The following is a 101,867-nucleotide window of genomic DNA, read 5'->3' as shown; positions in this document are numbered from 1 at the left end:
GTTCAAGATCAAATTAGCAATGTGAACTCTCTGTCAAACAAAAGGAACAAAAGCTACAGGAATCAACAGGCACTCTCATCACGCTACTAGTGGGCAATTAGCAGAGAAACAGAAGGATGGCCATCATCAGACTTTGACAAGGTAAACAAAGCTGATCTGTAAAATAGATTTATAAATAAAAGTAGTTGAAAGTATCAATAGAAATTGTGTGTGCCATTTGCTCTTTCACTCACTAAGCACATTGATCTTTGCAAACACGATTCTGACTAATGAGCTGTGTTAAGTGGCTCTTGGATCCTTATTTTGTTGCTGTGTGAAAGATGGGGACTCACAGAAGCTGATTAAAGAAACAAAAGCTCCAGTGCTTCTGCACTCAGATACCAGCTTCTTAACCTAGTCTCTAGAACATTTCTCACTTACTTATTTGTTTAAAGACTACAAATCCTATTTAAGAGCTTGCCTGAAGTAGGTTGTGTCATCTCAAATGGAAGAAGTATCATGGATGCAGAGTTCCCAGAGAGTGAAGCTCATTACAAAGTACTCTTTGAAAATACTCTGAAAAGTACCAATAAAGGCTGCACCACTTCCAGCCATTCAAGTATTAATTCAAACAGTGCATCATTTACTTGTTCTGAGAAACAAACAGCGTGTCAAGATGCAGAAACAATTGCTTCAGCTTTGCTTGGAGCTTTCATGGAAAATATTTGTGGTTGAGCTTTATTGATTTCAATGGGTCCATCCAGGTATTGGAAAAGAAATAAAATTATTCTATCTAATTCATCTTTAAAAACAGATCACAAAATACAGTTTTCTTCCCAAAAAGGGGGCATGTACCAATTTCAATATTGAGTATTAACAGTGGTTCTTACAACAAACCATATAACTCACTGTAAAATAGGCACCTTTTTTTTCCCAAAGGTTTCTTGACACCCTGTATATTTGGCTCAACAAAATTTATTTTTTAAAAAAGTCTTTTGCTGCTAGGCAGAACAGAAGCATTATTTCAAAGTAAGGTGAATCCAGCAGACACACACAGAGAAGCAGTTCCATCGCTGGACAAACTAGGGTATGTTTTGATATAAAATCTTCTGAATTCTGAGACTTGTTCTGAGCTTTCAGCAGTCTGATGGCAAATAAACACTTTTTATAGGCTAACAAGGCAACGTGGTAACACAATACACATTGACTTGCCCGATAAAGTTACATTTTTCTTTCACTTCAGTGTCAGCTTTGCTTCAACCCCTATACTCATAACTTGACTTTCCCTTTGTACCAGAGAAGATGGAAGAACTTGTATTTTTGGCAGCACTCCTCTTCCAAAATCACTCAGCATGCATTGACTGGGCTCCACAAAAATCAAGGCAAAGCTTTGTAAATCCCTGGAAATGTTCCATTCTGAATTTCTAAAGCCGCTTGCTTTGGGTATGATGAACAAATTGTCCTACAACAGTCTACACTGTACATATGGTTGGCAGGGAGGATTTGTAATCTTCTCAGCTGAAGACAGTAGCTTCATCCTTTTAGCTCCAATAAAAATACTAGAACTCCAGTTATTCCTTGATAGGCAATTTCCAATTTCAAGCCACATCTGTTTAAAATTTCTTTTTCCTAATCCACTTAAGAAGTGTTATCATAACACTACAAAAGTGACGAAAAATGTAATTTAGTGTTTTGCAATGAAAAACAAACAAAAAACCCCTATGAAACCCAAGATATGAAAGAAACTGCTAAGCATAAGGAAATAAATGGAACTCAGTACAAAGTGGGGAACACAGCAGCCTTGAATACATAGTACTTCACACACACCAATTCCTCATTACTTAACAATCATAAAACTGCACCAGAACAAAGATTTCCCACTGTAGTTTTCTTTTAGAGGTCAAAAACTAAGTTAGGTTGTGAGTGATCTATTATATTTATTTTTTTCACATTGTTTGCCTAGTTGGGAATGAATATATATTTAGATGCATTTATTTTGTCACCATTTCACAAACCAGAGGCTGGACATTGGTGATGAAACATGAGTATCCTGTCAACTTCCAAGTGAATGTCCCCCTGGAGCTGCAGCTGTCCAGCTACAGCACAGCTCACTTCTCTGAGGCTTTGTGAGCATTAATTATCCTCTGTCGTTTTTCCCGGTTTCTGATCCTGTTTTGTTCATACTGGAAGACAGATAAGGAAATTAATAGATCAGCTGTTATCATTAAACAGATATGTCATATTTAAAACTGTAGAGAGCATTTTTTAGCCAGGAACAGAAACAATATATTTGACTGATGCATTAGAAATACAGCTCTTGTACAGGTTCATTTTTACTTTGAAATTAACATTTATTCCATTAAAATACAGGTTTCTAAGTTTGAAGTTATTAAGCTAAGGAGTATTAGAACATTCTAATAAAGAAGATTCAGTTAATCTTAAGGAGGAACTTAATTATAATTATACAGTGATCTAATGCATGACAGCTACACTTCACACAAGAACTAGGAAAAAAAGTTGCACTGATGCTATTCTAGAGCACAGGTCAGACTCTTTTCCTTTTACAAGATACTGATTAATGTGTGTCTGCCTTCTGAAACATGAATTTGTCATCACAGACTTGGTCTATTTTTGATCCTGGTCATTAATTATACTCACAGATAAAGCAAGATACCAAGATGAAAGGAACAAAGGCAAATTTGGATTGAATGAGGGTAAGGCATGTGGGGATTTTTAATGGTTTAAACAAGAACCACAACAGAGGCAAAACTCCAGTGTAAAATGGAATCAAGAAAGCCTTCACAGTCAAGATACACGTGTAAGACCACCATGCTTTCAAGTATGTCCCTGCACTAGCAGAGGCTTGAAGAGCCCTTCTTTCATTGCAACCAAAAAGGAAACATTTTCAAGGTTCAAATAAATGAAAAATTAAAAATCAATGCGTCATTTGATATTCATTTCATGAGAAGCAAATTATTCTTGTCCTTAGGTTAGAGCATGTATTTGTTCAATTTTTTAATAATTGGTATCAAGAATAAAACCCAAGTAAGCCACAAATATTCAATTCTCTATATAATGTAATAAACTACTAAAGGAATTGATTTTGGAAAGGATTTGCAGTTTTTCATCCATTATACTGATTGGTCTATAACTGAAATAATGACCCAAAACATTACTTAACATTTACAAAATGCTTAACTTTTTCCCTTGCCAATATTTAATTTTTCAATAACCCATCCATGTTTTTATGTAGAATGAGAACAATGGATCTTTAAAAGCTGTATCTGTAGCTATTCAATGTTTGTGAACAACCTTTCAGGGGCTTCCTAGTAATAGCATATCAATACAGGCACATTTTAAGAAGGCAGACAAATATAATCATCAAGAACTCCTTTAATGTAAAGGCTTCAATGGAAGAAAAAATAAGAATAGTAAGATTATGTGGAAAGAAACTTCTTAGTATGGTGAAATCCATGTCAAAATTAGAAAGTACAATTTCAAGTTAAGGTGTGTGAAATGTTCATTTATATGTTCTGCCTTGTAGGCACAACCACCATAAATATAAAGAACAGTTGACATTCTTCTGAAAATGTGCCTCTTAAGACAGTTAATCCCCTTAAACTCCTATAGTCTTCATTCCTTCATATCTGCAGATGTAGTACAGCAATATTTTCATTTAGGGCCTAACTCAGCAACTCATTAAGTAGTTTCAGTCAGTATAACTGACTTCAGCTATTGCTCATGCAGAAGTGACCATTACTGCTTTCTATATAATTCTGTGCAAATACCACTACTAAAAAAAAATAAGAAAAAATTCAGAAGCAATCTGTGAAGTGTCAGTTCCTATCTGCAATATTTGTTTCATTAAAATGTGTTTGCCAATTTTTGTATATCAAAAAATACACCACGCCATTTGCTAATGCCAGATTTTACTTGACAAATTTATCAAAAAAGTTTAAATTTGGTCTCAAGTGCCCACACCAATGTGCTTACATTTATTGATTTGTACTACTTAGTAAAAAGCAGCTCTAGTTCTCTCCCATTTTTTATTAAGGATTTAACTCACAATAAATTTATTGCTTACCTCTTTTTTTAAGCACTTCCGCATCTCACGGTCAATATCATTGCAATGGCCAAAAAACTTCAAAACATTGTGCTGATGAGTTAAGGAGAAAAAAAAATTACAATTCAAAGGTTTCTTCCTCTCAAGTTTTAAATTTATTTCAATTCATTTGCGTTTTTCAACATATTCTGGTCTTCTTTTCCTTTCCCTTTTTTCTGAAAAATTGTGTTTGGTAACTTTCTTCCCCAAGTAGGTAGAAGTTCGAGCTATTCCTGAAGCTCACTTGAGCCACCCCTGCCTTGCTGAAGTTGAAAGTACTCACCATGTTGTTAACCAGACTGAAGGAGGACACCTAAGCTGAAGCTGTTGTCCAAATGCAGAACATGCATTTTGTTGATCTACAAGTCAGTCTCACAACTCTCCCTCACAGTAGTTTAAATAATGCACAAAAAATAAATATTCTGTATTCCAGGCTAAGATACAGAGGCAGTGTCATCCCTGCATTAGTTTTCATTATTTCTTCTTGACCTACAAAGGCAAAGGATTCACTGCTCCATTATCCCAGCTACACGAAGACTGTGGTGTTGGTCCAGAAGATGCAGACACTAGGCTTAACTGACTGGAATGTTAGAACCAGCATAAAAAATTTCTCAGGATCTTGAGGTTAATAAATAAGATGCATTTCCCATCTTTATGGCACAGCTCATCTGTGGGCATTATGCACATTTAAGTGTTCCTTAGTTTCTGAAAAACTGCAGTCCTTGTCCTTATGAGGGCTCTCCCCAGCTAACATGATGATATTCACCATAAAAATCTCTCCTCTTAGCCCAGATTTCCATAACCAGTTCCATAATATCAGCTATTAAACCACTCTCAGAATGCATGGTTTTGGAAGGACTGCTTTTTCAGGGGAATGCTTGCTGCCATGCCACAGAATCTCACAGCAGAACCTGGCAGCAGAGCATCCAAGTGATTTAGAAGACCTGAAAGAGTGGGAGTTTTAGATATTTGCAGCTACACAATCAATGGAAACAACTCAGCCAATCTTGTAGAGAACTAATGAATTTAAATAAAAGAGACCACAAAGAACAAAACAGATGAGAATGAAGTCACTTCCATATTTCAGAGGGAAACCTATGTGCATTTCCATAGCTGACCAGCAGCTTGGGTAGATTTACACAAGTGACACAGGAAGACTATTAAAGACTCAAGCAATGAACAAGACCTCAGCCAACAGAACACAACTGGAAGTAGGAGAGGGTTAATAAAGTTTATGACAAACACTTAACTATAGCAGTGCTATAATTAGCTTGTTTATACCTCTGTGGTGAATAAAGGGCATCAGATGACTCTGAAGAAGTTGCATGGAATAAATGGTCACTTTACTGCACACTGATCTTGCTTTTACATTTTCATTTCAGCTAATACAGATTTAATTTTGTATTCTACTCCTACACCTGCATGTTAAATTTCAAGGTGAACACTCACATTTCAAGCTAACTCGACTCTGAGTAGTGCATACAATGGGTTTAATCTATGTTTATTTAGCCAGATTCCTAAAATGTCAAATTCTTGGCTGAGATTATGAGGGGGAAAAAGAATCAGTTTCTCAGAAATAGCTATTTCACCTATTACAGTCATACAACTGCAAGACAATATACATTTCTTTGAGCTGCTACCTATAAAATTTAGTCTATTTATAGCACATATTTGGCACCAGAGTGGAGTTATTAAAATAAAAAGTGACATCAAATAGCAATGCCATTAACCTCTCCTCATTAGATACAAAACTTGATAGACAGGGCAGGTTCTAGATTAAGGATAAAGTAAATCAAATTGACTGTTGTGAAAATGGATACCCAATTAAAAAAATAATCCTCTTCATCTCTCAGGAGTGGTGATTGAAACTGTAGATGAAGATTCTGAGGACATTTTGGCATTATAAAAAAACAGCAAGTAGTCACCAATAACTCATTAAGATCACCGACTTCAGATTTCAGTGACTTCAATTTAAAAATATTTCAGTACATCCCCCTTGAATTTCAAATGAAAAGGTATTGCTCCCTTTCAACTGAGTGTGAAAGAAGTTCTCCTCACCCCTTCTGTTCTGAGACTGCCAGCACAAATATCCTCTCCCAGCTGAGCACAAGAACTGACAAAAGTAATTCCTCTTCATGTAAAGATCAACTTCAAACAAAACCAAGAGAATATAATTCTGTGCATGACTATTATTGCTGCTCCTAGTCCCTTCATAAGTCAGATTGACAATAGATTCCTTTGTATCACTTGCTGCCAAGGAGTTCAAGTGCGCCTTTTAGTTCCAGAAAATTTTAAGGTATGTTGTATTTCCTAAATAAATCACTGGCAAGATTTTACATTCAGTCATCAGATACCTCTTCAGTGAAAACACACCAGCTATATTTCATGCCTGTTCTGCCTAGAGGAGGGTTTTCTCTTCATGATCATATAATACCATCACTAATTTATCTGACACTCATTTCCCCAACCCACCCACTCTTTTCTCTGCTCAACACTCCTTACCTCCTTGTGACACTTCTTGAGCATACTGATAATTAGGTTACACTCTTCAGTGTGCAGATGAGGAGACAGGTCTGGATGCATCTTTAGTTAGGGATGATTTAGTAGCACAAGGACAAGAATCTGAGAAAATTTCCACCTGCCAACATTAAAATAGTGTAACTAGCAAGTCTGATTTAACACGTAAGATATTATCACTGTGTCATTTTAACAAAAAATATTTGAGATCAAAATGCACCTTAATGTGTAGAATTTATATTACACAGTTACAGTCATTAAACCCAGCACATGTCTGATCTTCTATACAACCCAAAGGTTAAGTCAACTAGGAGTTCATAATCTTGGCTATCATGGACATAAGCATGCAGCTGGGATTTTAATTTTCAGGGACTCTCTAGCAGCATTAATCTTTCTTGAACTCCAGATTATCTTTTCACTTTCCTACTTCAATTTTCTGCTTTCTTACTTTAAAAGAGAAGTGTGTGTGATTTTCTTTCTACCTTCTACAAAGATTACATTACTTCATTACAGCACTCTGAGAACTGGCACGTTTTTTAGTTATCTAGACACTTTTTAACAAATCCTAATCCAAACATTGATGATGCTTTAAAAACCAGTACTTGATCACTTCATTCAAACAGTAATAATTTTTTTTTTAAATCACTCAGAATTGAAATGTCCCTTCTTGCAATTCCACATTGCTGCCTCTTGCTCTTTCACTGAGCTCCTTTGAAAAGCAAACGGATTGGTCTTCTGCATGAATTCCCCACTATGTCAGACACTGGACAAAGCAGTTAGGTTTCCCTTGAGTCTTCTCTTTGGAACACTAAAGGACCCCCACATCCTTTCCTTCAGGGTTCTGTGGGGACGGAGCAAGTTCTTTGGTTGAAATTGGTTGAAAGCATCCTATGACAGTGGCTGAAAGAAGATATCTTTGTTGATGAAGATCACTTCACCAGGGAGGGGAGGAGAAAGGTCCAGTTCATACCAGGAAAAATGGGCTCATCTTGGCAAAATTTAATTTTTATGGCCCATTCTGTCAATGAATTAAAGATGCCTGTTTGTTTGTTTACTTAGTATTTTGTCATTCCCCCTTCTCCCAAAGGGATCACCTTTCCACCTGCAATACATCAAACACCTCTACAACTTGTACTAAGCAGCCATCACTGTCTTAACACTCCTGCTAGACAAACTGAACAAATATGAGTAACCAGTGGTCAGATTTTACAATTACAAAATCCCCAAATTCAGCTGCAGTGCTGACAGCTATAATCTACACTGCTATTCCTAGAATGCTCAAGGAATATATTCAGCTTAAAGAGGCACATACACTTATATACCCAGTACTTCCCATCATGTGTTCAGCTTACCAAGAGTTAGATTCCCATAAGCAAACTAAATTTTAAAAATCCAAACATTTAAAAGCCTCTTGAGAACCATGAGAATATGTTCCACATAGTGTTGCAAACACACCTAATGATTAGGTGTAATATTAGATTTCCATGCTAACTGGAAATCTAATATTACACTACACTTACTCTTAGCACAGAACTTGTTGGAATCTGTACAAGTTGCTTAAGCATTCTTTTCAACAAATTAACACATGAACCTTTAGAAATATGACAGCAGGAGCACAGCTGTAACAGCAAAGTGATTAAGAACCCTGCTGTGTTATTGCCACCAGCTTTTGATTGCATGCCACACAAAGTCAGTATGTTTTAAATTTATCAGTAGAGCTTTTTTGATAGCTCTGGAGTTAGCATTCCCCTGAGAGGGTGACCTGCTCAATGGCTGTGTGTTACTTTAACATGGGTGAACCCAGATGATTATTAAACCTCTTCATCATTCAGCCTCTGCCTGCACTTCCTAAAACTGTCAGCAGAGCTGGCAGTCTCAGGAGAAAGCAAGAGCAGTGTCCTAATGAAACAGGAAATGCAGATCAGCACAGGCCAGAAAGTCAAATGGAGCACTTCAAGGAAAGAGCTGTTATTTCTAAACTAAGATTAGTAATCACAGGCATTGTTTACAAAATTATTCTCAGATCATGGATGAAAGCCACCAGTTCCACAAACAGAGGTGATAGTGTGCTTCATCAATTAAAATCCTTCTAACAACTCCAACAGGTTTTCCAATGGCACCTCTTGTAGGATAGATGCTACAAATCAAAGATCCTAACTGCCTCACCAGTTCATCCATCAGTACTCCTGAAATTTTCAACTAACATTCAGTATTGGAATGTTTCAAGTTCAATTAATAGCACTCAGTTCATGTAGGCTACAATGGACTAAGTAACAAAACATCTTTCTGTGCTCTTAGGAGCCTTCAAGCACTTCTGAAGTTATGATGGAGCAGTGTTATCAGTGCTCAGTGTTAAACTGATGTTTAGAAATGACAGATTAGACAGTGATCTATAAATCAGAGAAGGCTAAAATCTTTTTGTTGGAAGGGAATGACTGATAGAAAAAAAGGAGTTCCAAGAGAAACAACAATATGTGTGAAGAAATTATATTGGTTTCTACAGTTTCTTTTTAATAACATTCTAATGAAAAATAAGAATTGCAAGTTGCCATCTTACCAGAATTTAAGTCCAAATGGACAGAATTTTATATAGGTGGTAGCTCATAAGGAACTGAAGTATAAAAGAACACTGGGAAAACAAACCCAAAAAAAAAATCACAGGAGAAAATTCTGAATAAGTAATATAAAATTTATGTATAAGAAATACTAACAGTGAAGTAAAAGAACAATATTTAGAAAGTACAGGATTGCTTTAGGACTGCAAAATGCTAAGCAAATGTTAATATCTCAAGTGAATATTTGGAGAGAAGTATTGAAATTATTTTTTTACATAATGGCACAGACACATTTCACTGGTTTGCACAGAAATGTTCTACCCTTTAATGTGTTTGATATGAGATTCCAAATTCATTGTTGTTTTTTCTTCCTTGTTAAAACTATCATTACATAAGTATCTCAATGATTTGGTTAAAATACCTTAAAAATGCAAATTTCTATAAACTATTAGCCTCTGAAGGTAGAAGACATGGATAAAGATAATTAATCTTTCAACTTCCTAAATCAGTTTCTAAATCTATGCTATTCTTCAGGGAAAAAGAATAATTAAGAAATTGTCTCATTCCAGTATCATATTCTGTCTGCTTTCTCTTAAAGTAGGGAAAATAGAGGATATTCTAGCTTTTTGGTTTCCAACACAAACCAGACATTTTTAAAAAATCAAAAGCCTAAAGCTGGAAATTCTCTGATAATGATACCCAACTTATAATACTAATATTTCTGCTTAAAAACATAATGAGATAATTCCTTGTGTAAGCAATCTTGGACACTTAAACATATCACATTTCCTAATAGCAATCAACATATAAATTATCAAGATGCAATACACCTCCCTAATCTGAAAATTGATCTATACATGTGTTCAATGCATTAAATATTTAATATTAATTGCAAAAGGAGACTACAGAATTCAAATAAAACTGCAGACACCTAGGAAGGTTGACACAAAAGAGCAGGTAAGAACACTGTAGGCATTTCATTCACACTCCTGTTTGACACCAACATTTAGTATAAAGTGCTCATTTCTCTCCACGTGCCAATTTCTCTTCCTGACCTCTTTATGGAAAAATGCAGCAAAAGGACCCAACTGTGAGGAGAAACAAAGGGTTTGGTACATTCCCACTTCTTCCCAAAATGAGGTACAAGGTCAGCATGTCAGGAATCCAGCAAAGTTCCTTTCCTTTCTCAGAATCTCCCATAAATATGAACTAACTAATTCCCTGATGCAGAAGGAAAACTAAATTAGGTTCCTTTAGTTTTGCTGATTAGCGTAATGCTTAATATTTCCAAGCTGGAGGGACAATGAAAGGAAGGTTTAAATCTAGGTAATTGTTTCCATAAGATGCTTTTTCCATATTTAATTAAAACATGTTAGAAGACGACTTTCTTAACAGAGTTTTACTGTTTTTTCCATTTGAAAAGAACACAATCATCTTTTTTTCAGCTGTCTAAAGTCAATGGTAAACCCCAAACCACCTGAATTCCCATACTGTTCAGAAAAATGACCTCTTTAAGGCAAAATGCAAATCCTTGTTTAGCAACCCCGATGATAAAAAATTACATCTGAGCACCTACATTGCTAATGATGAAGTTCCTAAACCAGAAACACAGAAATTTGCTTCCCACGGTGCCACAGAACATGAAGATTTGCTGCAAACACTCAAGGAACACCCACAAGGCGGCAGCAGGACGATGCAAACCTGAACAGGGACTCACAGCAGGGAGGGCAAACAAACCTGAGATTCCTCTAAAGCCACTCTATTCTCCATGTTTAACATTTACTTTTGCATTTAATGTCTCTGCCGAACTTGAGTAAGACAAAACATCTGGAGTTTCACATTCTCAGTTACACAGTATTGTTCTGTTTTGTGTTTGGAAAAATATATTTACAATCCAAACAACTCTTTGTTTACTCAAATCCTTTGTTTTCTCTAAAATTGTACAAGTTTTTAGTATTAAAAAAAGGATTCAGCTCCACACCTAACAGGCTGGTGTTACCTCAAGGTATCATTCATGCCACTTCAGCAGAACTCCTATATTCCTAGTGTTATCTTTCACACACAAAGAATTTTGACAATAGCTTTGAATAGTGATCAGTGAAATGAGAAATCACAGTTGATGCACACCATTTCAAACCCCAAGGGAACTCAAAACTCAGGACTTTGTTTCTACCTTTCAATAATATCGTTAACATCTTCCAGACCAAGATATTACAGTGTCACTATATGCTGCTGTCCTTAAGGCTGTGAGAGTGTCCTTAAGGTACATTGAGAATGACCCCAAACTTTTCAGCATCTCCAAGAAATTTAAAAATCACTTTAATAAACCAAGATTAGCTAAATCTTACAAAATTTACTTATGACCTCTTCAATTTCGGTCTCTAAAACTATGCACTGGTTTTCCAACATTACTTAGAGTAAAGGGAAATAATTTAGAAACATACCTATGAAGACAAGTAAGGAAACAGAAGAAGGGTCAATTATGTCTACTGCTAGATCTTTTTTAATTATGTAAAATGCACTTACTTTCCCTGAACCTAAAGAACAATAATTTTTTAAATGTTCATAAATAAGATTCATACTGATTTTACCTTTTTCCATCACCACCTTCTGCCAACACTTCAACATCCCTCACAGCAGCAGAATGAGCTCACCTGCTACTTTTAGTAGTAAAATTACCTGATAAAACTACATCATACCTGATTTCACACTTAGCAAATCAAGTTAAGAAGGTGTTAGTCCTACGGAACAGAGCAGGTTGAACACCAACTTGAATACTAATTTCTACAATTTTATTTAAGGCTGAAATAGGTGATCGAGTAAAACACGACAAAATATTTTCACTTTCTGGCAATTATTTAAGGTCATATTCATACAAGAAACATCAGAAAAGTTTCGGGACAATTCGTGGGATATTTTTATTGTAACATACAGCCAGTATCACTGCACAGTACAACACTGTATCACAGATTACTGAAGGAGCCTCTTCCTATTCCTACTACGCCTATGAAGACAAGAATATACAGTTAAGAATAGCAAGATCCAGACAGCATAAAACTAAAGCACTGTCTAGTGGAAGGAGATGATGTTTAAGGTGCCCTCCAACCCAAGCTATTCTACGATTACATAAAGACAAGGTGCTGTCACCGAGTTCCTGTTTTGCCAGCTGCAACCACCAGCCCAGGCTTCATTCCATCTCATCTCTACTTCACTAATTTCCCAAATAAGAAGACTCTAAACCCAGCAGAATCTTCTAGCTTACTGTAAAACAACTTCTCCCTTCAGAGAGAAAGGGAGCGAGAGGATCATATTTCCATGTTGGAAAAGCCAGGCTCTGGCAGCTCTGACAGCCAGATCCCGTGACGAAAGGCAGGTGGAGCTGCGCAGAGAGTAAACATTGGTTAGTAACTCGGTTCTGCCATGAGCTGAGGGGCTTGGGACACCTGCTGTCACCGCGGTAAGACAGGGGGTCCCGCTGAACGAACCCGCACCGTCCGCAGCTCCTCACTGCTCCCGGCAGGCCCTAAACAACCGACGGGACGCACAGACACAGGAAAGCACCTTACGGCAGCCACACCGGAGAGACCCCGATCGCGCTCAGAACTGCCCTTCCCAGCCCTCCGGCAGCTCCGCAGGACGATGCGCGGGGAGCGGAGGGTCCCACAATCCGCACCCAAGCTCGGCGCGGCTCGGCATAGCCCCCCAAACCAGGCGGTGGGAAGGGAGGAAGGCGGTAGGACGAGGGGGGTGTTTTCCCACACACCCTGAAGGTTTCCCTTTCCCGCCGGCTGTGCTCAAGGCCTCCCCTCACTCACCCCGAGCGGGGCGCGCGGTGACTCGCGCGGTGACTCCAGCGGCCCGGCCGGAAGCCACCTCAGAGTGAACAGCGCGCACCGCGCCTGCGCCGCGGAGGGGCGGGGCTGCGGGCGGGCAGCCCTGTGATTGGGCAGCCGGGGCACGGCGCGGGGTCTGATTGGTCGGTTCGAAAGGCGGGCGATGCGAGGCGGCAGCGGCGGGAGGCGAGCGGGCCGGGCCGGGCCGGGGGCGCTCGGTAAGGGGGCTGTGCGCGCCGGGCCCGCTGTGTGAGGGCCCCGGACACTCCTCGGACCGCACAGACAGCCACAGCCCTGGGCGGGAGCCAGGGCACCATCCCTCTGCACGCACCGGGCCTCGGTCAGTAAGGGAAGCTTCTGAGGGCGTGAAGTCACTTGGTGCGTTCCGCGGGGGAAGTGGAGATTGAGGGGGGAAAACATCGCGGTGTACGAGTGTCTCGTGAGGGGAAGTAGCGCTGATCTGTGACCACCAGTGACAGGAGCCCGGGGAATGACATGAAGCTGTGCCAGAGAAGTTTTAGACTGCATGTCAGGAGAAGGTTTTTCACCCGGAGGGGGAAGTTGGGCACTGGGACAGGGCAGTGGTCACAGCACCAAACCCGACAGAGCTCAGTGAGTGTTTGGACAACACTCTTGGGCACTCGGGGGAATTCTTGGGGTGTCTGTACAGGGCGGGGAGTTGGACTCCTTGTGGATCCTTTCCAACTCGGGATATTCTATGATTCGGTGGCTCTATGTAAGTTATTGCATGTGTTTTAATTTGTCTAAATCTGTGGTAGTACTGCACTTTGACATCAATGTCAGCCAGTCTGTACACCTTCGAAGGGATCAAGTCCCCTGAGCCTGCCTGTGTCTTGGTCTTATCATCTTTACCCTTTCAGCTTTGCAGGTGGTTCCATCATGGATGAAACTGTGGCTGAGTACATCCGAAGAACTGTGCTCAAAATCCCAAAGGATGAAATCAAGACGATGCTGCAGAAATGGGGCTTTCTCTCTGAGGCACAGCTGCAGAGTCTAAATTTCCATCAGATGAAGGACAACATTTCTCAAGAAGTTGTTCAACTCTGTGAGGTATATCCTCTCCTTCAGAAATTGTTGGTGACATATAGGATGCATGTAGCAGCATCACCCAAAACAAACAAATAAACAAACAAACAAAATTAACTTTTGGCCACAACACAGCCCCAAATGGCAGTTTGTGGTCTGGGCAATGTAAAGCTGAGCTGATAACACCATGGATTTTGTCTGATTTATAGGAGTGTAGAATGGACCCATACTAAGTAGGAAATACATGTTTTGAGCTCTAAGTTACACAAGGTAGATAAAAGCTCAGTGTGTTAAACCTTTAAAAATGGGTGTATTTCTAAATTGTAAAATGAAGGCATTGATTGAGATGTCAACTCATTACATAGTCCTGATTTAAAGCTATTTAGTGTGGGTAATGATAGCCCTAGGTTATATCTTCTTTATAAAGAAAAATTTCCTTGGCCAGAACTACTTCTATTCAGCATGCTCGAAGCAAAAAAATTATCTGCTCTAACTCTGGTTTTGGTGTACCAGGAGTCTATATATAATATCATAACCCAGATAGATACAGTTATTACTGATGCATCTTGAATTCTGTAGCTTTTGGTATGATTCCCTTTGAATTTCATACCGAAAGATTACTTACCTGGAGTGTGGATCAAACTACAGGAAAGAAACTCTTAAGTTATCCTCATAAGATAGCAATTGTCATATTTTAAAATAGCATTTTTTTCTGAAACACTTGTATCTGTAACAAACTGTGTCATGCAGTTTCTTAAAAATCTTTTCATGCTGTAAAGGTTAAATAAGGAGTAACTAATTATCTTAAAACTCCTGACAGTGAAATACTAGTCAGTGTTGCATTATGTAACAGATACCTATTAATTTTCTTTCTAATTACTTGTACATCATGCTATAAAGACAGTGTTCATCTTGCTGCCTCTGCAGAGGAACACTTAAACCTTACTGAAACAATTTGCATTACTGATTTCTCAAAACCTGGGATCAGGTGTGCCTTTAAGGAGGGTCTGTGGGCTGTGGATTTCAATGAAATGTCATTTAAACTACCAATAATGAGATTTTTTGCTTGCTAAACAGTGTGATTGACCATTCTGGACCTGCAGCTTACCATGCACTGTTGTTCTTTCTAGGAAAATTCTGCAGACATAAAGCAAGCAGCTCTCCTAGACATAATTTGTAAGTAAAAAGTGAATTTAAATGAAATTTCTTTTTTCTAAGTAAGTTGATAATGCACTTAATTACCTAGTGATTACCCTAGTGTGGTGCAGATGCATTTGGGGTTAAGCACATCACATTTTATATTAATCTTATAGGATGTGACCTCCTTTACAAAAAGCTCAAAATCAACAAAAGCACATAAATCTTAAATATAATATTAATTCACAACTTAATTATACAACAGTTTAAATCTCAAGGGTTCTTCTAACAGTCTACACATTTTATGTTTGAGTTTTGGTCAGTTTAGGTTAAACTCTTCCTTAAACATTGAACCCCAGGGATGCCCTTTATTAGCTGCTCAGTAAATAACAAAAGAACTTTACATCTCTTTTAAGAAAAGAACTATTTTGCTTTTGTGTTTACTATGAGTGGTAGTTTAAAAATGTTAATAAATTATATTGCATTATCAGAAGTAATATTTTTTTAAGTAACCTCTCCATAAAAGTATTGTAAATTTGGTCGTTTAATTACTGTTTGATAATACACTATGTCATTGAGCAATTCCTATTTTTCTCAGACAACCACATCTACCAAAACAAAAGAATGTGGAGTGTTTACCAGATGAAAAAATCAGGTAAAATGTCTTTCCTTGCTGTGATCCTACAATTACCAGCAACTTAGTGCTGTGCTGCCTCATATCCTACATTTTAAACACAAATGTAGTCACATGTGGATTTTTTCTGTAGAGATATTTTTAACATTTTACTGCAGCCTAGTATGAATTTTTCCATGGAGATTATAATTAATGTTTTTAGAATACTTTTCATTAACTTCTCAAGCAATTATTAGACATTAGTAACTACTAATTAAATGTTAACCTTTTCTGTGCATAGCAATAACAAGGGTCAGAATTAACATACAGCTTTTTGTATAAGGTTATGTAACATCAGCTTTTTCTGCTTAATTTTGTTCCAGCAAAACTAAAAACATCTCTAAAATACTTCTTGTACACACAAATCTTATTTCTGGTTGGGTTTTTTTTGTCTCATATAACAGGAGAAGAATTGGAATATTTTGACATAACAGATTTCAAGAAAAAATTTAAAGGAAGACTTCGGTCAGCCTTGAAAAATGTAAGAATAAGTACATTCTAAATTTGCTTCACAGCTCTGGTGTCAATATGTTGTTTTCATAATTTTCCTTACAGTTTAAGTCAAAAATTAAATGGAGTTATTAATTTGGGAATGATAGGAGCTGCATGTGAAATAGGAAAAATACACTGCAAATCTGTTTTAGCAACTTTGCAATTATGCTGGAAGGAAATAAAATGTAAGTTTGTCTTAAAATGTGACTGGCTTCAAGAAAGGCAGCATGTTCATGATTTTCTTATCAAATCTTTGCCCAATTGGCAGGAGCCTTTACTTGCTTTACCTCACCAGCTTCATTTGGGCAAAATAATAGAAAATGCCTCTGGCTGATTACCTGTGTCACTCCTTGACACCCAGCAGGTTCCTACTGACAACAGGAGAGGAAAACAAATACAAATCACACTCATAGCCAATCAGCTGCAGTTCACACCACCCTCTTATATTAAAGTTTTGTCTTTTTTTTGGATTGTTTTGGGGTTTTTTCAAGTCACCCTACTTGAGTCAAGGTAAAAAGAAGTAAACAAGGAGCAAATCAACAAGAATAAGAAAGGGAATATTCAGACTTTTGATTGTGTATTTTTGGGCAGTGATAAATATTATATTCAGGTCACAGGTTGATCAAAAGTTGAGTTTCTCAAAAAATGGACATATTGGAATTATTGCCACTAGCCCTCCTTCTAAACAGACATCTTTGTGAGTTGTTGTTTTCCCTAAAGAGAAATCAGTGCTTTAGTAATAAGCAATTTTCTGTTTTCAACCTTCAGAGGAAAATGTATATTGACAGGAAGAAAAGCAATATTAGAGTTTGAAAGGTGATTTTTCTTTTTATCCCAGTTTGTGAGGTTATTGTTTCTCTGTGGAAATTTTATTTAAGTACAATCCTTATGATACTAGTGGTTTTTTTTTCTTGTTCAAGCAGTGGTACTAAATTGTGTTTGGGTCTTGTGAACACAGATGTTAAGAGATAACAAAATCTTCATGGACACCTAAATGTGTTGGTAAATCAAAGCTTTTCTTTTCCTATCAGGTCACCATCACCTTTAAGGAATATGAGGATAATGCAATCTGGATTAGAGTTGCCTGGGGAACACCGTATAAAAAACCAAACCAATACAAACCCAGCTATGTTGTGTATCATTCACAGACTCCCTATGTCTTCATTTCTGCCTCGGTGCTGAAGAGCACCTTGCCTCTGCTGTGTCAGGTACAGAATAAAACTGCTCAGGCCCTGACTTCACCACAGCCATATAGAGCTATAGCTGGGTTAGCTTTTAAGAGAATGAGTAAAGATTCCTCACCTAATATAATTTGCTAAACTACTTTTTTTTTTTTTTTTTCCATGGCTCTTGATAAAAATTGGGCAAACCCCAAATCTTTGGATGGGTGCATTGTGAATAAATTCAGTTTATTGGGATTTTTACTGCTCCTGAATTTAATCTCTTCAACAAATCTTGGGCAGTATTCTGTTAAATTGTCTCATGGAAGTGAGAGCTCATCGGGGAATGCTGTTCACTTCTGTTAACTTGTGATCAGCTTTGCTAGTCTTTTTTCCTCTATTTGCAAATTTCCTCAAATTTCTGTACTCATAATTCAAATATTTTATGTTTCTGTTTGTTTATTTTTCAGCTGATAAGACTTGGGACTTAGCTTGTTAATACTGTGAATGCTTTTAAATATAAATCTGAGCTTAATAACAATCTCTGCAACATTTTTTCAGCTATGAAAATCTTGCTGGTTAAAGGGCATTTGCTTACCTTGAAACAAAAACATCACAATGTCTAGAAATACTATGTTTTGTACATATTACAAACACAGTGATGATTAAGACTGATGTTAAAACAATTTCAATTTTTATTTAAAGGCCCTGATTGTTGCTTCCAATTACCATGACATCCGTGAAATGGAGCTTCGAAGTCATTCTTTAAACTCCCTTAAAGATATTGTGTTTAAGAGATATAGCCAGGTGAGCCACTTCATAAGTAAATCCTAAGATAAGTCTTGCTTTTTGTTTCAGGCCTAGTTCTCACCCCCTAGAAAGGGGGAAAATTCACCTTTTCCAAGAGACCATCAAGTTAAAATAATATTGAACTACTGAGGTCGACAGCCTTTCACGAAGGTAACATCACAATGGGGATGTAATTATTTGGTATCCCACCTGCTCTTTATTATTGTTATTCCTGGTGGCTAAACTCAGACTAAAATTTTATGAACAACTCAATCCTAAGCTTTTTTAGCATCCTTTCATTAGGCTTCCTAGAGCCATGTGTTGAAGGCTGTTGGAATGGGTACTTAGTCTGCTCCTCCATGTAAAACTTGTAAATAGGGAAATGTTCACATATATCCTATGCCAGGCATTTTTTTTGTCAAAATTAGGTTGGCTTTCAGACATCCAATAATGGTCAAAATTTGGAAGATCATTCTTTGAGAATGAGAAATAAAAAGAAATCTATTAAAGTTATTTTCAGCTAGAGGTTCTAAAAGTAGAAGTGAACTAATCTTTTTTCCCCTTCTCTCTCTCTCTCTCCATTTAGAACTTCCAAACTTACAGTCCAAAACCTCTGCAAGGAGAGACTGTGGAACCAATAAGTGGTATGTATATTTGAAATGTAAAGGCAGTTTGAGTGTCATTACTGCTGGCTTGTGAAATGAGATTGATAAAAGGAAATGTAGATATTCTTTATTCCCATTACATTATCCATCCCTGGTGTTATAATACTGGCTGGCAGTGTGAGATGTCAGTATTTCCCATGACTGACACTGGACATGGAAACCAAAACCACTCAGTACCCAGCATCTCACATGAGCTTGTGTTTTTCTCTGGGTAAAAACTAAAAATATAAATAGTAGAGACAACTACCTTATCAAAAACACGAATGTGATCAATTCATTAAAACTATTCTTTTCAAATTTTCATTGCAATAACCTGATCAGAAGAACAGTATTGCAGCAGCTGACAATGTTGTCTTTCTGTTTTCTTTTCCCTACTCTTTCCTCTGCAGAAGATTTAAGGATAGTTCAAGAAAACAGAAATGAGAAAGAAAGAATACACAGACTGAACCGGGAAGTTTTCGGTGATGGTCCCCAACCACAACTTGAATATGCACAATATAGGGTAGGAAAAGCAACCAATTAGATTTGGGGTTTTATAATTTTAATGTAGTGGTAGTTAGATTAAATTTCAAATTTAACAAAGGTTTTTTAAACTTTAAGGAAGACATTTTCAAATAAATAAGTTATAAGTCTCTGTAAGACACAGATTTGCATTGAAATTTGGTTTTAGATTTCAGTGTTTCAGTCTTTCAGCCTTGTGAACTCAGTATTTTTACCTGTTTTTGTAATAAAGGTAGACTTAGACCAGCAGTGTGTTGGAGCATGAGAAATTAGGGTTATTTTAAGTACATGCAAAGCTCATGCTATGGATAACACCATAACTAACTTCCTGATGATTTACAGGTTTTATTGCATGAACAGATATATTGAAAATTCTAAGAGAATACTTAGTGTTTTACAGTATTACTGAACAAGCTGCTTCTTGCTTTCAGCAGAAAACTCTTTGCCACATGGTGGCACCCTCTGATTTTACAATATTCCTCCAGCTGGAATCACGTTAACATTACAAACTGGAAACAGCATTATTTAAATATTTAAATGTAATATGTAATAATATATAAATAAACACATTCATTGCTTATACTCACTGGTTAAATTTTGTGTTAACAGCTTGAGACGATGTTTAAAAGTGATCCTAAAATGGATGTTTTGGATAAAAAAGAACCATTCAGATGTTTGGTCAAGTTTTCTAGTCCACATCTTTTAGAATCACTGAAATCCTTGGCACCAGCAGGTAAGTGTTCCAACTCTATAAAATGGAGGGAAAATCCAGAGTTTTAAGTGTTTTGCTTGTATCTTGCATAAGGGAGAAACTTCTAGTTTGTTTAGAAAAAGAAACATATTAGAATAAAAATGTTACCACTTTTAACAACTTATGTCTAAAAATATAATGATTTATTGTTAGAATTACTAGTTTGTACATGGATAGTCAAGATGTGGTTTTAGTTTTAGTGGTTTAGTTTTTTGTTTCAGTTTTATAAGTTATGAAAGGTAAATAATGGTAGAGTACAGCTGTAATTATCTGTCTCTTTCTCCAGGTATGGCTGATGCACCACTTTCACCACTCCTTACATGCATACCACAAAAAGCTAGGAATTATTTTAAAATTAAAGAGAAAAAAGGTTTCAATCCAGAAAATTTTGTAAGCCCTTAGTTTAAAACTGATTCATAGAGAAATATGCAACTCATTTATTACTGATCTAAATCATCATAAGTTTAAAAAAAAAACTTATTCTTTGTTAATACCTCATTCTTTGTTAATACCTTAAAGTTATTTTCCAAATCATGACTCTTCTTTGAATTATTTTTCCATAGTTGTCTTTAACAGAAGTTAGCCCTTTTTTTGACCAATAAAAAAAGCTAATTGCAAAGTTTAAACAGAGATGGTGGTTACTTTAAATTTAAATGGGATGACTGCTCTTAACTGGATTTTTAATAGTATTTGTGAAGCTAAAGCTTAATAAAGACACAATAATAGCTGTAGCTATTCAGTTTACTATCATAGCTGTAGCTGGCTATGATATTCCAGGTGGCCTTTCATATTTTGGATGGAACACCTGCCCTGTTTGGAACAGTGAATAGTCCCATTAAATGAGTGGGGCTCCTGTCTGTGGGTCAGGTATGTTTTTATCCAAGTAGATGAAGATTGTATTCAAATACTATTGCAGGGCATAGGGGAGAATGGACTTTGGGAATATAGATGTCAGTGAGAAACTTCCATCCAGCTTTAGGAGATACTAATTCAGTTTCCAAAGTCTTTCTCACCAAGGGCAACAACCAGGAAGAAAGACTTGAAAATCTGCCTATTGCTATTAATGTCTCGTGAAAACTTATTTTGGAAGAATACAATGAAAGAGACAATATTTTCTTTTGTGGAAGGGATGTGTTTTAGAACATCTCACTATTTGATCCTTCTGTAATCCTTGTCACCATGTTGGCACTGTTTTTCTGCTTGAGGACAAAGATTATGGAATCAAGATGGCAACAGTCACTAATGCAAACAGCTTTGCATTGAAGTTCTTTAGAGTTGGTAAACGTTGGTAATTGTATGGATATTTGCTGCGTTGGTTTTTGAGATGGATTTTATCTGAAGATTCAGTTAAAATGGACAAGTGTTTATTTTTGATTCTGCTATCTGGATTTCTTTGTGTGTACTTGGTGTATGTGGAATTTCCAGTATATGTTCAATATCTCAGTATGCAGAAGCAGCTTTATTTCAATGGGTTGTATGGGCACGTTTTTGTTTCCAGACTGTAAATAAATGTGCAAATTAAGCCTTCTCATAAAAGTTTGTTTGGCCTGACTTGAAAACATTACTTATCATATACAAATATATTTTTGATTTGGTTTTCCCTATCTATAACTCACACATGAAAAGAGGTTTAGGACTATCTGCTAGTGGTTTTAGGATTTTAGGAATTTCACCTGTGTGATTTAAATGCTGATTTGACAAAATACTTAATATTAGGATTCTGGAAGAATTCCAGGTTTGGTGTGATAGACATTAAGACTTGGCTCTTAACATGTCTCGCTCATACTTTCAGGATTCAGATCCATTAAGATTCCAGCATACATTTCACTCTGTGCAACTTGTTCTCCATAATGCTCTCTCCCAAATAACCTAAATGCCTGACATGGCAATGATTTACCATAAAGGTAAAGTTCCCAAATGCTCTAGAACACTGTGAGTATCTGGCCTACTGCCTCTTGTTTCTGGGAAAGGCAGCCTCCATCCCCTTTTTAATATCCCCTTTTGGTATCTCTGATTTTTAGAGATGTTTCATCTCTAATTTACTGTAAGCTGAGTTATTCCAGGAAGTACGCAGCATTTCCAAGCAAGGAGGTGTGTATTTGTTAATTTGTCAGAAAACACAGCTGCAGCTCCTGGGTTCCCTCTTGCTGACCAGATGTCCCCATCGAGGAGGTGAGAAGGTAAGGCAAAGGGGGAATGTGGAGACTAATCTTGTCTTCCCCACTCAAGCTGGTCTCTTCCAGCAAGTTGGAAGTTTGGGGTTGGACTAGATGACCTTTGAAGGTCCCCTTCAAGCCAAACTATTCCGTGGTAATCCCAAGCAGCGGAACACATGCAGCTGAGGGCAAAGGGCTGCAGGAGGAACACACAGCCTAGAGCTACACCTATAGCATAACTCTTACCCAATAAATGGTGTTGTGCATCTTTTCCCTTAAACTTGACCAGCTATAGGGGAAAAACGTCTGTGGGTTGTGTTGATGGTTCTACCAACAGTAAATAATAGAATTTTCTGAGCCAGAAGGAACCCATAAGGCTTGTCAAGTCCAACTCCTGGCACTGCACAGGACACCCCAACTATCCCACTCTGTGCCTAAGAGTGTTTCCCAAATGCTCCTTGAGCTCTGTGACCAGTTCCCCGGGGGAGTTTTCCTAATATCCAACCTCGCCCTCCCGCCAGAGCTCCAGCCATTCCCTCCCTCGGCTCCTGTCACCGAGCAGCAGTGCCTCTGCCTCTCCCCGGTGTAACACAATGAACGCAGCCCCTCCGCCGTGCAGCGGAGCCGCCTGAGCGCGGTGTGCGCAGGAGTGAGTCCCGTGTCTCCTGTCCCGTGTCTCTTGTCCCGTGTCCCGCTGCTCTCGCTCCGCACCGTGCGGCTTTTGCGCCGCGGGAGCGCGCACGGACCCGCGCGCGGCCGCACCGTTCTCATCCGCCGCGGGGCGCTGTCGGGCGGGGGCGGGGCCGCGCCACGTGCCTCATGAATATTCAGCAGCGCCGCCGCCGATTGGCCACCGCCCCCGGAAGCGGCGCGGGGGCCGAGCAGCTGACAGCAACATGGCGGCGGCGGCCGGGCGGCGTGGCGGGGGCTTGGGGCGGCCCCCCGCGCCCGTGAGGGACATGCCGCCCGCCGGGGAGCTGGTGCGGCCCTCGGTGACAGAGCTGTCCCAAGTGCGGACCAACATCCTGTGCACCGTGCCCGGCTGCGGGAAGGTGCTGCCCAACAGCCCGGCCCTCAACATGCACCTCAGCAAGGCGCACCCGCTCCAGGTACCGCCGTGAGGCCGGGCCGGCCCCGCCGCCCCCTCCGCTCGGCCCCCCGCCGGGCTGCGGGGCTGTGTGGTGGCGCAGCGCCGCGTTCCGCCCCGGGGCCTGCGGCCGGCTCGGGTTCTGCTCCGGGGCCGGGGGGCTGCGGTGTCGGCTGTGCTGGGTTTGGTTCGTAGTGAGATGGAGTGCGGGCGTGATTCCCCGCCCGGAGAAGAACTGGGATTCTGCCGAGAGATTCTGAGAGAATTGGGATTGTTCAGCCTGGAAAAGGGGATGTTTCGGGGTGACCTAATTGCGGCCTTGCAGTACCTGAGGGGAACTCACAGGGAGGATGGGGCAAGACTATTTACAAGAGCCTGGAGTAGCAGGACAAAGGGGAATGGGTTAAAATTGAAAGAGAGGAGGTTTAGATTAGATATAAGAAGGAAGTTCTTCAGTGTGAGGATGGCGAGGCCCTGGCTCAGGGTGCCCAGAGAAGCTGTGGCTGCCCTATCCCTGGCAGTGCCCAAGGCCATGCTGGATGGGACTTGGAGCAAGCTGGGACAGTGGCATGTGTCCCTGCCATGGCAGAGGGGTGGAACAAGGTGATGTTCAAGGTCCCGTTCCAGCCGAAACCATTCTGTGATTCCAGATGGGAATAAAGTGTTTCTTGTTTAAATCTCCCCTTGTGAAAGGCCCCTGCAGGACCATGAGTAAATTCACAAGTGTGTGTGTGCACAGGCTGAGCAGTTGTGTTGAGGATTCCTCCAAAATTACTTACAGAAAATAACCAATTTTGTACATTTTTGTAAACATACCTCAGGCAGTGAAGAGTTCTTAGGGACTCAGCTTCTGTTTTTTTTACTTGCTTATCGCCTATCTTTCTGCAGTAAGACTTTAAAGCCCCATTTGTGAAGTGCTGTGCAAACATGCAGCGTTTCCTAACCTTATCAGCTGGCAAACCATCTCCATCCCAACGCCGAGGGCTGCTATGCTGGGGTTTTGTTTGTTTTTTTAAAAAATGTCTGAGCTAAAAAAAAAAACAAAACAGATGGATGCCATTTTGGAAACAAGCCCTCATTTCCATAATACTCCTGAGCAAAGCTGTGGGGGAGGAGAACCACAGTTCAGCAGGCACACAGTGAGTGTGGGCCTTTCAGAAAGATATCCTTGCTTTTCCCAAAATCATAATGCCAAGTGTGCAAGGACAAATTGCATTCCTGGAAAACTTCAAGTGCAGCATTCATAGCTGCATTCCGAAAGTGCAGCCTCAGTGGGCAAACAATAAACATTCCTGTTTTGTGAAATGCCTATAAAGCCAAGTGTGGGTCTCACGTGCTCGTTGGAGGAAGAAAAGGAAATAGTTTCAAGTGTACTTGCTGTCTCCTGTCTCTGGGATGTTTTAATTTCATTTCCTATATGTACTATCAACTTTACTGTGGGTTATGTGTTAAATCTCATGTGTTCGTGGCGGGGGGAGGTACAGGAGAAGTTCAAAGTGTTCTTTCAGGTCAGCAGAGTCATTTTGGTTGTGAGCTGATGCTCTGAGCGTGCACTGCAGCTGGTGGGTTACATAACTCGGGGTGTGATGGGTGAGGAAATGCTGCTTTCTCACCCAGCGTGCTGTTAACCATCAGTGCCTTGTAGAATTAGAGCATACTCCATACACCTAATTACTGGATCTTGTGATAGCCTGGAATAAATACTGAAATGTGGAGGGATGCAGATTTTCAAAAACTTCTTGACTTGTTTCAAGGGCATTGTAATTGAGAGTAAAATGTTGTTGAGGCTTAAGGGAGGCTAAATATTTTAGTATTGGTATTCCCTTTGAAGAGATAGCTGATTCCCCAGATAAAAAGAATTTAGTAGATTGCATTTATTAGTGAAATATAAAGTGGAGAGGTGACGTGGCAAATGGATGGGAAGAAACTAATGAGGAAGGAGAGAACATAGCACTAGTGAAGAGACAAGAGGATGACTTGGTTAATTTTCATTAATAAAAGTGGCACCAGTAGGATGTTTTGATACCAAAACCCACGAGGGGTTGCTGTGGCAAAGGAAGGACATTTAGGTAAGGAAACAAGATTTCTCTGTAAAAACAGAGTCAAGTGTAGCACTACAAGGTTTTGGTCTTGTGAAGTGATAACAAAAATTTTGCTCAGCACTGGTTTGTAACAGAAATAACCTGAGGTGGGAAACACTTGCAAAACAATTTGGTCATACACCAATGAGCATTTAGGGTAATGCTGCTGGGAGAAGGGTGATCCTAAAATATGGCAGAGAGATATTCTCTGAGGGTGATGAATGGCAAGTGTTTCTGACAAAGAGAAATTAGAAGAAATTGGCTTGTTTGGCCTAACAAGAGAAGACATGAAGTGTTGATATGCAACTCTTTATTTTCTGGCTCCTTGACAGAGGATAAGTCAATAAAAAAGAAAGGGAGCAATGGATATAAACTGACACTTAATATATTAGAGCTGAATTTTTTATTTTAATTCTTTGGTCTTTTGTCTATATTATTTTATGGGAAATAGGGAAACTGCTTCTGTGTAGTTTAAAATGAAACTAGAAGGGTTCATGTAAAGGAGAGGATTCTGTGGATCCCTGTGTTAACAGGGAGGCTGTAGTCAGTGTGACCTGGAAAGGGTAGCAAAACTTTGGCATAGGTTACTCAAATACTGCACTATCACAATAGTTGTTACAATAAGAATAAATGCACTTCTCTCCATATCCTATTTAGTAAAGAAATGGTTGAGCTTCTGCTGCAAAAACTCCCGTGTTTTAAATAGTTGGCTAAAGTCTACTGCAACATCATTTTAAATTAATCCTTTGGAGTAAGCCTTTCTGGGGCAGGAAAGCAAGATGTCACTAAGTTCACCTTGACCAAGTTGGTGGCAGGGACTGTTACTTCCCGTTTCCCAAGTTGTGGTCACAAGCCCTGTCAGTGTTCCTTACAGTGCCAGTGTCTGCACTGGGAGAAGTTTGTTGGACCAATAGCTGCCAATAATTTTTGGGGTGGGGGTTTTAGAAACTTGGGACTTAAAATCAGCTATGTAAGGAAGGGAGCTGTGAGAATGTCTGAAATAGGACTGGCCAGGTGGGCTTTGAGAAGATGGAAGATTGATCATTTAGAGCCACAAGGACTTGGAATAGGTCAAAACAAGATTACTGTTTGTATACAGTTGTCCTCTACACAATATCTTATATGTGTAGAGTATCTCTCAACTTGTCACAACAAATTTTTTTTGTGGTCTCTGCCACCAAAGGCTATGTTCCAGCTGTTAAAAAAAGCATCCTACTGGTGTTTATAAAGCTTTTAAACACTTGGTATTATTCTATACCTTAGTATTTCAGTAGTTTTAAGTAACCTGTGGTTTACCTGTTAAGTGCCTGAACATGTTTCCCATATTGCCCTGTCGGTTGTTGGGTTGTGACATTAAATATAACACACTTAATAACATTTTATTTAGGAATAAGTAACTCCAATTGCCAGTTACTCAGCACATTGATTTCTTCTGCAGTGGGAGAGGCCAAATATAGCTTTGACTTACAGACAGGTCTTTCTTTTCTCCTGAGGACTTTGAGACTGACATCTGATGAAAGTGTTATGTGTAAAGTCAGGGTTAAAAACTGGAATTGGGGCTGGAACAACGAGATTTCTTTGTGTCATGTTCCTGTTTGGGGCAGTGGCTCTGGGAGGTACAACAATAGTCACAGTGATGATTCAGCAGAGATGGAACTGGCCTGTTTATGGACAGGGCTGTCCACAGGAAAAACTGCTGTACATAAAGGTGCTTAGAAGGTTAAAATGTTACATGAAAACTCCCTTTTTAGAGAATTATTCCAGATTTTCTTGATACGGCAGCTGATCATTTTGATCAAGAGGCTCTAAACGTTGCTTGTTTGAGTCTGGCATGTCATTAATAAAAATGAACTTGTGGCAATGTCAAAAAGTAGCAGTGTTGAGTGTGTGAAAATATAACTGAAATATTGCTTGAAGGGATTACAGTATTTTACAATATCACAGAATATCTTAGCTTAAGAGGTGATTTGAGGGAAAACAAAATCATTGAAATATCCCCCTCTGCAGCTGCCTGAGGTGTAAATGAGAGGGCTTCAAAAGCAAGGTATGAGTGGTTCAGGACAGCATTGTTGGGTTGTAAGTAACTGCAGGTAGGTAGGAAGTGGGGGTGTGAGCAGTGGAGCCCTTAGGGCCCTGGCAGCTGAGGCACATACTTTGCTTCACGTGGGAGGACTGTTGTGCTTTTTGGATTCTCTGTGTTTGGTGTAACCTGTGTAAACGGGACCAGCTGGAGATCTGCCCAAAGAGGTGGTTAGGGAGTGACTGGTGTGAAGTCATCCTTCCACTACTGACTGCTCACTCTGCTCATGCTAAGGAAAATCAGGTGCAGAGTTCAAACAGGGCACGGTCCTGTAAATTCTTCCCTGAAAAATCATCTTGGGGATGCCATCATGGACTGCAGTAACTGGCTGTAGGAGCTATGTTTGGCCTCCTATTCAGTCTCAGAATGGAAGAAGACTCACAGCTACTCTGAGCATCAGATTTGAAATAGTTCACTTTTAATTTTTTGCTTAGACACAGGTGCCTGATGCTTCCACTGAGACCCTTTCAGATAGGGTATGTCTAGAGGTATGTGTCATCTGGTTTCCATGCCTGTGTCCTCAGTAGGAAGGGATTTATGTGGTTGAACAATCTGGACAATCCCATTAATATGTCCCTCTTATATGTACTTTTGAGGTTCTCTTTGAGCAAGCTGTGTTGCTTTTTTTCTGTGTAGATGTGGGGCTCAGTGAGACAGTTCACATGGAAAGCCTGGATAGATTGGTCACTTAATGTTTGGAGGCTCAGAATTAGCATACCAGTTGTTTCACAGACTTAAGTGAGATTTGGTTTATGATCTAAATTAAGTGGCAGAGCATACTTGGCATTTTTCATTTTATTACAAGTAAACTCTAAATAGTGCTAACAAAATTCTAACATCAAGGAAGTATTGTGTTTCAGTGACTAATCTTAATGGAGGTTCAAGTACTCTGCTACTAACAAGTAAAACCACGTTGAATCAGCAGTCTAGGGTAGTAACTGTATGGAATTTTTTTTTGCTTCAAATAACATGAAGCATGGGGCATGGAGTGTTTTGGTAAAAGTACAGTACCACTACTCCATAGAGCTTGTTGTAATTGCACCTGTTAATTTTGATGGGATATTTGCAAAGTGGCATCCACATAGGGGAGAAACTCCATGAACCTTCAAATCATGTAGGAAAGTGCTTTCAACTCACTGAGATGTGTAAACTCAGCCAGCCATAGTTGATGTGTATTCTGAATATTGTCTTGAATATGCAAACCTGTAGAATTGTCAACTTCTCAATTGGTTCTTTTTCAGGATGGAAAACTTAATGCACCAGTAAGAAAGGGTTTGAAAACTTCACAGAAATTCTACTGCTGTCCTATTGAAGGCTGCCCTAGAGGACCAAACAGACCATTTTCCCAATTTTCTCTTGTAAAACAGGTATTCCTGTTTCCTAAAGTATTTTCGCACTGATTCAGTCCTGTCTCTACTCCAGAGAGTGTGCACTTCTGCATACAGATATCCTCAAAGCCTCTCAGCACATAGCCAGAAGTTGGAGAGCTGTATGCAGCAACTTAAAGTGCCATATGATTCATGAGTTTGCATGTTTGCATGTTGATATTAGAGGACTAGAACCTTTTGATCAGGCAGATGCCAGTGTGTTCTTCTAAACTAGAACAGAGCCCCTCTCCACAAATTAAATAGATGGAGAAAGATTAAAGAAGAGGGGGAAAAAAATCACAGTAGCACCTGATAAATGTTTAAACTGTGGCTATGCTTTTAACTGCTTTTTCAAGTGGTCAGGAATTGAGTTTTTCTTTGCTTTAATATCAAAATGCATTTGTTTACTAGTTAGCTTGTTTAAGAAAACATGTAAGACTTGTTTCTGCATCAGTGAGCAAAAAGAGCACTGCACTGCTGTTGGTTACCTGTGCTGAGCTGGGGACACCATAGGAGCTGAGTGGCTGGCATTTGGTGCCATAAATGAAAAGGAAAAAATTTGATGTTTGCTCTGGTGTCATCTCTGTATGACTTGAGATTGTTTGCTTGGTTGTAGATCTTCTGAAATGTGCACATGTTGCAACACATACTTACTATGCTCTTTGGCAAAATTGATCTATAGATTTATTCATGTCCACAGGAAACCTTCAGTGGCATTAGGATAGATAAATGTTTATCTGCCTCTTTAACATGCATGTAGCATCAGCAGATTTGTAGACTTCAGATTCTCTCCATTGATTTCTTTAGCTTATTTGTAGTAAGACTTTAAAAAAATAATTAATGCTACACTTCGGTGCTACTAAGCAGCTAAAAAATTGCAAATATTTTCTCCCCTAAACATGATTTTTTTTTAAATCTTCACTGAAAGCTAATGTTTACTTTCCCTTGTGTATTCTAGCACTTTATGAAAATGCATGCTGAAAAGAAGCACAAATGCGATAAATGTAGTAACTCCTATGGCACAGAATGGTATTTGAAACGGCATATAGAGGTCTGTGGCAAGACTTTCCAGTGTACTTGTGGGTGCCCTTATGCCAGCAGAACAGCATTACTGTCTCACATTTACAGAACTGGCCATGAAATTCCTGCAGAACACAGGTAAAAGTGAAGCAGTGAAATCATGATGCATTCATCACCAAGTCCTGTGTGTCTCGTGTGCTGCCTTTTTTGTCTCCTCTCTGTTGATTAAATAGGAAATAAGATCATGTAGTTTTAGCTGCAAAGCAGTTTGCAGTTTCTTTGTTGCTTTTGGGAGTTTCTGTTTTGTTGAAGGCAGCGTGATCATCTAATCAGTAAGATCTGGTTTCCCTACGTAGAAAACAAAAAGTACTGATGACACTGCAGTGCTTGGCAAAAATGCTGCTGGTTCTTGTTGCATCTGCTTTTACAGTTCTGTGAGAGTAGAGATGATTTGGAAATGTTTGTAGCTGGTAACTGAGGTGTGGAATGTAGCTCAGGTTATTTTCTTGTACAGTCTAGTCATCATTGCAATTGTTGGTGGATTTATTTTTTACTGCCTATCTGTGCATGTTTAGATTTATAGTTTTAATGTGTACTTATATTTCATAAAGGGCAATCTACTTTCTGAGGCCTAACCTGCCTTTCTTTGGGGTTCAGCTGCTGCAAAATATAAGTTTTGTGTGAAGGATTGCTAATTTTATCTTCCATTTCCATGAGAGGCCATTACCTGTGCATTGATTTTAAGAGATCTTCCCCATCAATGCTAAGTCTGAGTCAGTGTCAAAATAACACATTAGAAGTATTCAAATTGGAGTGCTTAATGTGCAAAGGGGAAGAAACCATGTAAACTTGCACCTCCATTTGGAAAAAGGTCTCCATAAAAGAGATAATCTCTATTCTTTTTTAAAATGAGAGAGTGAGGAATGACATTTAACAAAACTGAGCTTCATTAGGTCTTTTTATGTTTTAATCTGGATTGTCTTCTTGTATCCAGCCTCATCTGTGACTTCAGTTTGTATTTTCAGTGCAATGACTCAAAAGAATGGAAAGCAGATGTTCTGTGTTTGAAAGAAGTATAAATTATTCATTTCATATTCACAGGGATCCTCCTAGTAAGAAAAGGAAAATGGAAACCTCCATACATAATCAGCAGTTGGCAGAGAAAGCAAATGAAGCATTCATGAAAACACACAATACTGCTCCTGGTTCTCAGGAATTGGAGTCCTCTGAAGTGAAAGTAGTGGCCTCTCTTGAAGGCTCCTGCAGTTCTAACTTCACGAACCAAATGCAGCCAAAATGTGCACCAAAGATGCTTTTACCCAAGCCCAAGGTGGCTTTGGTTAAACTTCCAGTGATGCAGGTTGCTCACTTGCCAGTGTATGTATCTGCAACAGACCCTTCTGTCAAACCTGCTGTAGTGACTGTTGATAATCAAGGTTCAGTTGTAAGTACTGTTCATTTATTGCCTCAATCTATAGGAATCCTGATTCCAGCCCTAGAGGCAGAAACACTTGTATTTAAAGATAGTATGCCTGTTTCAAAAGTGACAAGTTCTGGTGATCGTGAACCAGTAAGTACTGGTGTGCAAGTTGAGTTGGACAAGGTTACATTGAATAACACAGGGCAAGAGCTGGGGAATGTTTGTCACAAGAACAAAATTTCTTCAATAAATATTCAGACTGACTTATCTTACATCTCACAGAACTTTGTACCAGCTGCAGCCTGGACTCCCAATTCTTCTGTGTCTTCTTGTTCTCAGACAGATCTGTCATTCAGTTCCCAGGTTTCATTACCCATCAGTGTACAGACACAGACACTGCTGCCTGCTTCCAAACTGACTTCATCCATAGCTGCTCAGACTGATGCTTTCAGTCAAGGCTGTTTTCCAACGTGTGGCATTTCCAGAGAGACTCAAACCAGTAGGACACAGGACTGTATTGATGGAAGAGTGCAGATGGACCAGGCTGTGATGTGCAGTGACATCTTTGACAATGTTCCTTCATCATACAATGTTTCTACACACATTGAACTTCCAGAAAACAACTTAATGCCTGCAAATATAGATCAAACCTTGGTGCAAAGAAGTAGCTGCAAGAGCCTGAATCAGGATACGGTAAAGTCTGAATCCCTTATCAGCTTCAATACACAGACCAATATACTTCCACCTCAAAATACAACAGATAATCAAACCCAGACGATGGACCTGCTGAGTGATCTGGAAAACATCTTTTCAGGAAACATGTCTGGGCAGACACTGGATAATCGTGGCCTTTTGTCTGAGACAAGTTCTAATGCTGACACACATCTTCCATCTGGTCCATCACAGAGCACAGGGATAGACTTCGACATTGAAGAGTTCTTTTCAGCATCCAATATCCAAACTCAGACTGAAGAGAGTGAGCCCCTAAACTCTGAGCCAGTTTTGGAGTCACTGGACATTGAAACTCAGACTGATTTCTTATTTTCAGATAGTGCCACTCAATCATATAACTGCCGAGGCAATTCTAACTTCTTAGGTTTGGAGATGTTTGATACACAGACACAGACAGACTTGAATTTCTTTTTGGACAGCACTACCCATCTGCCTTTAGGAAGTATTCTGAAACAGTCCAGTTTCTCTATGAGCACTGACTCATCTGATACAGAAACCCAGACAGAAGTATATATGGCTACTAAAAATATACCTACTCAGAATATTGAAAGCAAAGTCCAGCTCAGTAGTGCTGAGACACAGACTATGGATAGCTGCTTTGAGAATCTGGGGAGTTTATTCCTTACCAGCAATGAAACACAGACAGCAATGGATGACTTCCTTCTGGCTGACATAGCCTGGAATACAATGGAGTCCCAGTTCAGTTCAGTAGAAACACAGACCTGTGAAGAGCTGTGCTCCTTGTTCCAGAGCTCTGACAAGCCCAGCCACTGAGTGCTACGTAACATAACTGTTTCCTGTGGTTTGAATTTAACTTATTGGGGTGGGAGAGATGGCTTTACCAAGTGATCCACTTTGCATTATTGAATGTACTTGTCATGAGCAGTTGACCTAAGAGACTTTTCATGCTGAAGGTACACTATTGAATATGTAACTTTACATAAACTATGTGTGTATAAATAGAGGAGAAAGGGGGGGCTGTAACATGTTAATGTACATTTGAACCTTAAAAAATTATGTGGTGCCTATGTTTTTTTCTCAAACTTCTCTACAAAGCTGTTACTGCTTTCATTCAAGTAGAAGAACTTTTAAAGTTGTTCTCTGTATCTCTCTCTGTTCCTGGCTTACATGCAGGGTTCCAATGTGCTGGACCAAAACCCTGACCTGTTCAATTGAGGTGCTTCCCTGAACTTACGGGGGAGGATTCTATTAGTGTAAGCTACTTCTGTTTACTTTTTTTAGTAGCTTGTATTTTAAATCCGGCATGAGCATAATCAGCCGTATTGTCTTTTACTTTATGCCTTCACAGCTCTTTCTCCTGCATAAGCTGAAATTTTCCAAATACCTGTCCAACACACTAGACACATAGAGATTTTTGAATTGTTGATAATATTTATTATTAAAAATGTGTGTGGAAAGCAGTTTGGTTTTTTTTTTTCCCTGAGTGGCACTGATGCTCTTTGAAGGGTAGGAAAAGAACTTGGAATTCGTAATTATAGGGAAAATTAGTATGTCGTCCTTTTAGCTAGTGTAATAAATAGGACTAACATTTTCAGAGTCTTCAGAAGGGATTTGCTTAAGTTATTTCTGTCTGTAAGATGCAAATGTTACAATGTGTGTGCCTCAGAGACTGGAATCATTTGGTTTTGCTGAAATTCTCCTAGCTTTATTGAGATACGAAACGAGAAATGTTGCAATGGTTTATACCTCTACTACCTTAAGAGGAATCTTTAAAAATGGGCAATTAAATTCCTTAAAACACTCGCCTTGACTCCTGTTTCTGGACTTCCAGCTTCCAAAAACAATTGGAATCCATACAACAGAGCTGGGAGATCAGCTCATAGAAGCCCTTGCAGAACAGCTCTATCTTACTTTTGCACATTGATCTACAGCCCTCACTTCCTGCAGCTTTTAGAGTTTCCCTGAGTAGAGTCAAATTCATAGAAACTGATTTTTCAGAGAAGATGCATATGACCTCTTGGAATCTTCTTTTTAACGTTTATGTTGCTCCTCATGCCACTGTTTGCAGTATTTTTCATTTGCATGAAAATATATTAAGCCAGTTGTGAATGTATGTTGGAATTTGGCCTTAAGTAATTTTTATCTGTTACTATAATAGCTGTGAAATGTAGGCCTCTGGTTTTGTCCTGGACAGATTTTTGTTTCTGTAACCCTGAAGGAAAAGAGTAAACTCTTTGTGTCAAATTCCTGGGCCTGTAACAGACTTTTCTCCTCCATTGTTAGAGGAGAAGGTATTGGCTGCATATTTACTATGCAGCCCAGCAGCAAATGTATGTCCAAGCCTTAGGTTTTGAGGACTCCCTATGCTTTGTGCTGCATATTCTTAACTCAAGGATGTGGGAGTTGTTACTCATCCATTGCAGCCAGCTTGTTTTTGTTGAAGATGAGCAATACCTTTATTTTTTCCTTTTTTTTTTTTTAATCTTTTCTTAATACTCTTTAAATTGCCATGGCAAGTGTGTTTACTGGAAAGAATCTGTTTAGATTAACCCTGAAACTCCCATTTTCCTTCTGAAACCCCAGCTGTGTTGCCTGTATGATTTTTTTAACGTCTCTAGGTATGATTTCAGACACTTCCAGTCTGGCTGAAGAAACTGCAGAATGGAATCTTGCTGTTCCTCAGGAGAGCAGTAATTCTGCTGTGGGGAAAGTTCCCCCAGGTTTCACAATGAATGTGGAGTTGTCCTATGAAGGGTGGGATATATTTGAAAAAGGAAGGCATCACTTGTAATTTTGTTTCTTCTGAAGATATGACTGACTCATATTTACCTGCCTACTTTGAAATTGGGAGATAAGATACAGAACAAAATTAGGTTAATTTATTCTATCGCAATATCTCTCTAGTAATGTTGCAACTTCACATTTTAAAGTGTTTTTACTTCTCCTTTCTTTACCTGGCTGGAATACCAGAGAACACTTCTTCATACACTAATTTCTGTGTTTCCCATGTGCAAGTTGTGTGTACTGACACTTGAAAAAGGTGCAGTTACTATAAACCTGGTTTGGAAAAAAGATATTTTCCACAGCTGTAGAAGCTGTTCCTTCCCTCTGAATTTAGAAAGTCAGTCTCTACTCTGCAAGAGAAGGAATCTTGGGTGCTGAGGAGCAGGATTACTGAAGGGTTTGAGTTGTAGCCGTCTGAGAGACTAGCAAGGTTTAAAGTACTTTGAAACTAAATGACAAATTAGAGTGATAATTGCCATGTTATTGTGTAAGCCAAAGCTCTTAGCGTCAGGGACTGTCAGGAAAGACCCAAAAGTTTGTGTGGATGAAATCTTACAATGTAATCATGACCCAATTATTGTACTTTGTAATTAAAATATTTCTGAGCTTTGTGTGTTTTATTAGAACATGCAAATAACAATCCTTTCACTCATTCTATTGGTTTAAAATAGTTGGTACTTTAATTAGGTGGACACAGTATTACAACATGAAGTCATTTATTGAAAGTGCAGTATTAAGAAATTATTGAATGTCTGCACTGTCTGAGGGAAGTGGGTCATTCTGACCAAAATTAACTTCTTCACAAATTTGGTTCTCCATAAATTATTCATGAAAGTCAGAAGCAGGTATGGATCCTATGTCACTGAATTTGGATTTATCAAGTATTTTTGTGAAAATGTGGAGACTGCAACCAGACTTCATAGTTCTGTGAACCCCACACTAAACTTCATGAAACCTGATCTGAAACACTTGCTGAATATTATGAATTCTTCACATTTGAACAAGTTATTGGAAAAGGCTGTTTTTCTATTTTTGCCTTTGTTATAAAGTAAACTTCGGACAGAACTATTTCTGGGTAGAACTAAAATGATATTTATCTCCCTTTTCCTGCAGTTTGTCTCTGATTTGATTTTCAAGGCACTGTATTGTAAGTATTAGTCAGCAGTACTATCTTACTCTTGTTTCTATCCTCTGTTGCCATTAGAGCTGCTATACAGAAAGTAACATCAGATTCTCTGTAGCCTCTTAGCACAACTTTTTCTCTGGAAGTGATACTAATGTTGTGTGTACTTACCCTTTGTGTTTTCTGCTTAATTCTGTTAAGCTGTGATTGCTGGATCTTGATCTGGATGCCTGTGTAACACTATTATAAAGCTGAATTAATAGTTTTGTAGTTTCGTTTGTGCTTTTCTTTAGTGCATAAAGATTTGAACAAAGGAAATGGCAGATTTGGGACTTGAATTCTATGAGAACATAAGCACAAATAAGCTGAAAAATGAAAGGTCTGTCTTGTTGCCTTCCGTATTTGTTTGTCAGAATGCTACAAGTTTGTATGACAGTATGTGTTTCTTCTACTTATGGCTTTATTTGTATCTATTTCTGCTAATATACCTGTAAATACTTTCTGCTGTGGGTAGGGACAGCTCTTTCTGTTGGCCTAGAGAAATAGGTAGTTTTAAGTCAGAGTTTGCTAACACTACATGTTCTTAGTTATGCAATGCTGCTTGTGTCTAGAAAGTTTTCACTTCCAAAGGATATGAAAGCATTTTAAAAAATGTATGTATACTTCCAGCTGTAAATTAAACAGCTGCAAAAGAAACCTTGCGAAGCCTCATCTAGCTTTGAACGACTCGATCAGTGTCTGTAACTTAATGTATGTAACTTGCTCCTTACAAATTTTTATTATAAGGCACATACAAAGTCTTGTTTGTTTCTGTTAAAAACAAGAGGCTGAATTTCCCTGTTAGTCATATGGACCTCAGTTGTGTAGTGGCAACAGAACAAAGAAGGATGGCTGCCTTCCACTCTTTTAAATCCTTATGCTGCTAACATGTGAATTGAGGGGGTTTTTTGAGGCTGGGTAGAAACATAGGAGTTGGCAGGATTGGGGTCTTAGGGGGCTAGGGGGATTTTAATAGCCTTTCAAATGTAGGGTAAGTCAATAAAACTGATAACTGAATCAACATAGGGTGCTCAACTTGCAAAAGAACATGTTCCTGAAATGGCAACTCAGAGGTGAACCAAATGTATTTGCCTTTATCATTAAGGTTGTACAGCTTCCTTTGCTTTAATATATTTCTGACGTGCTGATTTTTTTAAACATGATCTTAATGTACCGTTTACTGTTCCAAATACATTCACACCAAAATGTTGGTAATGTTCTGGGCCTTGCAAGCTTTTTCATTCCTGTTTGGTTTAAGGTGCTGCTATGCTTGTGTCCTGGTAGGATTGGCCTCCTGTGAACAGGCTGCCATTGATAACAGGAACACTGTGAGGATACAGTTGTTTAATGGTAGCAAACTTCAGTGCATGGTGCAAACATGCATCTTCTGTTTCTTTTGTTCTTGTTGTTTCTTAGGAGTTGATGTGAATTTAAATGTGTGCGAGAAGGACTTGCTGCTTAGAACATGACTGAATTCTCTTGTTTCAAGTGCCATTGCTATGCAATGAACAGAACTCAGTGCTCAGCCTGGCAGTCAGGGTGAGGGAATGTTTGTGTTCATGTGTGTGACTCTTCACTCTTCACTACTTCCCTGGAAATGTAACTGGACAGCCTGAAACGGTGGAAACTCCTCAAGGAACTGCCGAGTTAAATAACAGACATCCCTTTACTTGTGATCCTTTTTCATATGCTGGCTTTACAGTACCTTCAACAACTAGCAATGGAATATAATAGATGACTTGTGGTGTTGTCAGCTCTACATTTCACAACATCCAGTGCTTTACATGCTTCAAGCACCTGCATGCAGAGCTAGATTGACAGTACTTCCATCTACAGACGTTTGCAAGTGCATCTGTGATAAAGCTAGATATGAAAGATGGCCATATCTTTACAGCTTAAAGAATTCAACACCTGATTACAATCTCATTTAAATTTGTAATTATTTGGAATGAATGAGTAATAAATCTCATGGGTGAGTCTTTCCCAAAGCATGTGTGAGTTATCTCAGCAAGGCTGAGAAATTTCCTTAAAATATCTTTCTTTTCATTACTGGTGGGATTTTTTTATTTAGTGGACAAATTTAGTTTTCAAAGGATGTTCATGTTTAATTCTTGCTATTTAAGCCAGTAAACTTGCAGTGAGCAGACAAAATCAAGCATTCATTTTTTAGACCTATTTTACAAGTGACAATCCCAAAGAAGGAATGTTGTCTTAGTAACTGTGAAACTTGTAATTACATTATTGCATGCAGAGAAAACCTTGTGCCAAAATACTGTTTCATATTTCCCTCTGTTGGAACCTGAAGTGTTACACAAAGCTACTAGTAAGTTATTCAAAAGTACTGAAATGTTTTGTTCACAAATGAAGCACTTAGTCCTGTAAATTATACATATTTTGGAATAAAGTTAACTTCAATCATTTTTTGCCTTCTGTTTTAATGGCCATGATCTCTGCCTGCAAAGGCCTGGGTAGGGGATTCAGTGCCTATTGGCAAGTACCACCCATTGATCCTGAAACATCTTAGCTTTTATTTACAAAGTCTCTACGAACTCAAAAACTATCAAAAGGTATCTTACAATGTCTGTTCTTGAGGTGCAAAAAGATTCTTTGTCCCAAATCTCTCATCAGCATGTGCAAAATATAATTTTTAATTACCTTGTATGTGCAGTGGAATGAAGACCTCTGCAGTTCCAGCTCTTTGACAGACACCTTTCTTTCACAGCAGCCTCTTGGGACAGGATTCCTTTGCCTTCTTCCTCAACCTTACCATCTACCCCTCCTGTAGCTTTTAAGATCTCTAGTGTCATAACACCAAGTAGAAATTCAGCTGCATTATGATGGTTGGTTTTCAAAGTATCCTAATACCTTATTATTTTGTAATGCATTTTATATAACTGAGAAAATTTTATTTGCTACTGTAAATATTAAAAAAACCCAAACCCTAGAGTAGCTTGCTTAGAATATGGGTCATACTCTGTCCTTTTTCTTCCTGTACAATTCCCATGCTTAGTAATGATCCCACCATTTTCTGATAGTTGGAGGATGTAAAATGCTGATTTCTGTTGTTACCTGGAAATCTTGCATGTGTGATTCAGAGGAGGTGAATGAGCAGAAGCTCCATGACTGAAAGTTCATCTGCACTGTTCCCCCAGCTGTAGTCCTGAATGAAGCATTCCCTGATGGACAGCAGGAGGCTGCTGTGTTCAGCCCCATCAGAGTCTGAGGTAAGCATTTGCAAACAGCACTGTTCAGGTATTTCCAGAAGGGAAAGGGAGGGGAGGTTGTCATAACTATCTAGAAACTAAATTCCTGTTCAAAGCATTTAAAATCCTGGAACAGTCAGATGTGTAAGATCATTCTAGGAGTAATAGTTGTATTCCCATCATAGGGATGGTTCTGCTTTAGATTAGGCTGTTAATTCAGGCTTTTCATCATTCAGAACAGATTTGACTTATGGGCAAAAATCAGATCTTTTGACAGATTGTACTTCTGGAAACTTTCTTAAATGGTAGATAATCCAAAAGGCAGGATCAGCTAAGTCTTGATTGAGAACAGACTGAGAAGAAAGTTGCTGTTCAGAGATAGGGAAGCCCCATGTATTTTCAAACTACTTTCTTGCCTGCTGTTGCTGAGAATTTTGCTGGCAGTGAAAGTGTTCCTGACTGGTTTGGGTTTAGTTCCTGAATTTCCTTCACTTGAGGAAATTGCATGCTGGCAAGCTGGTTGTTTTCCATCAGAACAATGTAGTTGGAGGCTGATTTTCTTTCTGGCTCCAGTATTTGACAGTGAATCAGTCCTTTGGAAGTTTGGACTTAAAACAATAGGAGAAAAATGTTGATTTAACTTTCAGGTGTTCCATCATTGTATTTTTACATTGTTGTCAACAATTCACTTGTTTTGTTTTGGCACCTTGAATGCAGGAAGCACTTTTGGCTGATGCAGCCTGTTACTTTATTTCCTTTCCTTGAGCAGGAATGGTGTTATTCTTGAGAGAAGTAACACAAAAACAAGAAGCTGCTGTTTCCTTTGCTGGAAGAGCCCAGTGTATTCAAAGGCACACAACTTGATTAAGCACATGATGGCTGAAGCCATCATGTGTGTATTTGTTTCTTTTTGTTTTGCGTATTTGTTTCTTTAAGTCCTAGGCCTCTAGTCAGCAAGAGAAATCTAAAAAGGCATTGAATTCCTCCATTCATTTCTATATTTTGGCAAATTAACATGGAATGCAAGCAAATGTTTCACTGAAGCTCAAGGGGATTTAGCAGTCTCTAAGATAAGAGTATTATTGAATGCCTTCTCCTTAAGGGTGAGTTGTCACATGGAGTAGGGCATGGATTTAAGAGTATTCCTAAAGTTGGGTATTGCTTCAGTGCTCAGCAGCATCAAACACCTCATTACTGTGCTAGGCCAGCCATAGTCATTCAGAGTGAATCTGGAGGAAGACGTTGCACTTCATCCCCAGAATAAGCTATTTAAAGCTCTAATGAATCTATCTTACAGCCAGGAGGAAACTAAACCTACATGTAAGTAGCTGGCATGCATCAGCTTATAATTCTATTAATAGCATCTCCAAAACTACAAATATCCCCAGTGCTCACAAGGAAACTTTATTGTTTTCCTCAGTCTAACAAGCTTTAAAAGAGCATGAAGTTACAATATAGAAATGTTAGGTCAGTGCAGACAGCACTGCAGCTCCCCAGCGTGGCTGACTGCTGAGGAAGTCCAGAAAGCAGTGGAACCTCCTGTATTTTTTATTATTTCTGACATTGTTGGTTAGAAGAGTCTGGATGTCATCATGTTTTGTGCATTGGTTTTGGTTTGTAAATGAAATCTGCACACAGGCATGACAATTGTTCTTTTCAAAAGCAATAGAATTAGAAATTCTGTCTGGTGTGAGAGTACAGTGCCACTGTAACTGCTCGGGATCTTCTTGCAGGAGTGAGACCTTAGTGTGACTTGAGATAAATGACGATTCATGAATTTCTGTTTAGTGTCCCTTCACTTCCATCATTCACAATGTCAGCTCCTTTTTCACCTTTCTGCTCCCTTGCTGTAGCTACAGGAAGCAATCTCAGCTAAAGTACTACTGAGCATCTTCTAAGAGATAATGGCTTTTGTGTTCTTCCAAGGAGGGTTTGAAGGATCCTTGGGAGTGGCACCTCTCAAAGGTGGAAGTACTTGTGAAGACTTAGTTTCAGAATCATTGGACCAAACAGGTCAACCAGATTCATCTCTTTGTGTGGTACAGCTGCTGGATTTTTCACATCTTGAAGGTTCCACATACAGTGTTCTTTTTACTGGGTGTTCCTTATTTCACCCTGGAATGTTTGAACAGTGTAACTTATGTATTTCTATTTTAGTGCCATAGTTGTAGAATAACAGACTTGCTAAACTGGATTGAAAGTTTCTTCCTTTTCTGGAGCTATATCAGCTGTAGTATCTACAGTTGACTTGCCCTCTGATTTTGATTGATTTCTTGTGGGGTTTTTTTGGCTTTTTTTTTTTTTCCTTCACCTAACTTCTCTCCAGAAGTCTTAAGCCAATCACTTAAGAGTCAACAGACAGTTAATGCTTAATTAATAAAGTTGTGTGTAAGCTTCATCATACTCTTAAGGCAGATTCACAAGGTCGTGAATGTAGGTAAACTCTTACAATTCTATTTTCTTGTTAATGTCATATCTCCATTTGGATCCCAATATTTAAAAACAAACAACAAAACCAAAACCCCAGAAACCAACACCCAACAACAAAGCACCCTTTCCAAGTGTCACATCTCTGTTTAGCAGAACTTTCAGCCTGTTGGAATTTACTCATTGATCTTTGTTTAACATAAAATATCTGATATAACTCTGTGAATCAAAGAACTTTCACCTTAATAGGTAAAGACTGCATAACCTGGTTAGATAAAGATAACATTTATATAGAAATCAATACTGTTGTTCTTTAACAGAATACTTAATATATATATTCCTCAAGCATGCTATCGAATTCTAATCTTGCACTTCTTGAGATGTGAATAAGATGTTTTCTTGGGGAAATAAATAAAGCCTGAGTTAATCATCAGTGTGGGAAGGTACTTTTAAAATAGAAGCATGCAGAACAACTGTATCAGGCAAGCCTTAGAGACTGCCAATGTAAATACCATGGTCACATTCATGTAGTCACATAAGATTATTAAACTCAGGGCTGATACTCTCATGTAACACCTACATAGTTCATCAGCTTCAGAGGAGCTGCACAGATGCAAATGAGAGTAAGAAGTTGACCTTTACAATTCATGTACTGAGTCACAACTTCATCTCCAAAGCTGCTGTAACCGCAACACACTTCGCCTTTACATCCATTTTATCTGCCTGCAATTCTCATTACTAAATATAAACCTGTTCTGGAAAGTTAAAGTGCACATGTGACAGTGGCCACTTTGGATAAGCCCCAGCACTCACTCTGCCCTATTAATGGTTCCATCGTGGCTCTGCCTAATGCTCCCCAGCACCAGTGTTTGCTTTCTCCTAGATTACCTGGACTCCAGACAATCAATAAATGCAGCAGAAGAAAGCTCCCCGTTCACTTTCTGCTACAGTTCTGCTTTTTCCCTTGCAAATCTTTTAACAAAACGGGACCAAACATCTCTGTTCATTTAGCTGGAAATTGTCAAGCACTTTGGCACGGCAGAAATGTCAGGAGCACTCAGCTCACGTAGGCAAACAAGAGGCTGTCTTTAAAATTTTTGACGTCAGCTGGAAGATGCAGAGACAGGTCAACAAAATGTTATTAGGACAATGTTAATTAGGACAAACCTTTATCCTGTGACCGTGCTATTTAAATCTGCAAAGGGAGAGGGATCTGGAGGAATGAAAACAATGCCTGAGCACCATTTCCTAAGTCTGTCGACACTAATTGCAATGTAAGACCTTCTGCTCCTCTTATCCTATAACAGAGCAACCCTCTATAGCTCTAGAATTACAGCATGATGTCTCTGTTACTGCTTCAAAATTATCTTGCCATAAAAATATTAGTTTCTAGCAAAAAAATAATAGGTATTTCTTTAAAGGGGGTAGCTAGGTCAGTACTGATGATTTCTGTATCAGCTTCTTATTGACAGTATTATTTAGAAAAGAGCCTTGAAAAAATGTCCTTACTATAGCACTATAAATGCTGAGACAGATTAGGCTTTGAAACTTAAGTGTTCAAAATTTTGTGAACTAAATTGAGGTTGAGAGGGGGTGGTAGATGGCTGCCTACCACTGCATACATTAAACCATAGTTTCTGTGTGTGGTAGTGCTTACTCGCTCCTAGGGATTTCAGCATTTGCTGTGTACAAATATTTACAGTAGGCAAACCCAAAATTTCTTTTTAAATTTCCTTTTACAAATGGTGCTGATGCTTCCCATCTTTAACTCGACCCACAGTTTCCACATCACAGAAGGATGCACAAGACTGCAGGCTATTTGAGGGAATGCTTGTGTGTATATTAAATTTCAGTGCTCAAAATTTCCATTTACTGCATCTGTCTTAAATTCATTAGAGGGGCAAGACCAGCCTGGCAGTAAGGACACCCTCAGAAGTGAAAGGTTTGGGTAACAGTTCCCACAGCTTCACCCTTGACAAGTGAGTGAATGTAAAAAGAAAGCAGCAGCTTCCTCAGATTCAGTGAGACTTGTTGGGAATGTTTGGATTGAGAGTAGAAAGTGAGAAATACCATTGTGAGGATTCTGTTGCTGTTTACACAGTGATAGTGTTTGAGACAAGGCTGAGGTGCCCCTGCATCTCATGTTGCCTTGACCTGGAGTCCAAAGCTTATTGTGTTGGTTTGGGGTTTTTTTCTTTCTTTTCACTGTGTTTTCTCGGTTTGTATGCTACTTTTTTTTTTTTGTTTACTACCTTTGAGGAATCTGTATTTTCAACTCAGTTACATGAACTACCTCACCTGCAATCATCAGAGAAGAAAGAAGTTGCAGTTTTTTGTTCCATGAAATACCATGGTTGTGGAAGGAAAGAGGAGAGCTGAGAAAGTCAAAAAGCAGGAGTATTACACAAGTTTATGATAAGAAGAAATTAGGCAACTAACATTACCAGAAGAGGGGAAGTGAAACTTTACACAGGCACCCCAATTGTGTAAGGAACAGCAGAAGCTAAATTACTCCAAAACCACAAACACACCCAAACCTGACTGAATGTGCAATTTGGTGTAAACCAATTTAGCTTATTAGTGCTGATCGTTTCACAATGGTTTAAAATTCAAAGACTTTGCATATCAATGTAAAAAATAAAGTTCTTACTCTTAACTTGATTTAAAGTAAAATGAACATCAGCAAAACCAAATGTTAGTTCTTTAGAAAATGTTTGTTATGACAGAGAGAAATTACTGAAAAAATAATTCAAAAGGATGTAGCCTTAAAACCTGTTTGAACAATTCTTTCAGTCTGTTCTTGTTCTCCCCCAAATTAGCATGAGTAGACGAAAACCAAACAAGGGCTCATGGTGTTTTACTGAAATTCTCATTTCTGTGAAGGATACATGAGAAAGAGGTCTAAACAAAAATCTTTCCCATGGTGTGCGTTAAAGAACAAGTGAAATAATTTTAAGATCCTGGGCTAATGAATTCAGATGTACTTATTTATGTTGTTACTGTTTGATTTTCCAAAACCTGTAATCAGGTTGTGTATATGAGACAGTGGCACAATGAAACATAAATAATGGTGTCACATTTAACACTGATGGACATGATTTTCCCTACTTATGAATCACCTGTCATTAAAAACATTTGGAAGCCAGCAGCAATAATCTAGGAATTATTTTCATACTTACTAGTAAGGGAATTAAAGCTGATTGTTCTAATATGAGGCAGCAGGTAACTTCTCCCTGTGTCCTGGTGGCTTTTTTTTTTTTCCTCCCCACTCTTAGTCCTTATCAGGTTTACTTGTCCCATTCTTAATCTTATCAGCTGCATTTCCACTGCCTAGACTGTCAGAGGAACACCAAGTGCTGGAGATAAAATGCTGGAGGTGTAAAAATCTCCTGCTCAGAAGCTAAATCAGAATCACATGTCAACACAGTTCAGGCTCAGGCTCTGGCAGGGTGGTAGGATCATTGTTTTTAATACCATTTACTAATTAAAAATGAGTCCTAGATTACGGAAAGTCTGGAATGAAGCGGCTTACTAAAATGGTGGTTTAGCTTCTTGAACTGGCTGCACCAGAGTCTGGCATTAAACTGTAATTTATGGAATATTGCTCAGCAATTTCCAAACGCTCCTGTGACAAGAGGCAGCGTGGATTTTATGTTTCTCACAATCATCCCCCCGTGTTTGGGCAGAACCTGCATTTACCCCTATGGAGACTGCGGCAGGTGTATTTTATTCGGCATATGTACTGTAAACGCATTAACAGCAGATTAGCTGGATTCCTTCCTTTAAATGTACACTGTGAGATCCAACTTGCAAGCCAGCTGTTTCTTATCGGCCCGTGTAATCTTCCCGAGCATGGCTTTGCCTCTTCCTCTCGCAGCTATTTCTGTAACGGGATCGGACGAGCGAGAGTGCCGCTATGAATTTTAATGCTTCCACTGGGGAATCCCTGCCGCCTCCTCTTTTTGGATGAGATCCTCGAGGAAAGACCCAGAACACAGCGAGGAGGAGGCGGCTGAGGAGGAGGAGGAGAGGGACGGCGTAGCCGCGGCACTGGGGAGAGCGGGAAGGGGGAGCGGCGGGGTGTGATTAGGGACGGCGGCGAGGCCGGCAGCGAGGCGGGCATTGGGGGCGGGTGGGAGCCATGGGGAAGGAAGGATGGCTCGGGGCGTGTGTCGCTGCCTGACCGCGGCACGTCACCAGCGGCAGCAGCCGGAGCGCCGCGGTCCCGCCGCCGCCCCCGCACACATGCACCCGCCGGCATCCCCCGGCGCCGGCCGCGACGTGGGCAGCGCCGAGGGCATCCCGCTGCGTCCGGGCGAGAGACAGAGCCCGCGGACCGGGCGCTAGAACCGCCCCGCCATCCGCACGCCGCGGCCCGAGGAGAGGAGCCCCGGGTGCCGCGGCAGCCGCCGGCACCCCATGGATAAGGCGGGCTCGCTGCACAGCTCGGTGCCCGCGCCGCCGCCCCGGCTCTACCTGCCGCGCAACTTCAGCTGCAGCGCCTGCCTCTATGGCAGCCTGGCCGAGCAGTGCAGGGCGGCCTGCAGCCCCGACGGCGATGCCGCGCCCACGCCCGTGGTGCGGGAAGCGGCGGGCGAGAAGCCGCCGCCGAGCCGCGGCCGGGAGCCCACGCTGCCCGCCGTGCCCCCCAGCCCCACGCAGCGCCGCCGCGCCAAGTCGCTGCCCACGCCCGGCGACCGCAGCCTGCGCCCCGCGCTGCAGCAGAGCCCGTCGCGCCGCAAGACCGTGCGGTTCGCCGACTCGCTGGGGCTGGAGCTCACCTCCGTGCACCTCTTCTGCGAGGCCGACCTGCCGCGGGTGCCGCTCCCCGCACCGCCCACGCCGCGCCCCGCCGACCTGCTCAAGACCAGGAAGCCGCCGGCGCTGGGCGACCTGGAGCCGGTGCTGTTCGGGCCGCCGCCGCCGCTGCTGGAGCCGCTGTTCCCGCCGCAGCCCGGCGCCAGCCCCGGCTTCGCTGAGCGGGTGCGGCAGCACAAGGTGAGGCTGGAGTGGGTGCGGGCAGAGCCGGCGGGGCTGCGCGGGGCCGTGCGCGTCCTCAACATCGCCTACGAGAAGGTCGTGTCGGTGCGCTACACGCTCAACGGATGGGCCAGCTGCGCCGAGGCTGCCGCCACGTACCAGCCGCCCGGGCCGGCCGACGGCATCACCGACCGCTTCGCCTTCCTGCTGCCCCTGGGCGCCGCCGCCGCCGCCGCCGAGACCGCGCTGGAGTTCGCCATCCGCTACCGCGTGGCCGGCGCCGAGTACTGGGACAACAACGAGGGCAAGAACTACCGGCTGCGGGGCAGACAGCGCTTCCCGCCCGCCGCCGGACCCCCGCAGGACCCCGACAGCTCCGCCTGGATCCACTTCATCTGAGGCGCGGGCAGCGCGGAGGGTCGGGGGAGCCTTGCCGAGGGGCTCGGCTCTCCCCCCGGAGCCTGCCCGCCGCCTCTCCTCCAGCCGCCGGGAGGTGTTTTCCCGAGTTCTGTTTACAGATGGGTAATTCGTGTTTTCTGTGTCACTAGCGGTGCAGGGGGGATCCCTGGCTCGCCTCCCGGGCGCTCACGGGGTGTGGGCAGGGGGCTGGCCGGGGGTTCTCCCGCAGGGTCCCCAGCGCTGTGGCTTCCCCCAGAGCAGCGGCTGCCGGCCGGTGACATCCCGGCCTGTGATCCCGGGGAACGTGCGGGGTTTGCCGGTCAGCACCGCGATCCGCAGGTGGGTTCACACCCTCCCGGCCCCGGAGGTGAGCATGGGCTGCTGTCACCTCGCAGGTAACGCGGAGGGCATTGCACTGCCCCAGGGCATCCCTCCCTCCTGTTCCCCTAATCCTGCTCAAGCAAAGCCCGGCTCCGGCCTGGCTCTGCCCTCAGCACCTCCTGAGCCACTCGTGGTAATTGTCCCGCGGGGTTAAGGGCCTGGGAGTGCAGGCTGAGGGGCACAGTATGGTTTTGAACCCAAAAAGACAAGAGTACAGATGCCCCAAGGTGTACCTGTGTTTCATCATGCAGTAAAATGTTCTTTTTAAAGCAAGTGTTTAATCTTTTTTAAATTTGAACCCTGTTTCGGGTATTTAAACATAGAAAGGAAAAAAGCAGCATCGTATCCTATTTGAAACACAACTCACTGAGAGATTTTCAAAAGAACGTGTTTTGGTTCAGAATTTGTGTGGTACATCGATGGAAAAGTTTGTCAGGATTTGGTGTTTGTTTGGGTAGGATTGGTCCCACAAAGCTGCTTGTGTTCAGGTCAGCAGGAAAGCCGTGGAATTGCACCAAAGGAGCGAGAGAGGAGGCAAGAGTTGAATCCATAATTCTGGTCTGCATCACAAGCAACGTTTTCAGCTTTATTCCTGTTAACAGTTTAATTAAACAGTATTGGTGCAGGAGCCTGTTTCTGAATTTCCTGCTGGAAATTCTTCATAATAGTTTCAGTTAGTGATGGATTTCACAAAACTGGTGAGGTTTAATCAGGCAAATCAAGGAAAGTTGTACCTCGTCCTATAAAAGTATATCAAGAAATATAGCACAGCATGCTGACTTCTGCCTTCAAAGGTATATTTTAAATTATATTAGCACTAAACATAGCATTTTCCTTTTTAAACTTGCTTTTTCAGGAGTTCAGCTGCATACAGGTTGTGCTGGTGCCAAATGTGGGTGCTAATTTTCCAGGATTGAGGCATGTATGTGTTTGCTGGAGAGGGACCTCTGCAAATGTGACTTCTGAGGGTGGTAAAACCATGTCAGTGTGATTTTCTGGTTGTGAAGGACTGTAAGATCAGGCCTTAAAGGTTTTGTATCTTCTGTAGGTTGTTTCAGAATGAAATGTGATTTTTTTTTTTTTTTAAAGCATTATTTTTATGCTTCTTGAAAGGGTTAAGTGTCCCAAGCAGCTTGAGTGATGTCTGGTGTAATGAGTTCTTACAGAACCTTTTGACTTCGGTGAGAATTGAGAGCACTTTTGTCTCCTGAGGGATGTGATTCAGTCAGAATAATTAAACTTATAAATTCTGGGGGAAAAAGACGTCTGGAAACTTGATGGGAAGAGTATTTAATTTAATTTCTGTAGATTACTGGTTCTGATTTAATGGAAGTAATAACAAGACTGCTTTCTGTAGTATTGATAGCTTGGTTTTAATTTCCCAGTCAGTGTTTTAATTGTTGTGCTTTTAACAAAACAGAATTTAAGAGAAATATACTGTCAGCATCTACTGAGTATTTCACATTTTAGAATATTAAGGTCCCCATCTTGTAATACAGTAATCCTGTAAGTTGCTAGAACACATTTATAAAGCTAGAATTGCACAGCTAGGGTCTTAAAATGTTCATGATTAAAACATATTAAGTGGTGTATTTGATAAAGAAAGCCCAAGTGTCTTTTAGTTGAACTTATACTTTATAAGAGCCTTAATACTGGAGAGAAGGAAAGGACTTGTCTCCATTTGAAAGCACTTTGAAATCTGGTAGAAATGTAGCAAACCATCATTTATTTATGTGTTATAGCTTTCCAAAACACATCTTGCTTGGCCTTTTTAACCGACAGAGTGAACCAACAGCAGTTATGTGAACTGATGAAAATGCTTGGAGAAAAAAGTAATTTCTATGCATTTTAGGTAAACCGATGCTGCAACTTCGCTTATGAAGTTTTAACAAGATTTCCTGTTTATTGTTTCAATGGCTTTAAAAACACAAACAGTGCTAAAACCCATTTTTAACACTGAACAGTTCTAGAACTCCAAAATTGTTTTCCTGTGATTGACAATTTTCATTGTCATTTGATTTATGCAGCAGCTGCAGGTCTCTAAAAACTCTCTAAATGTCTCTAAAAAAGTTTTAAAATCTCCTTCTAGCCACCAGTGGCTTAAACACTATCAATTTGGATTACTAAATGGATGTCCATATATCAAGTGCACAAGGATATTTTTATATTACACTTTAATTTTTGTCATGACTTAGGTGAAGTTACTGTTGCTCTTGGTTGGGATTTTGCAGGCAGAATTGGGCTATTTATAATACTGTTCAGATGTTATTGTTCTTTTATTTATGGCCACCTTTGCCAAAGGCAAATCTGAATATTAAACCTTTTGAAGCCGTAGTACACTGAGAGGGTGTTTTGCAAAACACTCTCCTGACCTTTCAAGCAGTTAATCCTGACCTCAGCCTAAATTTTGTGGTCTTGATGAGAGATTATTGATGATACACCTGCAAGTCCAATAAAGGACATGGTCTTGTAGAAGGTTTAGAGAAGCTCCATTGTAATGCCTGGAAAGGGAAGTTTGCACCCAGCCAGTTTTGACTGGAGAATAATATTGATAAAGTCTGTGGAGGGAGATTGAGGTGTTTTCATAGAAATTATCAGTGGCAAATGCCAAAGCTGCACTACTTCGATTACACATTTGCTCTTCTACCACTTGAATTTATTTCCAAGAAAGGTTTATTCATATTTCCAAACACATGCTCGGTTGCAATGGCTGTGAGTATTTTTCCACTGGCAGCACTCATGTAGTTTGCACATTAGATTTCAATCTGATGCCATCTAATACTTGCTAGAAGCATTGTGATAAGTGGAGATGAAATAAGAATGTAAAATTATATTTATGTAATACATGCACAATGACTTTGAGGAGGAAAACCTGTGTTGTAAGGGGTCATTTTCAACTTGGCAGGACACCAATCATTTTATTGGGAGCATGAGCAAAATAACTTTTTAAAATTGTATCTCTAAAGAATATTATTCAAGAAAATGAACTTTCACAAGTGAAGTTAAATATTTGAAAATTTTCAAGCCAATATGTTTGTGGAAAAAAATATTTTTATTTGCATGAATGGAGTCCATGCCACCTCCCTTTCCAAGTCATACCAGAATGGTTTAGGCGAGGCAATAATCCTTAGGTTGTGTACTTCACTTATATGCAAATTATTCATTGCTTATGTGTCTGCAGGTGTAAAAATGTGTCTGTCATTTATGGTGCAAAGTTGTAGCTTTATGAAACGTGCCATGTTATTTTATGTGCACTATACTGATAATTTATACAGCGAGTCAAGTTGTACTGTATATCTCATAGACATGGATGTTTGTGTTTTCACACTTGAAATGCTAGGGTTTTTGCATGTGATTCTATGCCTTCCATGGCAATATTTTGGAAATTTACCCTAACTATTAGAAACCCTAAAATTAATCAGAACTATTAAGTGACTGGAAATGGAATTTCAGCTAGCTAAACACATTATTTATCAGCATAAAATCAGTAACTGGATCTGTTCTATGCATTTTCATTAAATGTACATAATTCCAGGTAAATTAATCTTATACTGCTTTTACCATTTGCAAGTAACTTTATGATGTGAATGTGTGCCTCAGTATCTCAGTAAACAACAAAACTCTGTTGTTTCAGCAGATGTGAGGTGGAAATGTGTCACTTTTATGAACAAATGTCTGTTCATGCATGAGCATCATCCCTTTATAGATACATGAAATGTTTTTCCATAATGCCAATAGACAAGCAGCTGCTAATTTTAATGTGAAGCAACCTGTAGAAATACTCAGAATCTGATTTTTTGAGCATATTATATATTAAATTTTTATGTGCCTTTCAGTGTTTCCTAGAAATAAAGATCACATGTTCCTTAGCTCTCCCACCACAAGTCCAATAATGAATTGGTCATTAAAATGAAATTTTTACAAAAATATAATAATCCTAATTGCTGACACATTTTTAGCTGTGCCAGAAATCCAGTATCTATAGCAGCCAGAAGAATTTGATAATATTTTCCCATATTACAGTGAAAGAAATGTCAATCAGAAATTTGTCTTCCTGGGACACCTCTACAATTATGTAGTTAAGTAAAAAATACACCAATTGTGACTATAGTTAATAGAATATATTTATTGTATCTATTCACCTCTTGCATAAATATTCTGAATATATACTCTATCTGAAACCAGAAGTTCTAGTTTTCTATGAAATCTGTTCATGGAGACCTGGCCTTTTCAGCTTTTACTGTTATTTATCTGATGCTGCATAATGCATATTGTTAAAACTTTTGGATGGATTTAATCTGTCTGCAGAATTTATATCATGAAATAAAATGCTCAATGCAGGGAACATCTGAAGTAAATTACTTTCACCTTCCAACTATACTGCATGGCTTTTTGACAAATCCTGAGTAATTCTATTACCTGTAGGTACTCCATGTGCACATGTTTGGAGTAAACTGTAGGATTACTTAATGAAATGAAAATATTTTTGAGCACTGAAATTAAGGATTTACCGACAGAAATAGTTCGAGGCAAGAAGTAAATATAGTCAATATTGCTGTAAAACAAAGCCCACTGGCCTTATGTAGAGCTGATCAGTATTTTGTTTAAAATGGACAATGGTGGCATATTTCAAAATTAAACATGTTCAGGGAAACACACCTGTTTCAGTGAAGGTTTTCTCAGGTTCAGAAGATAGGAGAGAATTGCCCCCAGATAAAGAAGTGGTAAGAGTATTTCCTCACATCCATGTGTGACCTTGAATGTAGGTCTTCTGTGAGCAAAGTGGATACTGAGCTGTAAAACCATTGGCTATTGCTTGGAGTTTTGATTTATCCAACTTATAAATGCTATTTTAAAACTACTTCACCGAGAGGATTTTTGACCCTGGGTTTCCCCATCTCATGTGAATATTCTCTTCATTCAGTCACCCTGGCTTTTTATTGAAGTCTCTGTTGTTGAGGAAAGATCTGATTTTATTTTTGTGCTACATGGGAAGATTATTTTACATTAGATTTTTTTGGGGGGAAGGCAGGGAAATCTTTTCCTTGCAATTGTCATTTTTTAAAATATTAAACAATAGCATGAAGTATAAAAATTGCTTGAAATTACATATGCACTAGTGATTCCAAAGAATATAGCTAAGAAAAATGTCAAGTGTGAGATGTGCTTTTTTAAAAACATGCGTGCTTTGATCTAGAAAGGCAGGGAGAAAGTCCTAGTCTCCAGTGCAAGTTATTAATGCCAGGGATTTCTTTCTATGCAATTCTATGGTGCACCTGTTTTTATAGGGATTAACTTGATTGGTGTAGTCCATGTATCAGTGTGTTATGTATAGAATGTTCTGTTTAAAGTGTCATTAAGGAAACTGTGTGTCTTAAATGGTGTTGTAACTTTAGGCTCTTTTTTGTCCAACCTGACTTCACTAAATCATAAGAAACTCCTCTGAATAACAATAACAAGACAATATTTCATAAAATAGCATAATCAACTCTCACACATTACACTTATCACCTTAGAGGACAAAAGTTGTGTTGCTGTTGTGAGTTTTAAAATTTTTGTATTTCTGTATCTTAAAAAGCCAAATTGTACTACACTTTTAAACTCAAAGAGCTAATAAGTGTGTTTTTAAAGCTGATCAAAAGTAGTCAAACTAAAATTGGCTGGGATTACTCGTAAGTCAAGTTTCTGAACAATGGAATAAGAAACGTTTGTGTACCTCCTGTACCTCCTTCATGGAGTTGCACCCTGGGTGCAAAACCTGCCAACATCTGGACACAAATCCATGTTGCACTGCAGGCAAATTAACTGTGACAGAGAATTGCTGTTCTTGGAGTGGTTTGGACAAACCCAACTCCTCCCTTGTAGAGTTACACAAATTGAGGTTCTGTCTGTTGAAGAGAATGTTCTTCAGCATGCAGGGATTTATTGCTGTTTCTTTGATTTACTGTGACTTCATTTTGAAAAAAAAAATGTTACTTAACTCTGTACTTGACTAGTAAATTACTTTTGGTTGTAGTGTCTTCTGCAATGTTTATATTTCACCAAATAATGTTTGTTTCTAATGTTTGTAAAAGTTAATGTAATATCACCAAAAGTCAAAATCAACCTTTTCTAATAATGCCTTGTAATTTACCTAGCCTTACAGTATTTCAGAAAATTTTCCACCAAAACTGCATCTAGTCACTGCTTGTCACAATTATGAAAAAGATATATTTATAAACCTGTAGCTTCTAGCTGCCATTAAAGATTAATGAGACAAATCATGAGCATGTGGTGACTATAAACCCTTTTTTTCCTTAAACTGACAAACCAGGATGTCTTTTTTTGTTGAGGGTCTGAAGCAATTTTGTTCCAAAACCTCCACCATGCGTGTTGTGTTTCACCTGCAAATCTGAGGCAAATACCTGATATTTGGGGCAGATTTTCCAGCCAGCCTGTCCTGAGGGTGTCTCCATTGAGGGTTCTCTGTGGAAGCTGCAGTAGGAGTTCTGTTGTGGGGATGGGATAATGATGGGATGGGATGGGATGGGATGGGATGGGATGGGATGGGATGGGATGGGATGGGATGGGATGGGATGGGATGGGATGGGGTTATCAATGGATATAAATGTCTGTGGCTGTTTTTATTGCCTTGTTTCAACACACCATTTCAGCCCTCCTTTAGCATCCTGTGGCTGAGAAGAACTGCCTGAACTGCAGAGCTAAGGCTGCACCAGTAGCAGCTAAATGATCTCAAGGACTCTTCCAAATATTCTTTCTCTGTTAATTGCCAGCGTCAAAATATTTCTTTCTTGGTTTGTTACAATGTGCTGCTATTCAATATTTTAGTGTATTCAGCATCTTCTCTTGCAATACCAAGAACAGTTCTCAGCTTTTCTTTAACTAACACTTTTAAAGCCATTTTTATAATACAGATAAAAGCCATATAGCCATGAGGAGAAAAAGTGTTCTGTGTTTGTTCTCATGTAATTAGTACAACTTATTTTTCTGTCCTCTTGCAGAAACATCTGCTTAGCTGTCTCATTATTATATTTTGGATAATATTTTGGGATATTTTGGTTTGTGCATGCATTTCTTTGGAAGGGCAAAGTAATTAATATTAGCCCTAGATTTCTTTCCTTTCTTTTCCAGGGGGAATGTTTTGTGATTTAACATCCATCTAATCTTTCTATTCAAGTGAAAATGGACTCTTAGTCCACACAAATGACAGAATTTTAAATTGTTTTCTTAAGGTACCATTATATAAATATTAGACCGCATTATTTAGAATCACAGAGTGTAATTTAGATTCCTTTTTGGTAAGGCATATGCTGTGAATTTAAAACTGCTGTTATACTTGAGTGGTCCTGAAGTAATGAGATTACAGTTCTGAATGAAGATTATAATGAAAATTAGTTTTACATTGTTCTTTAGTCTTGGATTAATTTTTCATTTTTTTCAGTATTACATGGGACAGTATATGACTATGGTAATTCATCTGATATTTAATCAGAATTACAAATTGTAGATAGAAAAAAAATCCTATCAGGCTTTGAACAGCAAAATTTTTTTCTTATTTAACAGATTTACCAGTCCCACATCCCACAGCATAATAGAAAGTTGCCAAAATGATCCAGTTGTGAATGAGGGTGACACACTGCAGGAAAAAAGAGATGTGCAATGGTGATATTACACCAGTTTTATCACTGGTTTGCCTTACCAGTTGTGGCACAAGTGAGGACTTCTCAGAACAGCTAGGATTTGCCAAGAACACCTAATTCTGTCATTTTCTCTCAACTCAGACCCATGAAGTGAAGAGGGGAGGCAGGTGATGGCAGAAAGCAGAAGTTCTCTTGTGTCTTGAGAAGTGCAGACTCATCCTGCTGTCCTGTGGATTGACTTTCATGGTCAGAGAAAGGTACAAGTGCTGTACCTCCATTTAAATGCTTCTCTAAGCAAAATACATTCAGCAGCATAAATTATTAAACGCTATAAAGAAATTACAAATAAAACAGCCTAATAGCAAAGGATGTAGGATACTTGTACTGCTTTAAAATAGCTCAGATCTGAAGCGACTGAATTATGCTTTGTCAGGAAGTGAGAGACATCAATATTGTGGGGCAAACCCTAAGCAATCCAAATACCACAGAGTCAATTCTCCTGCAAGGACTGTTCTTAGATTGTGTCCCAAGCAGTGGGGGAAGAGTGGAGAAAATTATATTAAGGACACTCCTAAGCTGCCCTCAAGATTTGTCTGTGCCTTCTGCAGCATATCTTCGTGGTAATTTACAATGATTGGATGTTGCTCAAGAGTGTTTTAATATTGCCTTACAGCCACGAGGTCCTGTTCCCTGCAGATAGCATCCCCAAGGCTGCTGTTTGCCATCAGTTCCATGACGATGGGGGACAGTAAAACGAGGTTTAAGTTAATTCCTTTGTTGCATACAGCGCTGTGAGAAGGGTTTCTGTGTGTTTTAAACATTTTCAGTGGAGCAAGATGTGTTAATCTTTTTTGCTGCCCTGGCAGTTGCCCTGGGCAGGTAGGTGGCTCTGCCAGCTGCTCTCCTTCCAACATTCCGAGTGCCACCGTGTGGTGAATTTGTGCGACAATTCCTATTTTTAATTGCAGTCAGGGCACTGTTTGCGACCTGAACCATTCTTTCCAGCGGTGACCTCGGTTTATTAAATAATTCTGAGATATTCTTAGGTTTTCTTTCTCTTCTCCAGAATGTTTAGTGCAGGTGGTGCAAGTCCCTTTGCCTCTTGCTGTGTGATGTCCCCACATCACTGCAGAAAAGCCTCTTTTGTGTGCTCAGAGATTGATTGATTGCTGCAGTTCAGCTTATTCACTTGGCTGGGCTGAAGATGGATGTCTTGTCCTTTTTGTGTCAGGTTGGCAGATTAAAACTCTGCGATGGGAATCATCACTACAGGGAGATTTTGGATTCCCAGTCTATCAGTCTGAAAAAAGGAAAGAGGATTCTTAGCCATGGGACATCACCTGTCTGGAGATATCAGTTCAGGCAAGCATTGGATACTGAGATTTGCTGCACTTCTAACCATATCAGAGCTGCTTAATAGATTGTTTTACTGCAAATTTAATGAGACTGAAGTTGACATTGCCCTTTTTTATGCTCAAAACACTGCTGTTATGATTTATGTATTTTTGTTCTTTTAGTTTTGAACACAGATTTCTTCTTTGTAGTGAGAAGTAACAATTACATTATTTGTATTTATATACATGATAAGCCAAGATTCACAGAGAGAGCCAGCACTCCATTGCTTAAAAATTCAAGGTATGCAAGCTTTTGGGGACTGATGTTGATAAAAATCCTGGAAAATGAAATATAGATTGAAAAGCTTAGTTCCAAGTTTAGCTTCTAATGGTCAGATAATTGGGGAAATAAAGGGGTTGGCACTTGTGGAAAAGTGAGGAAGTTTTGGCACAAAGGAAGGTGATGATATAATTAACCCCCAGGAGATACAGAGATGTAATTATTGGTTGTGGGAATTTGCCATAAACCAAATCTCTCTATTGAATCAATAATGCATATAAACTATCCTGTAATTGTAATGTTAAGTTCTTCAACTCAGGATCAAGACTTAAGAGGTCACAGATAAAGTGGTTCTTTTTGTAAGAAATCACCTCCTTTATTAATTTTCTGTAGGAGCACACACTTGTGAACAAGTTTGACATTTTCCCCAACAATTTATACAAAAGCATTTAAAATTGTGTCATAGACCAAAGGTAATGCACATTCACTCCATCTTTTTATGTTGATAAAGACATTGATTGTGGGTTCATGTCAGCAAGTGCTGCATTCATGCTCTTGCAGTCTGGCTGTAACCAGGTCCTGGTGCTCTGCTGCTGAACATAGTGAAGTTATGGGATGATTTGCAAGATCAGAGCTCTGCTTGGGTAGCAAACATCAAATAAGGAAGAATACATTTAGGTAGCTGAGTGTATTTTAGAAAGGTCTAAAAATATAAGGTCCAGTAGACAGAATTTGTCCTAAGTTGCAGAACACTGCAGCTCTTGGCATAAACCACATTAAAAAAAAAAAAAAAAAAAAAAAGCACCTCTCCTATTGTTCCCACTTTAAGAGGAATAAGTCACTTTAAAGTTGTATAAAATTTAAAATTTTAAAACTGGGGTAGAGATGTTCTTGGTCCTCCTCTTCAAGCAACAGAACATCTATTTTCCAACTGTACACCATGAAAGAGAGGATGATTTCTGCTTCAGGTGCTTTTTCCAGACAGCTGTCATTTATCCAAACTGATGCATATAAATTGCTTATACAGTTTAAATGGGCAAAGCCTGAGGAAGAGACGAGATTTGCCAGTTTTTATTGTTCCCCAGGTTCCTTACGGCATTGCAAAAATTACTATTTTATTGATAAAAAAGAATACAAACATTTTAAGAAGAAAATGGTATAAAAATGCATTACAGTGCTCTGGACTAACCTCTACAGGTAGATCCACAAGGGTCAGATATTACATGATAAAGAATGAAGGGCCTGTTACTGTCTATTCCAGTTAGAAAAAAAGACAGTGAAAGAAACAGTATCAAAGAGAAACATTTACCTTCATTTGCCTACACTTCCTGTATTTGAAACAAACTTTCTCTTTCCCTCCCAAAGTGCACAGGGGGTGGAAAACTCAAACTGATGCAGGGAGTCTGCAAAAGCCCAGGACCAAACTCCCAGCTTTCCAGACCCTGAATGTTGTCACAATAAATACTGCACAGTTCTGTGAATAATGGATAAGTACTGAGAGTTTTTAAAACATTCACACTAGGTTTACAAGAGCCTTTTGTTTATCAACCACTGCCAAGTTAGAACTCCTGTGGAACAGTCAAACTCTCTCTTATCTCTTATTCATTTTGTAGCTTAACTCCTGTGGAGAAGATGAAACCATCTTAAATACACAGTGGAATCTCTCTTGGCAGGGCTTTGATCTGTGACTTGTGTAGGAAAAGTTTGCTCCTAGGATTTAAACCCAAAACCCACCTAACCAATTACTTTGACATCCCTTCAGATCATAAAAGAAACCCTCTTTTTATACATTAGAAAGGTTTCTGTATTACCAGCAGTGTATTTCTGCCCTTTAGAAGGGCTATGATTCACATCCCTTTAGAAAGAAGGAACTTTCAAAGGAATATGAATTTTGCTTTAGTCATCTTGCATGAATTAAGCATTCCCCTGCTTCCTCTTAGATCAACTTAAATCATTGGGGTTGGTTCCCATTTTATGTGCTTAGCTAATAACAATTTTGAAATTTTGGGGAAAAAGTTTTATTTCAGACCAAAACTCTGCTGCACTACCGTGTTTTTCTAAAGTGCAGGTGTGTACAAACTCCACCTTACCATTAGATGTCACATCAACTTAGAGTGGACATTTGTGGATTCATTAAATATGAAGTCTAATGGAATCAGCTGCTTTAGTTCACAGGTTTGCAAAGGGAAGGTTTTGGGTTCAGTCCTGTGATGTCATTAGAGCAGTTTGATCTTAAATACAGACACACATGGATATGTGACATGTCAAACTATTGCTGGTCACACAACTTCCACAAGTGCAATTAATTCCTTAATTACTTGTGACTTAGCTAGTGTTTACTAGACAAAAATACAGCCTAAATTATCCCCTGTAGAACCTTGACAAACAATCACTGCAGGAGCTTTGCACACTAAGAAAGCACAGAAAGAGGAAGCAGGGCTCCCACCCCTCCTGCCTCACAGGCAGGACTATTTGATTACATGCTAAAAAAAAGAGAAGGAAAGCCAAGGATTAGTAAATTCTGTACAGAAATAAAAATCACACAGAGAGGTAGTGGATATGGCTTCTCCTTTTTTGGTATCATCTTTGCAACTCTACGAAAGAAGAATATGAGTAGGTTAGGAAGACACTGTTTTTCAATGGCTTGGGACCAATAGACAAATATTTCAGGGAAAACTGTCGTCCAGGTTATGAAATCAGTCATGTGCCTACAACAAAACTGCCATATTAAGGCTGTTGTTACTAAATTTGATGTCATATGAATCTCAGGAACTACACATTTTAGCAAGTGAATTTTGTTTTCCAAAATATTATAGAAAACATCTGAAGTTACATGAGTCAGACAGCAGAATAAAAAGCCCTCACAGGTACACAGATGTGAAACAATTTTATCACTGTAATTATTTATAGTCTTGTATTTGTGACCATAAGTGGTATTTTTCAAGCTGCCAAAACTGGATATTCAGTATTTCCTTGATTGATGACAAACTACACTGTAATATTTTATATGAATTTATTTCATTATTCCAGCTCAGTCCTCAATGGATTTTATGTATTTCTCATAGGCATCTTCGGTCATCAATTCATCAAGTTCAGCAGGTTTTTCCACAGTCATCTTGATAAGCCAACCTGTAGTTAGGAAATTAAAAAGAAAGAGAGTTGCTAATAGCCTACAAGAACAATTCATTAATGTTACTGCCTTAGGAAAGCACTCCCAGCAGGAACAACAGCCTTGGATCACTGGAGAATCAGGTTTTTGTGCAGGCAAAACATTTCAGTATTTAAAAAAATGAACAACCAAGCAAACCATCATAAGAAATGGCCTTTTGAGTCAGAGCAGTTCTGTAATTTACTGCTGGTCTGACAGTGGAATAAGGAGATGCTGTCTGGAAATAATAAAGGAGTCTGACCTCTCAGTATCATGAACTTTTACAAGATCCAAAACCCAGAAAAACAGTCAAGGGAAATAGATTTAAATTCAGCGACAGTGTATATCTGAAAATAAGATGTTGTAAAACCATAGTTCAAAGATAAGACTGTGATACTATTTTCATGTTAAATTTTACTGGACCTGAACTATATTCAGTATATTCCATTTAAGTCTCCACACTATTAAACTGGAAGAACAGGAATTGCAGAGCCATTTGTAGTAGCAAGAATCCACACAATATTCATTATTGAGAGATAAAATGACATCTTACCATCTTGATAACAAGATTTATTGACAAGCCCTGGATTATCTGCAAGGGCAGCATTAATCTCAGTGACTTCTCCTGAGAGAGGGGAGTAGAGTTCACTAGCAGCTTTCACACTTTCCAAAGCCCCAAATTCATCTGAAACAGAGAATATGATTGAATGTTTCCGAGGGGAAAACACAAAGCACTTCAATTCTTTTAGTCAGACCTTCTGGTGATGACCCAACCAAGGAAAAAGTATCACCCACTTTATGACAAGGACCAGCATTATTAAATTTGATGTTTATGCTCCTGATTTCTAGGGAATTTGTGCCAGCTGGCTCCTACAGAAGGGACAGGAATTCCTTACATTTGGTCAATCCTTTGCCTAAAGCTCCAAAGCACATATGATATTGACTTAGAAGGAGCAACACCCAGCTCTTGCTGCAAGAAACTTAAATATGCCTTTTATCTACAATTTAAACTTTTTATTCCTAATTTGGCTATAAAATCAGCACAGCCACAATCTCAGCAATCCCATTATTCCTTCAGAAATGCTATCAAGTATTATATTGGCACTCACTGGAAAACACACATTAGTATTCAGAAGCACCACACTGGAAGCACCCAGCGGCTCTTCCCTTTTTCCTGTTTTGTAGGGAGTTATGGAAATGGTGCCTGGAGCAATGCTAGCCCAGAGCAGCTCTCAGCCACAAGCAAACAAGACAGAAGGAACAGGGAGCTGTCAGAAGGGTAGATAGGCACCAGCACAAGGGATCTGAGAACAACTTGTTCTGGGAAAGCTTGGGATTAGACTGAGGCCAGAATGGGTAGAAAAGAGAAGAACTTAAATGGAAATGAAATTCCTTCAGATAAAGCAAAACTACAAGTTGGTTAATTAAAATCCTACACAGAGAGACCTTTTGTCTAACAGTCACCATTCAGTGTAATGGATTTGGCCAAAACAGTTTGATAGGGATCTATTCCACAGGAAGGATGGCAGAAAAAAGGCATTCTACTTTACCTCATAGACCTACATTCCTTTTTTTAAAGTTGTCTGAAGCTCATGACAATCTTTTCTTCATATACTACCGACACAGCCCTCCATATTAATACAGGAAAAGGCTTTTAATTTCCACCTGTTAATGTTCACTTTCTTTAACAGGAAAAGCTATATAATTCAATGGTGAAGAATGTAATAATTTGTACATCACTAGTAAGCAAAACTCTGTGATTATATTTGATACCCCAAAATTACTGAGTGCATTTGTGGAAAAATTAGAGCTTGATATCAATCAGAAATTTCACATGATGCACTCACAAAATGCATAACTGGAGAATTATCAATAAACACTTGCAAGTCCAGGTCAAAACATAAATTTTTTTTTAAAGAGTACAACTAAAATTATTACAAAAATATTTTAAATACTTTATTTTTGAAAAAATTCCTTCACAGTTTAATAGGAAGGTATTTTCTGCTGCTAGGCATGGTCTGACAGTCAGAATTTGAAATTAAAGCTGTCTCTTGTAGAAATACAATTTATTTTGCATCCAAAACAAGAGTGGGATGAGTAGAATAATCACTTCAAGAGCAACTAGAACTGAAACTTACCGTGTTTACTCAATTTTGTCCCAACTTCGGGAAGACTACAGTAAACAACGTCTCCTAATGCTTCCTTAAAAGAAAAACAAAATCATCAGAGCACACATTAACAAAACTATACATAGGAGACAATTTATACAGTAACTCTAAAATCTGCAATCTCTGTCTCTAAAGGTTGTTCTCATTCTTTATGGATTGCATATTTATCACTTTTTCTTAGCAAACACTTAATATGAAAAAACATTTAATATGAAAATTATGTTTCATTATCCTTCCCCACATACCAAATTATTGTTACTCTATTACAGTGTGAATAACCCTCAGGCTCAGTTTACATGCAGATTTCTGCTGGCAGAATGAGGAATAACATCTGCTGATCTTCTTAGCATCAGCTACAGAGAGCTGTTAGCACAGTTTGTCCTTCTGACTTAATCAGGACCCTTATCACCATAAGAATGGGCTCAACTCTTCCCTGACACACATACCCTATCTCACAGAGGATTAGTTATTGACAGAAAACTGAAAATAAAGGAGATGCTGCTCGTCCTAAGAAACATTAATTCCATTCATTGATAGCTTGTCCTGTTCATTTTTTTAAGCTCCACATACAGTGAATCTCTGCTCAGAATTTAGCTGTGACTATTCCAAATCAAGTACCTACATGACAACAAAAAATCCAAAGGAGTTTCTATCACAGAATAAGAAATATATGCCATGCTGTACATCTGTGCACAACTGTTCTTTAGCCAGAGGGATTTCACCATATTTGTGTTCAAAGGAAATTTGACCTCAAAAAGCACATGATGTCCTCTTCACACAGCCATGAACTCAGGCTTAGACCTGAGCACTGAAGTTTCTCACCAAGTTCAGCTCTCCACAGGTTCAATCTGAAGCTATTATGACCTTATCAGAGTGCTGAAGTAGCACAAATAAGACAAATAATGTGACAGATCCAAGTCCAAAAAATCATGTTCAGTGTGTCGCACATGCAATTAAAACAATAAAAACCCCTAAGTGTCCAAAGAGCAAGGACAGAGCAGATAGGCATAAGTAAATATTGAAGGCTTGGGCAAGGGGGGAGGAATCAATACCTGTGCAAAATTGCTGATTCCTACTGTTCCAACACCATTTTCCACAGATACCCATTCGTGCTTGTCTGTGAATTTGCGGGCTAAAAGGAAACACACTTGATATTTCAGAAAGAAGTGACATGTTGCTCACTTAAATACAGTGACACATTTGCAGGCTTAAGCCATAGGGCTTTTCACTGAGTTTGCTAATTTTTCTCAGAAAATATTTTAAACAGCCATGCAATTTACACAAGCATCTTGTTCTGCTCAGGACATGCTCAGCAGAGGCTCACTGGGTGTCCTGCTCAGAATATTCTCAGTTCCTGTGCAATCATCTGGAGGCTGATACAGTACAAGAGTGAAAGGAGCAGCTCTGCTTCAAACAGAAGTGCAAATCTAAAGCTTGTGTGTGTATTTTACTCATAATTATACATTTCTAAGATAGCACAGTGACTTTTCAAACATATTTAGTGTTGATTTCTGATAACTACTTTATTATGGCTGGGAAGGTCAGTGTTAATGACTCTAGAAACACTGTCAGCATTACAGCATCTCATTCAAAGTGTAAAATTGTCAGAAATCTATGTAAAATTACAGCAAATTAACACAGGACAAATTAATAAGGCAACTCATACAGACAACTGTTACTTAACAGAATTTGCTCTCTGTTAATATTGTTACTGTGAGAAGAACACAGTAGTTATTCTGTATCATTTTAAAATAAGCATATTTAAGTACTTGTTAAGTCTTTTCACAGCAAGGTTACAATTCTCCTTACATTTGAGATCTGTAAGATTCAAGGCAGCTTTATTAGAGGAAACATTTTTCTTGCTAACCTTCTACCTGGAACTTTTCTCATCACGAGCATTTTCAGCCCGCCTTGTCTGTTTTATCACTTCTATATCATTTCCCTGTGGATACCTTCCTAGTTTTTCTTTTTTTTTTTTTTAATAATATATTTTTATTTTTCACTTGCAGCATCCATCCAGTCAGACAAGGGATGTTGCAGAGGCTGGAAAAGATAATTTCTGAAACAGCTTCCTGAGTGCTTAGTGCCACAGTAGAGCTGTACTTTCCTTCTAGCTGAACCTAGGAACCTTCAGCTGAACCTAGCTGAACTTTCCTAGAGTTCAAAATTCTCCTCTCATGCTCTTCCCGTGGGCTGGACTCTTTATGGCAAACACCAGAGGAACTACACTTCTGTGAATCCTTGTATATTTTCTAAAATGGTATATGAAGAAAAACAGTAGCTCGCACTGCAGACCTGCTAAAATCTTTCCAGACAGCCAGTCAGTATTTTGTGCTGCTTTAATTGCAGTGATTCTCTTATTTGTCTCTGAAAAGTTTAAGAGAACAAGTCTCAGATAAAATAGTTTGTCTTAGAATGGGGCCTAACTTTGATAGAGCTCAGTAGAGCAATTTGTGGTTTTACAAGTACAGTACAGTACACAAACAAAAATGAGTAAACTGTAAATAGATTTTCCTATGTCCTATGTCAAAAATCCACAGAGAATTTCATCTAGCATTGTTTATAACTATAAAAAAAATCTTTCATGACACACTCTAATGAACAGATTCTTAAATGTCTCAAATTATTTCAGGTCAAGATGTTAAAGCCATGGGAATTCTATTGGAAATGAGTAATGAACCGTAAGAATGGAGAATGACAACTAACAAATCTCAAACCCAAGCTGAACATTTGTGATGCTACATATGTCACAAAGAAGCCCACCAGTACATTTTTATTTAGGATTATAATAAACCAAGTTTATAGAAGTTTAGCAAGACTAAAAAAAACCCAGAAGATTTTCACATCAGTTTGGAAAATAGCAGTGAAATATCCTGAACAGTTAGAATAGCATGCAACCTTCTTGCATGGGAAAAAAAAAAAAAAAAAGGTGAAAAATTAAAATTCTGAGCATGCAACAAAAACCCCTGCAAATAAAGTAAAGGTCAAATGAAAAACAGTTAATAAGTAATCTCAAAGTTCAAAATTTGAACTCTGAGCTTATGTGGTCAGCTCATTAAATAAATCAACCTAAAGGAATATGAAATGCCAAAGCATACCAAATCTCTCTCTGCATTCTTCTTCAGAAGAAGAGCTGAATTTGCTCTAGCTTCATTAATTTCAACAGGACTTGGTTTCACCTGAACTGGCCCATTCTGAACTCAGCCCCTCATTTAGTGTAACATGCCTCTATTAAATATATCATAAATATATACCCAAAGAGTGAACTCACACCTCCACAAAGAGGCATACAAAACTTTTCCTCTCTGCCTAAAACAAAAGCACTGTTTGTTACTCTTCCAAGTGATACGTATAGAAAAACAATGGGTACATTGATTAGAAGAGTGAAAAAAAGTTTAGATCTTGACTCAATTTGCAAGTGATGGATAATAAGCGTTATTTATTTCACTTGCAGCAGAAGGCAATTAAACAGGCAGGTTTAAGATTATCTGGAAAGAAATGGATGAGCTCTTCTTTGGGGCAGTCATTACTTTTGCAGCTTCTTCTCCTCTTGTCACCTACTTTTTAAACATTTCTGTTTGCTAGAGCACCACGGATTCTGTTTTGCAGACTTCAGTGGGTAACTTCCATTCAAAGAGAGCTTTGACAGCAGCAGATGCCTTCAGAGTTAACCACACCAAGTGCAAAGTCTCACCAAGCACTGATGCACGAGTCCATCCCTGCAGCTGTGGCTCACAGGAGCCAAAGCCAAACTTGTGCAGCCCAGAGCGGCTCAGGGCCCTGCGAGCCTGGCTGGGGCTCCTGGCTGCCCACGCCAGCCCTGCTGAGGCTCTGCCTCCGCCAGACACCCACCCTGCCCTTTCCTTGTGCTGCTGATGCTCCTTGGAGCCAACACCGAGCTGTTTGCGAGCGGCAATCCTGGGAAAAGCGATCCGCTTTTTGGGCAAGTTGGTGTGCTCCGTGCTCGGCCCACTCCGCGGAGCCTCTGTCTGGGAGCACAGGGGGACTGATCCGCTTGGCTACCAACTGCAGCTTGGAGATAAGGTTAAAAGTTTCTGGGCAACTAACGGAGGTGAAGCGGCTGCTGCGGGAGCGGGATGGAGAGTGCCAGCAGCGGGACGGGGCAGCTGAGGGGCCCTGCGAGCCTTCAGCCATCTTGCGAGGCTCTCCGTGCCCCGCCGACACCGGGGGGCTCCGGGCGGCTGCAGCATCGCTACGAGGGGCCGCCGGGACCCGGCAGGGCGGGAGGCAGGGAAAGGCGGAGGGGCAGAGGGACAGAGGGCGGCTGGACCCGCGCTCCGGCCGCTCCGCGCACCCAGCACCGCCCGGCGGGGGCTCTCCTGCGGGCCGGGCCGGGGCGAGCCCCGCAGCCCACCCTGCCCACCGTCCGGGCACGGGCACCGCCGGCTCCCCGCAGCGCCGGGCCGCCGGCCCGCCCGCCCGCCGCGCACCTCCCTCCCTCGGGCCGCCACTCACCGGACAGCAGCAGCGAGCTGGTGCCCAGCCTGCGGGCCGCGGGCCCCCGCGGCGGCAGCGGGAGGCGCGGGCAGCGCGGCGCCAGCACCGGCCCGACCCGCCGCAGCGCTCGCCACGCCATCTTTGCCGGGGGCGGGCGGGGGCGGTGCCGGCGGGAGGTGGCGATGGCGGCGGGGCGGGACGCGGGGCGGGCGGCGGTGGCTGAGGGGACGGCGGGCCGTGAGGGGCAGCCCGGGCTCAGTTCTGCCCCTCGCCGGCAGCGGGCACCGGGATGGCCTGAGGGAGTCCCCTGGGCTAGGCTCCACGCCCCGCCGCCAGCGGGCCCCGGGACGGCCTGAGGGAGTCCCTCGGGCTCGGCTCCACGCCGGGGCACCGCGGCGGCCTGAGGGAGTTCCCCGGGCTCGGCTCCACGCCGGGGCACCGCGGCGGCCTGAGGGAGCCGCCATGTTCCGTGCGCCGCTCGGCGGAGAGGGAGAGGATTCACCCAAACAGTGCAACAGCCGCGCGGTGTTTATTGAAGAAATACGCATGCCAAGTCTACAGCAAGCGCACGTGGGGCGTTTCGCCTTAGGGTTACTGCTATTTCTTAGCTATTACTCCGCAATAACACGCCGGCAGCGTTTGGGGGTGAACACCACATCGTTTTCCCAGAATCATGGAATATGCTGAGTTGGAAGGGACCCACAAGGATCCAAGTCCATCTCCTGGCCCTGCACAACACCCCAGCAATCCCACCGTGTGCTTAGAGCGTTGTCCAAAGGCTTCCTGAGCTCTCTCAGCTTTGGGGCCATGCCCATCCCCGGGGATGAACCTTTTCCTAACATCCAACATCAACCTTCCCTGACATAACTCCAGCCATTCCCTTCGTAAGCCCATTTTAGGCCGAAGCTGTAATAACCTAAACCAATAACCTAAACCTATAACCTAACTAATCACTGCAGCTGATAGCAAACAAGTAAATTCTTTGCCCGCAAGCAAAGTGACTTTTCCATGTGGTCTTCATTCGCTGACAGGTTGATCTGGCTGTTCGTCAGTGACTGGCTTCTCTTCCTTCTTGCATTTAATCCCAAAGAAACTGAAGAGTTTCATTAGCATTAGATCAACAATCTCCTCTTCTTCTGAAGCCTGAAATAACAACGAGTGGGTTACTCATAGGTGCACACCCGAAGTGGATTTGGTCTCTGCTGAAGCCAGAGTGAGTTGCAAGACAAAAATCTCTGCATGAGGTGAAATAAGCTAACTTTCACTCTCAGCAGAGCAGGAGTGACTGCCAGGCAAAACATCGTGCCAATATTTTTATCCAGACAGAAGTCCCAGATGAGTATGGACACTACAGAAATTTTGGCTGTCAAATCCCATGGAAATCTCTCTACAGGAGCCTGGAGTTCACTTGTCAGCTCCCATGGAGCTGGTGGTGTATACAATGAGACACTCATCATTTCTAGATGAAGTAAATGAGAAAAATGAAATATATCTTGTCTTTTATTGGCCATATGCTTTGTTTCATCTCCCTTGACTTTATTTAAATCATAAAGAATTCTGGGCAGTACTGTAGTGCTAAGCTGGATTTCACACCACACTATCAATGCCTTGAATGGGTCAAAGTGAGAGTTTCAAAAGGAGCTTTAAAGCCTCATGCACTTCAGCAGCAGTTTTGGCACTGATTTCAGTATAGCCCAACACAAGCCTAAGAGCTTTTTGCTGGATTTAGTATGTGAACAGAAGGCTACAATTCAGATCTGAACAGGGACTCATCTGAACAGGAATGGACCGTGTAAATCTGGAAAATCTGAAGTGTGCTTTCTGAGTAAATGTTTCCATCTGAAGTTATATGGTTTTCATCTACAGTTGAATATTTGAGTAAGCACTGAACAAAAAAATGTTAAAAGCAGGAGAGCTTTGATGAACAAACCTGGTAGTACTTCTGCTCCTCACTAAAAGCAACCAGAATCACCGAAATGAAGAGATTCAGTACCACGAATGTCATAAAAATTATGCAGGATCCAATTAAGAAGGAGCCTAGAACTGGATTGTAGTCCAAGACCTGTATAATTCATAAGGTAAGACATCATATTGTGATTGTAACCACAAACAAACAAAAAGGCATGCATACATACATACATGAAGACAAGTAGTTAAAGGAAATTACTCAAAACCTTTGTAATCAATTAGTAACATCTCTAGCTGAACTCTGAGCAGGTTTCTTAAAGAAAGATTCATTATGAGCCTCCTCATCGTCAAAATAGGACATGAAAGAGATTTCACTTGGTGTCTCTTTCTCGCTCAGAAAAGGTGGCAGCTTTAGGAAGCTGTGGAGCTTGAAAAATTAGATTAATGTTTAACACTAATTGGAAGTCTTTCTATTTGCTGGGTCAAAGCATATTTGATAGCTGAGATGACAACTGTATAGTGGCAAACTTCTCAAAATTAAATGTGGTACCTCCTCATAGTTGAAGATTCCCAGCTGAAGACTGACCATGGTCTCTGCTGAATCAAAGAGAGTTTTGTAAGAGTAGAGCTTCCAGCCAAATATCAGATTTGCCTGCAGAGGACAGAAGTCATATCTTGTGTCATGATGAGAGTCCTTTCTGCAAAATATGTTTAGCTCTAATACCTTTGGTCATAGATGTGAGAATGTCTTATATCTGCTCAGCTTGTTACTAGATATATATGTTAAAAAGATAATTATTTCCCATTTATAAATTGGCAAAACAGAAAATGGCACTTTCTGAATTCTTAACAATTTAAGCTTTATCTAGAAAATATTTTTTTCTTACACTTTCTTCTTTGTCACATCTATTACACAAACAGAATCTTCATTTTTAATCTCAGTGTTTGATTTTTCACTAAATTTCAGTTTGCAAAGAACAGACAAATGGATGTTTAACCTCTTTCACTCATACAGAAGACTTGGGCTCCAAGCTGCTAACCTAAGATTTAAACAGGCAGCTGTATTCCATTCTACGTGGCAAAGTTATATTGCCTTTAGCATTCAGAAATAGTTGATTTAACCAGAGGGTACCTGGAAACAGACTGCAGACATCAGAAAGCACTGTGGTACTCACAGCAATGGAATAGGCAAGGAACATGATTGCAATAACAGTGATGAATCCAGAGATATCACCCCATGCCCTCCTTAGTGTTGATGTGATCATGTTCAGTTTAGGGTTGAGCCTCAGCAGATGCCACAGTTTCACTGTGGAGAGAAGCACCAGGAATGCAATCAGGTAGCCAAGAACTGCATCAGCTCTTGCTGTTTCACTGAAGCTTATGGAGCTGTGAGAAAGAAAGAAAATGTGTGATAGACCATGCACACAGAATCCTTTGAAGTGCATAAAAGGGTATGTTGGAAAAGCCAGTCACCCCATCCTTGGTTTCAGTGGAGACCTAATGAGTTCCTGTTCCTGCCTGTACTTCCTACTGTGTGCACACAAAAAGCTCAGTTGTGCATGACAAAGTGTTTTTTTAAGGAAAGGTCTAGGCTGTAACCCAAATTCCAAATTCTCCTCATTATCCTGTGATTCTGCCACCTCTTTCCCATGTGACCATTTTTTAAAAGATGTTATAATTTCCATTCTGTACTAAATAATCCATGATTGTCCTCTAACCAATGGCTTTTCCCAACAAAGGACAAGGCAGATTGTGTGCTTTCTGGGTGGATTTCCTGTGGCAGAAAGGCTTGTTGGTTCACAAGAGGGTGATACATAGAGGAAAGTAGGAGCTAAAAAAGGGAACTTGGTGCTCAAGTATGCTGGATTTTATTAGAGCAGTATCAGAAGAAAATCCTATTGCTGCTACAAATCTAAGCCCTGACACACTTATAGGCTTCATGAAAATAGCCATCTAGGATAGCAATATCTAGCACAGACAAGCTGGTCTCTGGGAGGAGGAAAAATAGATTTATTTCTGCATAAGTAGCAACAACAGAAGATGCACTAAATAGCATTAGTACTTACTCCTCCTTGTGTTCCTGGTAGTAGTTGATGTCTCGGGTCCCAAGGACTGTCCGTTTCACGAACACTGACAGAGCACTCCAGCTGATCAATATAATGGCTATCTCCAGCAGATTCCACTTGCTGTGGAAGTATCTCCATCTCAGACTCTTCATCAGCTTTCCCTGTGAAGAGAGGAGTTTTACTGTTTCAGCCTTCTGACTCCAAATTATACAATGCACCTCTGAAGATTAGGGCAATGCCCTCCCCAACAAAGCAAAATTACAGTAAAATAAAGCCTTGCCTTCCTATGATATAATACTGACACTGTACCTGATTCAGTCTTCTATTGGTGTAGCAACATCAGCACTACTGAAATCAGGTGCAGTCCTACAGCTTTTGTAATTGAAATCAACACCAGGCACAAGGCAATGCTCTCAGCCAAACTTTCCATTGGGCCTCACCTGTACTATCATGTAGTACACAATAAAGAGGAAATAAATGACTTCTGCTGCAACCACAAAGATGTGGAGGCTGTTGGTGTAGGGGTAGAGGCGGACACTTTGCAGCTCTGCACTTGTGAAGAAGGCCCCTAAAAAACAAACAGGGGTTTGTCACCTCAGGGCTCTGATAATGACACCTTTCTGCTTTCACTCAAATAACCCTGCTCCCCAGCAAGATTTCTGTACTTGCTTTCACATCAGCTTGAGGCTGAATCCAACCATCAGGTCTAAGATTTAGACTTGATTGTGCAAGGAACCCTAGAAGAGTTTGAAATTTTCCTCAAACAGGAATTTCAGTCAGTCTGTGGCTTTTGGTCTGTGGATTGGACTGCAACTGCAGAAATGTAGCCAGAGGACTTGGAAATTCTTATTTAAAAAACTGAATCTCATTCTAAACCCAAAATAGCTCAGCTTTGCGGCCAATTTTGGCATTTTCCGATAATTAGACACACCAAGAGAGGTCGCTGCTCAGACCAAATATTTTCCTATAGCCTTTAAACCAGAATCTGGTTTTGCTGTTCTCTTCATTGTGTCCGGATTATGTAATACACAATTACATATCTATATATTAGAAGTCATATGGAACAAAAAAGACTGACACTGACTATTTTTTATATTTTTTTGTCTTAATATTGTATTGATTAGCTGAAGTGATTAGGAAACAGAATTTTTCTTGTTCCTGTTGTGTGAATTCTGCAGAGCAAATTTCAGTACCATGTTTTCTTCATCATAAGATGACCGCAGCATAAGCAAACATAAAATATTTCATTATGGTCTATTTTACTGTGATGCTGCATTTTTCCTAAATGGCTTATAAAATATGCATTGATTCTCTCGTGATTAATTAAAACACTTGTCTTTACTGGAGAAAGAACTAGGAAAACACTGATAATGTGTAAATCTATCTTCTGTAGGTGCATTGCTTGCTGTCTTCAGGAATGTGTAAGGTAGGAAAGGTTCTCACCTAAAGCATTGCTTTCAAACATCAGGCTTATAATGCAGAACAGGTTCACGTTGGCATTGTAGACTGTAAATTCAACAAACACTGCTCTTGTGAAGGTGTCTAGCCAGACATTGTTGAAAAGGTACTGGAGAATTCTGCCAAAAAAATGTGAAGCCAGTGATCTAACTCATGCAGGAATGAGACAGTATCCCATGGAGGATGCACTGATGATTTACAAGAATACAAGTGGTACCTGGAGGCATTCCTAGGATCAGTTCCCAGGTGAATCACATATCCCCCTCCGCTGTAGATGGCAAGTTTGCCCCAGCTGGGGTGTCCTCTCAGTTTGGACTGACTCTGATACTGCCATGCTGAGCTCAAGTCAGAGGAGTTATCAAAGACTGAAATATTCCAGTGTTCCCCATAAACTGATGTATCTTCTGTTTGTAGGGAATATGGAGCATGGCATTCCTCAACTACATGCTGGAGTCTGGGAGCAATGGGGCAGGTGTCTCCTTTCACTCTTACTTGGCGAATTCGAGCACTACCCACCAGCTTGGAATTGCCATCTGTAATGAATCCTAAAGGAGATGGAAAAGAGCAGCACTGGCAGTATGACAAAATTAATAATATCTCTTCATTTCATTTATGATTCACTGATGCATTAATATTTTGCCATATATTCTTTTCTCGGGAACACTGTAAGCAAAATAGTCATGAAAATGAAACCTTCATGTTGATTTGAACTGAGTGCTCAAATAACATTCACAATAACAGAGTTCTGTGTCTCTTGCCATCTGTATTTTATACAGAAGGAAGGTGAGGCCTGGGGGAGAAAAGTGACTCACCTAGAGTCCCACAGCAGAGTAGATTTATGCAGTGTTCATGTGGCCTCTCATGTCCAAAGAACAACACTGCTAATATATTCAAAAATTTACCCTTAAATGTGAGCTGGAAAATGGCTCATATTTTACTGGATTTGGCTAGATAGAAACATGGTGGTATTGCATAATTTGCCTTCACATTGGCCCAAGTCCTGATGCAAGCAACTTTCCTGAGGAAAAGCTTTATGGTGCCACCTGTCTGACATTCTTATTTTTATTTTGTGTATGGAAAGAAAGTTGTGCAAAACTGAGGATATATCTAAATATCTGGAGTAAATAATGTAAAATGTGAAAAATTTAGCATAGCAGTGCAGAACTTTTGGGTTATATTAAATATAATAAAAATACCAGGGAATATTTAACTTGGGGTCAAGCTGTGGGGTTTTGTTGTCCACTAGTGTTCATATTATAAGATTCCTTGCTAGCCCCATACACAGTCCCTTTCTCCACTCAAATATGCAAGTTAGAGATAAGTATTAAAAATAATGTTTCAGAATCTGGCAAGCTGAAGGGAAACAATATGACTGCACCTTTATATGATCCATGAAGATTTTTGAGTAAAGTTGTGTTTGCCCATGTGAAAAAATCCTGGTAACTGTAGACATCGTGGAATCCATCTGTAAAGCTGTCCTCAATGTGTTTGTTTAAATAGTAGGAATTGGGGTCTCTCTGCCCATAGGCAACCAGCAACAGCATCCACAAAAACCCTAGGTAGGCTGGAAAAAAACCAGGAAGAGACAGCATACGTGAGCTCTGAGTTAACAATGCTGTTCAAAATAGAATGCATGAATGATTTCTCCTGTCAGCACCTATTAGGCCAAGGAGGTACTTTGTAGACTCTGAGTGACCAGAGCTAATGAATGCACCCAAGCTGCTCCAATGTGCTGCAGTTTTAGTGTTCCACATTTGGAATATGAGTAGCAGTCAAGAAAATAAGTGGGAAGGCTGAATAGAAGTAGTCGTGGCAGCTGAAAATAAAATGAGTAGTCTAACTTTGTTCCAAGTGAAGTTGAGGTAATTTTTGCCATTGATTTTAGAGGCAATAAAACAGGGTCATAAATCATTATCTATGGATACTATCTACTTTTAGAAAGATGGCCTCCATCTGCTCCTTGATTTCAGCTTCATTTAACTGTTGACCTCCTTTTATCCTTTCTATTTTTCTTTAACCTCTCGTGTGTTTGTGATGTGTTTCTTTACCATAAAATGAAGCCTTAGCCTCCCTTTTATCTCCAGCTAACATTCCCATCTCCTTGCAGCTCCAGCTGCCATAGAACAGTCTGTCTCTACATCATAACGGCTGGCAGAAAGCTGAAGAAATGCCAAAACTTTGTCACCCAAAAGAACAATATTTTCACTGATGTAAAATTACTGATGAGTATTACGGAATAAAACAAGATAATCGACATGTGGCTAATACCCAGGATTTCTCTGATGAGGGCAAATGCCTTCTGCTCCTTCATGCAGCTGATTTTCATTTTCTCCACATCAGCAGCAGGAGGTGGGCGGTAAATATTGCTTCTACTGTCCCTTCGGGCTCTGAAGAGAGGGTGTGAATCACCTGTGAGGGAGAGCAGTAAACCCTGGAATTAGTCAACATTATCCATGTCCTGCTTTTTGTTTCTTTGGACGTTCTAAGGAAATATTTCTCTTTAATGCTTTCCCTTGGGAAGACAGAGGATGTGGTTTAAACAATTTGTATAGCAAGGCAAACAGTGGGGAGGGAAGGAGCTCACACACACAGTGTGTTGGGTTTGGGACCAGGTGTAGTCCAGGTGTCTCTCTCTAGGTTGAGCATCTCAGAACGTGGTGTATTCATAGCCTGAGGCTGAGTAGGGAGGAAGCTGTAAATCAGGTAACTTTGCTGTGCCCGAGGCTTCTGGTGTGCTAGCGAAGGCTTTATTTAGATATGATTATGACTGCAGAAGCCACTGTTGGGTTTATGGGAATAATACAGACAATTGTGGTTGTGAAAAAGTATGTAACCTGAGAACCTTCATACAGGGCTTAAAGAATGTGAGAAATTTCTTTGTGAGAGCTTCAGTTATGCTTGTCAGATAAAGAGCTACCAGTTTACATGAATGGTGCATTTTGCACTGGGTCACATTCATTTTCACTAAGTTGTGGAATAGTTACAGGTTTTGTTGAAAGCCAGTTGAGCTGAGTCACATATTCATTCATAAAGACTCCAAAAGCTTGGAGAATCCTGCACTTTCTTTAGTAATTTTTCACTTTGCAGGCAGTTACCTGGTGCAGACAAAGGCCCATCAATAGCTGTGTTTTCTTCATCCTCATGTTCCACCTTCTTCAGTACCAGAGCAAAAAAAGCAGCAAATCCCAGTACCTGGAAAGAATCAGCTATAGACTCACCATATGCCCATTTCATATATAGAAGCTCAGGCTTTGACCTGGATCCCTATGGATCCAGGCACTGCAGAAAGGCAACTGTGCTTTGGGTTTGTTGAACCCATGCAGCTGAAGCCCATAAACAAGACAACAGTAAATGGTGCTTGGGTTCCTCCAGCTAAACTGATTTTGTGACACATCCTCCCTGGTCAGAAACTTTATCACCTTGCTTTATGACAAAGCAAGGGAGATGAAACTGATGGAGTTAATGTCAGCAAAAACCAACAGAACTCTGTAAACCACCTGCCTGCTCTTGTTTTAAGGGCAAAGATTTCTCATTTGATATCTTAAATCCTATGGTTCTTTAGAACATGTTACATTGTCTTTCTGCAATGGTAGAGGATGAACTAATCTCAGGCAGTGGTTGTATTTCTGAGGCTCTCACCTTTAAGGGCTGTGTGATGAAAAGACTTTCCAAGAAGGAGATGACCATGGAGATCAGCCACTTGATGGAGTTCTCCTTGCCATAATGGAGTCCATAGAGCATCGTAAAGAACCCAGACACACCACTGGTGGCTGCCACAAGGAACCAAGCAATGAACACAAACCACCAGGGCAGCCCTCTGGGAGAAAAAGTTTTCTTGTCATCACTGGACAAGTTTGGAGTATGGGACCACCTGGAGAGTCAACCAGAAAAGAAAAAAATCAGTCTGCAATGGAAGAGGAACCAAAATCACAGTCGTCAGGTTCACTGGGAATAGGCAGCATCTTACCATGTAAAATCTAAATATTCTCAATTCTTTTAATTAACGCACTTGTGTAAGATATATGGATAGCAAAAAGTACAGTGAGAAAAAAATAACAAGGAAGTGTGCAGAGATCAACTAAAATCAAAATAAACGTGATGGGCTTATTTACTCCTCAGTTAATGCGTAATTGAATCTCCAGTAGAATTATTGACAAAGCTATGAGTGCATTTAAGCTGCTGAATGCATCTCTTGTGATCACCATAAGGGCCAAGTGACGTAATTAGTGCAATTGTTTTCAATACTTCCGACTTAATTATAATATTTCACTGAACTATTTTTGTCTGCTTATTAATTTTTCTTTATCCACACATTTTAAGAGACTTCTGTGACTTTGGAGCTGAGTGATTATCCTAGCCCTTTACTATCACATGGCATTGTATCATAATTTTCCACTTTGGAGGCAAAAATGACAAACAGCAATGACCTGTCATTATTGCCTTTGTGTGCACTTCACAGTGCATGGAAATTTCTTTATTGCTCCTGCAGTGGTATAATAATAATACTTATTTTTACAGATATAGTAATAATTATCTAGCACATATTAAGCAGTAATTATTTGGGCTCTGTCATCCTGTCCAATTTTGAATTCATGACCTGAATTTACTTATACTGAGAATGAGATGAGAATTGGGTTACCGCTCACTGATGGACCCTGGTGAGCAGATTCGGTTCTCCAGGAGGTTCTTCATGTGCTGAACCTGACAAACAGCTTGTGTGTAACTCTGAGGCATTTGAAATTTATGGGGCCCCAATAATTCCAGCTCCATCTCTACACGCTGGAGTTGCATGTACAAGCAGCGATGGTAATCACTGTATTTCAGCTGGTCACAAATTCTCCTCTCTGGGGTTGGACTTCTTGTTTTTTCTGCAGGCAAAGATTTATTTATTTATTGAGAAAATAGATGTTCGTAGATTAAAATAGTGTTCAGTACAGAGGGTAGTAGAACTCGAGCTAAAGATCATGAATGTGACAAAGTGAAGAGTAACTCTTGAAGGGATGTGTAAAAGTAGCTTTAGTACAAGAGCTTAATGCTCTTCTGCTGGAATAGCCTGGAATTTTTTCCAGAAGGCAACTTAGTTAAGCAGCAGTCCTAAAAGCTTAATAGGCAGGTCAGAACAAGAGGCAATGGGCACATCTTAAAACATGGGAAATTTCTGAACATAAGAAAAAGCTTATGTATTGGACACTGGAGTAGGTTGCTCAGAGAATTTGTGGAGTTTTCATCCTTGGGGACATTCAGTGTCTGGCTGGATTTGATCTTGGGCAATTCTGCTCCCACTGACCCTGTTCTGAGCAGCATGGTGGGATCCAGAGATCCCTTCTAACCTCAGCTATTCTGTGATTCTGTAATTGCCTTGGAGTCAGAATGTAAGAAGAGCTTGGGTCATCACATCCAGTGCTATCATCATTTTCACTGCAAAGGTTTCAGCATGCATTTCACAGTGGGTTATTTACCTTGTATATCCACAGCACCTAATGTGACAATTACAGGGCCATCCTTCTTGCTGTCATCATAAAACCCTTGCCCAGCTCTGTTCTGCTGACAGATGATGTCCTCAACCAGTGACAGAAGTGTGTTGATGTTAGTTGATTTTTCAAGGTCTGGTGCTGAGGTGAGAGATGGAGTCTTCAGGGCTTTAAAGAGTGAGTTGGCAATTCTTCTTATGTCCTAGGAAAGACAGCAGCAACACAGCAGTGACTCTGGCTGCAGTGGCTTAAGCTGATATGATCTGACAGCACCACGGGCTGGGAGCTGCACGAATTGCTAAAATCTCCAGAAAGGATAAGAATAGCACATCCTACAGTGCTGGATGTGACAGGCAGATTTCAGTGAGTTCAGCAAGGCGGCTTTCAGGGTTCAAAAGGGCAGCATACCTGCCTGAGGACCTAAGATGAGAAAGATGTGGTTCATGATACCTTTTATCTTTGCTGTCTTGCTTAATGTGTGCTTTAAGCCCTGAACGCAGTGATTTGGTTCCACACAAACTGTGTAAGAGCTGGGATGTACAAAGGCAGAAGGGTTCCATTTAGGTGGGCAAATGAGCGCTTTGCACCAGTGGTAATTGGCTTTTTTCTTCAGACAGGCTGAAGAGCGTCAGACAGGGAACATTTGTGGAGCTGGGGAAGCCGGCAGTGCGTGGCAGCAGAGGGCAGTGCAGGACTCACTGGGACTTGCCTTTGTCACAGCCTCTGGAGTGAGAGAGGCAGCCTGGGTGGCCCGTGGGCTGGGATGGAGGCTTGGGGACACTCGACTATTCTTTCCCGGCTTCTTCTCTCTTCCCTGCTGCGCTGGCCGAGGTCGTATGTTCCTGAAGATCTGCACAATGAGCAGGTTGATGGGGAACATGAGGAGGGAGCTCTCAAAGCCAATCATCACTTCCTGCCATGTGAACTCGATTTTACCTGTCAAGGTTAAACAGAGAGGAGAAGGAAAAATCACCCCAGGCAAAATAAACCATCAAGTGTCTCTCTTGTGAAAAAACCTATTTATTCAATTCTGCCTTCTAGATTCTGCTGTGTCTCTATTTGCCTGCCCAAGCAATGGTGAGGATTGTTACCCAAATCCATTTTCTGCTCAGCAGGATCCTTTGGCACACCCCAGAACATGATGCTGGTCAGCATGGTGCACAGGAGCAGTGAGAAGCAGCAGGACACGCGCTGAGCTCGCGTGAAGGAGCTTCGTGGGGAGCGGCTGAAAACTGAGTACCAGATGTGCCCTTCCTGGAAACCCTTGGAGGTCTTCATGAAAAACAGATTGCTGGGAAGGAGGAGAGGGAAATCAAATGGATAGGAAGGAGAGGGAAGAACAAAGCTCTGGTTCAGGGTCCTAACATATTCATGCTTCTAGGCACTATCAGAAGAAATGATCAGATATCATAATTTGAATTGCATGGAATAGTCATAGCTACTCATGTCCTTTCCTTTTGGCCACAACATGGACGGAAAGTGAATCGTTCCTATATAAATTAAGAAAATTACACATAAGGGAAGATGTTTGGCTTTCTGTAAGTTTTGTCAGGCTATCATTTTTTACTACCAATGTTTGAAGTATGGTACTACTGTTAAGGTAATGATTAGATTTACTTAACCATCCTTCCTCTTTCCCTTGTTCAGAGCCCTTTAAGGGCAGTGGAAAAACCTTTCTTGTTTTCATTTTTGTCTCAGGCTTTGGTCTGTTTTTTTCATGCTTGCTTTTCTAGACTGCTATCAAGAGCAAAAAATTCCATAAAATAGTAGGTACCTGAATTGCTTCATGTCCTGTTCTGTTGCTACTGGGAACACTTTATCTAGGACACATTCTCCAATATCAATGGCTAGCCAGGAGTTACAGAGGAAGTACCATTTCTGATCCCATGCCAGATCATGGACTAATACTCGGTTTACATACCTGTTGGGAAAACACACAGGGCACAGTCACATGTCAGTGAGTGTGTGAAATCCTGAGCTCAGCAAGACTGTGGAGGACAAACTTGGACCTTCAACTTCTCAGGGTGACTAAACTGTAAGGCACAGAACATATCCCATCCTGTACTGGATATGGATGTGGGAAGCACTCCTGGTCCTGCAGTTTAGACTATGATTTGATGTATTCATCTGCAAAAACTAGAATTTAACACTTTTCTTTCTAGAACTGCAGAAAGGATAAGTTTCAAGTGCTAGAAAAGGAAAGCTGTTGTCATTATAAAAAAAAAAAAAAGTGGATCTTTACTTCCCAGGATCTCCAGAATTCCACTTACCAGGATGGACTGTCCCCTGAATTATCATGCCACAATCTAATACTCTGCAGTTCCCCAAGAGGGAAGAACGTACAAAGGAGGAAAACATCCACTCCTCCACGTTCAAAGACTGGTGTATCAGGATCATTTAGATGGTGGGGCTCACTCTCTCCATCTAGTCCATAGAGGGTGAGAGTCACCTGGAAAATAAGAAGGCAAAATGAAGATTTGCACGTCTCGATCCTATGTGTGATTATTTCTCCAGCATACTCTTCCAGCTTTCATCAAACCTAAGGGCTTTCTGGCTCAGACAGTGCATTTGAGCTGTCCTGTTTAATAGCCTCAGGTGCTCCATTATTCATCCAGTTCCCTAAACAAATAAATTCTCTTCCCACACAGTGCCACTGATACCTTGGAGGTTGTGGCTGCACCACGGCGGTGTCCTGTAAAAACTGTCACCAGGTAACGATACTGAGCAAAGGGGTCATTGTCTTCCAGGACTGTGATTTTCACCTGCAGAATGACACAGCACAAACAGTATGTTAGCAGTCCTGTAACTACAGATTCCTGGAAGCTGTGAGTAGGAATTTTTCATCTTGTGAACATTTACTTACCTGTAAACAGAGAGTTAAAAGAAAAGGAGTAGGACTGGTGAAAGACTTCCTATTAAAACAGGCTAGGCATGGTGGGAATTGGCCTGAATACATTGACTTTGTTAGACTTACTTTGGCATCATCCTGGATATCTTTCCTTCTTGCCCAAATAACTACAAGCACGTAGATCAGAAAGATGCATCCTACAGTTGTCACCACCACAGGATTGTCCACGAAAGTACCAAAGAGCTGTGCTGTTTTGCTGACATCTATGGCATTGGGTATGACAAAGAAGGAGCTCCCAAAGAAGGTCAGATGGTTGCAGAGGCACTGTGTGCTGCTAGGATTTGTTTTTGGTCCTACCTGAAACCCAGAAGAGATTCCTGATTTAACATTTGGCTTCAGAGAATTAGATGACTTACCAAGCAAATGAAAAGACAGTGCTGGGATTGGCAATTTAGTGTAGAGAGCTGCTGTACACCGAATTGTTCAAGTTCCAATAAGGAATATTAATTCTAACACCTAACCAGTAACAGGCCAATATATTACAGCCTCGTCAGAATGATTTCATTTCTTCTGATATAGAAGTTCAGCCCAAGAAATAGAAATGGAAATGTTGTTTGAAGCTTAGTTCAATATGACTAAACTTCTTGAGTTTATTAAAACATCTCAGAATTATCTTGTTTTATGGTGTCAGTTCAGTGCTACTGTTTTACTACATGATGGTGGTTATGAGGGCTGGCTTTGGAGCATGTAACAGACACAATGTTTTGTTTTGCTCTACTTACATGACATCCATAGCTGTTCCAGCTTCCCTGGTGCTCATCCCAAAATACACAGCGGGAAGCAAAGCAAGTGGCATTTATGGTTAGCCCATCATAGACTGTGGAATCCATTCCCATATCTTGTAAAACCATGAAATAGTAGGTTCCCTCTCCAAAAATGAGTTCTTCTGGGCTGAGAACCCAGCTGTTTGTCTCACCTTGAACATAAATATTTTAGTTTCAAAGTATATATAGAAAGGCTAATTCAGAAGTATGCAGCTGTATTTAATGTAATAAATAAACCAAAGAAACAGATACAAAATCATTCTTAGCAATTCATTGTTCAAAGCATCCCAATCTTTGCTCCTGTTAGTGAACACTTTATACTACTGTTTGGAACTTTGAAGCATGAAGTTTCTTTCCAGCTAGACACCTGAGCTCATGATCAAGGCTCATTCTGCAAGTTCATGGGTCACTAACCATTTCTCTTACCTCCAGACGTTTTCTTATAGAACAGATGATTTTTCATATCATAGTTGGTTTCATTTGGGTGATAACCATGCCCCAAGTAAAGTATTAATGGAATGTCATGGTCAGATTCCAGGTGGATCACTATAGATGTGTTTTCTGAGGTAACATTGACTTGAAAAGTGCTGTAGTTGCCCAGATTGAACAGAATCTTATCTTCCTGAGCTGCTGAAAGCCTTGGTAACATGATCTGTTTTTAAACAGAAAGGCATAGGTTTAAATACAGAAAAACATTTTGCTTCTTAGTATGTAGCCACATGCTAGATCATCTTTTTTCATAGCATCAGGAAGGCATGGCCAGTAAAAATATCAGTTTCAAAGCAATTTTCTTGATAATGTCAACTAACCTCTGAAAAGTTAGTTCGAAACCTGTGTAGACTCATCACAAAGCCTGTGACCCTTAGTGCATTTCTGAGCTGAGAACTGTGATTATGACTGAGACATTGGCTACATAAAGTGCATGTATGAATGATTTAGATGTTAATTTATACACAGGCTAGGAAGCCAAAGAGTAGAACAACAAATACAATGGTTGGAGGATGAAATCAGACTTCACATTGTGTTTTGGGATGACTGTAATCTGGAGTCTATTTCCACAAGCATTAGCACTCTTACAGTCATTTAAATGAAGAATAAAATGCCTCCATATTAAGAAAAGACAGAAATATTTGTTATTTCATTTATCACATCACACAAATCCCTTCATCACAAATGTAGAGAGCATCATCCTGTTATCTAATGTAAGGAACACTACCAGCATTTGTGTTCACCTCACAAATGACAACACTAATGACAGTTCATTAAGGGAGAAAGGAAAAAAAAAAAGATAAAAGAGGGCGAGGGTTAGAAAATAGTGACTTTACCTCAATGTTCTCATTGAGGTTGCTGACTGGTATGATGGAACCATCCAGACCAGTTAGACTTAGACCTCCCACTGTTCCACTGATGTCAAAACTGGTGTCACTGGAGAAAAAGGGATTCATGGCAAAGCTCACCATCTGTTAGAAGACATTAACAATACGACAGCTGAGCTATTGTCAATATTTCATTATATTCACACTCTGAATTGCTGAATAGTGAAAGCTTGACCCATTTGTGTCCTGCAGGATCTGAGTGCCCCACACTCATGCATTTCCTGCTGGGATGAAAGAAGGCTGCTGCAGGTTAGTGTGAATGTGATATGGACATTGAGCTGTTGCATCCTCCTCAGAGCATAAGATGTAATCAAACAGCAAATAGATTTGTAGGAATTGATTAATTCCATTGTCTTCTCCTGCCATGCAGGTGTGAATCATGGGATGGGGAATTTAAGCTTTCAGTCCTCCTTAGATTGCTGAACCAACCTCATGCCATTAAGATAGATGAAGGCTTCTTTGACCAAAACTATGTCAAATTATTTTCTTGGCATTACAGGAGGGATGACTTGTGTTCTTGTGTGTTTATTTTAAAAGGAGAAAGATTCTAAAACCATTAGATCAGGAATGTAAGTTGGATATCAGGTGGAGTTAGGTAAAAAGTGTTTACTTGCCCTTATATCCACTGTTTCATCATCACCTCCTGAAACATTGAGAGAAGAAGCAGGTGGGAGAGTAAAGCTGGCAGAACTGGAATTGGAGATGTTAATGGAAGTGCTCTCCATGGTTTCTGTTTGTAATCTGTCCAGTTAGGGTTGGACACAAGCAAAGCAGAATAAAAGAGAAAAAAAATTAGAAAAGGAAAAAAAAAACACCAGAAAAAAACCCCAAATATCAACAGCATGGTCTTTGTATCTAGAGAGAAAGCTTTCTCATTTCAGAAGTATAACCTAGTTGCAAAACTATTTCTAACTCTGCCAGTAAATACTTTGTACATTAATCTATCCCTGACGCAGTACTCTACATAATGCTACCATAGAATCATCAAAAAAGGGTGGAATTGGCGTATCTGGAGAGGAAGTTGTACCAAGATGTACTTATGTGAAAGACTTGGTTTCTGTGTGAACATGCTCTTGATCTGAATGCACAGTTTGATGTGGATGAAAACCAGGCTCTCAGGGAACAATTTAGGGATGATTATAGGGAATGGAGAATGCTCATCAGGCTCCTCAGGATTATATTTGCTTCTGCCAAGCTGGTTACACTTGTATTTAACATGTCATCATTGGCAACTTGGAAAAGAAAAAACCCTTAATTGTCATGACATGAGTTTTCTACATAATTTCAAAAGTAAGTGACTACTGCCTCATTCAGGAAATAGTAGTAAATTCTCTGCTGGTGGTGTTGCTGGAGTCCAAGCTGTTCTTTATCCGTTCCTAACAACAGCACAATGGAATTAATATCTGTAGCTCTCAGGAGCCTGGGTGAGACACACTGTAGCTGTTACCTGTGCATGTACATTGTGGCAGAGGGAGAGGTGAGGACTGTTGGTTCATCCCCCGGTGCCTTCCCAAACAGAAGGGCACTCTGTAGATTTTCAACTGTACTCAGCAGCTGGTGTGACACTGAACTCTGGAAAAGGATTAGAGGAGGAAACTTACAACAAAGGTACTCAGAATTATCAAGATGCACATTATTTGTCATTGCTTCTTTTTAATTTTGGTGTCTTACAAAGCTGACAAACTTGGTGATGAGCTTCTTAATCTCAAAGAAAATTATTTTAGTGAAATAATTGAAACATTGCAGACAGCAAAGAAATGTCTTACAGATTTTACTTTTATACTGTATTATTTATAACTTCTAAACATTGAAATTATAAGCATGACATCAATCAATATATTCATACACTTCTGTGTATTAATACCCTTTATCTGCACACTTTAGAAAATGCTTTTTATCTGCACACTTGGAAAAACAAGACCAAATTACATATCAATTGTGTGTTATTAGCATGTTATTGTTGAGGAGCTCAACCAGTTCATATTTTCTCTCAGATTTATTTCATACCCTACTCCCTTGCAGTGATGAAATTGAAGTATATTCAGCGCACAGTGTCTGCTGTGACAATTCACATATAGATAGGAAAGGGTAGGGCAAAATAAATATGTTGCATCTCTCTGAACAGATAATCAGAGAGAGCTTTCTGAAAAAGTATAAGCAGCACGCAGAGCTGGTTCCAGCTGTGAAGTAGTGGTGGTAATCATGAATATTGAATACCTGTGTCTTCCTTGAATTAAGGGGCAAAAGGAGGGGATAGAAGCAAATCTGAAAAAAAATCTCAACATGCTTATTGATTATAGGTCAGAGCAGATTCTGTGTTCTCCAGTACTCCATCCTGTTCAGCTTTCAATGTTACAAATCTTAAAAAGCATCATCATTTTTATTAGCAGACATTCAGTCTAACAGATCTAACTGGAGAGAAGCTTCCTCTGATGTTCAAGTCCATCATGGTGTCATAATGACCTCTTCCCAGTGCCAATTTAAAAGTGTGAGAGGCAGCAGAGCTCTTAAAAACCCCCCAATGCAAACAAATATTCACATATTCTACAGTACAAACTGGACCACACTAAAATTACCTGTTCTGCCTCTGGCACTGAAGTGTTCCCATTTCTGATTTCCACAGAAGCTTTAAGAACATTGCTCACTGCATTAAACAGATAGTTGGCTGCTTCTTTTAACTCCTGACCATCTCTGCTGTGCTCTGTGTTTACAGTGAGCAAGGAGGCACTGACATGTTTCAGAGTGTTGCTGGCTTCCACCTGCATGAGCAACACAGGGAGCAGTTTATATGTGCTGGCACTACAAATGACAGAAGTGACACTTGTGTCATTTATTGAATATTGCAATGTCAGTAATCTCTTGGGACTATTAGTGGCTAATGCCATTTTTGCTATAATTATTTGGGCTGGGGTAATACTTCAAATGCTACTAAACATGACATACTAGATGGTACACCAAAATGGAATACTGACATGAAAAATGCAACCTGTCTCTAACAGATTTAATCCATAAAAAGATGAATAACATCTGAATGAAGCTTGTCTGTCAAACACTGGGCAAGGATAGCTTTTAGATGTATTGCAATTTAGCAAGTTAGGTTATATGTTTCAATCTCAGCACCAAAGTGCCAAGTGCCAAAGGAGAATGAGTTTTATGATTTTTATTTTGTGCCTGGATGCAGCTTTGTGACTGTGAAAGCACTGGCCAGATTTTAGCCCAGGGTGGTGAAGGAGCCAAACAAATTGATTGCAAGCTTGGCCACATCCATTCCCACAGCCTGCAAACTCTGAGCAGCCTTTCTGTAGGGTGAGGGCTGGACCTGAGCTATGTTCTTGTCTTGCCAAAATTAACCACATCCTGCTGAAATGCTCCCAAACCATTGTCTGGCTCCAACTCTATAATACATCAGAAACCAGGACAGCTGTTTTTATTGCCTGCATATTTGGGAAACTTCCCCAGTGACAATTTGTTCTGTCCTGCCATATGCTCACCCCTTAAGCTTAAAAGGCATCACCTATTAATAATGTCATGTTGCCAGGTAAGATTCAAGAGATACTTTTGTGAAACCAACCTGCACATTTGTGCCCAATTCCTCTGGGTGCTGACATTCCTTGACACTTGCCTGTGTGCATTTTGTACAGTGCCTGGATCAGGGATGAATGATTGAGGGCAATTCTAGAAAAACCCTTCTGGGCAGGTTTTTTTCAGGGTTCTAAAAGTGCTTTACAAGAGAAAACATGCATCCTGACATGTTGACTAAAAGTTAAGGCTTCTGTCTCAAAAATGCATGATAAATGTAAAGATCATAACCTGGATTGTAGAGGCAGCTGAGACAATATTTGAGACTCAAATTTACTTACTCTGAGCAGAAAAATGTGTTCTCTGCTGATCATAATACACATGCTGGTACAGTTGAAAAAATGGGTAAGAACATTATAAGGCACTGAAACTCTTCCAAGGTCAGTGGGATAATTAGAGTCTCTACTATTAGAGTGAGATACAAGAATTGCTTCTTACCTGTGCTGAGACAGACAGCTCTTCACTCCTGTAAGTGATTTCTTTCAATACCTCTGACATCTGAAGAGCAGTCTGCATTGATGTTATGTTAACAACAGAGAGAGTTGTCAGCATCAGCCCTCGGAGCTTGGGATGAAAAGGGATAATTAGGCAAAGGAACAAGATGCTAATTAGGACTGTGCTAGGAGTGCTGTGTATTGACAGCCAGGCTTGCCATAAGTTATGCAGCAGAGTAAGGCTCCAAAACAAGGATTGTTTGAACTGATATTAGCTCTACTGACAAGATGCCACTTGCCCTAGTAATTATATAATCACGAGTTTTATGTTACCTCCCAGCATAGAGAATTTATACACTTAACATCCATTAACAGCATGGAGAGTTACTTGTGAGAATTTGTACTAATGTATGTGAATTACTGTGTAAATGCCACCTCCAGAGAAAGCAGAGTCATGTGTGATTTACATTATTCAAATAATGAATCTTAATTGAAGGATACATTGCGTTTCTCTAGATCTCTTCATCTGAGGCACTCAAAGCACTGTACAAGTATCAGCTTATGACTGAAACATCAACTGGTGGCTAAAATGAACAAAAGAAAATTACCTGCCATCTAGTGCTTTTGGGGGAAATGAGATAGGGTATTTATCCCACTGGAGAGGCCATTTTATTGATATTTAAATTGCTTTGGATAATCAGATTTAGATTAACTAGTTGAAATTAATGAAATAACAATTGAGAATTAACTGTTTCACTGATGGATGATAAAACAAATAATTTATGTAGGCAAATAGTGAAAACTACCAGAAACCTATGCCAAACACAGAGACAGATGCTAGAAACCTGAAACCATTGATTTCAAGTGGTGATATGTGAGCTTTTTATTACTTAAGAGCTGTCAAAGAATATGAAGAGTCCAATATGATATTTTACTGCAAGAAAGCAAGTGTTTCGCTGACCTCTTTTCGTGTGTTTGTCTGTAAAGACATGTTCAAACTTTCCTCTTGGATCTGCTGATTAAGGACAGATGTCACTGACTTGTACAGCTGGAAAAGACTCATGCTGTTGTTCCCATCTTTTAGGATGGTGTTTGCCTTCTCAGATATCACAGCCTGCAGGGTCAGGTTCCCATCCATCATACCTGCAGGTCCAACCTGATGGAGAAATCAGATGTGCTCTCAATATTGCCAAGGCTGTTATCATTTTCTTTGAACAGCTCCCATGATCATCTTAATGACAGCCTGGATAGAGTGGGACATAAAACTTCACATTCCCCATTTTAAATGTTTTCTTTTTAATGGCCTAATAAGGATCTCCTTACTGTGGCATTGGGGAAGAAGGAGGCTTTTGGGGCCTACACAGAGTAATTCCATGCTCACTAAATATGCTTATTGTGCCCAATAAATGTCCAAACAATTAATATTTTAAATTCTGTCCTAGAAAAAAAGGACAGTGGAAGATTCTTTTGACTACCTCGAGCACACAGAGAAGGAAAATCATGATTATGGCACATTCAGAAGGTAGTAATGCATCTAAAATAGGAAGGAGCTCCAAAAGTCAATTGTGGGTCAGTTATTAACTTGAGAGTTCTTGAAACAAATTAGTTCTATGGTGTACCTTTACTGAAGCATTTGTTTGAACTGTATCACCAAAGTTGTTGCTGACAATAATCTTCACATGTAAAATAAAATCATTTTCCTCTTCTCCGAGTGGAAGATAAACTGGGAAGAGTTCAGGATCTGGGCTACAGTCCAGGAGAGAATCTGAAACAGGAAAGAAAGATTCATCGACCAGACACCCCAGAGACACCTCCTGCTCTCTGAGAACAGGGGACTCAGGCTTGGTTCACCCTGCAGAGCAGGGCAGGTTGTGCATTTGCCCACCTGGGGAGTTCCTGGGTGTCACATAGAAGCAATATGTGAGCTGCCCTCCGGGACTGGCCTGGCCCGAAGCCTCCAAGCCGGGAGTGCTGCAGGAGACTCTGAAGGCGGTGAGCAGCGATCCCTGCTCGGGACACACGGCACAGCCCGGGGGATCAGGGGGAGGCACGGTGCTCACAAGGAACGATTCCTCCCCGTAGGCTCTCTGAGTCATTGCTGGGAGGGGAAGGAGCAGAGCATCAGCCAGAACCCTGCCCCAGCAGTGCCGATGTGCTCATCACCCCAGCAGTACCGATGTGCTCATCACCCCAGCAGCCCTTGCTCATCTTGCTTACTGATCAACGGGGCTGTTTGCGCATGCACCACACACAGCACCGTGGGCCTAATGAGCAATGAAATCCTGCTACTGAATAAACCATAAGAGGAAAAAGAGCTATTTGAAATATGTTAATGTTTGCATTATAAAGCAAAGCTCTATTATTTGATCGAGCATTTAGCATAACTTCATTTCAGATGAGCCTTAACAAAGTCATTAGGAGCTTGGAGTAAAAGAACTGAATTTCTCCTGCTGTGCAACAGTCCACAACAAACTCATCTCTTCATGCTTTAAAAGAACCCACATATAAAGTAACACCTTTCAACTTGTGGACTAATTTACCTTCATATTTGTTAGAGAGGCTATGCATGTGTGACATCAATGTGATATCATGTCAGCAAAGTCTGAAAAACCCTAAAACCCTGTTAGCTCCTACCTGTAACTTTAATCTGAAAAGCTTCTCCCTGTGTCTGCAAGAAGGAGCTAGTCATTCTCAACATGGATGTGTTGCTTTGAAGCAAATTCAAAGAGTTCTGCTGGAAACCAGTCAGGCCACAGGCTAGAGGGAGGGTTGTAGACTGGAAAATCAGAGAGAAAAGAACACATGGCAGTAGAAACTCTTTGCTGTGCTTTCTGTTGTGATTTATCAGGAACAGGGAGGCAGTTTGGTGTCCTTCATTATAGCCCCTCCCAAACCAGGCCTTGGCTCAGTCTTCACTAGTATTTTCAAAGCATCCACTTGGCAAAATATCCCTCTGAGGCCATATGGCTTTGTGGATGTTTGTTTTTGTGTGTGCAGTATTTCTGAAAAATCTGGTGCTCTCACCTTGGTTTGGAATGTGTTATCTAAATACCAGTTATAATACATAGCCTGGGAGTCCTCCTGTCCAGAGACACTCAAAACAACATCATTGCTAACATTCACTGGCTTGCAGTTTGCCTCACACCTGTAAGGAAGTAAGATGGGAGTTACACATAGTATGAGATGTCTAGGAGAAATTTCAAAAATATAGCATTTATGCATTTATAGCATTTATTCCCATTGTTTCAATGAGGTTGGCATATTGAAATCTCCAACACTGGAAGGATGTGGTGGGGTCAACAACCCTAAACGGTTTTTGGAAGAATATTATTTAATTTATAAAAGGATTGTGTTCAGAAACATGGACTGAAAAATGCAGCAAGACTCATTTGGTCAATAATTTCCATAATGGTAAGGTGTAAATGGATTTAGAACAATAAGTTTTCTCCCCTGTGAGGGTGGGGAGGCCCTGGCACAGGGTATCCAGACAAGCTGTGGCTGCCCCTGGATCCCTGGAAGTGTCCAAGGCCAGGCTGGATGGGGGTCTGAGCAACCTGGCCTAAGGGAAGGTGTCCCTGCCCATGACAGAGGGATAGAACAAGCTGATCTTTAAGGTCTCTTCCAACCCAAAACCATTCTGTGATTCTATGGTTCTAGAAATACAATATCACTTTATTATCATTACTATTGGTTATTATGTCCTTGCACTATGCTTGTGCAATAATAATATTAACCAGTGCATACTTGGGTTTAAAACCAGACCTGATTTCCAGTTGCAGTTCTTGTTTTGCAGTCACATAGAGACACTGCTCATCTTGCCTCTCTTCATTGCCATGGTTTTGGACTGCAATCCTGACAGTCACTGCTGATTTGGGAGGAGGAAGGCAGGAAGGTGGGATTTTCACCTCACTTTGGTTGATTAGGATTATCTGTTGCTTCACACATTCGTTCCAGGCAGGCCAGCAAGCTCCTGCACAAACATTTAATTTATAGTTAGAATAGCATTTTATAAAGGACTTTCCTGCTATAAGTTTCAAAGAACTTTATAGACAAGTTTCTTGAACACAATTTAAAGAGTTGTAATCTGTCTTTTTCAAAGTAATGTATGAGGTCAGGGGTAATTATGGGGATAGAACACAGATGGCCTGAATCCCAAACCCCTTTTCAGCCAGAAATGTTTTTGCATCATGTTTAATGCTAATTATTGATATTTTATTGAGACACACGTACTTTGCAAATTCCAAACTGTATAAGTCACATGCCATATTTTATACCATAATTAGTTTAGTGCCAAAACCAGGGTAAGGTAGAAACACATTCTTCATATACAGTCAGTGGCAAACTTTAAAGCCAGAAAATAAAGTATCCATTAGTCAGATTTTCAACACTTGGTCTGACATGACAGTGAGTTTGTTACTTATCAAATACAAGTGGGTGAACAAAGTTCAGGAAATGCACAAACCACAGGTCCAGAGAAAACTGGAATTATTGTTGTTGACTGGCCAGCCAAGAGTAACAGTTGTGAAAGGATCCACGTGGCGACTTGGTTTAATATATATTTTGGGTTCTCTTTTGTGTTCCTAAATAAGAAATAAATGTATGTTAGAACAGCAACATGTATAAACACACACATATGTTGCTTCTTTATAATAAAAAAGGTCTGAAAGTTCAGACCCCAAATCAGGAGATGCAGATCTGTTGTTTAAATGATATTTGCCTGATCAGAGTTAGTAAGGAAGTAGAAGCTTATAGCCTTCTATAGCACTTCTATAGCACAGAAAAACTGTGACAAAATTCTCCCAAATGCAGCATTGGTTTAGGAATGCAGCTCCCATTTTCAAAACTAGGTACTTAGGAAACTAATTCCTATTAAATCTTCATATCTTGACCAAGACTTCTAACCCTTAAACAATCATTTGTCTTCTGGTGCATCTCTTTTCTGTCTGAATTGGATACATTGCAGCTATAAACAAAGAGAAGAAGGGGCAGCTGAGTTTGTCTTTCTGTGCAACAAACAGTGATAAACTTGGGTTTGGATTAGATTTATATATATATATATTCCTCTGATGCAATATATTCTTACAGGCAATCTGTAAAGCATGATGGCTTCTTGTGAAGCAGTATATCTCCCACAGCAGATGTCTGTCTGCTAGTGTTACAGCTAAAAACTAGACTTTTAAGATAATAAAATATTCTATCTGGCATTTTTATTATTAAATTTGGACAGCTGCTAGCAATTGGTGTATCATTAACTTCTTAGTTTGCCGTAAACTGGAAAATTTTTCATGGCAAAGTAATTTAAACACTCCAATACAGAAGTAGAAAACACTTGGGAGCAATATAAAATATATTAAACTCTGCTTGAAGGATCACCCTTCAGAGAGAGGTTTGCATTAGTCAAGTAGATGAATTAAAAATTCATCTAAACACATTTCAACTTCCAAAACCGAATTGTTGTAAAAAGTTCATTTCCTTTAATCTTTTTTATGAATGGTAGATGGAATGCCTGTAAACACATTTGTCTCCAAGACTTTTGGTGTAGATTTTGTGTTAAGCCATATGGGGAACAGAAGATCTAGTTCATAATTTACTATGCTGCAAATACTATTTTTCAATGTCTTATACAGCACTTTCACTGGTAAGAAAAATTTCTAAGCAATTTTAAAGAAAGGTCCTTAAATAATACTTACGTTTTTCTTTTGGGTATTTGTTTTGTAGCTGCCTTTTTCCTTGGCAGAATCTGTTTAATGCAAAAAAGAACAGACTATTTCAATGCTACCTGTAAAGCTTTCAGACATCCTCAGTGAATATGATTTAAATCCACAGGGTTTGACTACCGACAGTGTGAAAGATGGAGCTGTAAGAATCAGACTCTAGAGCTGTGATAAAGAGCCCAGTTAAACAGGTAAAATGGTAACAACAAGCTCATCACAGACTGTAAAGGAGGTAATCCTGATTCTTCAAACATAATGGTCTAAATCAAAATATATTCACAGAAGGTGATGGAGTTTCACTGACGTACAAAGGAAAATTGATGGAAAGCACTGGAAAATTTTGATACAATTAGTACTAAGGTTATTTTATTTCTGGTATAATCTGCTCTTGTAAATGTAAGGATGAGCCATCTAGAAGCCATTACTGACAGCAATTTATGAGACTGCTGGGATGCAAATATTTTCTGGTTTCAAAGCTGAGCCATAAACTTCTCTAACTATTTCTAGGACAAATAGCAAATGTGCAATGTGTTACATATACAGAGTGATGCTAATTTATGACTACTTCAAAGTCAGGGAATCTGCCTTCATCAGGAAGAAGCTTCCACAAAAGTTTTCAGCACTGTTGCTGGAAGGAAAGTGATTACTAGATGCAAACCATAAACACTCCATGAAATCCTCTGATTGCAAAAAGACACTTCTGTGGTCAAAACCAGCACTGTCAATTACCTTTTTTATGGGAGTTGTTTGCCAACACAGTGATGAATCCAAGATCCAGACTCGTGTTTGAGAAGGAGTTCATGGCCACCACTTTCACTAGAAAAGTACCTAGAGAAGGCAAAGGGCTGGTTAAGAGTAGCAGTGGGACCAGTCCAGCAGGTTTGAAGTATAATATGCAATTTGTAAAGAAAATCCCACTCCTTCCTGTTAAGAGTTTTCAGGGGGGGTTCTGAGTTTTCAGGGGGGGTTCTGATGGGTGTCTGCTGCTGAAAGGCTTTTCCAGGAATGTTTTTGTCCTTTAGTTCAACTTCTTAACAACTCAGCTGCCCTTTTCCTAGTCCTTGCCATGCGATTCTTTGTCAGCTGACTGTGATATTATCACACAAGAACCTAGAGGTATACAAACACTGGAGGTCAAATGAGTTTAGGCATTTTGAGAGAGCAGCTATCTTGCTTGAAAATTTCTGCCTACAGGGAAGGGATGTTCAAATGGGTACAGGGAGAACAAATAAAACTTTAATATTGAATAATTTAAAAATATGAAATTAAATTATATTTAGCTTATACTGTTCCCACTTTGGCATGGGATTGAAATAGCTCATTAGAGATGGAAACCTTTTTATCTTCTGCCACTCTTAATTAACTCTTAAACGCAATCTCCCTAATGCCACATTTTTAACACTTTGACTATGTAATAATGGAAAGATAATATTACTAAAAGGTTTATTCGTAATTAACTCCAACAAAAACTATGTTTTGGAAATGGACACACAGAAAAATTCCCCTTTGTCATCTCCACTGAGAACTCTTCAGATTACTAATTACTTCAGTGTAAAATGCAAAGCAGTCTAAACTTGAAGCATTATGAACAAACAGGAGGAAAACACTTTGTTATTCAAGAAAACGTCCTCATTTGTACTTCAATCAGATGGTGCCATGAAAAAATAAACCCTATGTCTTTTCAGTCTGTCTCTTCCATTGCAAGAATCAGGTGAAGCCTTGCTTTCAGTCTGCCTATGCAGACCCATTTGTCAGTTCCACTATTTAGCTCACTTACAAGTCAATGTGACTGTTCTGTTCATCCTGCCCTGCAGACTAAGTTTGAGCAGTCAGGAAAGCTCCCAAATTCAGCTATACATTACTGTCCCCTAGCCCAGGATGCTGTGACTCTGTGAACTGCACTCATCTGTGAGTGTCCTGGCAGCACAGGAGGTGTCAGTGTGCTGTACCTTCCAAAGGCACAGGAATGCTGTACATCTGCGGCTCCCCACGAGGGCTCTCTTCTTGGTGACAGCGAGTTTGGTTGGATCCAATCACCTCAAACACCAGCTTCTCTGGGGCACCACAAGACACAGAGACATTCACCTCCAAATTCTCCCCCAGCTGCAGAGTGTGGGAAGCTAGTGCAGCCTGAATTCCAGATACTTGCTCAATTAAGTGAACAGTAATACTCTCAGAGATCTCCGATGCCGTGTCATTCCTGGATGCTCGGATTTCCAGCTGATGCATCCCTGGGCCTATCAGCTCCTGAGAGGCACTGTTGAGTGTCAGGTTATGAGGGGCAAGACCTTCCTTTGCACTGGATTCAGTCAGTGTCATGTTATCTGCTAACACACTGTAGGTTACTCTGGTGCCTGCAAAAACACAGATGGAAATTTCTCACAGCTTGTGCAATAGGCCAACCAATTCCAGCTGCTTTGTGCAGCATTCCAGTGTTTCTACAGAAGTCACAAGAACACCACAGCAATGCAGTCATTTTTAATAAGGTCACTTAAGGGGACTTAATGAAAGTCTATCATGTGTTTTCTGCTGGGAATGTTTTGAGAATTCAAACATACACTACTGAATTTTAATTTTTTCAGAATATAAGTGCCTTGCAGGAACTTGAAGTGAGGAAGAAAAGGACACCAGAAAATGTGTCCAGCTCAGAGTGGAATCCTCTTACTCTAATCAGAGGAGTATTTCCATAAACTTCTAACTTCAAATACAGAAATATTCTGACTGGCATCATGTCGATTTGTGTGACTAAGTTATGCTCATGCTGGCAGCTTTGTGAATAGGAAAAAAAAGGTTTGTACTTATGTTTTAGGTGCTGAAATATCTCTAAGAACCCCTCCAACAGAACAGAGAGAATTCACTTGCAGAAATACAACAATTAGAGGGAAAGCATTCACCAAAAAGGATTGTTTTGCAGAATGAAAATCCTGTTCCTATCCCATGGTCGGCATAATGTTTATTATTCCCTTTAAATCAAGCAGAGAAATTATCCTCACCTCCACTGAGCTGAACTTGGATCCACATCACCTCCCCGTACAGCGTACGGCAGTGGGAGCTGTTCCCAGTCTCATACTGGCTGTAGCACCCAGTGATGCTGAGCTGATCCATCCTGTCTTGAACAGTCACCTGCCTCTGTGCCAGCACATGCCATTCACTGGTGGTGCACTCTGCAAAAACAGTGAACTCCCCAGGAGAGGAGTATCTGTATGTGATGTTGCTGACCAGTCTAGAATACAAAGAGAACAGCTTATTGTGGAGAACCATCCTGGGAAGGCCTTCACTTTAATGATCACACTGGTCACACTCCCAAGTTTCCTTCATTCAAATGTCATTCCTAGCACTAGGACAAAATCTGATTTTTAAAAATCCAACAGAAAAATGTTGGATCTTTTAAAGACAGAATTTTTATGCAATTAAAACAAAAACTAGAGATTGTCCTTGTTGTATTTTAAATGTTATTAAAAAACACTCTCTAAACTTAAGAAAATTATATTTGCTTGCTCCTTGGCAATTATCAATAAGTTTCCACTAATTCTGAGTCCTAAGATATGGGATAAACTCTCTAAGAAATAGAAAACACTTGCTATAACAAACAGAAGAAAGATTGTGGTTGGGAGCTTAAAATAAAATTTTGTGTCAATTTCAGAATAGGTTTTGCAGAATCCAAGTCTGTTGTATGTATGGTCTATTATTAAGCTATCTAATTTTTAACATCTCATTTATGAGACTTGGAACATTCAATAAAGTGCAAGCAATGAAATTTACTGCTTGTCTGAAGATAAATGAAGAGTATATCTTACGTTAGAGGGTAGTAAGGATCAATAGTATGACCATCTCCAGTGCTAATGGTGCAGGAGAGATTCCCAGAGTATGGTGAGAGCAGCCAGTTCAAACTGACTGTAATATTTTCAAAGATAAAACATGTATCTGTCATAACCAGCTGCAGACCTGCAAAGCAGAACGACAGAATTCAGTGCCAGGGTTTATCTACATTTCTTACAAAATTCAATTAATTTTCAGGCATTGAGAGCCAGCCTGTTCCAAACCAGAGTTGGTACTGCTGCTAATTTGTGTGCATTAGTGGTGTGGCAGGGAACTGTTTCTTTTCCATATCTACTGGTCAAGATTCTTGTTGGAACATAATTTCATTTCAGTGTATTTTATGGGTCTGAATTTCCAGACTTTGTATTCTACCCAAACCCTACAGTTAGGACAGGGAATCTACATTGTTGTGCCTGTTTTTAGTGGTTACCACTATTCCAGCTCCTTCTCTGAGGATGGAACAGTGATTTTTAAGATAAATATCAATGGTCACACTGTTACAGCCAAAACAGGACAGACTTCTAGTGTGGACAGCCCCCTCCCTCTTACCTTCCTTGCAGTGGTATTGAATAGACAAATAGCTTCCCAAAGCTGGACAAGGCTCTCCAAACAAAGTGCCATCTGCTGCCACCTGGCAGGCCTGGAGACCATGACACTGGCCTGGAAAGAAGGAGCATTTCAGATCAGCTAGTGACTTTTGCCTTTACTGTCACAACAGATCAGATGAAAGATGACTGAGAAACAAAAGGGCAGGAGGAGCTGTACCGTGTCATAGATTTCTGGACTTGCACATCACTTTGACTTCAGTGTGTTGCTTATTGCATGGCATTTCTTAGAACCATTTCATTTTATTGGAATGAAAGCTGAATTTGAAAAGGTAAAAAAACTTATGTGTTTTAATATTGGCTGGGACTGGGAGCCCAAAGAATCACCCTGGGACAGGCCACAGTCACTGTTTAGTCTCCAAGCCCTTGGCTCCAGCAGGGTGGGTGCTCAACATGTGGCAGGCAGCAGCAGGTCCCTCCTGCACTCACATCCCCATGGGAGTTAGCCTTTTCACCCCTCCCAGCTTGGAGTTAGGTTTGTCTGGATTCCACCTCTTCAAACCTAGCATATCCCACTGAGTTTGTCAAGGAATCAGTGTGCCACATATTTTCTTCATAGAGTGAGAGGAGCCTGGCACACCTTTGTTCTCCATTTGCTCCTTCCCTTCTCTGAATCTTTGCTCCTCACAAAACCCCTCCTTTCCATCCAGCCTCCTGTAGCAACCCCTTCCCTGTCAGAAGTTCTCTGTGATTCTCTTCATTTTAGGAATAATCCACTTTCCCATTCACTAACTCTGCTGGAATACAAGATAAAGTATTTGGGGGACAAGGAACTTTGGTGCATATTCTGTGTTTCTGACAAGTGATGCTGGAAGATACTACCTGCTACTTCATCTTTGACACTGATCCAGCTGCAGCCTTCATCTGTGTCATGCTGGAGAGGAGTCTCTGACACACAGTAGTGAGGGGTCTTCCGCCCATAGAAGCTCTCTTCAATTTGAATAACTTCTCCTGATCCACACTGTACAGTGGCATTGTAATTATCACAAGCAATGCTCTGGCCAGATTCTAGTAGGAGGGAAAAAACCCCATATGTTACCTTTTTGAAGTTCTGAAAAATTCTGCTACAATTCTGCTGCATGTCCCTTTTTTTTTTCTCTTTCTTTCCTTTTCTCACTTTTAAGCTAAACAATTACGATTTTTTTTTTAATTACAAAAGAATTAAATAGTTTATTGTTAAAAAGTCAAGATTAATAGAGTTATGTATTTACTGCCTTAAAACATTGAGAACATTTTCAATAAACAAATAATGTTTTAATTATAAAAATCAATAGTATTTTGGTGGAAAACTCTTAGCATTTGTTTGACCTGAAATAGTGGAAGTTTAAAGTTACTCCTTACTTCCGAAGAAGATGTATGGATTGCATAATATTCAGGTAATTGCTTTGGAGAATAGTTTGCATATTAAGTATGGGAGCTGATCCCATTTCTGCTACAGAGACTCCTTTGTTCCTGTGTGATATTTGACTGATTTCATTCAGCAGGACTGCTCAGATGAGTAAGGTCATAGCTCTAAATGCATACACCTCATTCTTTGATTAATCTGGGACAGTTAATTATCTTTCAGAATTCTTAGTATCATGTAGTAATCAGGATACTTAATACCCTGAAGAGGAGGATGCAAATAACTGCTCTCACATGGGAGTGTTGCAAAAGAACGTTTTTGTTTCAGCTGTCCCAGGTTTAAATACATTGTCCTCCAGTTGCTGTTTGGATCATTCCCCTCAAGTCCCTTGATTAACAGTGCCAATGTGTGCACACTGCAATAATTGTGTGCTATTGTTATTTAAAGGCTAGAGCTAAGCCTGGCTGTAACTATAGCAACGTGATCAGTTTACAGATTAGAGCCCTCTAAATAAGCTTGAAAAATAACTTGGTGTTAAATTCTAGTATGGACTATTATCTCATGCATTTTTTGTTTCTCTATGCAAAGATTTCTCGCAGTATATGCTGTCTCAGCAACTTTTACATGGAAAGATGTACAAGACCTGGTCTGTGTTCCTATGTGCAAACCCTGGTTCTGTACATATATATTTGCTACAATAGATTGCTAATTTACAGAGCACCAAATGGTAGAATTGCCTCAATCTGGTCCTAGTTTCCTGGGTAGTAGAATGATGAATTTACTGTAGGATATTGTTGTTCAATAATGCAAATGCTCTTTGAATTTAATGGGCTCTTAGTCAGATCCTGTGGTAACAGATGATAGTTTCCTTACAAACAGACAGTTGTCTACCGTGGTTGTAATGGAAAAATAATTTTAGTCTGTTTTTGCAAGGAAAATAAGCTTAAGGGATTGTACTGGCTGCCAGTTTCCTCTCCCTCAGTCATTTTTAATGTTAGTCATCTTCAGCCAAATTTGATGTATAGATATAAACCTCCAACACCCTAAAATTTCATGAAATGCAATATCTAGGGAGGAAAGATAGAGCTACATCAATGCCTCGATGAGGAGTAGGAATTACAACCCTCCATTTCCCTGTTCTGTGCTTTGGGATTCAACTGGCCAGCACATAGAGCTGGAGCTCTGGAGCAGCTGCAGGGGAGGGAAAAGTATTTACAGAGGTGGGATGTGCTGAGGATATGGGAGTGAACTGGGAGCGCTGAGGAGGAGGGTAGGGAGGGGATGTGGAACAGAAAATCAGCATAGGAAAAAGAAACTTTATTAGCTTTGCTAATTGCAGAACAACTTGTTATTTTTGTCAGTAGTAGTAGAGTGATGGACAGGGCAGTAGCAGTTCTAGGGCTTGTGGGAATCTGTACTTGCATACTTGATTCCAAGATTTTTTATGTTCCTGAGCCCACATCCTTCCAGTGCTTGTGACCCCAGGTCTAGTTACAGTTTAAAGTACTCGTGCAAAGCGCGAGGAACACAAATTCCCCTTGTATCTGTATGTTGAAAGGGATGATATTGCCAGCATTCCTTTCCAGGACTATCTGTTCCAAGTCACAATTTAAGGGACACAATGTCTGTGTCTGAGCACAGGAAGTACAGGTTCCTGTCTGCTTCCTTAACCTGGGGAAAACCTTGAACTTCACCTGATGGTGGGGTTTGAGAAGAAACAAGAAAAACTTGCTCTCACTTTTGCTCACTCCAGGCTGCAAGGAGTGGTGCCTCGGGAAGCCTGGCTGTATTTTTGTTTCAGTTACAAATGGAAATTATTCTGGCACACATTTATGACCTAGGGTGTTTTTACAATTCAGCCATACAGGTCCCACCTAGCCCAGGTATTATGGTGGAGTGGGACTTTTATAGCCAGTTTTTGTCCACTGTAAATGTGGACAACTACACATTAGATTCACTCAGATCCATTTGTACTTTATTAACCCTTTTTTGGAACCCCAGACCTTAGTGTCTGGTTGCTGAGCACCTACATCTCCTGAAGATTTCTCAGTCCTTCCTTTTTTGGATCAGGTCTTACATCAGCACACTGGAAAAAGAGCACCTGCTGGGTTTATGTAGCTTTTTGCTTGTTCACATGTAGTAAGATTCATTATTTCCCAGCTACTTTGAAAGCAACAAGGCAATTTATGCCCCATTGTGCTCATGGCACAGTCAGTTTACTGTTCCAGCTGTTGTGTACCTTACCAAATTCACAAATGAAGTCAAATTCCTGGCTGCAATTTTCAGTCACACCCCACTGATACTTGGCATTCTTCAGGATGTACCCACAGGTGGATGAGAAGGGAGATGGCTGATCTTTGTACCAGTTACTGTAGCTTATATTTGAAGTGTCCAGCCAAATCATTGACCCTGTGAAAAAAGAAATTTTGTCCTTAATGTGGTTTTTTTTTCCACAGCAATTCAACTCCAGTCTGCAGAACAGAACTGTAGCCCTGCTCTTACTGAAGCAGAGATGGTTTAGTCTGGGTAAGGATCTTCAATTACATTTTATAATGAACCTGATACAATCATGAAAAGAGACACTGTCAATTCCGCCTGTGCTCCCAGCCCCAGGATTTCACCATTTCCTTTACATCAGACCTTGCAGCACTTCCTAGTAGGATGAATTGTGTTCCACTGGAGACCTAACCCAGCACATTTGTTTCACTGGCTCAGCAAGCTGCTCTAATTCCCCATGTGTTCACACAACCACAAGATGCAGGGAAAGGGTGATAACATGCAACTAGGAAGTGAAGCAGGCAATTGAAACATCTTAATATTAATCTGAAGTAACAGCAACAAAAGAGAGAGGCTTTTCAGCAGATATCAACAAATGGACTAACTGCATTTTCTGCTATGTTAAGAAAGCATCATGGGCTGATTCAATTTTATAGACACAATTTTAAAACCACCTACCCTCAGTAGTTCCATTCAGCAAAGGGTTTGAGATCAGTCCTATCCACCATTCCTGATCCTCGGCAATATGTTTTTGCAAGAACTCTTGAGTTTCCTCATTTTGAATAAAGACAAGGTGCCCTCCTCCTCTCTCACACCAGCTCTGGGCACTTGTGAAGGTTTGCTGGAGTCTAACAAACTCGTAGCATGAATGGTTGAAAGCTTGCTGGTATTTTGAACAAGGTATTCCTTCATCAGTTTCTTCCTCCACAGCCAAGCACACAGCAAGAGAAATCAGAAATGCAACCCCCAGCCACATTCTCAGCTCAGTGCCCTGTGTGGCACTCATCTTGCTTACCAGGGCACCACTCTTTTTGCTGCCCTTTTCAAAAGCTTGAGATATCATCCTTGTCATGTCATCAGCATTTCTCCTTCCTCTTTGCTGCTTGCCACAACAGCAGTGATGGAGCATGGAACAGAATAGAACTTATATAATTGTGATTACGTCTAAGGGGTGTTGTGCTGATGCTAAGCCACTGCACTGGCCCTTGTGAGCTCTATTGTATTAATGTCACATCCCATGGGAGATCAGTTTGAAGAGAAGACATTAAATCATTGCTTCCCTCATGAGCAGAGAAGATAAAGTTGATATATGCTGCTGGTGGACACGTGAAAAAGTGAGATAAAGCTCCTACATCAAAGGTATCATTGTATGAACATTAAAGTTGGAGGTTTTTACAACAGCAAAGAGATACAATAGTGAGAATGAGAGGAGAATCAGAAAAATGAGAAACACAAGGACTTATGAGATGGGCAAACACACTGCTTCTCTAGATATATTTATTTGGTCTGGATTGCTTTATTTTTAATAATTATAGTTGGAGGTGCTTCTTTTGGATGCTAATGCAATGTCTATAATTATTGTATCATATTCATCCTGCCCACCTGTTTATGCATGTGCAGATTCATCTCAGCTCTTCCAAGTAAGCTTCATTTTGAACTGTTGTGTCTGCTTAG

At 40.1% G+C, this 101,867-nt stretch overlaps 6 protein-coding genes across 10 annotated transcripts; 3 read left to right on the top strand and 3 right to left on the bottom strand.

The window, feature by feature from the left end:
- Positions 1-1,896: 1,896 nt before the first annotated feature.
- CMC2 (C-X9-C motif containing 2) lies at positions 1,897-13,074 on the bottom strand. Of its 3 annotated transcripts, none has more exons than XM_085071476.1 (4): positions 12,969-13,074; positions 6,584-6,719; positions 4,064-4,135; positions 1,897-2,162 (listed from the first exon to the last, which is right to left on the bottom strand). In XM_085071476.1, the coding sequence occupies exons 2-4, from the start codon at positions 6,662-6,664 to the stop codon at positions 2,088-2,090; spliced, it is 228 nt and encodes a 75-aa protein (XP_084927602.1). In that variant the 5' UTR covers positions 6,665-6,719; positions 12,969-13,074; the 3' UTR covers positions 1,897-2,087. The 3 variants fall into 3 exon arrangements, with proteins under 3 accessions (XP_084927602.1, XP_084927604.1, XP_084927603.1); XM_085071478.1 differs by lacking the exon at positions 12,969-13,074 and adding an exon at positions 12,917-12,937; XM_085071477.1 differs by lacking the exon at positions 12,969-13,074 and adding an exon at positions 12,597-12,715.
- CENPN (centromere protein N) lies at positions 13,037-20,702 on the top strand. 2 transcript variants are annotated; one of them, XM_085071474.1, is made up of 11 exons: positions 13,037-13,326; positions 13,868-14,057; positions 15,164-15,209; positions 15,769-15,825; positions 16,248-16,324; positions 17,367-17,543; positions 18,201-18,302; positions 18,871-18,928; positions 19,339-19,451; positions 20,060-20,183; positions 20,488-20,702. In XM_085071474.1, the coding sequence occupies exons 2-11, from the start codon at positions 13,887-13,889 to the stop codon at positions 20,601-20,603; spliced, it is 1,041 nt and encodes a 346-aa protein (XP_084927600.1). In that variant the 5' UTR covers positions 13,037-13,326; positions 13,868-13,886; the 3' UTR covers positions 20,604-20,702. The 2 variants fall into 2 exon arrangements, with proteins under 2 accessions (XP_084927600.1, XP_084927601.1); XM_085071475.1 differs by having other exon boundaries at positions 13,037-13,364.
- A 2,512-nt stretch (positions 20,703-23,214) lies between these two features.
- On the top strand, positions 23,215-38,471 carry ATMIN (ATM interactor). Its single transcript, XM_085071472.1, has 4 exons — positions 23,215-23,466; positions 28,847-28,972; positions 29,931-30,130; positions 31,094-38,471. Exons 1-4 carry the CDS (start codon positions 23,254-23,256, stop codon positions 32,916-32,918), a joined length of 2,364 nt encoding a protein of 787 aa, XP_084927598.1. The 5' UTR covers positions 23,215-23,253; the 3' UTR covers positions 32,919-38,471.
- A 176-nt stretch (positions 38,472-38,647) lies between these two features.
- Positions 38,648-53,707, top strand: PPP1R3E (protein phosphatase 1 regulatory subunit 3E). The gene has a single exon (XM_085071473.1). The coding sequence runs from the start codon at positions 46,101-46,103 to the stop codon at positions 47,058-47,060; it is 960 nt and encodes a 319-aa protein (XP_084927599.1). The 5' UTR covers positions 38,648-46,100; the 3' UTR covers positions 47,061-53,707.
- A 5,984-nt stretch (positions 53,708-59,691) lies between these two features.
- Positions 59,692-67,466, bottom strand: GCSH (glycine cleavage system protein H). 2 transcript variants are annotated; one of them, XM_085071483.1, is made up of 5 exons: positions 66,488-66,649; positions 63,064-63,143; positions 61,982-62,045; positions 60,397-60,528; positions 59,692-59,824 (listed from the first exon to the last, which is right to left on the bottom strand). In XM_085071483.1, the coding sequence occupies exons 1-5, from the start codon at positions 66,606-66,608 to the stop codon at positions 59,727-59,729; spliced, it is 495 nt and encodes a 164-aa protein (XP_084927609.1). In that variant the 5' UTR covers positions 66,609-66,649; the 3' UTR covers positions 59,692-59,726. The 2 variants fall into 2 exon arrangements, 1 of the variants encoding a protein (XP_084927609.1); XR_014854485.1 differs by lacking the exons at positions 59,692-59,824; positions 63,064-63,143 and having other exon boundaries at positions 60,462-60,528; positions 66,488-67,466.
- Positions 66,980-101,279, bottom strand: PKD1L3 (polycystin 1 like 3, transient receptor potential channel interacting). The gene is made up of 43 exons (XM_085072137.1): positions 100,872-101,279; positions 100,161-100,325; positions 97,394-97,579; positions 96,516-96,626; positions 95,945-96,092; positions 95,141-95,370; positions 94,097-94,501; positions 92,877-92,975; positions 92,124-92,173; positions 90,896-91,013; positions 90,196-90,403; positions 89,458-89,578; positions 89,068-89,209; positions 88,319-88,531; positions 88,053-88,198; positions 87,395-87,589; positions 86,438-86,563; positions 84,997-85,179; positions 83,868-83,992; positions 83,005-83,161; positions 82,370-82,504; positions 81,471-81,696; positions 81,003-81,196; positions 80,347-80,577; positions 80,033-80,134; positions 79,643-79,821; positions 79,147-79,293; positions 78,464-78,663; positions 78,082-78,308; positions 77,361-77,574; positions 76,541-76,769; positions 75,541-75,772; positions 74,997-75,093; positions 74,170-74,310; positions 73,280-73,465; positions 72,119-72,446; positions 71,887-72,020; positions 70,884-71,011; positions 70,444-70,604; positions 69,553-69,763; positions 68,928-69,029; positions 68,400-68,531; positions 66,980-67,612 (listed from the first exon to the last, which is right to left on the bottom strand). The coding sequence occupies exons 1-43, from the start codon at positions 101,263-101,265 to the stop codon at positions 67,487-67,489; spliced, it is 7,584 nt and encodes a 2,527-aa protein (XP_084928263.1). The 5' UTR covers positions 101,266-101,279; the 3' UTR covers positions 66,980-67,486.
- Positions 101,280-101,867: the final 588 nt, after the last annotated feature.

Source organism: Lichenostomus cassidix, chromosome 11 (genome assembly GCF_008360975.1).
Source record: "Lichenostomus cassidix isolate B80296 chromosome 11, HeHo_3.0, whole genome shotgun sequence".
Taxonomy (NCBI): domain Eukaryota; kingdom Metazoa; phylum Chordata; class Aves; order Passeriformes; family Meliphagidae; genus Lichenostomus; species Lichenostomus cassidix.
This window is presented reverse-complemented; position numbering and strand designations above follow the sequence as displayed.

What these genes read in the sequence shown, in the direction of transcription:
- CMC2 (XM_085071476.1), bottom strand. Translation starts at nt 6,664, where the DNA reads ATGCATCCAGACCTGTCTCCTCATCTGCACACTGAAGAGTGTAACCTA. An exon ending in TCAAGAAGTGTCACAAGGAG is followed by an intron (nt 4,136 to 6,583) that starts GTAAGGAGTGTT and finishes TTAACTCATCAG; the next exon opens with CACAATGTTTTGAAGTTTTT. An exon ending in GGAAGTGCTTAAAAAAAGAG is followed by an intron (nt 2,163 to 4,063) that starts GTAAGCAATAAA and finishes TCTGTCTTCCAG; the next exon opens with TATGAACAAAACAGGATCAG.
- CENPN (XM_085071474.1), top strand. Translation starts at nt 13,887, where the DNA reads ATGGATGAAACTGTGGCTGAGTACATCCGAAGAACTGTGCTCAAAATC. An exon ending in TTACCAGATGAAAAAATCAG is followed by an intron (nt 15,826 to 16,247) that starts GTAAAATGTCTT and finishes CTCATATAACAG; the next exon opens with GAGAAGAATTGGAATATTTT. An exon ending in CCTTGCCTCTGCTGTGTCAG is followed by an intron (nt 17,544 to 18,200) that starts GTACAGAATAAA and finishes TTTTATTTAAAG; the next exon opens with GCCCTGATTGTTGCTTCCAA.
- ATMIN (XM_085071472.1), top strand. Translation starts at nt 23,254, where the DNA reads ATGGCGGCGGCGGCCGGGCGGCGTGGCGGGGGCTTGGGGCGGCCCCCC. An exon ending in GCAAGGCGCACCCGCTCCAG is followed by an intron (nt 23,467 to 28,846) that starts GTACCGCCGTGA and finishes GTTCTTTTTCAG; the next exon opens with GATGGAAAACTTAATGCACC. An exon ending in AATTTTCTCTTGTAAAACAG is followed by an intron (nt 28,973 to 29,930) that starts GTATTCCTGTTT and finishes TGTGTATTCTAG; the next exon opens with CACTTTATGAAAATGCATGC.
- PPP1R3E (XM_085071473.1), top strand. Translation starts at nt 46,101, where the DNA reads ATGGATAAGGCGGGCTCGCTGCACAGCTCGGTGCCCGCGCCGCCGCCC.
- GCSH (XM_085071483.1), bottom strand. Translation starts at nt 66,608, where the DNA reads ATGGCGTGGCGAGCGCTGCGGCGGGTCGGGCCGGTGCTGGCGCCGCGC. An exon ending in GAATCAGCAATTTTGCACAG is followed by an intron (nt 62,046 to 63,063) that starts GTATTGATTCCT and finishes TTTTCTTTTAAG; the next exon opens with GAAGCATTAGGAGACGTTGT. An exon ending in TAAATCTTGTTATCAAGATG is followed by an intron (nt 59,825 to 60,396) that starts GTAAGATGTCAT and finishes TCCTAACTACAG; the next exon opens with GTTGGCTTATCAAGATGACT.
- PKD1L3 (XM_085072137.1), bottom strand. Translation starts at nt 101,265, where the DNA reads ATGACAAGGATGATATCTCAAGCTTTTGAAAAGGGCAGCAAAAAGAGT. An exon ending in AGCTGTCTGTCTCAGCACAG is followed by an intron (nt 85,180 to 86,437) that starts GTAAGAAGCAAT and finishes TTGCTCATGCAG; the next exon opens with GTGGAAGCCAGCAACACTCT. An exon ending in TGTACTACATGATAGTACAG is followed by an intron (nt 70,605 to 70,883) that starts GTGAGGCCCAAT and finishes CTCTCTTCACAG; the next exon opens with GGAAAGCTGATGAAGAGTCT.